This window comes from Mustela lutreola, chromosome 1 (genome assembly GCF_030435805.1).
Source record: "Mustela lutreola isolate mMusLut2 chromosome 1, mMusLut2.pri, whole genome shotgun sequence".
Classification (NCBI taxonomy): Eukaryota; Metazoa; Chordata; class Mammalia; order Carnivora; family Mustelidae; genus Mustela; species Mustela lutreola.
The window spans coordinates 276,117,256-276,261,434 of record NC_081290.1 but is presented as its reverse complement, the minus strand read 5'-3'; the positions used below and the strand labels follow the sequence as shown (position 1 = coordinate 276,261,434).

Here is a 144,179-nt window from a genome sequence, read left to right as displayed (position 1 = left end):
TGGTATAATATAAAATGTTACTCTAGAAAATAAAATGTATTCATAACAACATATATGCTTAGAAAGAGGATCCAAAGTCAACATGATAAACAAAACTGATAAAATCAGAGAAAAAAACTTCGCATTTCTTTTACTGTGTTCAGTTTGTGTTTTATTTAGTCAGTTTTTTAATTTTTAAAAATTAAAAAAATACAGCTTTATTGAGGTTACAGGTGATAAATAAAAATTGCAATAATTAAGGTGTACAACACTGATGATTTTGTATATGCATTTATTGTGAAACAGTCACCACAACCAGGCTAACTAACATTTTCATCACCTGACATAGTTATTTTTTTAAATTTGTGGCAAGAATGTTTAAGATCCACTCTATAAATAAACTATAATGCATTAAAAAAGGGAAAAATAAGCAAAATACATGGATTTGGGACAAGGAGGCCATGGTTCATATTTGATTTAATTCCCTACAGTTTTAACTTTGAATACTAAGTTAGACTGAAACAAACATTATTGGGGTAGTGTATATATTTTAAAAACCTAAAAAAATTAAACAACAAGGAGAATGCAAAGATGTAAGGAATCTGTTCATTTGCTAAGTGAGTGCACAATTTTAATGAAGTCTTGTATTAGCATTGTCCATACAAATTATCATCACTGTTTATACAGGCTGGTGAAAGAGACAAAATAGACACGAATGTTTCATTTATTTTTAATCTTTGCTATTACTGCTATAAATTTTTCAAAATGCTGATGTCATTAAGGTATATGACCAGATAACCACTTTATGGTGAGTTTGTTGATCCTAAATCCGCTTATCAGCAGGCTATCATAAATCAAAGATAGCTATCTTGTGTGAGGATCTGTCAAGGGGGACTCAGAATCAGCCAATATTTTTCTCATGCTCTTAATGAAAAAATCTTCCCAAAGGACCACTGTATCCTTGAGAGAAAATATAAACTCAATCCAGTTGAAAATTTCATTCTGAAGTGGTATACTTTATATTCCATTTAGCCTAGATTCTTGAAACAATTTGTTCATGTTGTGTTATAATCATATATTTACTTACTTTCTTGCCTCCTGTCTAGCCTACACATTCCTCATGATTCCATCTTACTTAGTGTTAATACAAAGTGACTGTTATAAAATATGCATTACTAATTTTCCAATTAATTTTCTTCTGTTTGACTAAGACTTCTTTTTTAACCTCTACAAGCATTACATTCAGTATGATTTGCCTCTAAGCTCCAATATCACCTTGGACATCATTTAGGACTTAAATTATCTGGCTACAATGTTTATTTATTCAACTGGAGTGAAGAATATAGGGAGATAGAAGAGGAAATGTTTTACGCAGAAAAAGAGGAAAACAATTGGGTAAAGCATTTCTATTTTTTGATGTTGCAATTGGACTGACAGAGTGTTAAACAAAGATTTTTGGACCCATCTTTGCAACTGCATAGTAAGACATTAAGTGGAGTTTTTGCATCCAATGGTTAAAGTTCTCTTCAGAGCATCTTTTACTTCTTTGTTCCTTAAGCTGTAGATCAATGGATTCAGCATAGGGATCACCAGGGTGTAAAACACAGAGGCCATTTTATCAATATCAAAAGTATGGCTAGATTTGGGTTGCAGGTAAATAAACAGTAACGTCCCATAGAACACAACCACCACTGTCAGATGGGAGCTACAGGTGGAGAAGACTTTGTATCTCCCCTCAGTTGAGTTCATCCTGAGAATGACCACAAGAATGAACAAGTAGGATATAAGAACAATCAGGAGGGAAGAGAGCAAATTACAGCCTGAAAAAATGAAAATGATCAATTCTAATTCACGTGTGTCAGAACAAAGCATGGATATGAGAGGAAGGCAGTCACAGTAAAAGTAATTGATAATGTTAGAGCCACAGAAGGACAATTTAAATAACTTAATTGTGAGAAAGAGTGACACAAATGTGCTGTAGAGATAAGGTGCAAGGACCAGCACCCAACGCACCTTCTCTGCCATGATGACAACATAGAGGAGAGGTTTACAGATGGCTACATAGCGATCATAGGCCATTGCTGAAAGAATAAACAGTTCAGTGATAATAAAAATCTCAAAGACTGCCAGCTGGGTGGCACACCAATTGTAGGAAATTGTATTTTGGGGCACCACAAAGGTTACCATCATCTTTGGGCCAATCACAGTGGAATAACCAAGATCAGTAATTGACAAATGTCTAAGAAAAAAGTACATGGGAGTATGTAGCTTGGAGTCCAAATGGGTCAAGATAACTATGCCCAGATTGCCCATCACCGTGACCAAGTATATGAGGAGGAAGATTCCAAAGAAAGGTGCTTGCAGCCCAGGGTTGTTGGTGATCCCCATAAGAATAAATTCAGTCACCTCACTCACTGCAGTATGATTCTGTTTCTCCATATGGTTCATCTTGGTAACCTGTGTAAGGTATAAAATAATTATGTATTACATTTGAGATGCTATCTTCTAAGAGAATTTAAAATATTATACATGAGATACAGATATCCTTTTTAAAAAGATTTAATTAATTTATTTATTTGAGAGAAAGACTGGGAGCAGGAAGAGAGAGAGAGAGGAAGGGAGAGAGAGAATCACAAGCAGACTCTGCACTGAGCATCTGATTCCCATGCGGGGCTGAATCCCAGGTCCCTGAGATCATGACCTGAGCCAAAATCCAGAGTCAGAAATTTAATCAACTGAGCCATCCAGGTACCCAGATGCAGATATACTTTATCGTAAAATATAAATGGAGACTCCTCTTACCATCAGACCCAAACTACAAACACCTTCACTCACAATGTAGTGTAGGTGCCTGACAATCAGTTTTTTTTTTATTGGAATGTAAATCCCTGAGACTAAGCTTTTCATTGCCAAGGTGTTAATTTCAAAAAAAAAAATATGTCTCAGATAAGCACATTGCCAGCTACACAACTAGGCAAAGAGCCGGCTCCCCACCCATGAAGTCTCCCTTTTAGAAAACCCTGGGTGACTTAGGCGGCCAACTAATTCCCTTTCCAGAATTTAATTCCTGCTCCTATGTTTTAAAGTAACCAATAAAGTGGAAACCTGTGAAACTCTAGACATTCCATCCTTGACCCTAGTAAAGGTAGAAGTCCAGGTCCTCCAAGCTTTCCAAGACCAAGATTAACATGGGTCCTGTGGCATCCCTAGCTGATGGCATTCCTGTGAGAGACCGTAGTCCACACAGAACACAGTGATGGAAATTTTGCTCAAGCATTCTTCAATGGGGCCAAATACTTTGAAGTGGTTGTTTTGAAACAATGGCCTGCTTTTCTGGACCCAAAGTTAAGTATGTCAAAAGACCTATTATATACATCAGCCTTTTAAAATTTTGAAAGAAAGAAAACAAATATCTATACCTAAACCATTAGCCTTTACCTTGTGGGCAATAATCATATCTCTTTAAAGTAGCAAGACATAAAACAAACAAACAAATAAAAACCTTTCTAAAAGGTTGGTGGACCAATGCATGAGGTGGTCTTCAGGAAACCTTTGACATTAAATACATATTTCAATATTCTCAATGCAATATGGCTCAGCTGATTTGCCCAATGCAAAATATAGTGTAATATGTTAATTTCAGAATTTTGTTACTGTCTTGTCCACATTTGCCACATCTGGTATTTCTGCTTATTGAATCGCTTTTTCTAATGATCTTCCAATAATACATTCCTCTTGTACAAAAAGGATTATTCATTATTTATGAATTTTTTATGGAGATTCATCTAAAGAGTCCCAGTGGGAAGAGGAATACAAATGGATATCAAGCACTGATAGAGAACTCATCATGTGCTGGACAGTTTTCTAAGCACTTTACATACATTAACTCATATAATGCACACAGTACCTCTAGGAAGTAGAGAATATCACCATATCCATTTGGAAGTCAAAAAAGACTTAACCAAGGTCACTCAGGTAAGTAGTGGAGTCAAAATTCAAAAAAGTTATTCTGTCTTCAGAATCTATTCTCATAAACACAATAACAGTCTTTCTCTTAAGGTCACCTTGAGTCAGTTGATAGGAAATGAAAAGTGGGACAGGAGGAACATCAGGTAAATAAGGATACACAAAGACTATTGTTAAAATAGATGACAGAAGCAGTGAATTATATGAAAACAAAGGTACTCTAAAAAGCACAGCTCTGAGTACCAGAGAGTATAGAACAAGTGTCTCCAACACATTAATCCTATTGATGACGAGAAAGTCTAGTGCAAAGGAAGAAACCGTTTTGTAGATCATAATGCCCTTCAAGACTTTGGTGATGATCCAGTTGAAGCTATATGTCCCAACATTTTCAAAAGCCAGTGTTCTCTACTCACCTTACCGAAGAATCTACTTTGACTGCTGTTTAATCCTCACTGGTTGTTGCTAAATGTATTTAAACATTTTCCTGCTCCCTTGAGACTCATTTTGTTAAAATTTTAATCTAACTCTAGGATTTAAAAAAAATTGCATGTAATTACTTGAGGGAGAGTACCATGGGTCTCGTTTATTCTTGTAATGTCTCATTGAGAAAAGTCAAAGGTATTTTGTGCCTGTATCTGACTGAATAAATAAATTACACAATATCACTAAATACTGGAAATCATAAGTATGCTTTTGTCAGCATCTCAGTTGTATATCATACATGTATTAGGTATATTACCCTCCCAAACACACACAATGCATGATCAAATGAAAGATTGACTTCCTAGAAAAATACTATGTAATATTTGATAATACAACATCCACTATCCAAAGATATTTTTACTGGATATATAATTATGGGTTGATATAAGACAATGCTTTATGGCTTGTATTGTTGCTGCCAGCATATCAATGGTACATCTTCTCTTCACCTGTTCATAAAGTATCTTTCATCTCTGTTTTTAAGGATTTCTCTTTATCATTGGTTTTTAGAAACTGGATTTTGATGTTGGTGTAATTTCCTTTCTATTTACCCTGCTTAGGATAATTTCAGCTTCTTATATCATATATCTATATGTAAACATGTACCCATATGTAAATGTATCATATAGTTGTTTTTTAATAAATTTGGAGAAAAAAAAAGTCTGGACATTTCTTCCAGTGGCTTTTCTGCTCTACATACTCTTTTTCCCCCTTGTTTAGTGTGGAGCTTGTTATTGTTCCACAGATCACTTTGTGTTTATCCAATTTTTGTATCCTCTCTGGCTTCATTGGGGTAGGCTCCATTGTGATATGTTTAAGTGTGTTGTCATTTATTTTTCAGCTGCTACTATTCTCATTCAACATATATATTTGTTTGCATCTACTATTGTCTTAATTTATAGAAATTCCACTTGGTCATTTTTAATTTTTATTTGTGTCCTAAAAATGTGAGTGTTTTTATTAAATCTTTCAGTATATTGGACATATTTATAATATCTTTTAAAATCGTTGCTTGATAATTCTATCATCACTATTTCAGGACCTATTTTAATAATCTCCTGGTGGGGTCACATGTTTCTGTTTTCACATATGCATAGTATTTGTGATTAGATGCTAAAAATTTTATATTAGGTACTATAATTTTGTGTCTTCCTAAGATAATATTAAGTCATAAACCATGTTAAACAATGTTAATAATGTTATAAACAAGGGTGACTTGGTTTTTGTTTTGTTTTGACTTGGTTTTTATTTTGCTTTGTAACTTGTTTCAAAACTATATGAACAGAAAAGAGTTTAAAATAGCTTTTACCTCTAAGATCTCTTTGGATGCGTAGGTGTTGAATATGGATGCTACACTCCAGCTTTCTGAAATTCTCATGTCTTCCTGCTCTGTGTGATCTCTGGAATTGTTCAACTTACATTTCCAAGCTCATTCTTTTAACCACCTTCTGAGCTCTTACTGTAGGCATGACCAGGTTGATGTTGGGCCATAAGCTCAAGCAGACGTTGTAACGTAATTATTTTAATGTAAAGAAATTAAATTCTCTGAAGGCAGGGATTGACAGAATGGATTAAAAAAAATCCTGATCCAATTATACATTATCTGCAGGAGACTCACTCTGTTTACACTTTGTTGTGGGTCCAGAAAATATAGTGAAAACAAGATTGAGACGATACCTACCACTTCCCACCAAAAAAGCCCTGACAGAAACAAACACACACTTGTTTTACGGATGCAGCATTTAATAAAGGTTTTCAGTGGGAAGCCTTGTGACCCCCATCAGAATGAACCCAGTCAGTGACGTTAGATTCTGTTGGTCCATTTAGTCCAGTTAGCTCTTCTAGGAAGAAACAGAGAGGTTGCCATCAGTTTCACATAGTATCATTTAAACATATTATAATGTTTGCAGACAGAATGTAGATAATGTGAGGTTCGCATTAAGAGAAACATTAAATCAAAAACAAGGAATATTTTGGGTGGGTGTATTTAATTAAGATCCAAAATATGAGCTAAATATATAAATATATTGGTTGAAAATAAGAGAAAGAATTTGCAAGTTATAATTAGTCTCTGTTCTGGAGCCAAAAAGAACATAATTTTATCTATTAGATTTTTAAGTGGCATTTGCCTTTCATAGTTTATTACAACAATATTCCTTATTGAATATTAGATACAAAGTTTGCATTGATTCTTAATGACCCTGTGGAAGGCATTCTTTATCTCTTTGTTCCTTAGGCTGTAGATCAAGGGGTTAAGCATAGGGATCACTAATGTGTAAAACGCAGAGGCCATTTTATCAGTATCAAAGGAATGGGCAGATTTGGGCTGCATGTACATAAATAACAGAGACCCGTAGAACACAACCACCACTGTCAGATGAGAGCCACATGTGGAGAAAGCTTTTTTCCTGCCCTCTGCAGAATGCTTTCGAAATATAGATATCAGAATTAGTATGTAGGACACTAGGACTGCCAGCAGGGAAGAGATCAAATTAAATGCTGAAAATACTATAATCAACAATTCTATTTCTTGTGCATTTGAGCAGAGCATAACTAACAAGGGAACATCATCACAATAGAAATGACTGATAACATTAGAACCACAGAAAGTCAATGTAAAAATCTTAATAGTGAACATTAGAGCCTGAAAGGTACTGTAGAGGTATGGAATGCCCACCAGCACATGGCAAAGTCTCTGGGACATAATAACATTGTAAAGCAGAGGGTTACAGATGGCCAAATAGCGGTCATAGGCCATAGCTGACAAGATGAAAAACTCACTGATGATGAACATAAGGAAGAAAGCCAACTGCGTGGCACATGCACAATAAGAAATGGTATTTTGATCCACAACAAAATTTACCAGCATCTTGGGACAAATGACAGTAGAATTACCAAGGTCAATAAAAGCCAGGTGTTTGATAAAAAAATACATAGGTGTGTGGAGGCGGGAGTCCAGCTGGATCAAGGTGATCAGTCCCAGGTTGCTCACTACTGTGATTGTGTAGATGATGAGGAAGACCCCAAACAGGGGAACCTGAAGCTCAGGCAGCCTTGTGACCCCCATCAGAATGAACCCAGTCAGTGACGTTAGATTCTGTTGGTCCATTTAGTCCAGTTAGCTCTTCTAGGAAGAAACAGAGAGGTTGCCATCAGTTTCACATAGTATCATTTAAACATATTATAATGTTTGCAGACAGAATGTAGATATTTTCTTTGTAATGGGATAGAAAAATAATTCTCCCATCTGATTTTGAAACTAGAAGAATTGATAGACCCTTCTACTTCTCAACAGGAGGGATCCACATCAAACACATGCACTGATATGACTGATTAAACTCTAAATAGATTCAACAATATTTGGAACATATCCACTGATTTTTAAAAAACCATATAAGTACTGATACAGATTTATTAGATTTTATTTCTTCTACACAATGATATCACAATTTTCCTTTAGTACACTTCTAGTTTCATATGAGAATTCCAGGGAATTTTGATATTCTTAAAGAAAGAAGCAGAAGTAATATGGAGCTAACAAAGTTAGAGATTTAAGTTCCCTCATAAGCATTTTCAAGGCCCTGGATGGGGACTTTGCAATGAACTAACAAAGTGATGTATCTTTGTAAAAGTTGAAAATGTAAACTATTTTAACCTTTTAGCCTTGATCAATTAAGTCCGCTTTCTCTCTCCAATCCCACTTCTGCTCCACCATTCTTCAGCTAATATCAAAACACATCGATATGTCTGCCGGCATTTGTGGGGTCCAGTAAAGGAGAGGTTGAGTAAATAAACCTTTATTTGATGGTTAGTGAGTATATCTATGCTTCAAAATCAATGATATTCATCACTGAATAGTGCTATCTATTTTGGTCTTAGAACAGCTTCTAAGAACACTCATATCACCCAATAGCCTGAGATGTATGTAAGATTTTATTCATAAAAACATGTTCATAGATTTTTATGATGATTTTGACTACAAGTGAACTTTTAAGATTACTTTTCCACTCTAAATACTCACATTTACACCTCAATTTACATACATAATTTAATTTCCTTTTTTTTTTCTTTTTTAAAGAAAACTCTTAAATGTGTATAAGCTTCAAAACGCACAAGATTTGGGTCTATTCTTGGGGTCCCTGGTGGCAAAGTTGGTTAAGTGTCTGAATCTTGACTTTGGTTCAGGTCGAGATCTCAGGGTCCTGAGATTTGACCTTGCCTCAGGCTTCGTGCTCCGCAGGGGTCTGCTTAAGACTCTCTCTCTCCCTCTTCCTCTGCCCATTCTTCACACCAAATAAATAAATTTTTAAAAAAAGATTTTATCTATTTATTTGAAAGAGATAAAGAAAGCATGAGCAATGGAGGGACAAAGGGAGGCAGAGAAGAACATTCCCCACTGAGCTGGGAGAGCAACACAGGATTCAATTTCAGGACCCTGGGATCATGACCTGAACTGAAGGCAGATGTTTAACTGACTGAGCTACTACCCAGGTGCCCTAATAAGTGAATCTTAAAAAAAAAAAATGAAAAAAAGGGGTGCCTGGGTGGCTCAATGGGTTAAAGCCTCTGCCTTGGGCTCAAGTCATGATCCCAGAGTCCTGGGATCACCCCCCCCTTTCTGCTCAGCAGGGAGCCTGCTTCCCCCTCCCCCTCTGCCTGCCTCTGCCTACTTGTGATCTCTGTCTGTCAAATAAATAAATAAAATCTTTAAAAAATGTGGAAAAAAGATATCCCTTTTTGTTAAAATATACAATTTATATCAATATTCAGGGATTTCAATATTGAATTTTATATGCTATATTTCCTTTAATGTAGTCACTTACATTCGTAAATTAATTCTTCCCCTGTGGATATGATAAGGTCTATAAAGCATTTAATATACTTATTTGAGCATTTATTACATCAACATATTTCTTTTCTTTTTTTTAATTTTTTTTTTAATTTATTTGACAGAGATCACAGGTAGGCAGAGAGGCAGGCAGAGAAGGGGGAAGCAGCGGAGAGCCTGATACGGGGCTTGATCCCAGGACCCTGGGATCATGACCTCAGCTGAAAGCTGAGGCTTTAACCCACTGAGCCACCCAGGCACCCCATATCAACTTATTTCTTGAACTGTGGACTGAGATATATATAGAGTATAACACTGACTTGCAAATATTTCAAGGATAAGTCTTTCCTTTTTCATTTCATAAAATTTACATGGAAAGTCAGTGAAGCAGAGTGATTAAAAACAATGAACCTGCTTTAGCTTAAACCAATTGGATTCCCTTCCTTTCACATACAGAACATGTGGAATTCTGTAAGCATGATTTTCAGCTAGAGGAGTAATTGGAGTTGAACATATCTAGTCAGATAAATGTAGATTAGAATTACTATACTGTAATAAGGTGTCTAGCATTAGCCTGCACAACTATCAGTCTGAATGGGTCAAGGTAGACCCTTCTACAGATCGGAGGGAACTCCTGGGACCCTGCCACAAGGTCAGCTGGAGTCTGAAGCCACTTGGTGGCTGTTGTCCAAGTTCTAAGAATTCAGCTGCTAATTTTTAGTGTTGATTTAGGCGGTTCAATCCCAGAAATGGGCATGGAGGAGCAAAGATATATGGGAGATTATTGAATTATGTCCTTCTCATTTTGTTAGATGATATTATCTGCTGTTCTTCCATTGAGTCTCACCCAGCTTTCAGGGTCCTTCCTCTTGCACAATAAATGTTAAGTGTTGCAGAATCTGCTATCGTGGGTTTTCTCACAGAATAGAAAATGCACTGGGCTAACCAAGTAATTCAGAATTCCAGTACCAATCCTATCACTTTGAACTCTTTAATGTGTAGCTAGCAATTATTCTAGCGAGTTTATTGAATTTATCTCCCTTTTTAGTGTCAGTTACTATCTCCCCAGGAGGTCGGCTAGATTCTGTTACCCTGACCATTCTTTTTTTCATATTAATTTTTATTTTATTGTGGTAATATACTTAACATGAGATCTACCTCACTAAAAGATGTTTAAATGTATAATACAGTATTGTTAATCATATGCACCTTGTTGTATAACACATCTCTAGGTTTATTCATCTTGCATTAACTGAAATGTTTTACCCGTTGGTTACCAATTCCCCATATGATCTAGGAACACTACTTTTTTTCTTCCATTTTATTTTATTTTATTTTATTTTATTTTATTTTATTTTATTTTATTTTTCAGTGTTCCAAAATTCATTGTTTATGTACCACACCCAGTGCTCCATGCAATACGTGTCCCCCATAATACCCACCACCAGGCTCACCCAACCCCCCTACCCTTTTCCCCTCCAAAACCCACAGTTTGTTTCTCAGAGTCCACAGTCTCTCATGGTTTGCCTCCCCCTCCGATTCCCCCCCAACTCACTTCTCTCCATCTCCCAATGTCCTCCATGTTATTCCTTATGCTCCACAAGTAGGTGAAACCATATGATACTTGACTCTTTCTTCTTGACTTATTTCACTCAAAATAATCTCCTCCAGTCCCAACCATGTTGATACAAAAGTTGGGTATTCATCCTTTCTGATGGAGGCATAATACTCCATTGTATATATGGACCATATCTTCTTTATCCTTTTGTCCATTGAAGGGCATCCTGGTTCTTTCCATAGAATGGCAACTATGGCCATTGCTGCTATGAACATTGAGGTACAGATGGCCCTTTTCACTACATCTGTATCTTTGGGGTAAATATCCAGTAGTGCAATTGCAGGGTCACAGGGAGGCTCTATTTTTAATTTTTTGAGAAATCTCCACACTGTTTTCCAAAGTGGCTGCACCAACTGGCATTCCCACCAACAGTGTAAGAGGGTTAGGAACCCTACTTCTGAGTATTTATCAAAAAGAATTGCTATCAAGATCTTAAAGAAATAATAATACTCTGTCCATTCTTCTTTTTTGAAAAGGATATCCGATCAATTTTGAATATCACCATGTAAACATTTAAAATACTTCTATTTAGGGCTAACAGAGTACACAGGATATAAAAAATATGCAAAGGGATGACTTTATTCTTTAGACATGGTAACACTAGTAAGGAGTTATTTGGGGTTCAGGACTTTGTTCATAACTCTTAGAAGCTATTCTACTCAGTTAGTTTGTAAAGCCCATTCTGAACAAATAAAACAAGTAGTAAGCAACCCAGTTGGGAAAACAAATGAATTAGTAAAATGTCTACATGCTCATACTTGTGAGTCCTCACATTACAACTATTTGTAGTTTATAAAATACAGTGTAGGAAACATATATCTTAAAATATTCTTTTTCAAATATTTCATTGGATATATTTATAAGACATATACTGAAATTATTTGTTATATGAAATTCATATGTATCTTGGCATTCTGTATTTTATCTAGAAATCTTAACTTTACATTTTCTAGTTAATGAGACCAGTGATGATTTTTTTCAGAGAGTTCTTTCTCTTCATTTATAATATCCAAATTCTACTATTGATTCTCACAAATCAAACAGATTGATGATGTCAGTCAATTCATAGGACTTAGTGTCCTAAAAAGACCATTCCTTTCCAGGAAACTACAGTTAACAAAAAATGTAATGAATTTTTGTGGTGGGTTAGAAAGAATCAGCTGTCAGTGACCATAAAAGTGTCTGTGGTCAGAAGTCAGCAGTCATGGGAAATTGCCAAAACCCAGATGATAATCAAAATTAACAAGTCCTAGCCACTCACCTTTAATGAACTGGGTTTTCTTCTTCTAAATTACTTTTACTTTTTCTTTGGGTAGGGGCAGTTTATGCTTTTCTTCTCCCTGTGATGCACCCTGGGGAAATAGCACATAATTCACCCAGATGATGATGCCGAAATCATCTGAGAGATTTTTTAAAAATTGTTGTGTTACCTACCAATTATCCAGGACACCCTACATATTCCCTAGTGAAAAATGTAAGAGACAACTCAAGGAAAGGAACAAACAACATAAATGATCTGGATAGTTCCATGGAGACTTACTTATGCATAAAAGTGCACTGATGCATGCAGAGCCAATGACTAAAGTAACAACGGAAAATACTTTGACATCAGCATTAGCCCAGTAAAACTGGAACAGTTCTAAAAACCATGGATAAATTTGAAAATAACCTCATAATCTGTCAGGATTTTTTCTTTGAATTTATTATTCAAATACAAATATATCAGTGGCCACTGGGTTAAAATATGTCATTTAACCTCAGTAAAATGGATGCTACTATTTCCATATTCAGAAGACCCCAAGCTCATGTAACTTGCCCAAAGTCACATGACTGACAAGTAGAAGTTTTGAAACAAAGTCTCATCTTTAAATGATTGATACATATGCCTTGTTCTTTCATATGGCAAACTTGTAATAATTACTGTAATGCAACGAGTTATTATAATGTTTAGTTAGTTTAGTTTTTAGTTTCAGAGGGTTCAGATAAAGAGAAAAGTTGCATGCTTTAATTTGCTTACAAATGATTGTTTTATCATGTTTCTGTAGGCCATAGAAATCTTACGTTTCCTTAATCAGGAAGAGTGAACATTAAGGAACCAGCAATGTTTTTCAAACAAGGATCACAAAACTATAATCATCTTTTCAGTTCATTTAGTACCATATTACTGATTCTTGTTCAGTCTGAATGCAACTTCTTAGTTTTGGAAGTTCTTACTCATTTCAGTTTTACGATTTTTAATATACTGAATACCTATATCTCTCCTAAAAGTCCTTTAGGTGAATCTGTTTGAAGATATAACTCACTTTACAAAAGAATTTGAATAATTTTTTAACTGACAGACTCAGAATAGACATGGTTAATGATCTGATAGGAGAGTTCACTATGATACGATTGACAAGAAAACTCAGTTATTCTGTGATACATAACACTTCAACAGCCAGAATGAGAACAATACATACCAAACAAGCAAGCCTTACTAGTCAACAAGACTTTGTTCATAATTTAAATCTTCGGGAAATTTGTTAAAACCTTAGAAACTTTTACAGCACATGCCTACATAACATTAGGGATGTTAAAGACCTGATAAACTCAAGACACAGAAACTGGTTTTTCTAAGCATATGGAGGGCAAACAACTATTTGCATTTTCTTATCAAAAAGAGACCAACAATTGAGAATACTTTGTCTTTTAGAACAGAGAGAAAATTAACTTTTTATACCAGTATCTTTTTAAAATTCATTTCAATCTTATTCCATCCTGACCACACCTAAAATTAATTTCCAAATATTTCCTGTCACAAACCTTCTACAACTTTCTTTTGCATTCAGGTTTTTGTCCCAAGTCATTTCTTTCCAAACGAACATCTCATTTAGGACAAAATTGCCTTCTTTTACCTTCAACAAAATGTATTCCCATTCCTTATCTTTCTTACATATCTCCTACTTTTCCACATACAGAATTGTTTCCCTTATTTCCATCAGTCTTAGTTATAGTTAGCAGAATTTTGTACTCTTTAGAAACCCTTAATCTCCAGTGAAGACTAAGGAGCAACCAATTGTGAACTGTTACACCAGAATTCTTAAATGGCAAATCTGGAAATCAGTTAAGCACAAAACATGTTTACCAGCAGATTTAAATATTCTTAGTTCTTTGCAGGAAATCAAAAGCACAAACTTATGTCCAGTAATCAATGCTTTAGCACTTTATCCCATTTGGAAAAGACCTAGATGTTAAAAGATGTTAGATGTACAACAAATTTAATTTCATTTGTCATCCAACCGAAAGTTTCAGGTTACCAAAGACTTTGAAAGCTACTTTAACAATCACCCATGAAAACTTTGATGAGACAATTACATTTTAGTCGTCTTTTACTAACAACCCAACAAGAGGTAATGCAAGGTTATTTGACCTTCAGTAAACCTTGATAGAATAAAAGTTTCACATTTACCACTGATAACTTAAAAGACACATCCGTCTTAACTAAACCAACAAAGTTAGTTTAAATGCTGAATTATGTTCCATCAGGATCTTCCCCATGGTCAATTTTCACCTGAAACATGTGGGGAAATCTGGAGTGGGTGATGATAGGTCCTGGGGAGCTCTTCTTGTTCCTTGACAGTAAAAGGAGGAGCCATGGTTCCTGATGCACTGAGAATAGTCTAGAAGCCAGTAATGCAGGCCACACCCAAGGTGGTGTGGAAACAGGAAAAGGGGGATGGGGAGGCAAAAGAGACAAAGTACTGCCAGAGGGCAGAGAAGGGGTTCCTGGTTCAGGAAATCATCAGCTCCAAAGGCGCAGACACCATGTTTTCCCACCCACAAGGGCGGGGGGTGGGGTGATGGATAGACAATCCATATTGAACCAGAGAAGATAGGGAATTTCTCAGAAACAAAGGAGTTTGGGTAGCTGCTTGGGAATATTCCTTAAAGTCCGCATCCTGAAGGATGCCTGGGATTGTGACCTGCTTGGAAGGCTAACACTTAACTAAATGAGCCACTCAGGTGCCTCCCCCACTTTCGCTTAAAGGTAAATAAGAACATTTTTTTCATGTGTCTGGTAGTCATTTGAATGTCTTCATTGGAGAAGTGTCTGTTCATATCTTCTGCCCATTTTTTTATATGATTGTTTGTTTTGTGTGTGTTGAGTTTGAGGAGTTCTTTATAGATACTGGATATCAACCTTTTGTCTGTAATGTCATTTGCAAATATATTCCCCATTCTGTGGGTTGCTTCTTTGTTTTGTTGACTGTTTCCTTTGCTGTGCAGAAGCTTTTGATCTTGATGAAGTCCCAAAAGTTCATCTTCGCTTTTGTTTCCTTTGCCTTTGGAAACATATCTTGAAAGAAGTTGCTGTGGCTGATATTGAAGAAGTTACTGCCTATTTTTTCCTCTAGGATTCTGATGGATTCCTGTCTCACATTGAGGTCTTTTATCCATTTTGAGTTTATCTTTGTGTACGGTGTAAGAGAATGGTCGAGTTTTATTCTTCTACATAGAACTGTCCAGTTTCCCAGCACCATTTATTGAAGAGACTGTCTTTTTTCCACTGTATATTTTTTCCTGTTTTGTCGAAGATTATTTGACCTAGAGCTGAGGGTCCATATCTGGGCTCTCTACTCTGTTCCACTGGTCTATGTGTCTGTTTTGATGCCCGTACCATGCTGTCTTGTTAATCACAGCTTTGTAGTAAAGCTTGAGATCAGGTAACATTATGCCCCCAGTTTTATTTTTGTTTTTCAACATTTCCTCAGCGATTCGGGGTCTCTTCTGATTCCATACAAATTTTAGGATTATTTGCTCCAGCTCTTTGAAAAATACCAGTGGTATTTTGATCGGAATGGCATTAAAAGTATAGATTGCTCTAGGCAGTATAGACATTTTAACAATGTTTATTCTTCTGATCCAAGAGCATGGGATGGTCTTCCATCTTTTTGTGTCTTCTTCAATTTCTTTCATGAGTGTTTCTTTAGTTCCTTAAGTACAGTTCCTTTACCTCTTTGATTAGGTTTATTCCCAGGTATCTTATGGTTCTTGGTGCTATAGTAAATAGAATCGATTCTCTAATTTCCCTTTCTGTATTTTTATTGTTAGTGTATAAGAAAGCCACTGATTTCTGTACATTGACTTTGCTTCAGTGAAGACATACAAATGGCTATCAGACACATGAAAAAATGTTCATCATAACTAGATATCAGGGAGATTCAAATTAAAACCACATTGAGATACCACCTTACACCAGTTAGAATGGCCAAAATTAGCAAGACAGGAAACAACATGTGTTGGAGAGGATGTGGAGAAAGGGGAACCCTCTTCCACTGTTGGTGGGAATGCAAGTTGGTGCAGCCACTTTGGAAAACAGTGTGGATATTCCTCAAGAAATTAAAAAAAGAGCTTCCATATGACCCTGCAATTGCACTGCTGGGTATTTACCCCAAAGATACAGATGTCATGAAAAGAAGGGCCAATGTTTTTAGCAGCAATGACCACGGTCGCCAAACTGTAGAAAGAACCAAGATGCCCTTCAATGGACTAATGGATAAGGAAGATGTGGTGCATATACACTATGGAGTATTATGCCTCCATCAGAAAGGATGAAAACCCAACATGTGTAGCAACATGGACGGGACTGGAAGAGATTACGCTGAGTGAAATAAGTCAAGCAGAGAGAGTTGATTATCATATGGTTTCACTTATTTGTGGAGCATAACAAATAGCATGGAGGACAAGGGGAGATGGAGAAGAGAAGGGAGTTGAGGGAAATTGGAAGGGGAGGTGAACCATGAGAGACTATGGACTCTGAAAAACAATCTGAGTGTTTTGAAGGGGCGGAGGGTGGGAGGTTGGGGGAATCAGGTGGTGGGTATTAGAGAGGGCATAGATTGCATGGAGCACTGGTTGTGGTGCAAAAACAATGAATACTGTTACACTGAAAAGAAATTAAAAAAATAAATAAATAAAAATTTAAAAAAAGAATAATAGAAAAAGAAAAGGTAAATATGAGAGCTCCTGTCATTTTACAACCTGTTTCTCTCTGGATCAAGTTTCCTGTGGCCTGTCAGAGATGCTAAATCAGGTATTTCCCCACACATGCCACTTACAAGAAGCAGGAGCATGGCTTTTCTGCAGCTTAGCTTTAGGCCTGGGTGAGAGGACTGTGGTCCCAACACTTCTGTTGGGTTCATCCTTGTACAGAACTCATTCGATTTGCTGCCCCTGATGCCCCTATGCAGGACATCCCTGATATGCTTTGCTTCCTTACAGCCTTTGGGTTCTTTTACTTGGGTTACAAATTTCCTACTTTGGTCCTTCCTATTAGCACAGAATTGGACCCATGGGGGCAGACTTTGGGTTGTCTGAAGCCAAGAATCAATATTGGGGTGTCTGGGAGTCTAGACCATAATTTTGTAAATGACCTGGACAGTGGGTAGGTCTTAGTGATGAGGGAGCATGATGATGGCTGAGGACAAAGCAAAAGCTGGCACCTTGCACCCCCTCTCCCCTCAGTAATGTATATGACATTCCTTAGTAACCCCTGACTGCCATAAGTGAAAAACAAATAGTTAACTTGCAGAGATCACAATCCTGCAAGACAGTCTCCCTTTGTTTACAAATGTCCTAGAGATCTACAAACAAAGAAGTTACCTTATCAATAGCATAATTTCCAGAGGCAAATAACTCAGTTCCTCAAGCTCTAAATAAAGTTAAATTTCTTCTAAACCCAAATCTCACTAACAAAGCAGACATGTGAATGGCTTGCCAAAAGACAACGTTGATCAAGCTGCAAGGCCTTGGGTATCTGGCACCTTGTAGGCTCTCTTTAGCATATGCTGTTGAAAACTCCCTTCCCCTCACCTTCCCCCAACAGCAAGGTACATAACCTGCCATCTCTCACAACCTGGGGCAGCAACTCTTCCTGCCCATGGGTTCTGTCCCCATTCTTTAATAAACCACCATTTTGCACCAAAGATGTCTCAAGAATTCTTTCTTGGTCATCGGCTCTGGACCTCAGCCCACTGAACCTCACCTAGGTTCTAGAACTTCATCATTAGGGTCCCTCAGCAGGCCAGTTGACCCCAAAGGTGGCCCATTCTAATTCACATAATGTGCCTAATTTTCCAGATGTTTTGATCCCATAGTCTCCTGAGAATCCCTTCTTAAAATTTTGAGCATACAGTCTAAGATGGTAGGTTTTGAGGAGCTTCCACCCATGATGAACAGGGGGGCTCTCTTGGCATAAAGACAAATGAAGGGTGGGTGTTCCTCTAAAGGAGAGACCGGTCAGATGCCCACCTGTCTGCCATCCCAGAGGACACCTGGGTGCCTCTTAGCCATAGCGAGTCCATATAAATCCTGGACTTCTGCCCTGAAGGGGCTTACCTTAGACCCTATGAGGTCACCACAGAAGCAGTTTAGGGCCACTTGGACTCCTTAGGCTTCTGGGTACCCTAAGGGTGCACAACTGTGGAGCCACAGAATCAGTCTGCCTGACAAGCCAGGTCAAACTAAGCATTCACACCTAAGTTATTACAATTCCTTCCCCCCCAGGGGGCCCTGACCTGTGGAATTCCTTTTGGAAATTCCTTCTTGTCCCCCCTTACAGGGGTGTTCCTGACCCAAAGGATCTCCCTGCCTGGGAGGCCCTACGTGTAAGACCTCTAAGAGGTCTCCGGGAGGTGATCAGTCTCCCCATTCACCCTCAGGGGTAGGCCTGACTGGGTTCTGGGGCCCCGGGCCTTACTGGAATCCAACATCAGGACCAGGTCCTGACCTACCAAGTCTCCTTTGAGTCCAGTGGGGACAGTGATGAGAGAGCAGGAGACTGGCTGAAGACAAAGCAAAAGCTGATACCTTGCACCCCCTCTCCACCTGCTCCCCTCGGTAATGTGTGTGACATTCCTCAGGCACCCCTGACCGCCGAAAGAAACAAATAGTTAACTTGCAGGGATCACAATCCTGCTAGACAGGAGTCTTCCTTGGCTTACAAATGTCCTAAATCTCACTAATAAATACTATTGATAGCAGGATTATGACATCCCACCAAAAAGTCTCCCAACTATCTTAATGTTAATGGCTGTCGTTAAAGACGACATTGATCAAGCTGCAAGGGCAAGGCCTCCGGTATCCTGGCACCTTGTAGGCCCTCTTTAGCATACGAAAACTCCATTGAAACCTCCCTTTCCCTCACCTTCCCCCAACCGCAGGGCACATAACCTACCATCTCTCACAACCCGGGGTGGCAGCTCTTCCTGCCCACGGGTCCTGTCCCCATGCTTTAATAAACCACCATTTTGCACCAAAGATGTCTCAAGAATTCTTTCTTGGTCATCGGCTCCGGACCTCAGCCAACCAAACCTCACCTAGGTTCTAGAACTTCAGCAGACAGTGGGGAACAGTGGGGTGGGTCAGCCTGAGGTGACTGGGTGGGAGACTGCCACGAATTAGGTAGGGCGTGCCTTCTCCTTTAGATCCCTCATTCCGCCACTGCCCCACCATTGCCCCAAACCGGTGGCAACAATGTGCTGGTGTGTTGGGTTTCCCAGTCAAGGAACCAAATGTTACGGAACCTGGATTGGATCCTGGTGGAAGAACCAAGCAGCACTCAGAGACTTGGAGGATCAGAGGTTTATTTAACACCAGTGGGCTCAGAGGAAGTTGTTCTCCAAAGGTCTGATCCCCAGCAGAAGCAGGCAAGGGTATTTATACCCTTCTACTCCCACACACTTGGTACTTTTGGCACAAAGGAAATGCGGTAGGAAAGAAGACCTTGGGAGGGCTTTAAGACAGGGACTGGAATTCCCTTGCTGGTTTGGTCAACCATCTTGGAGTACAGTTTTTCCCTATCAACTCTGCCTGTTTCAAGGACTTGTCAATGGGCTGTTAGAGGAAATTTAATAATTTTTCTCCTGCCTTTATTTCCTGTATCACATCTCATTATCCCCCATGATCATTATCCACTCTTTTTCAGATCAGATTTCTAAATATTCTGATATAAGTGTCTTTGGGAAGATACTTACTCTTCAATCTTTCTAAAAGTGAAGGTTCCATTATTTTTGATAACCTCTTATCTCTAGTGCACAGCATAATGCCTAGAGTATATCATCCATCAGTAAATATTAGCCTGATGAGTGTAAGTGATTTGGGAAGCAAAGGCAAAAGAAAAAAAAAAATTCCTAATTGCCTAAAGTTCATTGACAAGTGCTTGAAACAAATACTGAGTCACCTTCCTCTGGGACCTCAGCTGCAACAAATGTTAATACTTTGCTAAAGGCAAAAGGCATTCTTAGCTTAACATAACCTTCCTCTGGGAGCTCAGATGCCTCATTGTTAATACTTTGCTAAGAGCAAAAGGCAATTTTAGCTTAACATTATCCCAACACCCCAGGGTCCTCTAAATCTACTTTAACATATAAAAATTCCTTTTGAAACTTCCTTTATCTCTACCCCTCAAGATACATGTTCACAATCATTCTCCAAACAAATGACTCACTGATCTCCATTTGAAGGGTCTCATGACTGAGTTTTAACTAAACAGTAATAAATGACCTTTTCCTAACAATAGCTAGTCCCCTCAAGGTCCTAAAAACCTTGTTTCCAAAATACCTGGGATGCTTATGCTATCCTTAACCCAGTCAACTTGAAAGTAAATAATGAGCAGCTCCTCAAGACCCCAGTGCAGCTCTTTCTGCCTGTGGATCCTGTCCCCATGCTTTAATAAAACCACCTTTTTGCACCAAGGATGTCTCAAGAATTCTATCTTGGCTCTTGGCTCCAAACCCCAACATCTTCCCTACATCATAAACACTGACTCTGAACAGGATTTTTAGCAAAATTTCTGCCAACTCATTCTGCATGTTAAACTGAGAATAACGATATGTGTTCCAACTATCAGAATTTGCTTGTCTACTGTGGATGTATGTGTTGCTTTAAAGTCATAACATTTGGGGCACCTGGGTGGCTCAGTGGGTTAAGCCGCTGCCTTTGGCTCAGGTCATGATCTCAGAGTCCTGGGATCGAGCACCACATTGGGCTCTCTGCTCAGCAGGGAGCCTGCTTCCTCCTCTCTCTCTGCCTGCCTCTCTGCCTGCTTATGATCTCTGTCTATCAAATAGATAAATAAAATCTTTAAAAAAAATAAAGTCATAACATTTGTCAGTTTCCTTATCTTGAACATCTGCGTAAAGACAAAATTTGTAACAAACCTAGAAATATCTATTTATCATTCCAGTAATTTACTTTTCTATTGAACACCTTATCTTCATTATTGTTCTTATTATATTTTTGCTGAATTTCAGACATCTCCCCAAAAGATTAAAAAAAATTTTTGCTTGATACTTTCTTAAGTTCTTTGTAGCATGTGAGTTAATTATACCCATTAGGGCGATATATGAATCATGAGAAAATGTAAAGTCCTTTGAGTAATAGTGTTTCCTAAGCTTTCATTAGTTACCCTATAATGTGGGAGTGGTGCATGAGTTTCTCAGAGGCACTACTAAAGTGTATATATATAAACATATAGCTATCCCCTATCCAAATATATCCAAATTTGTCCTCTTAGAGGAAAAAATTGAATATGCTAAAACTGTATTTATTAGTTTGTTATTCTTCTTTTTGTGCATTAATAGATAAGATTTGCCTTCAATTATTGTTACCTGGGGTTATCTTCAGATATATACTATTAATATAATTACTCTGTATATTATATTATCATTAATTTAAATTGTTTTTGACTAAAGAGTGAAAAGCCAGAGAAAAAGATATGAAGTTTCTAAAGCTGAAAGTTTAAAGTAGTTTTTAGTAAGTTTAACTTCTTTCATAATTTTTTAATTTGGAATTTCCTCATAGGAAGTAGATCAGTTAGAAAATTTGTTTTAAATCTGTCAGAATCATAAGGGTGTTAAAATGTTAGAGGTCAGGACGCCTGGGTGGCTCAGTCAGTTAAACAACTGCCTTCAGCTCCAGTCATGATCCTGGAGTCCCAGGATCAAGTTCCACATCATGCTCTCTGCTCAGCAGGGAGTCTGCTTCTCCCTCTGACCCTCTCCCCTCTCTCAAATAAATAAATTAAAAAAAAAATGTTAGAGGTCATTTCATCTAACTCCTCATCCTATCATCCAATTCTATTTCAATATCACCTTAAATTTTGCAGAGGATGGACATCCCCCCCAAAATGATAGAATTGAATTTGTAAATTCCTTTCAGAAATGCCATTTTTTAAAATTAGGTTTACAATGAAAACTGTCAACAATAGATAATCTTACCTTCAGAAATGTGTTTCAATTGGTGTTCTGAAAAGGTGAGTCAGATAGTTACATGAGAACTCTAACCAATACGACTTTCTGCAGTGATGGAAATGTCTATGATTTGTGCTGTTCAGGATAATGGTTACTAGTCATATATGGGTATTGAGAACTTGAATGGGGACTAGTTCACAGAATTGAAATTTGATTCAGTTTCTATTTAAATATTTACATGACTGGCTACTGTACAGGATAGTTCAGATGTGATGGACAAATATTATATTTAGTTTTGAAAAGTCTGGGATTAACATTATTTGTTGAAAGTACTCATGCACTTTGATGAATGTTTTGGTATTTTCTAAGATGCATATAAGAAATTGTAAAAATTTATGAGTTAGTAATTTGTCAAAGAAAATATTAAACCATCCATATGCATTTACATTTAATAACCATTTTAAATAAAATGAATGAGATTTAAAATGGAGAAAGTTAAATTGGCTAATTAAAGTACTTTTTTCATGATTTATATTCATACATACCTTCCCCTAGAAAAAACTCACATAACAATTACCTATCAGTATATTGCTTATCTACCTACTTATGTATCTTCTACTACTTATCATCTATCTATCCATTATCTATCTCTCTATTATTTATCTATCTTACTATCTGATAGCTATAATTTGAGTTCTTACACACTCTAAACAACATTTAGAATTTTGCTTGCAATATCTCCTAATTTTTTCAATAATCATGTGCTGTAGGTGTAATTATATGCAGTCTGAGAGAAAATAAGTGAATTTGCCAAAGTCAGTAAGTCAGTAAGTGATAGCAACATACTTGAATTATTGAGTTAATGTTAATCATTTCTCTTTTGTGGCAACTAAAATATATTATTTAAAATAAGTCAATAGAATATAAATAAACCAATTAAAAAATTCTTTAAATTGACATATAATGTACTATTTGTTTCAGGGGTACAGGTCTGTGAATCATCAGTCTTACACAATTCACAGCACTCACCAAAGCATATACCCTCTCCAAGGTCCCCAAGTCCATTATCCAGCCATCCTATCCCTTTCACCCCTCTCCCTTCAGCAACCTTCAGTTTGTTTCATGAGATTAAGAACCTCTTATAGTTTGTCTCCCTTCCCTGTCTCATCTTGTTTCATTTTTTTCTGCTTCTCCCCACAACCCCCCACCCTGCCTCTCAAGTTCCTCATTTCAGAGAGATCATATGATAATTGTCTTTCTCTGATTGACTTATTTCACTTAGCATAACACCCTCTAGTTCCATCCAATAACGTCCATGTGTTGCAAATGGCAAGATTTCTTTTGATGGCTGCATAGTATCCCATTGTATATATATATACCACCTCTTCTTTATCCATTCATCTGTTGATGGACATCTAGGTTCTTTCCATAGTTTGGCTATTGTGGACATTTAAATAAACCAAACTTTATTATTGTTTTTATTTCATTTTTAAAAATGCACACTTAAATGTAAAATATGGGAGAAAGAGTTCTATTCTATCAATTCTTACAGAAATAGAATACAAGTTGAATAAAAAGTATAAGAAACCAAACTAATGAAAATTGAATTTAGAAAACCAAAAGGGCCATATATACTTATCATTATATAAAGAATATGAGAAAAGTATTCCAGTGCAATAGATGATTGTGGCTATGTACATTTTAAATTATATCTTTTCTATATATATATATATATTGTGTGTGAGAGCTTTTATATACATGGACTTATATTTATATATACATGTATATAGCAAATAATTATATTAAATAGCATATACATTATCTGTATAAACATTTATATAATGACAAGCTAATAGCAAACATACATATAAAATTTATTTATTCAGGGGTTTGGGTGACTTCTAGAATCTTCTAACTATTCCATTTAGGCGAGATAAAGTTTTCAGTGCTCTGGGTCTCAGAGAAGGTGATTCCACTGAGAGTGTCCTTCCATGCTGCTCATCTGGAGGTATCAGAAGAGGCCAGAGATCCATGTACTTTAAGAAGTATCATGACATCATCTTGAAGGACAAACCTGATGTATAATCTTTGCCAATTCTCTGGTTACATCATAGTGTTTTTGTGGATTAACTACATAGTTGACAGTACAGATGATTTTAGATCTTCTTGTAATTTACTTCTCTTATATTTAAAAACAAAGAGTTGAAAATAAGGCTTGAATTTAATTTTTTAATTTCCTTTCACCTACCATTAGTGTCCGTCGTGCTGGTATCACCTTCCTATAGAACTTTAGAGTCAGCCTGAAATATTTTAGAGCATAAATGCTTTTGTATGTATTTCCTTGTGGGATAGAATCATAAGCAACACTGAAAAAACATTAAGAATCTAATCAAGCTCCTACTTTATAAATGAGGAGACCTTTGGGTCCTGGGTGGCTCATTGGTGAAGCATCTGCCTTGAGCTCAGGTCATGATCTCAGGGTCCTGGGATCTTCTGGATTGGATTCCCTGCTCAGTGGAGGTCTGCTTCTTCCTCTCTCACCCACGGCCCTTCACCCTGTTCATGCTCTCTCTCTCTCACAAATAAATAAATAAAACGTTTAACAATAAATAAACAAATGAAGAGACAGATTCTGCAAAATAATAATTTATTCAAGGACACAACTCTACATATATTTCTATTTGTCTTTAAGAAATACCGGATTGTCCTGTCCCTTCTAATTCCCTTATTTTCATTCCAGAGTTCATCATAAGGAATTACCAAATGGCAGAAGAGAATTTCACAGCTGTTACTGAATTCATCCTTTTGGGACTGACAGACCGTGCTGACCTGAAAATTATATTTTTTGTGTTGTTCTTGGTGATTTATGTCATTACCTTGGTGGGGAATCTGGGCATGAGCTTCATAATCCAAATCACTCCCAAGCTCCACACACCCATGTACTTTTTCCTCAGCTGCCTCTCATTTGTAGATGCCTGCTATTCATCTGTTATCACACCAAAAATGCTGATCAGCTTCTGGGTTGTGAGGGAAACCATCTCATTCTCTGCCTGCATAGTGCAACATTTGTGTTTTGGGGTGTTTATCACCGCAGAAGGCTTCTTGTTGTCAGTGATGGCCTATGACCGTTATGTGGCCATTGTCAACCCTTTGCTTTACAGTGTAGTCATGTCTAAGAGGAAGTGTATAGGGCTGGTCATTGGGTCATTCATAGGTGGAATGATTAACTCATTGACACACACAATAAGCTTGGGCAGACTGTCTTTTTGTGGGTCCAATGTTGTCAGCCACTTCTTCTGTGACGTTCCCCCACTCCTAAAGCTGTCATGTTCTGATACTTCCATGAACGAATTGTTGCTCTTAACGTTCTCTGGAGTCATTGCCATGGCCACCTTCTTGATTGTGATCATTTCCTACATGTTCATTGTTTTTGCTATCCTGAAGATCCGGTCAGCATCAGGCAGACAGAAAGCTTTCTCCACCTGTGCCTCCCACCTGACTGCTGTGACCATATTCTATGGTACCTTAAGCTTTAGTTACATACAGCCAAGTTCCCAGTATGCCATAGAACAGGAGAAGGTGGTTTCTGTGTTCTATACACTAGTGATTCCCATATTAAACCTACTTATTTACAGTCTGAGAAACAAAGAGGTAAAGTGTGCCGTGGGAAGGGCCATAGAAATGAAACATTTCCCCTCTTAATTTCAAATCCCTGCTAACCTACAACAGTCTACCAGTCAGTTCTTACCTAAGTGAATTTCATGAATGTGAAAGTTTTTAAGGATTGGACAGAACTTTTTATCCTATACACTTACTTGTAATACAAGCAGACAAACAGAAAAGGCAAGCTATTTTATTTATATAGTGGCATCATAAAACAATAGTTTGTCATATAAGTCTTCTGATATTCTAGGGTGTGAATCTCTAAATCAATGCAAAATACTGTATTTCATATTTTGTGTGTGATTTAGAAAAAATAATTGTATAATAACATTTGCAAGTAAGGACATAAAAAGAGTATTTATTAAAAAATAATTTTTTCTCAAAAGCCCAAGACTGTAGATAAAATCATATAGCTGATATTTGCCTTCATTAACTTGTATTTTATTTTAAAGAGTGCTTGTGATATTGCAATTGGTAATAAGAAGTGTATATTTGGGGCACCTGGGTGGTTCAGGGGGTTAAAGCCTCTGCCTATGGCTCAGGTCATGATCTCAGGGTCCTGGGATCAAGCCCTGCATCCAGCTCTCTGCTCAGCAGGAAGCCTGCTCCCTCTTCTCTCTCTGCCTACTTGTGATTTCTGTCTGTCAAATAAATAAATTAAATCTTTGAAAAAAAAAAAAGAAAAGAAAAGAAATGTATATTTCTTTACCCAATCTCTAGCACAGAGCTCAAAAAACCCTTGGAATCTGGAAAGGGTAAGAGCAAAAAAGATGTCTTTTATTATGTTAATGAGGTAATTTGGAAAATACCAGGGAATGGGGGCTGTTGCTAGGGGAACGGAACATGAATAGGTGGGTGGAAGTTTCAGTTCTACACCCTGATTTCTGGGGATGAGAGGGGTTGGAGGTTAAATCAGTTATCAATGGCCAGTGATTTAATTAATCTTGCTGTGTAATAAAGCCTCCATAAATTCCCAGAAAGAACGGATTTAGAAAGCTTCCACGTTGGTGAACCAGAACACTTCCAAATGCCACTGTCCCAGGTCCCAAACTCCATGAGGACAGAAGCTCTGTTCTTTGGGACCTTCCTCTGTGTATCTCTTCATGTGGCTGTTGGTTTGTATCCTTTGGCATTCTTTGTAACACACCAGTAATCTAGTGACTAAACTGTTTATCTGAGTTCTGAGGGCTGCCTTAGCAAAGTATCAAGCCCATGAATGGGATTACTGGAAACTCTACTTTGGACTCAGTTGATCAGAAACACCAGTAATAACCTAGTCTTGGGTTGAATTGTACGACTTCTTGGTGGTGGGAATTTCTTGCCACTAACATCAGCAGAATTACGCTAACAAGGAAGGCTTCTCAAAGGCTGCAAAGAGCTGCCTGAGCAATGTCAGAAACTCTAAGTCTGACCACCAGTATGTAATGTTCTGGCTGAAAATTACATAAAAAATGTAATTTGTTCGGGCGCCTGGGTGGCTCAGTGGGTTAAAGCCTCTGCCTTCAGCTCAGGTCATGATCTTAGGGTCCTGGGATCGAGTCCCACATCGGGCTCTCTGCTTGGCAGGGAGCCTGCTTCCTCCTCTCTCTGTCTTCCTCTCTGCCTACTTCTGATCTGTCTCTGTCAAAGGAATAAATAAAATCTTTAAAAAAAATGTAATTTGTTATACATAAAAAATGTAATTTTTATGTGAAAAATGTGAAAAAAAGAGGTGGGAAAACCACGCACACACACACACACACACACACACACACTGAAATTTGGGTCAGAGTCATTCCATTTCAGCGTTTCAAAAAGCTTGTTATTTGTTCCATGTTTCTTGTTTTTCTAGGTTTACTTTCTGAAGAGAGAGGGTGGTTGTCCTCTCAGTACTTTCAAGATTGTTACAGGAGCCTAAAGATTTCCATTTCAGATGTTTCATTTCTAGTTCTGTGTGTAAGATCACTAAAAGAGCAACTTTCTAGTAAAATCCAAAACCCTCCCTCTTTTTAAGCATCCTCTTCCTCTTTATTCAAGATTTAAAAGCAAAAAATGATAAGAACACATGCTGAAAACTTATCATTTACAAAAATTCCATTGAATACACTAAAAAATCAGACTATGCAAGCTAACACGTACTTACTGGCTTAGTACGCAGTGATTTGATAGCTTTCCTTCATTTAATAATGTCAGCTTTTACTATTAACAAACAAAAATAATCTGAGGAAAATACATTTGCATGAAATTGAATGAAGTAAAATTTTTCTGTATTTTTGAATTCTAATACCGTTAAGGTCAGGGGTTGCCATCTGCGTTCCTCGAAGCCCATGAATCAGTTGAAGAAATATTCAGGTGATATTTTTTGTTAGTTTGTAAATGATAGGCCAGCCATATTAGACTGCTTAACAAAAATCTCTATAAACAGGAAAAAAATTGACACTTGGGGGCTCAGTCAGTCAGGATTCTGCATTCTGTTCAGGTCATGATCCTGGGATCAAGCCAGCAGGGAGTCTCCTTCTCCTCCGCCTTCCTGCTCAGGCTTTCTCTCACTATCTCAGTCTCTCTCAAATAAATAAATAAAATACTAAAAAAATAATAAATAGGAAAAAACAGTTTCATATCTTCCTGTAATAAAATTGTACAAATTTACAATCGTAAAATGATTGTATTTACAGATAGACTTTGGAGTGTATATGATATGGATATGAATTGTTTTAAAATATTTATAACAATTAATCAGGAGAAATAAGAAGCTACTGCCATAAAATTATTTCCAACAATGTAACAGTTGTCATAATTCTATTATTAACAATGCATATTGTCAGTATATATACAGAAGATATGCATAACTCATTTTACTGTATTTCACTTGATTGGACTTCACAGATTCTGCTTTTTTTTTTTTTTTACAAATCAAAGGTTTGTGGCAATCCTGCATCAAGCAAGTGTATTGGCACCATTTTTTTCCATTATTATTATATTTGAACTACTGCAATCTCATAATAAAACTTGAGTGGATGTGAAGCAGATAGAACAGGGAAATGCTGGGGAACTAGAGGAGGAGGAAGGGCTGAGAACAAGGTGTCAGGTCAGCATTTCCCTGTTCTACCTACTTCATTCTAGAAAGTCAGGATTTCCCTGCTCTACCAGCCTCATTCTAGAACTCCCCCAGTCTCCAGTATCAGATGGAGTTGTCTCCTCTAGATGAACAGAGAAAGTGGTTCTCTTGAGATGGACACTTCTCTTGGTAAAGATGCTGTGAAGATTGTTGAAAAGACAACAATGGATTTAAAATAGTATGTAAACGAAGTTGATAAAGCAGTGCAGGGTTTGAGAGGACTGATGCAAATTTTAAAGTAGTTCTAAATGGGAAAAATGCTATCAAAAAGAATTTCATGCTGCAGAGAAATTCGTTTGTGAAAGCAAGAGTCCATCAATGCAAACAATTTCATTGTCTTATTTTAAGAGATTCTCTCAGCCCCCCCAACCTTGAGAAACCACTGCCCCATCTGTCAGCAGCCAACGACATGGAGGTGCTACCGTCCACCAGCAAAAGGATTATGACTTTTGGAAGCTCAGAGCTCTATCAGATGATGGTTAGCATTTTTATCAATAAAGAATTTTTTATTTTTATTTATTTTTTAAAGATTTTATTTATTTTTTTGACAGAGATAGAGAGTGAGAGTGTATAAGCAGAGGGAACACGAGATGGAGAGGGAGAAACAGGCTCTCTCCTGAGCAGGGAGTCCAATGTGGGGCTCCATCCCAGGACTCTGGTATCATGACCGGAGCTGAAGATAGTCGCTTATCTGACTGAGCCACCCAAGTGCCCCAATAACGTACCTTTTACAATTAAGTTATGTACATGGTTTTTTAGACATAATGTTTCATCACAAACTTAACAGAGTACGGTATAGTGTGAACACAACCTTTATAGGCACTGGGAAATTCCTGAATTCATTTCAAGCACTTTAGTGTGATACTGGCTTTATTGTGGTAATGGAACTTAATCTGCAATATTTCCAAGGTATGCCTGTTGAGTATATTGAGTATTGTCCTGATTCATGTAACTATCCTAAAGCTGCCGACCACAATGATTAGGCAAATAAAAGGAACAAGGTACAACTCAGAAATGTCTACCAACCCCATAAAAAGAAACTTCATGAAGCAACTTTATATAGATTGTCATTGAAAGAGCTGCTGGAAACCAGAGGTGTCAACAGAAACCAAGTGGGGAATATGGACATATATTTTCATCTGGCAGCCATAAGACAGTTCCCTCCTTCCCCTGCTAGAGCATTGTCAGAGAAAGTCAATTAAACAGGAATTATAATAAAAAAATCCAGTGTCTTATGTAAAAATGCTCAAGTTTCAGATGTTAGAGACACCAGACACAAAGGTACAAATATTGTATAAGGACACTTATATGACATGCCTGGATGGGTGAAGTCATAGGGGCAAGAAAGAAATTGTTGTTCTTGAGGCTGGGGTTTGGAAGTATTGACAGGAAGTGAAGGCTAATCACTAATAAGCACAAGTCCTCTTTCTGGGATAATGAAATGTCAAACTGATCGTGCCGTTGGTTGTATAACTCTGTGAATACACCATAATCACTGAATTATTTAATAGGTACTAAATTCCTTTTTTTTCTTTTAAGATTTTATTTAGTTTCTTGAGAGAGAGAGAGAGAACACATGAGCCTGGGTTTGGGGAAGCAGAGGGAGAAGCAGACTCCCTGAAGAGTAGGAGCCCAATGTGGGACTCAATCCCAGGACACTGGGATCATGACCTGAGCCAAAGGCAGCTGCTTAATCAACTGAGCCACCCAGGAGCCCCAATAGGTATTAAATTCTTTATGGCTGGGGCGCCTGGGTGGCTCAGTGGGTGAAACCTCTGCCTTCGGCTTAGGTCATGATCTCAGGGTCCTGGGATCGAGTCCTGCATTGGGCTCTCTGTTCAGCAGGGAGCCTGCTTCCCCCTCCCCTCTCTCTGCCTACATCTCTGCCTACTTGTGATCTCTGTCTGTCAAATAAATAAAAAAATATCTTAAAAAAAATTATGGCTAGACAAAACATGTCAAATTTTCTGACTTTGTAAAAAATAAAACCTTGAAAGATATCTTTTTATTGTTCTATTTCTAAATCACTTTTTAAAAAATAAGTCTAAAAAATGTGGTAGAATGAAAAAAATAAAATAAAAATAAGTCTAATTTTTATGGAATCAATGTGCACTGTCATGGCTGAGGAAGAATTTTAGGAAGGGGTAGATTTTTAAAATGCCAACATTTTCTATGTAAGGATAAAAACTGTATTTTTCCTTTGCCTACTCTATGGTTGATTGAATTCTATTATTCTGAGTTATAAACCAGTATATTGAGCTATGAATTATATTAATTAGATTTCTCTGACCATATATTTTGCTATTGTTTCATGCATCCCATCATGTAAGTTTGTTGGAGTTTAAAGAATATCATGCAAAATACTTTAATCCTTATGATCAAGGAGATAATAAAGGTAAGATTGACTGTAAATAAAATAAGAACTTCTGTTCAGATATGACACAGGAAAGAATGGGAAGGCATGCCCACACTGTTCTAGATGTGTCACTCACACATACTACTAATTTGAATAGAGTTTCTCCTGTAACATGACTTCTGAGGCTTCTCTACCTCCCTGCATCCTATCCAGCTCTCTAGTGGTTCCTCTTTCTCCAGGGAATTCTGAGATAAACATGGTGCTCGTTGTCATTTCCTAGATCCTTCTTCTTTCCCAATGGTGCGTTTCTCCAATTAATAAATCATGTGCAGATGTAGTTAAACACTTGGGAGTATTATGATTATTGTGGCTCATCAATTATTTAATGAATCACATATCATTCCTTATTCTAAATAAAATAACATTTAACTTTCATACTCAAGCTTCTCAACTAGTAATCTCTCTCTCATATTTTCAGGAGCTCTTTCATTGACAACCTGTATAGGCTGATTAATAAAGTTTTTTTTTTTTTTCATTAGAGTGATAGAACTATAGCTTATTCTTTGTATCTGTATAATCACTGTGGTAGGCAGGCTTTGAAAGCTTACATGAATCAGGGCAATCGTCAATATATTGTACTTCTTTGGGGAGGTGTTTTTCACATCTTAGTCTATATGAAGAGTATGCTCTAAAATACATATTGGCCAACCTTCCCAACTGCATGTGATGGTCTGCCTGTCTCCACTGTATCATTTAGGAATGTTTTCCCTATACATGTAATGGACCACTCCACAAATACTGGCTGAATATAGAGAGTTTCATTTAAAAGTAAGTGATGGGGGGCGCCTGGGTGACTCAGTTGTTAACTATCTGCCTTCAGCTTCTTCAGTCCTGGGATCAAGCCCTGCATTGGACTCCTTGCTCTGTGGGAGGCCTGCTTCTCCTTCTCCCACTCCCCCCTCTTGTGTTTCCTCTCTCACTGTGTCTCTCTCTGTCAAATGAATAAATAAAATCTTTAAAAAAATAAAAATAAGTGACAGACTGTTGAGATTCATGGCTTTCACTAGCTCCATAGCACAACAGTATCAGAGCCAATATATTCTTTTGTCCTAAGTTGATTTCCCAAAGGACTGAAGCTCAGATAAAATTTCTGCAAAGCCTAAGGAGCAGAAGATTGTAGAGAACAAATATTTCCCTACAGGCTTCTCTTTCATTTGGGAAGGAATATCTGTCTCTCATACTGTCCCTAGTAGAATTCCCATGACAAATCGTCAATGGTAGACTTTTGGCGTTTTTTGGAATTCTACTTCTCCTCCTTCTTACCCTTCATTTTTCAAAGGCAGCCAAATGTCTTAGAACAGAAGTCATTTCCTAAAATAAAAACCTTGTTTATTTCTTTTCAGGATGTTTCTGAAAACTTAATTCTTGTCCTTCTGATTTATTACAGATTTACTCAGGCCTGCATTCACTTTACTATGGCTATTTGAGCAAAATTGCTCATATAAAATGCCTGATTAGTTAATTACTGAGTTAATTTATTTATTTTTCACTAACTAATTTTATGTTTTTTTGAATTCTTTTTTTTTTCTTAAAGATCTTACATATTTATTTGACAGAGAGAGTGAAAGAGCACAGAAGTGGGGAAGGCAGAGGGGGAAGGAGACTCCTCGCTGAGCAGGGAGCCCAACATGGACCTTGGTCCCAGGACCCAGGGATCATGACCTGAGTCAAAGGCAGAGCCTTTACTGACTGACCCAACCAGGCACTCCTTGAATTCTTTTTCTATGCAGATATGGCTTTCACTATTTTATTAATATCTCTGCTGTTCCTCCTCTCCTAATCTGACATCTGGCAAAGTGACAGGTTACTCTCTGTCATCTTTGGGATGACATCAGTGAAGCATAAAAATAACAATTCTTAAAGGCATGAAGTATCCAGTATGAACTAGACCCCCTCGCCTTGAACCTAACACCTCATGCATTGATGTGTACTCTGACAATTAACTTCTCTGAAGTAATATTTCATAATATAAAAAATAAAAATTTTAATATACTCTATCTCAGACATCTGCTTTGAGGAGAATTAATCCACACTTGAAGGATGCCTGTTTTATAGTACCCCAAAATGGGATATTATTACCCAGTAGTTTTTATGACAATCACACAGATTCTTTAAAGTAGATCAACAGTTTGCTAGTATTTATCATCCCATGACACTGTTCATGAAATATTTTTTTCTGTTTTGAGATTATTTTTTACAGAAGTTCTAGCTTCATTGCAAACTTAAGAAGAAGAACAGAGATTTCCCATATACCCAACAAATGCCTAGTCTCCCATCCCATTACCCACATCCCCCACTAGAGTGGTACATTTATTACAATTGATGAACCTACATTTTTACATCGTTTTCACTGGAACTCCATCATTTACATCAGGGTTTCCTTTGGTGTTTCACTTTTTCTTTTTCTTTTGTAATTTATTTTATTTTTTCAGTGTTCCAAGATTCATTGTTTATGCACCATACCCACTGCTCCATGCAAGGAGTTTGGCTTTTCTATTGCTTTGAACAAATATATAATGACTGGTCCCTACCATTATCGTTTCATACAAAGTATTTCTGCTGCCCTAAAACTTTTATTTGCTCCTCTATTCATCCCTTCCTCTGCTCTAACTCCTATCAGTCATTGATCTTTGTACTCTCTCCATAGTTTCGCCTTTTTTCAGAGTGTTGTATAGTTGGAAGTTGGAATCATACATCTGTTCACTTAAGGTTGCACCATATCTTTTCATGGCTTGGTAGTTCCTTTTTACTGCTGAATACTATTCCATTGTCTGCATGTGTCCTAGTTGGCTTACCCATGCACCTACTGAAGGGCATCTGGGTTGCTTTGCATCAGCCCTTTCAAAATTTTATTTCAATGAATTTTTTTTATTAAATGGCCATTGGTTAAACAGATAATCTTATTGCATAATGGTGAACAAACCAAATATGACAAACAAATAACTTCAGTAAAATCCCAGAACTATTAAGAAGAATAAAGAAATGAGTGAATGGGAAATCAAAAATGAAAATAAGTGCATGGGAAAATGTGGAGTGATGTGGAGCAACTATGCACAAAAGGCAAGATCAGTATATCTTAGCCATCTCTCAGTCCTCATTCACCTTAGATATGTGGCATGGTGGGAGGATGGGGTGGCTGGAGGATGGGCAATGGGGAAGGTGTGTGCTCTGGTGAGTGCTGGGAATTGTGTAAGACCGATGAGTCACAGACCTGTACCCCTGAAACAAAGAATACATTATATGTTAATTAAAAAATAAAAATTTTTAAAAAAGAAAGAGATGTGACATAGTGCAAAGGAAAGAATTATTTCCCTCAGATTCTCCCAAGTAGGACAATCAATAAATGTAGTAAGATGATGACAACCAATTAAAATATAGTATGCAATCAATATTGATAAATATTGGGAAAGATCAATCTAAGGAAAGAGAGGCAATACAATTAATGCACTGTAGAATAGCCCTCTTCCTCAAGGATACAAAAACAAGAGAGGCATGCCTTTTAAGTATGGATAATTACTCTTTTTTAAAAAGATAAGGAAATGTTACAATATTCTAAACCAAACAACCAGTTATTAAGAAAGAACAGGAGCTCCTTGGTTAAGTGTTGGACACTTGGTTTTGGCTCAGGTCATGATCTTATGGGTTATGAAATAGAGCCCCACATCTGGGTCCACACTCAGCTTGCAATCTGATTGAAGATTCTCTCTTTCTGTGCCTCCCCCACCAAATAAATAAACAAATCTGAAAGATAAAGAAAGAAAGAGAAAGAAGAATGAAAGAAAGAAAGAAAGAAAGAAAGAAAGAAAGAAAGAAAGAAAGAAAAGAAAGGAAAAAGAGAAAGAAAGATGGATCACTGAGGAAAAGTGCAAACTCAAAATATTACCTTAATTTGAATATCCTCTAATATCACCAACAGGGACTTTTTGAGACAAACCAAGTGCCAATCAGACTGCTGGATTACAAAGTATGTTCAGCTAGTAGACTCATACACTGATGAGGAAAGAATGGGATCCCAATGCTTGTAATAAAGATGTTTGAATAAACTAATACGAGTACTTCAAATCATTAGGTATCACAGAAACAACCAGTATTGACTGTAATTCTAAAACATACCTGGGAAGAGTATGAAAGCTAAAATAGAAGGAAAGGGCTTACACATGCAAACAGACACATACACACACGCGCACATGCATACACACATACATAGGGACTTCAATTTTATTCTAATAGATGAAAAAAACAGAATCCTTGACAACTTTGTGTGTGTGTGTGTGTGTATACATCATCTACCATATTCTACAGTACTATAGTATCTATTTGATTTTTTAAAAATTAATTTATTTATTTTCAGAAAAACAGTATTCATTATTTTTGCACCACACCCAGTGCTCCATGCAATCTGTGCCCTCTATAATACCCACCACCTGGTACCCCAACCTCCCACCCTCCCACCACTTCAAACCCCTCAGATTGTTTTTCAGAGTCCACAGTCTCTCATGGTTCACCTCCCCTTCCAATTTACCCCAACTCCCTTCTATTTGATTAATGTATATACTTCACCTTTCTCTCTGAAGGAAGGCAATATTTTTTTAGGAAGGCAAATTTTTTACTGTTTTGTTCAAAAATTAATTTACAGCAGTTTGAAGTTTCTAGCGTATGTAAAACAAGAAATAATGACTATAAATAGATAATATATGTTGAACTCATTTGTATTTATTTTCTTTGGAGGCACATAGAACAAAATTTTAAGTCTATAACCTAGTTTATAGGAATCATATTAGACAGTGAATTTTAGGAAAAAATACTAGTTATTTTTTTCCACATCCTTTGTCTTGCATATTTCACATCCTTGTTCCTCAGGCTATAGATCAAGGGATTCAGCATGGGGATAACAAGGGTATAAAATACAGATGCCACTTTATCAGTGTCAGAGGAATGACTGGACTCGGGTTGCACATACATAAATATCAAAGTCCCATAGAACACTGTGGCCACTGTCAGGTGGGACCCACAGGTGGAAAATGCCTTGTGCCTACCCTCAGCTGAGTTCATCCTGATGATGGCTACCAGGATCAGCAGGTAAGACACAAGCACTATCAGAAGGGATGAAATCAAATCAAAACCAGCTAAGACCAGAATAATTATTTCAGTGTCCTGTGTATTTGAGCAAAGCAAAGATAACAAGGGGACACAATCACAGTAAAAATGACTGATGATATTGTAACCACAAAAGGATAAACTAAAAATATTTATGGTGACTATGAGAGATACAAATGTGCTGTAGAGGTAGGGGACGGCCACCAGCACATAACACACCCTTTGGGACATGATGACAGGGTAGAGCAGAGGGTTACAGATGGCCACATAGCGGTCATAGGACATTGCTGTTAGAATAAATAGTTCACTAACAATGAACACAAGAAAGAAAGCTAGCTGTACAGCACAAAAATAATAGGAAATTGTATTTTGATCCACAACAAAATTTACTAACATTTTGGGTCCCACGGTTGTGGAATAGCCAAGATCAGTGAAAGCCAGGTGTCTGAGGAAGAAGTACATGGGTGTTTGGAGCCTGGAGTCCACCTTGGTGAGGATGATCATGCCCAGGTTGCCCACCACTGAGACCAAATAGATGATGAGGAACAGCCCAAATAATGGAGCCTGCAGCTCGGGTTTGTCTGTGATCCCCATGAGAATGAACTCATTGAGCACCGTAAGATTTTGAGTTTCCATGCAGGCTTATCAGGAAACCTATTCTGGATAGAGACATCAGCATGGTCAATAGATTTCATGCATTATCACTTGAGTGATTTTTAGCATGCAAAACTAGTAAAAATAAAATGCATTCAAACTTTCCAAATTCAGATATTTGAAAATAAACCCTTCTTGGAAGAACACTAATATACATAAACACAGATAGTGGTTGCCAACTGAAATGATTTTCCTAACCAGATAACATTTTATCAGAAGACATTTAAGTTGTCACAACCAGAAGGTGGGGTTCTACTGACTAATGACAGTTAAAGGTCAGTTATATTTCTGTTACATAATAAAATATAATGTATTACACTATACTTCTAAACATCCTACAAGACCCAATATCCTGCCCAAAATATGAATAGTGGCAAGTTTGAGAAACCAAGATGGTATTGATAGATAGATAATAGAGAGGGAGAAAGAGAAGGAGAAAAAGATACATAAGTAGATACAGACACATATAGATATATAAATATAGACACAGATATAGACATATGTACATATGAAACATTTAAAAAATCAAAACTATGTTAAAAATTTGAGTGTAACATATAAACTATACTGTGCTATATTTTAAAGTTTTCTATTAAAAAATAAAGTTTTCTATTAGTTATTGATATAATTGTAATTATACATTGGTGTTTATAAGTGCACTTAATAATATGACTTAATACATGTTAATATATAATAAATTATATTATACAGTTATAATTTATTATATATTGACATGTGTATTATGTATTCAAAAAATTGTACAGGACCACTACTTCAACACATACTCCCTTAAAATCCTTTACACTCACAGGTGATACAGGCTGACACGTGAAAACAGTTGACAGCTTTGACGGATATTGGACAAGAGAATAAATAAAACTATAACAGATTGTAGTTGAGAATTGTCTTTTTTGCATAAATATAAGATATATTTATATTGATATAGTCTGTGTTATACCTCTATTTATGGCATATATGAGGTTCACTTTGGGCCAATAATTTAACTTGTTTAAACCTCTTTATTCTCCTATACAAAACAATACTTCCTACGTAGGGCTATTGAGAGGGAGGAGTGAAAATCAAATGAACCAGTGTGCCTTCGTAGTAGTTTTTTGTTTTTGTTTTTTAAATGGTGACCATAACTTAGCTCAAAGCAGATTTCTTTACGTGCATGTTTATAAGTTCTTCTGCACTGTGAAGTATCTTCTTTGCGCTATGATGTTGAACAGGAAATACGTCAAGTAATACGGAATGCGACATAATGCAGGCACTGCCCTGACCCTTTCTCTGTAACTAAATTCAACTATCAAGTTGTTATTCTTTTAATTTTTATCTTTTAATTTTCTTAACTACTTTAACAAAATACTAATATTTTATTTTGATATAACATTTCTTTTTTTTTTTTTAAGATTTTATTTATTTATTTGAGAAAGAGAAAGTGAGAAGAAACCATGAGAGAGGAGAGGGTCAGAGGGAGAAGCAGATCCCCTCCTAAACATGAGGCCTGAGGGGAGACTCAATCCTGAGACTCCAGGATCATGACCTGAGCTGAAGACAGTCACCTAACCAACTGAGCCACCCAGGCACCCTTGATATAATATTTCTTAATACACTAATCTTCCTCTAGGAGTATTTTCATTATAATTGTCATGTACTAACTTGCATGTGACAAATCAAATACATTTCATCATGCAAGAACCTAGGAGAAAATGAGGAAACCTGGGAAAATTGGGAGAATGAGGAGCACCTAGATGGCTCAGTGGGTTACGTGTCTGCCTTGGGCTCAGGCCATGATCTCAGGGTTCTGGGATTGAGCCCCCACTTCCTTACTCTTAGCCTCCTTCCTGGTTCTTCATTCCCTCTCCCTTCATTCCCTCCCCCCCTCTGCTCCTGCTAGCTCTCTCAATCTCTCTCTAAAAGAAATAAATAAAATATTCTTTTTAAAAAAAAGGATGAATGAGCAGTCACTGGCATTGTTTTCATATGATAAAAATTCATTTAAAAACTCCCTTGGGATAAAGAGATACTAGACTTAAAAACTGAATAAAGTCACATTATACAATACCATAGAAGTGAAATAAAATAGACTAAAGATGAGATCTGCATGGATTTTCTTGATATTACATTAAATTCCTCTATACTTTAGGACCGCAAGAATTTTCATAGCACATATATACATAATGATTACATAAAAATGTGTTTGATTATTCCTAATGATAAACAGATTAAGAATATACCAGTAATAACTGGGTGGCAGATTAAGGTAAGAGAATTATTAAGTTTAAAATATTGTAAGCAGGATCCTTTCTTAAGAAAAAAGAAATAGGGGCGCCTGGGTGGTTCAGTGGGTTAAGCCGCTGCCTTTGGCTCAGGTCATGATCTCAGGGTCCTGGGATCCAGTCCCGCATAGGCTCTCTGCTCGGCAGGGAGCCTGCCTCCTTCTCTCTCTCTTTCCGCCTGCCTCTCCGTGTACTTGTGATCTCTCTCTGTCAAATATATAAATAAAATCTTTAAAAAAAAAAAAAAAGAAAGAAAAAAGAAATAGAGGGGCACCTGAGTGGCTCAGTCAGTTAAAACATATGACTCTTGGTTTTGGCTGACGTCATGAACTCAGGGTTCTGGGATCAAGCCCAGAGTCAGGCTCCCTGCTCAGCATGGAGTCTGCCTGTCCCTCTTTCCCTGCTCCTCCCCCACTCATGTTCTTTCCCTCAAAACTAACTAACTAAATAAATAAATAATAAATGCAATCTTGCAGAAATAGAAATGGTACTGGTTATAATGATGAAAACTTACATTATGAAATAATGGGGCATTATAATGTAGTTGATTTATATAACCACAGCAGTCTCTGTCCTATAAGAAAATAGAAGTATATTATCTTATGACATTAACTGTACAATGATTTCATAAAATCTGCATTTAATTTGCTTAAAATATTGCTTCTAATGTTGTGACCTCCTGTCACCTACCCTACCTTGATGCATGTGACTTTCTTACATCAGAAAGATGGAAACATGTATTAGTTGGTAGTAATTTTAGAAAACTATTTTCAGCAAATGTGATAAGAAGTGGTATAAACCTTGTTTTTTGTCTGTTTTGTTTTGCAAGTATGAAAGGTTGAGAAAAATCATACTAGGTAAGTTCTAATTGTCCTGTAAGCTAAGGAAAGATAAACATGTATTTTTACTTTCCTCTAAGCTTGAGAGTTCTAAGAACCAAATTGCTATTTCATATTTTAACACCTTTGTTGAAGACCGATGATAATTTTTTTTAAAGCTACATTCTTTGAGATAATTGTATCTGCTTCTTGTCAGATCCTACTTAAAACTGAAGAATGTGCTGAACATTGTACCATCACCATAAACTGGGTCCTTAAAAGTCTGCTAATATCCAAATAATGCTTTTCACAGCTCAGTGTGAGGTGGAAATCCCCTTTTGTCTCATTAAGGAATCTGGAAAGAATCATACTTATATTTTTATTTAAATAATCATCAAATCTTAAATTATATTGAGAGGGTCACAAAAAAGAACCTGGGGCAACTAAATAACTAAGAATTTGGAAAGACATTAAACTGTAAGGCTGAATACAGGCAGCTTCATAATTTTGCCAATTTTTAAAAATGGATATCTCTTTAGTTCTGCTTCATTTGCTCTCAATTTTGGCCTGTGTTGGAGATAAAATTATTTATATAAAAAATAGTTTGCAAGCAATAGCATGACTTTGCTTCAAAGATGTTTCTGAATATTTAGTCTGTGGATCCAGGTGAAAATACTCAGAAAAATAATGTGAGTAGAGAAGGATAGGTCTCCAATTTCTGCTCAGGCATTATGGAGTAGTAGAAAGCAAAGCAAAGCAAAGCAAAACAAAAACCCAAAAATGAAATTATAAATGCCAACTTTTTGCTGGAGCTTTGCTATTGAATTAAAGCATAACTTTGCTTATATCACTTGATCATTGTTGATGTTGGTAACATAAGATAGCCCATGAAATATTCTGTCATTTTACCTGCAGTGAAGCCTCTGTCTTGACTCCCTCATGTGTTTCTTACACAGCGGAGTGAGAACAATTTATGGATTTTTTTTAACCTTTTGAGACTCTCCCTGAGGAGATTTCAAGCAATTTGTTGACTATCCCTAATGTATTTCAGAGCATAACAAAATGTCTGGAGATTGTCTTTTTAATTATTAGATAAAATTTGTACTTACTGTCTTTTTTTATTTTTTCCATGTCATTCTTTCTGATTTCCTTCCTGAATTCCTTCCTAACTTCCTCCCTTTACTCTGCCCCCCTCTCCCTACCTTCTTTGTTTCCTATTCTTTACTCTTGGTTAACTTTCCTTCTGTACCACAGAGGACTCTTGATGAAAATATCCTATCTGTGGGACATACCATCAAGAATCTGCATTTCCATGGTGGTCTCCTCGAATGAATGGCACAGGGTAGAAGAGTTTAAATACTGTCCTATCACATGATTTTAAAATTTTTAGGGAAGTAAAATAATACACTATGAAAATATGAGGTGGGTGCTACTTCCTTGATTTGTTGCTCAAGTTGTTTCCACTTTTCTTCAGGGACAGAAAGTAGTTACTGTTACTTCTCATTTCCATCTGAGTTTCCATCTGTCTATTCACCACTTCTCCTTTATTTATTTTTTTCCTTTTACTGTATATTGCACCATTTCAGTGATTGCATTCTGTGCACCTTCCCCCCCGCTCCAAAACGGATCTATTTTCTTGCCAGAGAATCCTATCCCGCTGTACCCTTATAGCGACGCCCACTGACTCCCCCTCTGCCACTGTTCCTAACTCCTGGTAAGCACCAATCTTGCTTCCATCACTATATTTTTGTCATTTAAAGAGTGTTTTATAAATAATATACCATTTGTAATCTTTTGAAATTAGATTTCTTTTTCATTCAACAGAATCCTCTTGAGATTCCCTTGTGTTCTGTGTAAATAAATCATTTGTTCCTTCATTGTTGCTGAGTAGTATTCCATGATATTAATGACAGAATTTCTATAACCATTTACTCACAGAAAGGCATTTGGGTTCTTTCTAGTTTTCAACTATGATGAGTAAAACATCTATAAAGATTCACTTAAAGATGATCATATGAATATAATTTTTCATTCCTTTAGGATAAATATCCAGGAGTGTGATTGGTAGGTTGTTTTAATTTGGATCAAGTCCAGTTTATCAGTATTTACTTTCATAGATTATGCTTTTCATGTCATGTCTCCTTCACTCTTTTATTTTTTTCCAACATTTTATTCATTTATTTGACAGAGAGAGAGAAAAAAAGAGAACACAAGTAGGGTAAGAGGTAGAAGCAGGATCCCCCTCAACACCAAGCAGAGAGCCAAATGTGAGGCTGGATCCAGAACCCAGGATGGTGAACTGAGCTGAAGGCAGACGTTTAACCTCCTGAGCCACTCAGGAGCTCCTTGTGTCATGTCTCTAAACTCTTCAGTGACCCAAGGTGTTGAATATAAGCTTTCCCTTATATTTTAAACTGAGTTTATTATAGTTTGCTAATTTACACATAAATTGTTATTCAATCTTCATATGAGGTTTAAGCTAGCAGTATTTGTATATTTTTACTTCTGTACTTCTAATTACAATATCACTATTTTTTTTAGAAGACTTTCTTTCTTTCTTTCTTTAAGAGTGCAAGTAGGGGGAGGAGCTGAGGGAGAGAGAGAAAATCACAAGCAGATTCCACGCAGAGCATGGAGAACATCAGGGGGCTTGATCTCAGGATCCTTAGATCATGACCAGAGCTGAAATCAAGAACTGGTTGCTCAAAATACAGACACCCAGGCACCACAACACCATTTTTTTACACTTGATCTTAGCCCAAAGGCCAAGAAACGATAACACCATTTTTTCAAAAGTTATTTTCCTTTTTTTAAATTATCTTTCCAATTTTTAAAAAAAATAATCGAACTATTTCCAAAGGTCTATTTGACATTGATTCATGTGTTTGTATCTCCACCAATGTCATGTAGTCTCCATTATATGTCTACATAGTAAATCTCAGCCTGGAGTGGATGATTTTCTTCCTCTTTATGCTACATGTTAAATGTGTTTAATCTCTGCTAGTTTCTTGAACTTGCACACAAATTTCAGTGTAAAGTTGCCTTTACAAAAGTCCTGCTGGGTTTGCATTTAATCTATAGATTGGTTTATAAAGAATTTATTTTTTCGTGTATTGCATTTTAATCTGTAAAGTTAGTATGTCTACTAATTTGTTCAGATCTTTTTTTATTTCTTTAATCGCTATTTTGTACTTTTCTGTATACAGATCCTGTACATGATTTGCTTGTTTCTACTTGCATAGTTCAGTGTATGTGGGGGACTGTGAATGTTTTCTTTTTTTAAATTTTATTTCTATATGTATACGTGGAATGATTATCTGTTCATTATTCATGCATCATGGATCCTTGGTGGACTCATAGTTTTGTTTTAGACTTTTGTTTTATAAATTTGTGGAAATTTTCTACTAGATAACATATCATTTGCCTAATTGGGTTGGTTTCACTTTTTTCGTTCCAAGTTGTATATATTTTATGTCCTTTTCTTGCACTTTCTGGGAATTCCTATTTGATCTGTTTTGTATAAATATAGATGATTGCAAATTTGTAGGTTTCTTTTATTGTCATTATAACTTATGTAGTCTTTTTGTTTTGGCATCCTTTATTCAGTAGAATTAGTTTGAGATTATCCTCATTTTTGGATGTGCCAAGCCTTCATTACCTTTCATTTCAAGAGGCATTCCCTTGCTTGGATAGCCTACAGTCCATTCGCAAATAGATGAACATTTGGTTTGTTTCTGGTTTGGAGCCATCACAAATAAAACGTCACTAAAACTGTAGGGGGAAGAAAACGAAAACCCTCCTTTATCACCTTAACGTTTCCTCTTAGCCCTGAGTTTTAAACCGATGCAAGAGATTAATAAGACCAATGCATACAGATTTTATTTAGTAATTTTTTACTTGTATGAGGGAGTTGTCGCAAGAAGAAAGAAGACCCAAGAACTGGCTCAGCCTAAGTGCTTATATACGAGGTTGAATAAAGACCTGCAATTATAGAAAAGTAACTTACATTTTGGGGAGACTGAAGGCAGATAAGAGTTATCTTTCCTTAAGATTTTATGTATTTATGTGACGGTGAGAAAGAGCAGGAGAGAATGCATGAGCAGGGGGAGCAGGAGAGGGAGAAACAGGTTCCCCACTGAGCAGGGAGCTCAATGTGGGGCTGGAAGCATCCCAGAGCCCCAGCATCGTGACCTGAGCCGAAGACAGATGCTTAACCACTGAGCCACTGGGGCACCCTGAGAGTTATTTTTAACAAACTCTGTTTGTATAGGTTTCTCTTGGCTTCTGGGTTTCTGTCTCTAGTGATGAGAATTATTATTTTTTTTCCTTCTAGATTAAGGAGGGCATCTTTAAGATGGTAATTTCATTTCCTGCTTTCAGAGAGAAAAGGAGAATTCAGAGTGCCTTTTTTGCACTTCCAGTGTTTTCAGTGTCTTTGGCTCAAAGTAATCTATATACCAAAGCAGCAAATTTGGGAGTGATACAATCTGAATTCTTTCAGTTGCTGTGGACATTTGGATACAAATCTCATGAAAGTTCCTGTTCTTCCATACACTCATCAACATCTAGGTGTTCTAATATATTTATCATGTTATCTCATTGAGGTTTTAAATTGAATTTCATTAAATTGAAGTTTCATTAAATTTCATTAAAATGGAGTTCATTAAATTGAATTTCATTGAGAACAATACCGAACAACCTTTTATGTGCATATTTGCCATCTTTATGCGTTGTTTGGTGAAGTTCTTTCCAAATGTTTTGCCCTTTCTAGAGGTCTATCATCGAGTTTTGAGACTCTGTGTATATTGTAGAACTAGCTCTTTACGAAATACATTATTTGAAACTGTTGGCTCCCAGAGCATAACCTTATTTTACACCTTCTTAAGAGTGTCTTTTGAAGAGTAAAATATATCCTTTTGATTTCATACAATGTATTAAAATTTTGTCTTACTGGTTTTATTTTGGGAATTGTATTAAAGAAATCTTCACAGAACACGAGATCATGAATATTTTCTACTATGCTTTCTCCTGAAATTTTTAGATTTTTAGGTATTACATTTACATCTATGACCCATTGTTGGTAAATCTTTATATGAGTTACAGTTTGACATTCAATATTTTATATACATGCATCTAATTAGTCCATCATCATTTGCTGAAAGGTCTAGTCCTTTTCAACAAATGACCTTTTTTTTTTGCCTTGTAGAAAATGTATTATTCATACATCTGTGGGTACATTTCTGGTCTACCAATTTTGTTTCCTTGATCTGTTTCTCGATTTTCATACCAGTGCTACACCCTTTTAACACTGGAGCTTTAGAGTAGAGCTTGAGACCTCTTAGTATTTTCCAGTGTTTTTATTCCAACTGCATTTCTCTTTGCAAGTTAATTGAGCTCGTCTAGGTCTTTGCATTTCTCTCTATATTTTAGTTTCAGCTTCCCAATTCCTACCAAAGAATAATGCCTGCTTGGATTTTGTTTGAGTTGCATTGAATCTATAGGTATATCTGAGGATGTTTGATATTTTAACAATATTGAATCTTCCAGAAAACAAACATGGTATATTTCTCACTTACTTACATCTTCCTTAGCATCTTAAAACAATATTTCTTAATGTTCTGTACCTGCATTTTTCATATTTAAGTATTTTACAGTTTTGATACATTTGTAGAAGATATTTTAAAATTCTATTTCTAGGGGTATTGGGTGGTTTGGTTGGTTAAACATGTGACTTCTGATTTTGGCTCAGGTTATGATCTCAGCATTGTGATAGTGAGCTTTGTGCTGGGCTCCAGAATCAGTGTCGGATCTGCTTAAGATTCTCTCTCTCTGCCCCTCCCCTACACTCTGTCTGTCTTTCAAATAAATAAATAAATAAATAAATAAATATATTCCATTTCTAATTTTTCCTTGGTAGTTCATAGAGTTAAACATTATTTTGTGTACTGATCCTCTTTTTGAAATGACACTAAATTTACTTTTCAATTCAGTAGCTGTTTTCTGTAGATTCCAATAGATTTCTGCCTTCACCATCTTGTAAGTCTATCAATAAACAGTTTTATTATCTCCTTTTCAACATGGACATGTTCTATAATTTATTTTCCTTGCCATATTGTGTTGAATACTAACTTCAGCACAATGTGGAATGGCATCAGAAAGAAGAGTTCTCCTTGCCTTGTTCCTGATCTGATGGCAATGCATTTCACTTTTTAAATATGGTATATGATATCCACTGTAGGTTTTCATCAATGCTCTTTTTCAGTTTTAAGAAGTCCCATTTAATACCAGCATGGCCAAAGCTTTTGCTTCATTTCTTTTTTTAGGTGTTCAAATATTTTCTTTTTTTAAAAAAATTATATTTTAAGTAAAGTTTTTGTTTTTAATAAATATTGATTTCATTTAATGTTAGTATGGTCAAAGATTTACTTTTAATGGATTTTGAAACGTTAAAATGTTTTGAAAAATTTTTTCAAATTTCTTAAATTTTTTTAATGAAAAATTATTTTCCCTGTTTCTTTTTTTAAAAGATTTTATTTATTTTTTTGAGAGAGAGAGAGAGTAGGAACATGAAAAGGGGGAGGGGCAGAGGGAAAAGGAGAAGATGAGTGGAGAGCCTGACAGGGTTCTTGATTCCAGGACCCTGAGATCATAACCTGAACAGAAGGCAGATGCTTAACTGACTGAGCCACCTAGTGCCCCTCCCCCCACTTAAAAAAAATCTTTTTAGTTTTTAATATGGTGATTTTATTTTTAAATGTTAAATCATCTGTACATTTCTGGAATAAACCCAAGATGGTGCATTATTATCTTTATATACTGCTACATTCCATTTGCTAAAATTATTATAATTGTTGCATAAGTAATCATGACTGACACCCTCTGTTCTTTTCTTGTCTTATGATGTTTTTGCTTTTGATATCAGAGGAAAGTGCTCCTCAAAGAAAATTGAGCTTCATTTCAATTTTCTAGAAGAAAATACATAATTGGTTATTTCATTTTCCCTAAGCACTTGGAGTTCCCCAGTTAAGACTCCTAGGCATGATTTTAGATTAGTGAGAGTTATTTTTCATATGTTTTTCTATATTGAGATCCATTATCTTGGATTTTTTTATACAGTATTTCTTAGTGTCCATGTAAATAAAAATTTTTAATGTACCCTTCTTGGCTTCCTAACTGGAAGCATAGATTGTTTTTAAAGATTTTATTTATTTATTTGACAGAGAGCCAGACAGCAAGAGAGGGAACACAAGCAGGAGCAGTGGGAGAGGAAGTAGGCTTCCCGCTGGGCAGAGATCCTGACATGGGGCTAGATCCCAGGACCCTGAGATCATGACCTGAGCCAAAGGCAGACACTAAATTACTGAACCACCCAGGAGCTGCAAAACATGGACTTTTTTTTATAGATACCCTTAGTATCTTCAAATTTTTTGTACTTTTGGTATTTTAAATTTTGTTAATCTTTCTGAATTATCATGGCATAATATATAAAATTCTAATATTCTTTATAATTTCACACAGAAATATCAGTTATATACCAATTCTTTATTTTTTGAATTTTTCCATTTTATGGAAAAATATTAAACTTTCTGAAATAACTTAATATTGAAATAGACACTAACTTTTAAAATAAAATCTATTATCAAAATTTGTAAATCTCAATATCTTTTGTTCTCTTTCTGGTTTATCATTTGAGGGATGATGAAAGGTACAACAAGATTTTTTTTTAAATTTTTTTATTAATTTTTTATTTTTTATAAACATATATTTTTATCCCCAGGGGTACAGGTCTGTGAATCACCAGGTTTACACACTTCACAGCACTCACCAAAGCACATACCCTCCCCAATGTCCATAGATCTCACAAAACAAACTGAGGGTTGCTGGGGGGAGGGGGTTTGGGAGAAGGGGGTGGGATTATGGACATTGGGGAGGGTACAACAAGATTTATTTTAGAAGTGGGATAGTGGGTTATGTTGAGTTATTTTATATTTTCAAATTCAGATATTGGAGCCTTTTATTTTCTTCTATTACAAAAGTCATAGTTATTTACTGAAGATAATTTGGGGAAATATATAACCAAAATATTAGTTTAGACCTTTTCAAATATCTTAGCAGCCACCAAAAACTTGTTTTTGCTCCTAGAAAGCAAAATATTTTCTTACATTTATACTTGCAAAGTTCATACTTAGTATATATTTCTCTCAATAATGAAAAAAATTATATAAATTCATTAGTAAGTTATTTTCACATAAAAATACACATATAGTAGGTATTCATTTCAATGAATAATTTTTATTCAAATTTTACAGATTACACAGAAAATTTTATTCCATGATGGAGGATAGATGAAATAGCCCAATATCTCTGTGATGTGAATGATAAAAAAATGTGCTAAAAATAAACAATAAAGTAAAAATTTAGAAGGGTTAGGAGGAAGTTTTCCAGAAGTTATAATAATTACTAATGGAAATTGTTTCATATCTTATAAAACTTTCACTAGAAGTATAATATAGATCAAATTATGGGATTATCTCCTTTTTCTTCCTAATAAGGGATTATCAAATCAATGAAGTGAAAAAATGGACCTTAACAAAAATATTTATATGAACCAATATTGAGGAAAATTATCCCATGAAAAAAGCAACAAACCTAATTCAACACAGAGTAGACCTCTTATGAAAACTAATTTTAAATAAATATTTTTATTTTTCAGAGAGAAGAAAGTGTAACAATCCCATTAGACAAAGCAATTAGAAATCAAGATTCCAAAACAACATAAAATCAAACATTAAAAATTGGAAACTTCTTAGGGAGACCGCAAGAAATTTATCTTTTTTTCTCCAGCTTTGAGGTATAAATGACATTACAAGTAAAAAGTGTATGATGTGTTGATTTGATACACTTATGTACTACAATATGATTACAATTTAGCATTAGATAGTGTCTCCATCATGTTACATAAGTACCATCTTTTTTTGTGGTGAGGGCATTTAAGATTTACTATCCTAGGAACTTTAAAGTATATAATGAAGTACTGTGAACTATAATCAAGAAAATTTATCTTAATTTTTATATCAACTGGTATAAAGAAATGGGCAGATTAAGACAAATGTTGCTCTGATTTTGTGAGTTACTGAATTGCTAATTATTGAGTTGATAGATTTTCTAGGGCTCCTAAGCAAATGCACTGATGAGGAGAGCAGGACCTTGAGATCCCCCACATGGTACTGGAGCTTTTGAGCAAGTTCACGTGACTGAGGACTTCCAATCATCGTGCTACACTGAATCTCCTTGAAACCACAATAAGTGTGATTTCAACACATGCCATAAAAAGAGTATAAAGAGAGGTGGCTGGGTGGCTCAGCCATTAAGTGTCTGCCTTCAGCTCAGGTCATGATCCCATGGTTCTGGGATCAAGTCCCCCATGGGTCTCCCTGCTCAGCAGGGAGTCTGCTTCCTCTTCTCCCTCTCCCTTACTCCCCTCCCCATTCGTGAGCACATTCCCTCTATCTCTCTCTCTCAAATAAATGAATAAATACATACATATGTTTTTTTAAAAAGACAAGTGTAAAGGCTAAAAGAGAATGAACTTAAACAAACACACATGCATGTGCACAGTCACTCAAACAGACACTGGGAGGTTTACTCTATTAATTGAGAATAACACCAGAATCATCTGATCTCCCTTTTACTGCCTTCCATTCTTCCTCATCCCCCATGGCATGCCCACTCTCTTATCTGCTCTTATGGTCTATGATGTCTTGACCAATTCAACTGTACTATAAATTGTACCTAATTATTATAGTTATAATTTATCTCTTCCCCTCAAGGAAAGCAAGTATTTTTTCTGTTGTGTTTACTAGTATATTTGTAGTACATAGAATTATGACTGGAACTTAGAACAAAACCTCTACATGTTTGTTGAACTCACTTGTATTTATTATTACTTATAGAAACCTACAGAACAAATTTTGAAGCCCATAAACTAATTTAAGGAGACTGTATTGTATATAAACTTTAAGAAAAAAGATTGCAGAGTTTTTTCCACATTGTTTGTCTTGCATATTTTACATCCTTGTTCCTCAAGCTATAGATCAAGGGATTTAACATGGGGATAATGAGAGTGTAAAATATTGATGTCACTTTATCAGTGTCAGAAGAATGAATGGACTCAGGTTGCACATACATAAATATCAAAGTCCCATAGAACACTGTGGCCACTGTCAGGTGGGACCCACAGGTGGAAAATGCCTTGTGCCTACCCTCAGCTGAGTTCATCCTGATGATGGCTACCAGGATCAGCAGGTAAGACACAAGAACTATCAGAAGGGATGAAATCAAATCAAAACCAGCAAAGACCTGAATTATCATTTCAGTGTTCTGTGTATTTGAACAGAGCAAAGATAACAAGGGGACACAATCACAGTAAAAATGACTGATGACATTGTAGCCACAGAAGGGTAAACTAAAAATATTTATGGTGACTAGGAGAGAAACAAATGTGTTGTAGAGGTAGGGGACGGCCACCAGCACATAACACAACCTTTGAGACATGATGACAGGGTAGAGCAGAGGGTTACAGATGGCGACATAGCGGTCATAGGACATTGCTGTTAGAATAAAAAGCTCACTACCAATGAACACAAGAAAGAAAGCTAGCTGTACAGCACAAAAATAATAGGAAATTGTATTTTGATCCACAACAAAATTTACTAACATTTTGGGACCCACAGTTGTTGAATAACCAAGATCAGTGAAAGCCAGGTGTCTGAGGAAGAAGTACATGGGTGTTTGGAGCCTGGAGTCCACCTTGGTGAGGATGATCATGCCCAGGTTGCCCACCACTGAGACCAAATAGATGATGAGGAACAGCCCAAATAATGGAGCCTGCAGCTCGGGTTTGTCTGTGATCCCCATGAGAATGAACTCATTGAGCACCGTAAGATTTTGAGTTTCCATGCAGGCTTATCAGGAAACCTATTCTGGATAGAGACATCAGCATGGTCAATAGATTTCATGCATTATCACCTGAGTGATTTTTAGCATGCAAAACTAGTACAAATAAAATGCATTCAAACTTTTCAATTTCAGATATTTGAAAATAAACCCTTCTTGGAAGAACACTAATATACATAAACACAGATAGTGATTGCCAACTGAAATGATTTTACTAACCAGATAATATTTTATCAGAAGACATTTAAGTTGTCACAATCGGAAGGTGGGTTCTACTCGCTAATGACAGTTAAGGGTCAATTATATTTGTTATATAATAAAATATAATGTATTATAGTATATTTCTAAACATCCTACAAGATCCAATATCCTGCCCAAAATATGAGCAGTAGCAAGTTTGAGAAACCAAGATGGTATTGATAGATAGATAATAGAGAGGGAGAAAGAGAAGGAGAAAAAGATACATAAGTAGATATAGACACATATAGATATATAAATATAGACACAGATATAGACATATGTACATATGAAACATTTTAAAAAATCAAAATTTTGTTAAAAATTTGGGTGTAACATGAATTATATTCTGCTATAAAGTTTTCTATTAAAAATAAAGTTTTCTATTAGTCATTTATTTAATTGCAACTGCACATTGATGTTTATAAATTGCATTTAATAGTATGACTTAATACATATGTCAGTATATAATAAATTATATTATACAATTATATAATGATTTCAAACAATAATTTAAAATTCAAAAAAATGTACAGAACCCACTACTTCACCACATAGTCCTATAAAATCCTTTACACCCACAGGTGATACAGGCTGATAGATGAAACTATTGATACTTTTGACAGATATCAGACAAATGAATAAATAAGAAAACTGTAACAGATTGTAGTTGAGAATTGTCTTTATTGCATAAGTATAAGATATATTTATATTGGAATAGTCTGTGTTACACCTTTGTTCATGTCTTATTTGAGGGTCACTTTGGGCCAATAATTTAACATATTTAAAACTCTTTATTCTCCTATAAAAAATAAAAACTTCCTTCATAGGGCTATTGACAAGGATGAATGAAGATCAAATGAACCAGTGTGCTTACATAGTGTTTTTTTGCTTTTGTTTTTTTTTTTTTTTTTTTTTTTTTTTTTTTAATTTTTTATTTTTTATAAACTGGTGACCATATCTTAGCTCAAAGCAGATTTCTTTATGTGTATGTATGTAAATTCTTCTGCACTGTGAAATATCTTCTTTGTCTGTGCTATGATGATGAACAGGAAATACGTCAAGTAAGATGAAATGTGACATAATTCAGGCACTTCCCTGACCACTTCTGTAACAAAATTGAACCATTAAGGTGCTCTTCTTTTAATTATTTATCTTCAAATTATCTTAACTATTTTAACAAAATGCTAATATAAGTTTATTTTGATATAACATTGTATGTGACTTTTATGTGACAAATCAAATACATTTCATCATGCAAGAACCTAGGAGAAAATGAGGAAACCTGGGAAAATTAGGAGAATGAGGGACACCTGGGTGGGTACATGTCTGCCTTGGGCTCAGGCCATGATCTCAGGGTTCTGGGATTGAGCCCCCACTTCCTTACTCTTGGCCCCCTTCCTGGCTCCTCATCCCCCTCCCTCTGCCCTCCTGTAACTCCTGCTCACTCTTTCAATCTTATTCTCAAATAAATAAATAAAATTTAAAAAAAAATGTCTGAACGAGCAGTCACTGACATTTTTTTCTTTTTCTTTTCTTCTTCTTCTTCTTCTTCTTCTTTTTTTTTTTTAGATCTTATTTATTTATTTGGTGGACAGATATCACAAGTAGGCAGAGAGGGAGAAGGAAGCAGGCTCCCCGTGGAGCAGAGAGCCTGATGTAGGGCTCGATCCCAGGACCCTGGGATCATGACCTGAGCAGAAGGCAAAGGCTTTAACCCACTGAGCCACCCTGGCATTGTTTTCATATGATAAAAATTTATTTAAAAACTCCCTTTGGATAAAGAGATACTGTACTTTAAAAACTGAATAAAGTTATAATGTTGTATGATACCATAGAGGTGAAATAAAATAGACTAAAGATGAGATCTGCACGGATTTTTGATATTACTTTAAGTTCCTCTATACCTTAGAACCACAAGAACTTCTCCAAACTATAATACATAGCACAGATATACATTATAATTATATTAAAAATATGGCTGACTATTCCTAATGATATACAGATTAGGAAATACCAGTAATAACTGGATAGCAGATTAAGATAATTGTTAAGTTTATAATATTGCAAGCAGGTTCCTTTCTTAAGAAAAAAGAAATAGAGGGGCACCTGGGTGGCTCAGTCAGTTAAAGCATGACTCTTGGTTTTGGCTGAGGTCATGAACTCAGGGTTCTGGGATCAAGCCCAGAGTTAGGCTCCCTGCTCAGCATGGAGTCTGCCTGTCTCTCTTTCCCTGCTCCTCCCCCACCCATGTGGTTTCCCTCAAAAATAAATAAATAAATAATAAGCAAACAAACAAATAGATAAATAAATTGAATTTTAAAAAGAAGAAATAGAAATGGTAGTGGGTTATAATGATGAAAACCTACATTATGAAATAACAGGGCATTATAATATAGTTGCTTTACATAATCACAGCAATCTCTGCTCTACAAGAAAATAGAAACATATAATTTTATAACATTAAGTGTAACAATGATTCCATAAAATTTGCATTTACTTTACTTAAAATATTGCTTCTAATGTTGTGACCTCCTGATTACCTACGCTGCCTTAATGCATGTGCCCTTCTTACATCAGAAAGATGAAAACATGTATTAGTTGTTAGTAATTTTAGAAAACAGTTTTCAGCAAATGTAGTAAGAAGTGGTATAAACCCTGTTTTTTGTCTGTTTTGTTTTGCAAATATGAAAGGCTGAGATAAATCATACTAAGTAAGTTCTAATTGTCCTGTAAGCTAAGGAAAGATAGACATGAATTCCTTTAACTTTAGAGTTCTAGGGAAAGAACCAAGTTGCTGTTTCATATTTTAACAACTTTGTTGAAGACCAATGGTAATTTTTGAAAATCTACATTCTTTGAGATAATTGTATCTGCTTCTTGTCAGATCCTACTTAAAACTGAAGAATGTGCTGAACATTGTACCATCACCATAAACTGGGTCCTTAAAAGTCTGCTAATATCCAAATAATGCTTTTCACAGCTCAGTGTGAGGTGGAAATCCCCTTTTGTCTCATTAAGGAATCTGGAAAGAATCATACTTATATTTTTATTTAAATAATCATCAAATCTTAAATTATATTGAGAGGGTCACAAAAAAGACCCTGGGGCAACTAAATAACTAAGAATTTGGAAAGATATCAAACTGCAAGACTGAATACAGTCAGCTTCTTAATTTTGCTGATTTTAAAAAATGGATATCTCTTTAGTTCTGCTTCATTTGCTCTCAATTTTGGCCTGCGTTGGAGATAAAATTATTTATATAAAAAATAGTTTGCAAGCAATAGCATGACTTTGCTTCAAAGATGTTTCTGAATATTTAGACTGCGGATACACCTGAAAATACTCAGAAAAATAATGTGAATAGAAAAGGACAGGTCTCCGATTCCTGCTCAGCATTAGGGAGTAGTAGAAAGCAAAGCAAAGTAAAGCAAAACAAAGCAAAACAAAAACCCAAAAATGAAATTATAAATGCCAACTTTTTGCTGGAGCTTTGCTATTGAATTAAAGCATAACTTTGCTTATATCACATGATCATTGTTGATGTTGGTAACATAAGATAGCCTATGAAATATCCTGTCATTTTACCTGCAGTGAAGCCTCTGTCTTGACTCCCTCATGTGTTTCTTACACAGCAGAGTGAGAACAATTTATGGATTTTTTTTAACCTTTTGAGACTCTCCCTGAGGAGATTTCAAGCAATTTGTTGACTATCCCTAATGTATTTCAAAGGATAAGGAAATGTTTGAATGTTGCCCTTTTAATTATGAGAGAAAGTTTGTACTTACTAGTCTTTTTTTTTTTCCTCCAGATCTTGCTTTTTGCTTTCCTTCCTGACTTCCTCCCTTTACTCTCTCCCTGTATTACCCCCTCTCCCTACCTTCTTTGTTTCCAATTCTTTACTCTTGGTTAACTTTCCTTTTATACCACAGTGAACTCGATCAAAATATCCTATCTGTAGGACATGCCATCAAGAATCTGCATTTTCATGGTGGTCCTTGAATGGCACAGGGTAGAAGAGTTTAAATACTGTCCTGTCACATTATCTTAAAGTTTTTAGGGAGGTAAAATAATACACTGTGAAAATATGAGTTGCTACTATCTGAATTTGTTGCTCGAGTTGTTTCCACTTTTCTTTCAGGGACAGAAAGTAGTTACTGTTACTTCTCATTTCCATCTGAGTTTCCATCTCTCTGTTCACCACTTCTCTTTTATTTTATTTTATTTTTTCTTTTACTGCATATTGCACCATTTCAGTGATTCCATTCTGTGCACCCTTCCCCCCTCCAAAACGGATCTATTCCTTGCCAGAAAGTCTATCCTGCTGCCCCTTTTTAGCAACGCCCACTGCTTCTGCCTCTGCCACTGTTCCTAACTCCTGGTGATTACTAATCTTGTTTCCATCACGTATTTTTGTCATTTAAAGAGTGTTTTATAAATAATAAACCATTTATAATCTTTTGAGATTGGACTTTTTTTTTTCATTCAATAGAATCCTCTTGAAATTCCCTTGTGTTTTGTGTAAATAAATCATTTGTTCCTTCATTGTTGCTGAGTAGTATTCCATGATATTGATGACAGAATTTCTATAACCATTTACTCACTGAAAGGCATTTGGGTTCTTTCTAGTTTTCAACTATGATGAGTAAAATATCTATAAACATTCACTTAAAGATGATCACATGAATATAATTTTTCATTCCTTTAGGATAAATAACCAGGAGTGTGATTGGTAGGTTGTTTTAATTTGGATCAAGTCCAGTTTATCAGTATTTACTTTCATAGATTATGCTTTTTATGTCATGTCTCTTTCACTTTTTTTTCACATTTTATTCATTTATTTGACAGACAGAGAGAGAGAGAGAGAACACAAGCAGGGTAAGAGGGAGAAGCAGGATCTACCCCCCCCCCCCCCGCACTGAGAGGAGAGCCAGACGTGGGGCTGGATCCCAGAACCCAGGATGGTGACCTGAGCTGAAGGCAGACGTTTAACCTACTAAGCCACTCAGGCACCCCTTATATCATGTCACTAAACTCTTCACTAACCCAAGGTGTTGAATATAGGCTTTCCCCTATATTTTAATCTGAGTTTATTATAGTTTGCCAATTTACACTTAAGTTGTTATTCAATCTTTGTATAAAAGTTAAGCTAACATTATTTGTTTGTATATTTTTACTTCTGTACTCCCAATTACAATACCACTATTATTTTTAGAAGATTTTGTTTGCTTGTTTATTTATTTATTTAGAAAGTGCAAGTAGGGGGAGGAGCTGAGGGAGAGAGAGAAAATCAGAAGCAGATTCCATGCAGAGCACGGAGAACATCAGGGGGCTTGATCTTAGGATCCTTAGATCATGACCTGAGCTGAAATCAAGAATTGGTTGCTCACAAGACAGATACCCAGGCACCACAACATCATTTTTTTACGCTTGATCTTAGCCAGAAGGCTGAGAAGTGATAACACCATTTATTTTAAAGGTTATTCTCCTTTTCTTGAATTATCTTTCCATTTTTTGGAAAAATTAGTTGAACTAATTCGAAAGGTCTATTTCTGTCTACTTGATGTTGATTCATGTGTTTGTATCTCCACCAATGCCATGTAGTCTCCATTATATGTCTACATGGTAAATCTCAACATGGAGTGGATAGTTTTCTTCCTCCTTATGCTACACGTTAAAATGTGTTTAATCTCTGCTAGTTTCTTGAACTTGCACACAAATTTCAGTGTAAAGTTGCCTTTAGCAAAGTCTTACTGGGTTTGCATTTAACCTACAGATCAGTTTATAAAGAATTAATATTTTAATGTATTGTCTTTAAATCCATAATCTTAATATGTCTACTGATTTGTTCAGATCTTTTTTGATTTCTTGAATCACTATTTTGTACTTTTCTGTAGACAGTTCCTGTACATGATTTGCTTGTTTCTACTTGCATAGTTCATTGCATGTGGGGGGCTGTGAATGTTTTATTTTTTATTTCATTTCTATATGTATATATAGAATGATATTTATTCATTATTCATGTATCATGGATCCTTGGTGGACTCATAGTTTTCTTTTAGACTTTCATTTTTCAGATTTGTGGAAATTTTCTATTAGATAACATGTCATTGGCCTAATTGGGTTGGTATCATTTTTTTCTTTCCACATTGTATATACTTTATGTTCTTTTCTTGCACTTTCTGAGAATTCCTATTTGATCTGTGTTGTATAAATATAGATGATTGCAAATTTGTAGGTTATTTTTATTATAATGTCATCATAAATTATGTAGTCTTTTTGTTTTGGCATCCTTTGTTGGGCAGAATTAGTTTGAGATTATCCCCCTTTTTGGATGTGCCAATCTAATCCTTCATTACTTTTTATTTCGAGAGGCATTCCCTTGCTTGGATAGCCTACAGTCCATTCGCAAATAGATGAACATTTGGTTTGTTTCTGGTTTGGAGCCATCACAAATAAAACGTCACTAAAACTGTAGGGGGAAGAAAAAGAAAATCCTCCTTTATCACCTTAACGTTTCCTCCTAGCCCTGAGTTTTAAACTGATGCAAGAGATTAATAGGATCAATGCATACAGATTTTATTTAGTAATTTTTTACTTGAATGTGGGAGTCATCACAAGAAGAAAGAAGATCCAAGAACTGGCTCAGCCTAAGTGCTTATATATGAGGTTGAACAAAGACCTGCAATTATAGAAAAGTAACTTACATTTTGGGGAGACTGGAGGCAGATAAGAGTAATCTTTCCTTAAGATTTTATTTATTTATTTGAAGTGAGAAAGAGCAGGAGAGAGTGCAGGAGCAGGGGGAGCAGGAGAGGGAGAAACAGGCTCCCCACTGAGCAGGGAGCTCAATGTGGGGCTGGAAGCATCCCAGAGCCCCTGTATCATGACCTGAGCTGAAGTTGGATGCTTAACCACTGAGCCACCCGGGCACCCCGAGAGTTATTTTAACAAACTCTGTTTGTATAGGTTTCTCTTGGCCTCTGGGTTTCTGTCTCTGGTGATGAGAATTATTATTTTTTTTTTCCTTCTAGATTAAGGAGGGCATCTTTAAGATGGTAATTTCATTTCCTGCTTTCAGAGAGAAAAGGAGAATTCAGAGTGCCTTTTTTGCACTTCCAGTGTTTTCAGTGTCTTTGGCTCAAAGTAATCTATATACCAAAGCAGCAAATTTGGGAGTGATACAATCCGAATTCTTTCAGTTGCTGTGGACATTTGGATACAAATCTCATGAAAGTTCCTGTTCTTCCATACTCTTACCAACGTCTAGGTGTTCTAATAGATTTATTGAATTTCATTAAATTGAAGTTTCATTGACAAGGATACTGAGCAACTTTTTATGTGCGTATTTGCCATCTTTATGCGTTGTTTGGTGAAGTACTTTCCAAATGCTTTGCCCATTCTAGAGATCTGTCATTATTACAGAGTTTTGAGACTCTGTGTATATTGTGGAATTAGCCCTTTATGAAATACATTATTTGAAACTGTTGTCTTCCAGAGCATAAATTGGTTTTAAACCTTCTTAAGAGTATTTTTGAAGATATGTATACATATATTTTTATATATATATCAAATATAAAAATATAAATATATATTTATACAAAAGATAAATACATCTTTTGAAGATATATATCTTTTGAAGGTATCTTTTGAGATATATCATTTTGGTGTTGTGCAATGTATAAAAATTTTGTCTTATTGGTTTTATTCTGGGTATTGTATTAAATAAATCTTTGCAGAACCCGAGATCATGAATATTTTCTACTATGCTTTCTCCTGAAATGTTTAGATTTTTAGGTATTACATTTACATCTATGATCCATTGTTGGTGAATCTTTATATGAGTTACAGTTTGACATTCAATATTTTATATATATGCATCAAATTAGCCCATCATCATTTGTTGAAAGGTCTAGCCTTTTTCAACAAATGGCCTTTTTCTTTTGCCTTGTAGAAAATGTATTATTCATACATCTGTGGGTTACTTTCTGATCTACCAATTTTGTTTCATTGATCTGTTTCTTGATTTTTATACCAGTGCCACACCCTTTTAACGCTGTAGCTTTGGAGTAGAGCTTGAGATCCATTAGTATTTTCCAGTGTTTTTATTCCAACTGCATTTCTCTTTGCAAGTTAATTCAGCTATTCTAGGTATTTGCATTTCTCTCTGTATTTTAGTTTCAGCTTCCCAATTCCTACCAAAAAATAATGCCTGTTTGGATTTCTATTCGAGTTGCGTTGAATCTATAGGTACATTTGAGGATGTTTGATATTTTAACAATATTGAATCTTTCAGAAATAAATATGGTATATTTCTCACTTATTTACATCTTTCTTAGTGTCTTATAGCAAAATTTCTTTTTTTTTTTAAGATTTTATTTATTTGTCAGAGACAGAGAGAGAGCGAGCGAGCACACAGGCAGAGTGGAAGAGGGAGAAGCAGGCTTCCTGCTAAAGATTCCAATGGATTTCTGCCTTCACCATCTTGTCAGTCTATCAGTAAACACAGTTTTATTATCTCCTTTTCAATCTGGACATTTTCTATTTTCTATTATTTTTTTTCCTTGCCATATTGCATTGAATACTAACTTCAGCACAATGTGGAATAGAATCAGAAAGAATTGTCCTCCTTGCCTTGTTCCTGAACTGATGGTAATGCATTTCATTTTTTAAATATGGTATATGATATCCACTGTAGGTTTTCATCAATGCTCTTTTTCAGTTTTAGGAAATCCCATTTAATACTAGCATGGCCAAAGTTTTTGCGCTTTTTTTTTTTTAAGGTGTTCAAATATATTCTTTTTTTTTAAAAAATTTACATTTTAAATAAAGTTTTTGTTTTTAATATATATTGACATTTCATTTAATGCTAGTATGGTCAAAGTTTTTACTTTTACTGGATTTTGAAACTATTAAATGTTTTGAATTTTTTTTTCAAAGTTCATTGCATTTTTTAATGAAAAAATTTTTTTTCTGTTTCTTTTCTTTCTTTTTTTTTTTTTAAGATTTTATTTGTTTATTTGAGAGAGAGAGCGCATAGGAACATGAAAGTGGGGAGGGGCAGAGGGAAAGGGAAAAGCTGAGTGGGGAGTCTGACAGGGTTCTTGATTCCGGGACCCTGATATCATAACCTGAACAGAAGGCAGATGCTTAAATGACTGAGCCACCCAGGTCCCCCCTCCCCTTATTTTTTAATCTTTCTAATTTTTTAATATGGTGATTTTATTTTTAAATGTTAAATCATCTGTACATTTCTGGAATTAGCCTAATATGGTGCCTTACTGTCTTGACATACTGCTAGATTCCTTTTGCTAAAGCTCTTATTACAATTATTGCATAAGTGATCCTGACTGACACCCTCTGTTCTTTTCTTGTCTTAGGATGCTTTTGCTTTTGATATCAGGGGAAAGTGCTCCTTAAAGAAAATTGAGCTTCATTTCAATTTTCTAGAAGAAAATATATAATTGGTTACTTCATTTTCCCTAAGCACTTAGAATTCCCCAATTAAGACTCTCAGGCATGATTTTAGATTAGTGAGAGTTATTTTTCATATGTATTTCCATATTGAGATTCATTTCATCTTGGATTTTTTTCATACAGTGTTTCTTAGTGTCCATATACATAAAAATGTACTATGTACCCTTCTTAGTTTCCTAAACTAAAACATAGATTTTTTTTTAAGATTTTATTTATTTATTTGACAGAGAGCCAGATAGCAAGAGAGGGAGCACAAGAAGGGGCAGTGGGAGAGGAAGACGTAGGCTTCCCATTGAGCAGGGAGTCTGACATGGGACTAGATCCCAGGACCCTGAGGTCATGACCTGAGCCAAAGGCAGACACTTAATTACTGAACCACCCAGGAATGCAAAACATGGACTTTTTTTTATAGACACCCTTAATGTATTTAAATTTTTTGTACTTTTTGTATTTTAAATTTTGTTAATCTTTCTGAATTATCATGGCATAATATATAAAATTATAATATTCTTCATAATTTCACACAAAAATTTCAGTTATGTGCCAATTCTTTATTTTTTGAATTTTTCCATTTTATGGAAAAATATTAAACTTTCTGAAATAACTTAATATTGAAATAGAGACTAACTTTTAAAATAAAATCTATTATCAAAATTTGTAAATCTCAATATCTTCTGTTCCCTTTCTGGTTTATCATTTGAGGGATGATGAAAGGTACAACAAGATTTATTTTAGAAGTGGGCTAGTGGATTTTATTGAGTTATTTTATGTTTTCAAATCCAGATATTTGAGCCTTTTATTTTCTTTTATTACAAAAGTCATAGTTATATAAAATATTAGTTTAGACCTTTTCAAATATCTTAGCAGCCACCAAAAACTTGTTTTTGCTCCTAGACAGCAAAATATTTTCTTACATTGATACTCGCAAAGTTCATACTCAGTATATATTTCTCTCAATAATGAAAAAATTATATAAATGAGTTAGTAAGAGTTTTCTTCACATAAAAATATACATATAGTGTGTTTTCATTCTAATGAATAAGTTTTATTCAAATTTTACTGATTGCACAGAAAATTGTATTCCATAATGGAGGACAGATGAAACCCTAGTATCTCTGAGATGTAAAAGATGACAAAATGTGCTAAAAATAAGCAATAAAGTAAAAATTTAGAAGGGTTAGGAGGACGTTTTCCAGAAGATATAACATATACTAATGGAAATTGTTTCATATCTTACTAAATTTTCACTAGAAGTATAGTATAGATCGAATTATTGGATTATCTCCTTTTGTTTCCTAATGAGGAATTATCAAATCAATGTAGTAAAACAATGGACCCTAATAAAAATATTTTACATATTTATATGAACCAATTTTGAGGAAAATCATTCCCTGAAAAAAGCAACAAAACTTAATTTAACAGAGAGTAGACCTCTTATGAAAGCTAATTTTAAGTACGTATTCTTATTTTTCGCAGAGAAGAACGTGTAACAATCCCATTAGACAAAAATAAATAGAAATCAAGATCCCAATACAACGTAAAATCAAACATCGAAAATTGGAAGCTTCTATGGGATACCTCAAGAAATTTATCTTTTTTTTCTCCAACTTTATTGAGGTATAAATGACATATAGCAATTGTAAGATATATGATGTGTTGATTTGATACACTTATGTGCTACAATATGATTACAATTTAGCATTAACTAATGTCTCCATCATGTTACATAAATGGCATCTTTTTTTTTTTTTTTGTGGTGAGGACATTTAAGATTTACTGTCTTTACTTTAAAGTATGTAATGGAGTACTGCTAACTCTAATCACGAAAATTTAGGTTTTCAAAGATTTTATTTATTTATTTGACAGAGAGATCACAAACAGACAGAGAGGCAGGCCAAGACAGAGAGGGGGGAAGCAGGGTTCTCGCTGAGCAGAGAGCCCCATGCGAGGCTCGATCCCAGGACCCTGAGATCATGACCTGAGCCAAAGGCAGAGGCTTTCACCCTCTGAGCCACCCAGGTGCCCTAAGAAAATTTATCTTAATTTGTATATCCACTGGTATAAAGAAATGGGCTGATTAAGACAAATGACATGTCACACTGATACTGTGAGTAACTGAGTTGCTAATTATGTTGAGTTAATAGATTTTCTAGGGCTCCTAAGCAAATGCACTGATGAGGAGAGCAGGACCCTGAGATCCCCTACATGGTACTGGAGCTTTTGAGCAAGTTCACGTGACTGAGGACTTCCAATCATCGTGCTACACTGAATCTCCTTGAAACCACAATAAGTGTGATTTCAACACATACCATAAAAAGAGTATAAAGACAGGTGGCTGGGTGGCTCAGCCATTAAGTGTCTGCCTTCAGCTCAGGTCATGATCCCATGGTCTGGGGATCAAGTCCCCCATGGGTCTCCCTGCTTAGCAGGGAGTCTGCTTCCTCTTCTCCCTCTCCCTTACTCCCCTCCCCATTCGTGAGCACATTCCCTCTATCTCTCTCTCACAAATAAATGAATAAATACATACATATGTTTTTTTTTAAAAAGACAAGTGTAAAGGCTAAAAGAGAATGAACTTACACAAACACACATGCCTATGCACAGTCACTCACACAGACACTGGGAGATTTAGTCTATTAATTGAGAATAACACCAGAATCATCTGATCTCCCTTTTACTGCCTTCCATTCTTCCTCATCCCCCATGGCATGTCCACTCTCTTACCTGCTCTTATGGTCTATGATGTCTTGACCAATTCAACTGTACTATAAATTGTGCCTAATTATTATAGTTATAATTTATCTCTTCCCCTCAAGAAAAGCAAGTTTTTCTGTTCTGTTTACTAATATATTTGTAGCACATAGAATTGTGACTGGCACTTAGAACCTCTTCATGTTTGTTGAACTCATTTGTATTTATTATTACTGACAGAGACATACAGAACAAATTTTGAAGCCCATAAACTAATTTAAGGAGACTGTATCATATATAAACTTTAAGAAAAAAAATTGCAGAGTTTTTTCCACATTGCTTGTCTTGCATATTTTACATCCTTGTTCCTCAAGCTATAGATCAAAGGATTCAGCATGGGGATAATGAGAGTGTAAAATATTGATGCCACTTTATCAGTGTCAAAGGAATGACTAGACTCAGGTTGCACATACATAAATATCAAAGTCCCATAGAACACTGTGGCCACTGTCAGGTGGGACCCACAGGTGGAAAATGCCTTGTGCCTACCCTCAGCTGAGTTCATCCTGATGATGGCTACCAGGATCAGCAGGTAAGACACAAGAACTATCAGAAGGGAGAAAATCAAATTAAAGCCTGCTAAGATCAGAATAATCAATTCAATTTCATGTGTATTTGAGCAGAGCAAAGATAACAAAGGGAGACTGTCACAGTAGAAATGACTGATGACATTGTAGCCACAGAAGAATGAACTAAAAATCTTGATGGTGACTAGAAGAGACACAAATGTGCTGTAGAGGTAGGGGACTGCCACCAGTATGTAACATACCCTTTGGGACATGATGACAGGGTAGAGCAGAGGGTTACAGATGGCCACATAGCGGTCATAGGACATTGCAGAGAGAATGAACAGCTCACTAATGATGAATACAAGAAAGAAAGCTAGTTGTACAGCACAAAAACAGTAAGAGATTGTATTGTGATCCACAACAAAATTTACTAACATTTTGGGACCCACAGCTGTTGAATAACCAAGATCAGTAAAAGCCAGGTGTTTGAGGAAGAAGTACATGGGTGTTTGGAGCCTGGAATCCACCTTGGTGAGGATGATCATGCCCAGGTTGCCCATCACTGAGATCAAATAGATGATGAGGAACAGCCCAAATAATGGAAACTGCAAGTCAGGATGGTGTGTGATTCCCATGAGAATAAATTCATTCAGCACTGTCCAATTGTGTTTTTCCATCCAGGTTTATTTGAACATCTATTCTGGAAAAAGACATTATCATAGTCAATAGATTTCATGCATTAACTCCTGGGGGATGTTTTAGTATGGCAAATTAGAATAAATAATATACATCCAAACTTTCCAATTTAGGATATTGGAAAACAAACCCATCCCCCACAAAGACTACTGTCTTATGTGGAGAAAGAAAGAGAAATGGAAATAGTTCTCAACTGGACCCATTTTACTCCATAAAGAATATTTTCCAATGTCTAGAGATGTTTTGGTTGTCACAGCTGAGAGCTGGAATGCTCCTGACTTCTAATGGTTAAACACCTGTTAAGCCGCTATATATCTTATTATATCCAATATTTAGGCCATAACAATATCCAGCCAGGAATAACAACAGTAAGAGAGTTAAGACACTCTGATGATATAGTTAGATAATTGATAGAGAGATGATACATGATAGTTAAATAGATAGTTGATAGATTGATCAATATGGATATTAAAGCAAATATAATAAAGTTAAAACTTTAGGGATTAGAAACATTGGTGATCATTTTTCTATTCTTTAAATATTCTATCATTTATATGGCACAATTGCAAAATGGCATTTATAAAATACATCATTCATATGACCTTATACATATGTCAATTATGTAATAAAAATTTAAAGCCACAAACTACCCAGATGCATAAAACTCACTTCTCAAAACATAGTCTTAGGAAAGATATGCCAACTGGTGAAACTGGCTAGAAAGTTGGCATACTTGACAGGTATCTGACAGGTGTATGAATAAGAAAAGCATAACAGATTACAGTGGGAATTATTTTTATGGTGAAGCATACCAAGAGATACAGTCTCTGCTGTATTTAATTTATAATATATACAAAAGGTTAACTTGAGCAAAATGTGTAGGTTATGTGAAAGTCTTTATTCTCATATATAAAACTGACATTTCCTTCAAGAGTTTTTGGGTAGGATAAATGAAGTTTTAATAATTCAATGTATTGATGTTACCTGGGAATAGTTCCCCAAAACTAAGCACCTTGTGGGATTTTGTTTGTTTGCTTGCTTGTTTGATTTTTAATCGTGACAGTAACTTACTAGAAATGCTTCTGCTCTCTTGACTTACATACCTGTACTTCCTCTGGGCTGTGATGACTTAAGTTCTTTGTCAGGGCTCTAGTGTGAGTAAGTGAGGAACTGTTTAAGCAAGATGTAACATAAACAGCTCGTCCCAGTCCCTACCTCACTCCATATCACATGACTAAATTTGAACAATCATGCTGTTATTCTTTGGAGTACTTATCGTCCACATTTTAAACCTATTTTAATAATGTTTTAATGTAAGTTATTTTGATATAAATTTGTTTAAAATATTATACTTTCTCTTGTGGTATTTTCATTAAAATAGAGATATACTCACTTGTACGTAACAGTTCAGATGCACGTTATTGAGCAAGAAACTAAGGGAACATGGTGGTATTGGGAGGGAAAAAAAGGCTACCGGCAGAGGTTTCACATAATGAAGGTTCATCAAAATTCCCTTTGAATTAAAAGATATAATACTTTAAAGAAAGAAAAAGTTGAAAGTCACTGTGATACACAATATGATAGGAACAAAATAAAATACACTGAAGATGAGGTATGTGTGGACCCCTGGATGTGACTGAAATCTTCTGTACATCAAGTCTGTAGGAACCCCTTCAAGCTATGAAATAGCACATAACGGAGATAAACAAGCATATAATCATATTGAATGTATCTAAATATACTAAAAATCCACAGAGAAGAAATTATGCCAGAGTGGGAGGTGGATGGCATGTTAAGGTAAGAGAATTATTTTTTGTTTAAAAAATTGTGAGGGTGGGGTCACCTGGTGGGCTCAGTCAGTTAAGCATCTGGTTTTTGGCTCAGGTCATGATCTCAGGGTCCTGGGCTGGAGCTCCACACAGTGCTCCCTACCCAGCAGGGAGGGAGTCTGCCTCTCCTTCGCCCTCCTCCTCCCCCTCTCCTCTGGCTTGTGCTCTCTCTCTCGCTCACTCTCTTTCTCAAATAAATAAATAAATATATAAAATATTTAAAGAAAGAATATCTCAGAGATAGTTAAAAGATAAGTTAAAAAATTGTGGGCATCAATTTTTTTTTTTTTTTAACAAAAAAGGAGATGGTACTGCCTGCAATTAAAATTCCAACCAGAAGTCTCTGAGTGAGATATATATAAGCAGACAGAAGCATACAATTCCACAACATTAAATGTGAAGCTAAGTACATGTAATTTCCACTTAAACTCAGTTGTAAACTTGCTTATTAAGTTTGTGACCCCTTGATATTCTATACTGCTCTGATGCACACACCCTCCTTACATTAGAATATAATAATGTGTGCCAGTACATAATAACATTGGAGAAATATTTAGTAAATGCTATCAAAAAGCAATATAAATATTGGGTTTTGCTTGTTTTTTTTTTTTTTTTTTTCTGCTTTGTTTTGTTTTCCTTTGCAATCATGGAAGACCAAAAAAAAAAAAGTTTTAAAATAAGGATTGCTAGTAATCCTTTTATCTTTAAAATTAAATTTTTAACTTTTTAAATGCTTCTTTTTAGGGCAAGAGAAAGAGAGTGCAAGTGGGGGAGGGTCAGAGAGAGAGGAAGAGAGATACTTTGTAAACTGAGTGGAGCCCCATGTGAGGATTGATCTCACAACCCTAAAATAATGACCTGAGCTAAAATCAGAGTCAGAGTCTTAGACTGAGCCACGCTGTGCCACTAAATAGTATTTTTAAGTACCAATTTTTCCAAGAGGTGAAGATAAAAGCATTTCCTCTTACCAGCTTTGGAGTACTATGAAAAGAATCACATTGCTTTTCCGTAGTTTACTATTGCTGTTCAATATTTGATATTTATTTTTCTAAATATATATTCTCTGAGATAATTATGCCTGCTTTCTCTTAGATCCCACTGGAAAATAAGGAAAATTGTGAATATTTTTCCATTACCACAGAATTTGATACTTAAGTGCCTTCTAATATTCAAATAATGCTTTGCATACCTCAGCATGAGTCAGAAACCCCTTTTGTCCTTATCAAGATATCAGATGGTAATTATATATATACATTTACTTAAATAGTCATCAAATATGAAATTACTTTGAGAGAATCACAAAAAGTGTCTGGAGATACTAAATAAGTATTTGGAATGACATAAAAATGAGAGAAAATACCTGTCATTTTTAAATTTTGACAATTTAAAAAAAATTCACTTTCTTCAGCTGTGCAAACTTTGGTCTCAGTTTTGGCTTCCATTTGAGATAAAATTATTCATATTAAACATAATTCTTTTATAACAGTATAAAAATGGAGTTTCAGAGATGCACAGAAGTATTTAGCCTCTCATCCCATGTGAAAACATTCAAAAAATTAAATGAAGGAAAAAGGAAGTAGGTTTGACACCCTCTTAGGCAATATGGCTACTGGAAAGGAAAGCCAACTAAATCAGAAATGGTCACATTTTGCTAGAGCTTTGCCATGGAGTACAAGTGGAACTTTATCAGCATCACTGAAACATTGTGGTACTTGGTAACATCAGGTGCCACTCAAATAGTCTGTCGTTTTTACCTGCAATGAAGCCGCTGTCCTGACTCCCATATGTGTTTCTTAACATGGCATACAGAGATCAATTTATGGATTTTCTTCACTTTTAAAGACTCTCCCTCAGGAGATGAGAGCAATTTGTTTATTATTGTTAAAGCATATGAGAGCATTAAAAAAAAATTGCCTGGAGGTTGTCCATTCCTAAGCAGGGGCAATTTGTACTCACCAGTGCATAAATTATCTATCAATCTACTTACCTGTCATCTATCACCCATTTATCTATCCATCTATCAACTGTTTAAGTATTTATTTATTATTTATTTCTCTCCTATTTCTCACTGTAACTTAACTTTTCCTTTGCACCTCACAGGACTCTGAATTCAAACATCCTATATTTAGACCAGGCTCACCGCGAGTCCCCATTTCCACACTGGTCTCCTCAAATGGGTGACACAGTGAAGAAATGATAAATTCTGTTCCATATCATTATTTTAAAATTGTAAATGGAACAAAAATTATACATTATGCAAATATGATGTGCTGTTTCCTCGATTTTCATTTTTGTTTGCAATGTTCTTCCCCCTCTCCAAACGGAAACTAGCTAAGCATCCTTCTCACTGCAGAGTGAGTTGTCATCACTGACTTGTTACTACTGCTGCTTTGATTTTACCTTTTCTCCTTAATTTCACATTGCAGCGATGTGAAATTTATTTCCTTCTGTCCAACCCCACTCCAGTTTTTCTTTTCCGTCATGAAACATGCTCTGTGGTACTTGGTATATGCCTAGATTATCAATTTGTCTATCCAAAAAGTATAATATGTTCTCTATATGTGTAACCATGTGCATGTGTTATTTTTCTATAAATTTCATTGCTACATTTAAGTCACTTTTATTACTTGCTGTGTATAGATGAGAAGATACTTTTTGCTTCTTTATGTATTATAATCCATGATATGTATCTAACGAATTTCACTTAACTTTTTATCCATAGTTTATCTCCAAATCTCACCTATCACCAGCTTTACAGTGTACTGCCTCAATGAACACCCTTGAGTTTGTTCCCTTAAAATTTTTATGTAAAAATAAATAAGTAAATAAAAATTGTATATATGCATTCTTAATAAGAGAGAGGAAGATATATTCATAATTTTCCAAAATATTTCAGATGTATTATCCCAATACCATCTTGTATTAATAAGTTCAAGAGGTGTGTCTGGGTAGTTTAGTCAGTTAAGCGTCCAACTTTGGATCTCAGCACAGGACTTGATCTCAGGGTCGTGAGTTCAAGTCCTGTGTTGGTTTTCATGCTGGGCATGGAGTTAAATAAATAAACAAACAAATAAATAAACAAAAACAAGACTTATCGTGAATCTTCCCCTTCAAGTTGGGTGCATAAATTACACCCTTCTTGTTAGTTGTGCATTTATAATGTTATAAGTATCTTTCATACAATTTATTATACTGATTCCCTTTTCTTTCCAAGTTACCTAACAGACATCTTATTTAAGTCTTACTGGTCTGTTTTTATTGTCACTTTTCCTTTGCTTTTAGATATTGAGATATATATGGCACAAAAATGTGATTTAAAAAAATTTTTAAAGATTTTTATTTATTTATTTGACAGAGGGATCACAAGTAGGCAGAGAGGCAGGCAGAGAGAGGGGGTAAGGGGGAAGCAGGCTCCCTGCTGCACAGAGAGCCTGATATGGGGCTTGATCCCAGGACCCTGAAATCATGACTTGAGCCAAAGGCAGAGGCTTAACCTACTGAGCCACCCAGGCACCCCAGATGTGATGTTTTGACATATGTGTATACCTGTGCAACTGTAAAAGATTTCAAGATAGCAAACATATCCATCACTCCAAAAGTTTCTTAGTGTTCATATATGTTAACTTCATTCTACCTTTCCTGCCTCTTACCTGACCAAGACAACTTGAATCTGTCCTTTCTAAAATATTTTTATATTCAAATAATTATAAAGTAATAGACTCAATAAAAACAGTATAAAGTAATCTTACCCAATTATAACATCTTGTGCCACTTGGAGTATGAGTACGAGTACACAACCAGGAAACTGACAATGCTATAACACAAATACTTTGTTCAGATTTCACCAGTTTCACCAGTTTGGGGTTATTCTTTCATGTATTTGTGTACATTCTCTGCTCTGCACTTTATCACAGGTTTACATTGTAACAACCACTGTAGTCAAATTGCAGAGCTATTCCATATCTACAAAGGTCCCTTTTGTTATCCCTTTAAAGCCACACCATCTCCCTACCTCTTGGGCAACTGTTCCCAACCATTGGCAGTTGCTCAAAGTTTGTCACTTGAGCAATGTTTTATGACTAATACACAAGTTGTAATCTTTTGGGCTAGTCTTTTTTAAATTAACTTCATTCTTTTGAGGTCCATCCCTGTTTTTTGTGTGTATATATCATTTTCTCTTTAAGGTTGATAAATAGTATTCAGTGGTATGGAAGGTACTGATGAAGTTCTAGAACCTAGGTGAGGTTTGGTGGGCTGAGGTCCGGAGCCGATGACCAAGAAAGAATTCTTGAGACATCTTTGGTGCAAAATGGTGGTTTATTAAAGCACGGGACAGGACCCATGGGCAGGAAGAGCTGCTGCCCCGGGTTGTGAGGGATGGCAGGTTATGTACCCTGCTGTTGGGGGAAGGTGAGGGGAAGGGAGGTTTCAGTGGAGTTTTCATATGCTAAAGAGGGTCTACAAGGTGCCAGGATGTTCCAGGCCTGCCGGAGGCCTTGCCCTTGCTGCTGGATCAATGTTGTCTTTAGACCAGCCATTAACATTAAGATCTTTGGGAGACTTTTTGGTGGGGTCTCACAATCCTGCTATCAATCGTCTTTGTTAGTGAGATTTAGAACATTTGTAAGCCAAGGGAGACTCCTGTCTAGCAGGATTGTGAGCTCTGCAAGTTAACCATTTGCTTATTGTTCATGGCAGTCAGGGCTGCCTGAGGGATGCTACACTTATGGAGGGGAAAGGGTGAAGAGGGGGTGCAAGGCGCCAGCTTTTGCTTTGTCCTCAGCCAGCCTCCTGCTCCCTCATCAGTACTATGTGTTAAACCATTTAGTCATTGAAAGACATTTGTGTTCCTTTCAGTTTTCAACTATTATGAAAAAGGATTTTATAAACATACTCTCAAGATGATTGTGTGAACATACATTTTGATTCCTTAGGAATCATTTCCAAGAATGATTGTTTTAATTTTGATGAAGTATAATTTATCATATGTAATTGTGTACATTGTGCTTTTGATGTGTTGTCTACAAACTCAGCCAGTCCCCAGGTCCTTTAGAGATTTATCCCTGTACTTTTGTCTAAGCAGTTCATAGTTTTGCTTTAAAGTTATTACCTGTTTTGGAGTATGTTTTGTATAAGATTTAGGTCAACACTACTTGTTTTTGTCTGAGGACATGCAAAGATTCCAGAATGATTTTTTAAAAAGTTATTATTTCTTCTACTGAATTAGCTTTGTACCTTCATGAAAAATTAGTTGTACTTTGTGTAAAAATCTATCTCTGGGTTCTCTATTCTGTTCTTTTGCTTTATATGTCCTTCTTTCCACCAGTGCCACACAGTTTTGATGATTACTGCTACATGGCAAGTCTTAGCATGGGATAGAGCATTTCCCTCCATGATACTCTACATTTTTACATGTATTTTAGCTATGCTAAGTCCCTGGTCTTTTATAACCGTTTTAGTATAAAGTCATCTATAGCTATAAAATATCTTGCTGGGATTTTGTTTCAGTTTATATTATATATAAATCAGTTTGGGAAGAATTGGTATCTTTAGTACATTGAACTTCTAGTTTATGAGCTCAGTATGTCCTGCAATTTATTCAGATCTTTGATTTATTTAATCAGCATACTTTTCAGCATACAGAACCTGCACATGTTTTCTGAGTTCTAAGTATTTCATTATATTGGGGTAATTATAAGTGGTTTTGTTAAATTTTGGTTTCTACAAAATATTTGTGCATTGCTCTTGTATCCCATCATCTTGCTGAACTCACATTTATAGGGGGATTCCTGGAGGCTCTGTATTAGACAACATGTCATTTGCTCTAGGGATGGTCTTAATTCTTTCTTTACTAGGTGTGTGCCTTTTAGGCCATTTACTTGCACTCTCTGGGACTTCTCTTTTGATCAGTTCCATATAACTACAGATGGGTTTGGATTTTTTATTTTTTCTGTTTTTCTTTTTGTAAATTAATGCAAGATTCTTTACTCTTGTAAGTCCGGTGTCCTTTACTCTGCATAATAATTTTGAGAGTCATCCATATTTTTGTGCATATGAATAATTTATTACTTTTTATAGCAGAGTGGTATTCATTTGTTTGGATATTCCATAATGTATTTATTCAATTTCAAGTGGAGGAACATTTGAATCATTTTCAGTGTCTGACTATTACAGATAAGGCTTCTGTGGACATTCATATACACATACCTACAATGCAATGTGCTGTCTTTTCTCTTGGGTAAATACATGACAGTGGGATGCTTAAATATTTAGATGGTTGTTTAATTTTTAAGACGGTGAACCTTAAACCGGGTGGTTTTTAAATCTTTATACCATTTTAAGTTTCCACCAACAATATATGAAAGTTTTAGTTCCTCCACTTACTCACCAACAACTAGATATTATACTTGGTATATAGTGTTATCTCACTATAAATTGAAATTCATTAACGATGATAATGTTTAACAACTTTTTATGTTAGTAGCAGCTCCTTATTTCAAATTATTATGTTCTATGAAAAATATAATACTTTTTGATATGAACTATGTACTTACTTAATAATGAAATAGACCAATTTTAACTGAATGAAATAAATTATCAAAATTTGTAAATCTTAATACTTTTTTTCTCTTTTTTGGCTTACAAGGGCTGATCAAAGATACTTCAATATATATTTTAAGAGTGGGATATTGTGATCCTTTTATTCATGGTTTGTTTTTTCAAATCTATGTATTATTAATATTTCTCTGTAACTCTGTCCAACATATATGATCTAAGCAATGCATATTTTCTTATATCTATATATGGTATCTCATACTTAGGTATATAATTCTTCTTAATAATTAAAAAATAAACCACAAAAATATTCTTAATATTTATCCTTATATCCACATGTCCTCTGTGTGTATATATATATATTCTTATGAATTATTTTTATTTGAATTTTGTTGACTTCACAGATAATTTTATCCCATGACGGTGGACTCAGAAAACAGTCCAGTCTCTCCATGATGTAAATATGTCTATTGAATGTTTAAAATGTAATAACAATAAACAAAATATAAGGATATTTGGGGAGGATTATGTAGGAAGTATGTCCAAAATCCACACTAAGTATATAAATTTCTATGTATCATATCATATGTTCACTGTCCAAATTATAGCCTCCTCTCCTTCTGTTTTTTTCAGGTGGGATCATCAAATCAATGTGGTCAAACAATACAACCTAATAAAAATATAGCACACACTCATTTGAACCAAAATGTAGAAAGTTGACCATTTCAAAGAGGCAACACCCTTATTTATGATAAAGTAGACCTTGTATGTAAGCATACAAAAACAAGTAGAATATTACTTTTTTAAAAAGCTATTTATTTATTTATTTATTTAAGAGAGCGCATGCAGGGCAGGGGAACAGGGGAGCTGCTGAGGGAGAGGGAGCAGAGTGGGAGCCTCAGATTCTCTACTGAGCAGGGAGCCAGACAGGCGGAGATCCTTGCACGGTGGGCTCATGATCATGACCTGAGCCAAAGCCAAAAACTTAACCAACTGAGCCACCCAGGCACCCCTAGAACATGACTTTTACAGAAAAGTTATCCTTGTTTTTCATAGAGAAAAGAAAGAGTAATTCCGTTGGACCAAGTAAGTGTTGAAGAATCAAGATCAAGCTGCTAGGAAAATAGAAATCTTGGAATTATCTATGGCAGATTGCATGAAACTTAATTCAATTGCTGTATCAAAATGGACATATTTAGACAAAATTAGATGCTGTGCTGATCTTTTAGATTGTTGAAGTGCCAAGTGTGTATAGTTGAGAGGCTCTCTAGGGCTCCTATGTGAAAATAATGGCACTCATGAGGAAAGACCAGGGCACAAAGACTCCCTGGGGAACGGAGATACAGGAGTAAATTCAGATGACTGATGACTTCAAGTGAGTGTAATACACTGAACATCCTTAAAATAATAGTCAAGTGTGTTTTAGACACCCTACAGAAGTCTACACAGGCTAAAAACAAAGAAAGTACTTACAGGAAAATCACTACATACATATCATACATAGACACTGGAAAGTTTATTTGATAGTTGTTGACATGAGTCATTTTAACTCTTTTTCTGTACTAAGTATCCTCTTTACTCCCACAGAGCATACCCACATTCCTTGCTTGGTGTTATAGTCTATAGACTCCTTACCCATCCTACTTTCCCATCCCTGAGGAAGGAAAAATATATATTTATATTTTTTTTTCAAAATGTGAATAAAATGTTAGAGTACATGGAAGTCAATCTTTAGATATATTTTGAACTCATTTATCCTTACATTTCCCTCTGAAGGAACATATAGAAATGCTTAATGCGGATAGTCTATTTCATACGAACCATATGGTGTACAATAAACTTAAGAAAAGGTATTGCATGACTTCTTCCATATCCTATGTAAAGCACACTTTACATCTTTGTTCCTCAAGCTATAGATCAAAGGATTCAGCATGGGGATAATGAGGGTATAAAATACGGAAGCCACTTTATCAGTGTCAAAGGAATGACTGGACTCGGGTTGCACATACATAAATAAAAAAGTCCCATAGAACACTGTGGCCACTGTCAGGTGGGACCCACAGGTGGAAAACGCTTTGTGCCTACCCTCAGCTGAGTTCATCCTGATGATGGCTACCAGGATCAGCAGGTAAGACACAAGAACTATCGAAAGAGATGAAATCAAATCCAAAACTGAGAAAATCAAAATCATCAATTCAATTTCATGTGTATTTGAGCAAAGCAAAGTTAACAAGGGGAGACTGTCACAGTAGAAATGATTGACAATATTATAACCACAGAATAATGAACTAAAAATCTTGCCAGTAATTAGAAGAGACACAAATGTGCTGTAAAGGTAGGGGACGGCCACCAGCACATAACACACCCTTTGGGACATGATGACAGGGTAGAGCAGAGGGTTACAGATGGCCACATAGCGGTCATAGGACATTGCCGACAGAATGAACAGTTCACTAATGATGAATATAATGTAGAAAGCTCCTTGAATGGCACACAAATAATAAGAAATTGTGTTTTCTTCCACAATAAAACTTACTAACATTTTAGGGCCCACAGTTGTTGAATAACCAAGATCAGTAAAAGCCAGGTGCTTGAGGAAGAAGTACATGGGTGTTTGGAGCCTGGAGTCCACCTTGGTGAGGATGATCATGCCCAGGTTGCCCACCACTGAGACCAAATAGATGATGAGGAACAGCCCAAATAATGGAGCCTGCAGGTCATGACGGTGTGTGATTCCCATGAGAATAAATTCATTCAGCACTGTCCAATTGTGTTTTTCCATCTAGGTTTATTGGAAAACCTATTCTGAATAGATAATCAGCATAGTAAATAGCTTTCATGTTATATCATCTGGGAGTGGTTTTGTTGTTTTTCTTTGTTTTTGGTTTTGTTTTGATTTGCTTTGTTTTTATCTGGTAGGGTTTTATCCTGAATACAAGTAAAATAGCAGTGTCAGAAGTCTATGAGTGAGCTGTAAGAAAGCAACAGAAAAATACAGCCTCGTGTAACATTAAATTATAAACACGTTTCTGGAAAATCCACATTTACCTCACATAAAACATTACTGATAAGATTGTGAGATTCTGAAAAGCTATCCTATAATCCAGTGCACATGCTCTTTTGTCAGAAATTCTGAACTACTGTTAAGAAAAACTGTTTTAAATGAACAGAAAAACTAATGATGTAAATGTTGAGGTGCAATGATGACAGGGGAAAGAAAAAAGTAACACTGTTGGTGAAAGAAAAAAAGTAACATTGTTAGTGCTGATTTTGTGTGAGATGAGGAAAGAGAAAAGGACTTTCTCTCATTAGTTTGAGACAACTAGGGAAAATGGCAAATTGCTTTTTTGATAGTTTATTTTCTATTTTGATGATCAGATCATTGTGGTTTATTTATTTATTTTTTTGTTACACTCTTTAAGAAAATTATCTATGTTTTCTATCAGATTCCACTGGAAATTGAATACCCGGTACCTCATGTCATCACCATAAAACGGCACTTAAAAGTCTCCTGACCTTCAAATATTGCTTTCATATCTCAGTACGAGGCAGAATTTCTCTTTTTTACTTATTATGAATTACTTAAAAAATCACCTTTATAAATAAGTTGATTTAAATAACTCACAATATTTTTGAGAATAAGCTTTTTTTTAGAAAAAGAAGAATATAGTCACTAAATGATGATTTAGGTATCAAACAAACACCTGAATAGTTACAGTTTCATAATTTTGCCACAGTTTTTCTTTTTCTTTCTTTTTTCTTAATTGCTAATTCTTTAGTTAGGTTTTATGGTCACTCGGTTTGACCTGTATTACTTATATGATCTAGTATTTATAGGACACATATATTTACATAAGCAATATGTCCCTGACACATCAAAAATGGCTATTAGCACTTGTGAAAATACTTGAACAAGTGAGGTGAAGAGATAGGAATGCACTCTTGATACTGTCAAGCAGTATCAATAGTAGGAGATGCAGAAGTGAATCAGAAATCCTATGCTTTGACATGGATTAAAAGTGTTACCTTGCAAAGTTCACCGAAACTATTTGGATATTGGTATAACACAGCATCACCTGAAATACTGTGTTTACCTGTGATGAAACCTCTGTCTTGGCTTCCCCATGTGCTTCGTGATATGGTGATGTGAGATCAATTTATGGATTCTTTGTTGCCCTCTGAGACTCTCCCTGAAGACATGCCAAGCAATTTCTTGATATCCCTAAAGCAGTTGAAAGCTTAACAGCATTCAAGGAGGGTGTTTGTTAATTGTCTAAAACAATTTGTATTCACCACTGAATTAGAATTTTTTTTAATTTTTATTTATTTATTTGACAGAGATCACAAGTAGGCAGAGAGGCAGGCAGAGAGAGAGGAGGAAGCAGGCTTTCTGCTTGAGCAGAGAGCCCATGTGGGGCTCTATCCCAGGACCCTGAGATCATGACTTGAGCTGAAGGCAGAGGCTTTAACCCACTGAGCCACGCAGGCGCCCCTAGATTTTTTTTGTTAGTTTGTGTACTACATTCATACATCTTATTTTTAACTCTTTCTCCCCCCACCCCCCGTTTTGATGGATAATTTTATGTGTGCACTTGGCTAGGCTAGGGTGGTCAGTTGTTTAGTTAAAAAAATTATCCAGATGTTGTTATAAAGATATTTTTCACACATGATTAAAATTCAAATTAATAGACTTTGAGTATAGCCTTGTACCGTCTGAAATGTAGGTGGACCACATCCAATCAGTTGAAAATCTTACAGAGCAAAAGTTGGGGTCCTCCAAAGACAAAGAAATTATGCTCCTGACTGAAATATAGAAAATCTACCTTAGTTTTCCCTCTTTGTACTCAAGACTGCAGTGCCAACTCTTGCAATGCTAGGCTTAATCCACAGATTTTTGCCTTGCCATTCTCAACAAGCATATGTGTTAATTACTCAAAATCTCTCCCCCTTTCTCTCTCAAACCTATATTACCATATATTTTATATAATTATATATGTATTAACACATTATGTAAAACATTTTACATATATAAAATATCATATATAATATATATGATATCTGATAGGATATATGATATATACATATAATATATATGATATATTTTCTCCTCCCTTTGGTTTTATTACTCTGAAGTATTTTTACCAAAACAAACAACAAACATATAGGGAAATGCATTAAACTGTGTTATTCATACACCAAGCTTGCCAGTACTCCTTCAGTTCTACAATGGTCTCCTTAGAGGGATGACACGATGGACTCCTCAGATAACACAGGGAGTCATTTTTAAACACTATCTTACTGCATTGTTCAAATGATTAAATGAGGGGTACCTGGTGGTTCAGTCAGTTAAGCATCCGACTCATGGTCTTGGATCAGATCATGATCTCAGGGTCTTGAGATTGAGTCCTCCATGGCCTGGTGCCCAGTGCATGTTCTGCTTGTCCCTCTCCCTCTGCTCCTCCCATCCACCACCCTCTTAAATAAATAAATGAAATCTTTAAAAAGTAAAGAATTAAATGAACTGAAAGTAATAAGATACTATGTATATAAGTAATAAGATATTGTGCTGTGTCCTTCACTTTTGTCTGTCTGTCTTTCTCTCTCTCTCTCTTTCTTGGACTAAAGAGAGTGAAATTAGTTACTCTTTCTTCTTTTTTCACAGTAAATTCTACTCATCTGTTTAGGTCTTGTCTTTCATTTTATTTGTCTATATTAGAGTTCAGTATTTCTTGTTTTTCCTTCATGCCTAATATCCATTCCAATTATTTTTCTCTCCCTTGTCACCTCCTCTACTGTACTTAATATATATCTTATAAGATCAATGTATTCTGGAAAAATATAATGTTTTATACACATATGTTTTACTATGTCATTTTGCTATCAATTGTGTTGTTGCACTTTAAGCCACATTACCTATTTGTGATGTTTTCATGTTGTGATTCTTTTTACTTCTTTCTTCATTACAGTCGATAATATATTACAAATTTTATGGATCTACTCTTCGTATTTGCTTGTCTCCAACCTCAGTTCTCAGCAATACTGTTCCAACACAGAGTTCCGTGAAAAACCTTGACTTGCCATGTTAATGTGTTCCAGACAAAATCATCCGTGGTATACATTTCACATATCTGTCTCTGGCTGTGTGTGTATGTGTGTGTGCGTGTGTTGATATTCATGTAGATCCACCTACATGTATGCATATGACCGCACATAAATACCCTCAACACAGGAAGATCTCTTGGGAAGAGAAAACGATTCATTTAATTTTGTTAACTATTCCAGATTGGTAGTACCGGTTCTGATATCCTCTTGTACCTGCATAGAGATGAGGTTCTTGGGTGTTCGCATCTATGACAGGTGCCTGAATTATGTTCTCTCCTGTTAATGGGACAATATTTTATTAAAATTATTTAATCAATCAATTAATTAATTTAGGGGGAATGAGGGAACAGGGGAGGGGGCAGAGGAGAGGAAGAGAGAGTCTCAATCAGATGCCATGCTTAGTGTAGAGCCTGACACAGGGATTGATCCCATGGCCCTGAGACCATGATCTCAGCCAAAATCAAGAGCTGGTCCCTTAACCAAGAGTCAGCCCAGCACTCTCTTAACTGTATAATAGTTAAAATATGTTTCTTTTACTGACTTTTCCCTTGGTTTTTGTTTGATCTCTTGGCATGGTTAGAAATGAAGTAAAACACCTTACATAGGTATCATTGAAAATAGGAAACTGCACATATATGAGGTATAAAATTTTGATAAGTTTTGACATATGTATGGATATATGTATCTCTCTATGTAATATTTCCATTCCATCTCATCTACCCTGTAATGTCTCAGACAGGCTTGGGTTTAATTTAGCTTTCTACTATTTTGAAATACTTATAGAATTATGTGGTGCCAAGGAGCCCAGAGTTCCTGCACCTCACTTAGTTTCTACTAGGAGTAACAACTTGCATCATTATTGTACAATTCAGATTCTACCACAGGAATTATGAAATTAATGTTGGCACAATACTCTGCCTATTTGGGTCACCATCTCATTTTTGTGTTTGCAAAGAATTATATATACATATATGTATATATATGTATACATATATATGTATATGTATATATGTATATGTATGTATACATATATATGCCACAGAAAGAGCAAGCTCCAGCTGGATCAACACTGTTGGTAGGTCATGGGTGGGGCTCACAGTGACCTCGCTGCTGACTCTTGATAGAGTCCCAATCAGTGCTGTGGACTGGAGTGAGAGCCGCCCCCTCGTTCCTGGAGGGCACCCACCAAGGGACAGAGGACAGGAAGCCCAGGTTGGGAAGTGCAACTCGGGGTGAAGGCCAGGGAGAAGCAGGTGCTCTGCAGTGGCCAGGAAAGGTCCAGACGCAGTGGCGGACTTGCGTCCTGTTACGTGCGGGCTTTTGTGTTTGCAAAGAATTATATATACATATATGCAATTTTTTTTAAAGATTTTATTTATTTATTTGACAGAGAGAAATTACAAGTACACTGAGAGGCAGGCAGAGAGAGAGAGAAGGAAGCAGGCTCCCTGCTGAGCAGAGAGCCCGATGCGGGACTTGATCCCAGGACCCTGAGATCATGACCTGAGCGGAAGGCAGCGGCTTAACCCACTGAGCCACCCAGGCGCCCCATATACATATATACAATTTTAATCATATGTAGAGGGATATAAACAGCAAAACCATTAACAGGCTTATTCCATCACTATACGGGTCACCTATGGTTCCTTCATACCTAACTGCTCTTCCCTTCCCTCATTCCCTTGTCCTTAGCCCCTGTCAACCACTAATCCGGTTTTCATCACTACGCTTTTCTGGGTGCAAGATTCTCAGCTGACAATTATTTGTTTTGATACTTTAATGATGTTGCTCCACTGTCTTCTCACCTGCAGTGCTTCTGACGATAAATCTGTTATTCTTTGTTCCTCTTTCTATAAAGTGTCCAGTGTCTTTGCTTTTTGATGGCTTAATGTTTTATTTATCGTTGGCTTTGAGATATTTAATGATGAGTTGCCTTCAGGTCTGTATGTTCCTTTTATCTGGGGTTTGTTAATCTTCTTGAATCTGAGGTCTTTTAACTTTCATCATGTGTGATTACTTTTCACCTGTGTTTTCTTCAAATAATTCTAATGACATTCTTCTTTGGGAAACCTATCATATGCATACTTGGTTAGTTGAAACTGTCTCACAGATTATTATTATTCTTTTTATGTTTTTGATTCTTTTCGCTCCCTTTGTCTCATTTTGATACTTTATTGCTGTATCTATAGACTGACTAACCTTTGCTTCTGTAATGTCCAATCTACTCTACCTAAAATCCCTTTTATCTTTTACCTTGAACATGGTATTTTTTTCTCTCTAATATTTGAAATCCTTTTTTAAAATATCTTCCATGTCTTTAGTTATCTTTTTGAAAATATGATATACAATTATAATAACCATTTTTGTCCTTGTTTGATATTTCAAACAAGTGCAAATTCTTGAACAGTTTCCATTGATTGGTTATTCTATTCATTATAGATCATGTCTTCCTGCTTCCTTATATGCCTGATAATTATAGAATATATTTCACACATTGTGAATTTTTCTTGATGGATACTGGATACATTTGTATTTTAGCAATAATCCCTCAGTTTTCTTCTAGGATATAGTTATTTTGAGATAGTTTAATCCTTTTGGATATTGCTTTTATAATTTCTTAGGTGGGACCAGAGCAGTGTAGAAGTAGGGCTAATTATTCCTCTTCCTGAAGGAAGACCTTCTTGAGTACTTTACCTCAGGCCCCACAAACTATGAGGTTTTCTACTCCTTGTACAATACATTCTCACAATTTCTACCTCTGTTTGAGTTTCAGATACTGTTGCCTTTCATCATCTTAGATGGTTATTTCTTTCACCTGGATGGTTTCCTCTTGCATGTCCTGATCACTAATCTGTCCAATAATCCAGGAGGATTCTATGCAGAGATCCAGTGTTCTTTCTCTGCACAGCTTTTCTAGTGCTGGTACTCTATCTTACAAAATTCAACTACCATAGACTTCTGGACTCTCAACTTTATTCCTTCAGCTCATCAGGAAAGTGGCACAATCATGGGATTCACCTGATTTGTTCCTTATCTGTCAGGGAAACTGGCATTTGTTGCTTGATGTCAATGTTGTGACCACTTGTTTCATATTTCTTGTCTCTATTTTTGTTTGGTTTGGTGCTTTTATTTTTCTTATCTTAGTGGGAAGTTAAGGCCATCTTAATTGAAAGCAGAAAACAGTATTCAACAGATCTTAAGATGAGTCTTGGAACTAGTCTTTCCATTCTTTTCAAATAATTAATTTCCCTTTTTATGCTTCTTATACCCCACATAAATGTGAAGAAATATTGATATTTCCTTAAAGATATGTTAAGAATGTAATCACTTCTATCCTCGGGCTCTACTTGTCCCGGATTAAACCTTTATTCTCTCTCAAATGTAACATGATCAACTCCCTCAGTGTCTTCAATTTCCCATCTCAGAGTTTTCCATCCATTATTTGCACAGCAGTGATAGCTGTCCCCTTATCAAAGATAGATCAAACCACTCCTGAGCTCAAAATCCTCCAAAGGCCTTTTTTATCATTTGGAATAAAAGGCAAGTTTTACAATGGCCTATATAAGTCCTACAAGATCACATTCTATATTATAAGTTCATCATATCTCTTTTATTTCTTAGTCACATTTATGTTCCCACCACCTTTGACTGTGGTGTTCCTCAGCACATTAGTCATTGGAACTGCTGCAATATTTGGTCCCCATGGAACAAGCTTCCGATAGGTAGCCAGAGTCTATCCACTTAGCTCCTCAAGTGTTTGTTTCAATGCTATCTTTGCAGAACGCTCCCTGATAACCTTAATTAAAGGGTGACCACCATCCTGACTACTGGCTCTATCCCATTTTCATATAGCTCAATCCAATCCATCCCACTGTATAGACCAGTTCTCATGCTGCCTATTTTCTGTAAGCCCAATAAAGAGAGGGATTTTTGTTATTAAACTTCACAGTATATGTTTATTTCCTTGATTAATTAATTTATATAGTATCTATCAGGTATCTTCTTTGTGTGTGACTTTTACTATACTAGACTGTTATAGATAAGGTTGTAAAAAGAATATATGGAGTCTCTGGTTTTATAAAAATAAATGTTTAGTAGAAGAGACAGACAAATAGGGTAGTGCCAGAACTTGTAGGAATAGTACTTGACCTGGAACTGAAACTAAATTAGGTTAGTATCTGAAGGATGAGAATGAAGACACAATCTGTTGGTGATTATCCTCATTTGAATTTTGAAAATAATGTATATTTTTCTTTATTTCTATGCTTATCACACATTGATTCTTGCTCACCTCCCCCCCCGGAAACAACAGAACAAGACTACAGCAAGATTAACTACAGTATACATTGACTAATACATAATTTAGTGTTAGTGTGCCCTACAGTGAATTTTAAGTAAAACATTTGCAAACATTCTGAAGGTCCTATATAGGGCATTTTTCACCTCTTTGTTCCTCACGCTATAGATCATGGGATTCAGCATGGGTATAACCAAAGAATAAAACAAGGAGGCTATTTTATCAGTATCAAATGAATGACTGGGTTTGGGCTGCACATACATAAAAAACAGAGTACCATAAAATATGACTATCACTGTCAGATGGGATCCACAGGTGGAGAAAGCCTTGTGCCTGCCCTCTGCAGAGTTCATCCTGAGCTCGGCAACAAGGATCAGCATGTAGGACACAAGGACTATCAGAAGAGAGGACACCAAATTAAAAGCTGAAAAGATCAAAATTATCAGTCTAATTTCATGTGTGTCTGAGCGGAGCAAATCTATCAATGGTAGACTGTCACAGTAGAAATGCCTGATGACATTATAGCCACCAAATGATGAAAGGAAAATTTTTATAATGGTCAGCAAAGACAGAAGGATGCTGTATAGATAGGGGATTGCCACCAGCAACTGACATAATCTATGTGACATGATGACTGTGTAGAGCAGAGGGTTACAGATGGCCACATAAAGGTCATAGGCCATTGCTGACAAAATGAAAATTTCACTAGTAATAAATATACTAAAGAAGGTGAGTTGGGTAGCACACCAGGTATAAGAGATGGTAGGCTGATCTACAGCAAAGTTTGCTAGCATTTTGGGTCCCACAGCTGTTGAATAACCCAGATCAGTGAGAGCCAGGTGTCGGAGGAGGAAGTACATGGGTGTTTGTAACCTGGAGGCTATCTTGGTGAGCATGATCAAGCTCAGGTTACCCACCACTGAGAAGAAGTAAAATGTGAGGGAGAGTCCAAGCAGTGGAGCCTGCAGCTCAGGGGGTCCTATGATTCCCATTAGAATGAATTCTTTCCATGTCGTTAGATTGTGCATCTCTGTACAGGCCATTTGGGAAACCTGTATTGGGAAGAAATGTACAAATAATCACTAACTTTCAGGACATATGACTGAGATGACCATTGTAGTAAGTGATTAAAGGCTGAGATCTTGCATTTATGGTCTGTTGATTTATTTGGCTGTCTAACACCTGGCAGCTCAAGTCTCTCTTTACCAACTCAGCTAAGCTCTTTATAGCTTTCTTAGACACCAAAAGCACAAACAGTTCAAGTAAAAATAGATAAATGGATATAATCAAATTTTTTTTAAAAAAAAACAGACTTTTGTGCATCAGAGAACACTATAAAAGATGAAAAGATGACCCACACAGTGGAGGAGGTTGCAAGTCATTTATCTGGTAGAGCTCTGTTATATAGAATATGTAAAGATTCTCCAATTCAACAGAAAAAACAAACAAACAAACAAACAAACAGTGCAAATTAGAAAATAGGCTAAAGACTTGAACAGACATTTCTCACAGAAGATAAACAAATGGTCAATAAACTCATGAAGAAAGGTTCAACACCCTTAGTCATTAGAAAAATGTAATTCAAAACCACAATGAGACAGCACCATACACCCCATAGGATTCTTTTTTTTTTTTAAGGATTTTATTTATTTATTTATTTGAGTGAGAGAGTGAACAAGAGAGAGAGAACACTACCCCAGGGGGAAAGCCAGAGGGAGAAGCAGACTCCTCGATGAGCAGAAAGCCTGATGCTGGACTCCACCCCAGGACCCTTGTATTATGACCTGAGCTGAAGGCAGATGCTTAACCAACCAAGCCACCACGTACCCTTAGGATGGATATTAAAAAAATAAATAAATAAAAAGGAAAATTATAAATGCTGACAAAGGTGTAGAGAGATTAGAACCTCTATGTATTCTTGTTGGTAATGTGAAATGGTACAACCACTATAAAGACGATTTGATGGTGACTCTAAGTTAACCATAGAATTGCCATTATAACCTGGAAAATCCACTTTTAGATCTGAAGAGTACAAACTGTTGCCTCACAGTAAATGTCTAGGTTTCACCAAAATTTATAATAAAGATGTTTACAACCTTGTATTCACCCAGAAACTTCAGTTACCAAAGCAGATTTTCGAAGAGATTGCTGAAACACTGAGGGGGTATCAGACACTAACGAGGTCCTGGAGAGAGGTCCTGGAGAGTCGCTGGTCTGAGTTACTTACAGAGACAAGTGCATTGCACTCACCTCTGAGGAGGAATCTGTTTTCCCCTGTATTCCTAACAGAACCTCGTGAGAAGGATTTATGTGTATCTTTCCTCTTTTGAGGCTCTCCCTGAGGAGAAAGAATACAAGTTAATTAAGCTTGGAGGTTAATGAAGCTGTGATGTACCTGCTAATTGTATAGGACATCTTTATATCCCCCTACTAATGAAGTTCTCTTAGATACCATTCTGCACAGTGTCTCCTGGTTAACTCTTTCTACTCTAATGGAGAGATCTGGAATCCAAACATTGTATCTATAGGAAAGATATTTTCATTTTTCTCCCAACCTGTAATTTTCTCTTGTTAATACAATGGCTTTTTAGGATTACATGGATGTGAACATAATGGAGGAATGTTTGAATCACGCTTATTGCATCCTTTTAAAAATTCACAAGGTAAAATAATATATGTATGTGTAGCCATTTTTCCCTTATTGGTGGTGTTTTAAACTTATTATTGAGTATATTTGCATATTGATAAATGTATTTATCATAAATAAATTTTACAAAGGTAGCACTTTGTGTAATTAGAATCCAAATTATACAGTAATGACAATAACAAAAATAGAATAAAACATTATCAGGACCTCAGAAGACCCTTCATTCTCCTTTCTACAATCAACTGTCCCCCTTATACACACACACACACACACACACACACACACACACACAACCATTATTCTGTTTTTTAACAACATAAATTACTTTCACTTATTTTTGTTACTTCATATAAAAGAAATCTTACACATACTATTTTTTGTGACTGTTTTTTTTTTCAGTTAATATGCTGTTATAGTCATTGCAGAATGCTCATTTTTATGTCTGTATACAACTCTTTTTTATGAATATATCACAAATCAGTTGTCCATTATTTTATTGTTCAATATTAGAACTGCTTTCAACTTTTAGGCTTTACAACTAATGATATTATAAACATTCTACTTCACCTGATGTTTTGATGAACATAAAACTTTCTTTTTTCACATCTTGGATCTTTATGAAATAACAAAAAGTGGATTTTATCATGTATTTAGAGAATGGTTAGAGAATAATTTATAGATTATAAAAAATATCCCGATAAACATAAAAGCTTCTTAACAATGGTAATTAAAAATGGCTACTCCCACACCCTTTGTGTCTACAGCAACACTGACTTAATCTTGAATATAATTCTATTTCTGTGTATCTCTTATCCTAAAAACCTGAGCCATAGGCTATGCATTTTTAACATTAGTAAGTACTACCAAATGAGTTTCCAGAGTAGTTATAACAGTATGCATTCTTAGTAGCTGTGCAAATTATTATAATTATTTAATATTCTCATTAAGATTTGGTATGTTCCATCATTTTCTTTCTAGCATTATAGATGATGTGAATGGGTAACTATGTGATTTAATTTGCATTATCCTTGTACTGAATGAAATAAAAAGTCTTTCATTTGTTTCAGAAGTATTTATATATTTACTTTGAAAAGTACTTGTTCATGTCTTTTGTCATCATTGTACTGTATATCATGTCAACTATTCATTGATTTGTAAGAGTTATTTTTCAATAAGTGCTTTTAGATAATTTGTATGTTTATTTGAGAAAAAGTGAATCTGGACACCTACCCAGATCTTACTAGAATCATTTCTATTTGATTTAAAGATCTAAATGTGAAATGCAAATAAACAGTTTAGGCAAAAACATAATGGGACATTTTTGTGGTAGTAGAATATTTTAACAAAACACATAAAACAATATTTGTATAAAATTAAAATGATTCAATGAACTATTTTAAGAATTCTGTTCATCAAAATTAATAATGTGAGAGGGAAACTTTCATAGTAGGAGGGAATACTTTACCAGTCCTATATAATCAGATATACATGAATGAAAAAGGACTCATGAAAAATATAAAAGTAACTCTTCCTCCAGAACAGGAGGGGGGTGGCAAAGAAGATGAATGAATTTAATATTCAGTGAAAGACAAATAACAATGAAACTAAGCTGAGTTACTATGGGCACTTACATAAGTTACACATTTTGTTTCAAAACGTATAATAACATTAAGGTGTCCTGCTTGTAAGCAAGAATGCTGGGCTGATTTCAAGGGAAAACCTCCTAGTCTTGGGGACAATTTCAGAGGTAAAGTTTCAAATATTTCAGTAGACATTAAAAGTTTTATGTAGATTTTTAAGTGTAATAATATGTGTCCATCATTATAGTATCATACAGAATATTGTCACTGCCCTAAAAACTTTTGTCCTCAACTTATTTGTCCTTTTCCTGCCCCAGTATACAGGTTTTTTATAGATATCATTTATAATATTGTTTTCTTTTATTCTGGTCACTGAGGTAGTTTATTGGAAATAGGTGTTGAATGTTATCATAAATCTATTTAAGGTTTTCTTTTAACTAGTAATAATGTTAATTTATGTTAATTTATTTTCTGTTGGCATTTGCATGTCTCTTCTTCTAGTTCTCCTCCTCTTCTTTCTAGCTCTTCTTCTTGCTCTGCTGTGTAGATTATATTTTTTGAAGATGTCATCACGTATTCACCCATTCCACCCTTGATAAGCACTTAACACCTATGATGACTACATCTGCCACAAACATTCTATTACTTATTCTCCAGTGGACATAATTGCACAGGAAGGGAATTGCTGCATCATAGAGTATACACACACCAAATTTAGTAATTATTCTCTTATTTTTCTAAAGTATTTATGGTAACGTACTCTCCCTGAAACAGTTACAAGAATTAGAGTTTCCCACACCCTTATCGACACTTTGAATTATTATCCAAATTTTGAATTTTAGCTACCCTGCTGAATGTGTAATGGTATCACAGTATATAATCTTCACTTACATTTAATGAATAATTTTTTTGAACACATTTATGCATTTTTGGCAGATTTGATACCCTTCTGCCCTTCCCCCCAACTTATTCATTCCCTAACAATAGGTTGACGGTGTTGATCATCTTCATTCTAGAAGTTAGAACAATTTGTTGTTTTATTTTGTTTTGTTTTACAGATTACTTTGAAGGGTGTGTGTACTTCACATGTGGTCCCTCTGGACTTTTTCGCTTTCTTACAATATTTTTTTATTAATAGAAATTTTCATTGTAGAGGGTACTATTTCTTTATTAGCATTATTATTTCTTGTACCCTAAGGAATCTTTGTTGATCCCAAGTCATGAAAATGTTATTTTACTTTGCTTTACCAAAATTTTGGTTTCAGCTTTCACATTTCCATTCATAGCACATCTCAATTACGGTTTGCATGTAGTGGATAAAAGACCAAGATTCATGTTCTACATAGGAACCTAATTGAATACAGTCAGTTTATTGAGAAGCCTGATTTTCCCCTCTACATTGTGGTAGGGCTATTATTTTAAAACTCGTGGAATTACATACGTGATTCTATTTTGGACTTTATTATTATACTCTTGATCTCTCTGTAAATATGTGCACTGATGACATATTTTTAAAAATAATCTCACTTCATTAAAGGAATTGTTTCTGTTATTGGAAGTCCTCTGAAGTCTTTCTTCTTCTGAGATATTGCCCTGGATATCTAGATCCTTTGCATTTCCACATAACTTTTGATATCAGCTTAACACTAAAAAATGCTATTGAAATTTTGATTGTTACTGCATTAAATCTACAGGAAAATTTATGGAGAACTGGCCTCATCATAATATTTATATCTTCTAACCAATGACATGGTATATATATAAACGTTTATCTCTCCTCCAGTAACTCAGTAATGTTTGTTACAGTGTCTAGCAATGAAATCATGCAAATCGTTCCTTAGACTGTTCCCTAAGTATTCTATAGATTTTATCTAGCATAATTGATAGTTTAAAATTTCAACTTTACCTATTTTTGCTGGTGGATAGCAAAATAATTCGTCTTTAATATGTTGATATTATATCCACTAATCTTGCAAAATCTACTTACTATTTCTAATGTTTCAGTGTGAAGTTTTTTGAACTTTTAATGTACATATTTATGACACATGAAAATAATCAAACTTTATTCTGCTTTCCCATGTTTACACATGTTCATATATCATGATGTAACAAATCTGAAATGCCACCTATCAAAGGGGATATAGTTAAAGTGTCAACAGGGATACAGCTAAGGACAGACAGTGTTGACTACACATTGATGTATATATGCCCAGCACACACACACAGAAAAAAAAAAACAATAAATGCCATCTTATGTCAGTATGCCAGTGTGGTGGGCACTGGTCTTAAAGTGGTGTTTAGTCCACAAAATATATTTTAAAAAAGACACCAGAAAGGCTTAAAAAACTATTTAATGGGGGTGCCTGGGTGGCTCAGTGGGTTAAAGCCTCTGCCTTCAGCACAGCTCATGATCCCAGGGTCCTGGGATCGAGCCCCACATTGGGCTCTCTGCTCAACAGGGAACCTGCTTCCCTTCCTCTCTCTCTGTGTAACTTTCTGCCTACTTGTGATCTCTGTCAAATAAATAAATAAAATTAATAAAAAAGTTATTTAATGGCAGATGTATTGACTTCCCTTAAACCCTTAAATTGTAACATAAGTATTGGCAATTTGAGAATAGAAGTCTGCACTCCAGTTGCTCATGGTAATACTTAAGGACAAGTAAAAATTGATACCAGAAGGATGATCACTACTGGAATAACTATAAGTTGAAAAATGAAAAACATTCTAGTTTCCGTTACTTTTATACATTACACTTTTTAAAGGCCTATGTCATATAATAAACAGCAGTCTGTAACATGATTTATTATATACAGAGTCTATACTGAGTCCTACATAGGCAGTCTGTGCAGACTTTTCCAGATTCTATGCAGGGAACCTTTTACCTCTTTGTTCCTCAGGCTGTAGATCATGGGATTCAGCATAGGTATAATCAAAGTGTAGAATGCAGAAGCAATTTTATCAGTATCGAAGGAATGACTTGATTTGGGTTGCACGTACATGAAGAAAAGTGTTGCGTATAATACAACAACCACTGTCAGATGGGATCCACAGGTAGAGAAGGCCTTGTGCCTTCCCTCTGCAGAGTTCATCCTAAGGATGGCCATAAGGATTAGGATGTAAGACACTAGCACTATCAGAAGGGATGAAACCAAATTGAATGCTGAAAAGATCAGTATTATCAACTCAATATCACGTGAGCTTGAGCAAAGCAAAGTTAACAAGGGAAGACTATCACAGTAAAAATGTCTAATGACATTATGTCCACAGAAAGAAGACATAAATATTTTTATGGTGGTTGTCAGAGAGAGAAAGGCACTGTAGAGATAGGGGATGGCTACCAGCACCCAGCACACCCTTTGTGACATAACAACTGTGTAGAGCAGAGGCTTACAGATGGCCACATAGCGGTCATAGGCCATTGCTGACAGAATGAAAAGCTCACTGATGATGAACAAGATGAAGAAAGACAGCTGTGTGGCACACCAGTTGTAGGGGATTGTATTTTGGTTAGTTACAAAATTTACCAGCATTTTGGGTCCCACAGCAGTTGAATAACCAAGATCAATGAAAGCCAAGTGTCTGAGAAAGAAGTACATGGGTGTTTGGAGCCTGGAATCCATGTTGGTGAGGATGATCATGCCCAGGTTGCCCACCACTGAGACCGTGTAGATGACGAGGAAGAGCCCAAAGAAGGGAGCCTGCAGCTCTGGACGGTCCGTGATTCCCATTAGGATGAATTCTGTTAGCACTGTTAGGTTTTGTTTGTTCATCCAGGCTGTTAAGGAAAATTGCTGTGGGAACAACCATCACAAGGGTCATTGGGTTTCAGGAGACAATGTCTGTTGAGATTTTAGGATGCAAAGCCATTGTGGGTAAGATAAACCTAATTTTTTAGACGGGTTAATTTAAAATAAGACTCACCTCCATCACTGAACCTGGAACTAAATTTAGAAAGTGTTAAAACCTAAGAAATAGGGCAATCTTTGTTTGTTTGCTTGTTTATTTGTTTTTCTTTGATGCCACATGCTAGCTGGAATTCTTGATTTTTAAAAAACATTTTGCATTTAAAATGCCTGTAATTGGCTAAATATACAATACTTTAGAAGGAATTATAATAAAAGTAACAACACTCTGCCTCTTGCCCTAGCAAACTTTAGTTCCAACCTCCATGTAAACCATGATTAACCCAGTTTCCTATCTGTGATATGTTGCACACCAAGTAAAGCCTGCATCTACAAGTTATTCAATATAAAAAGGAAGAATTTGGTACATTCTTACATTTGCTTTGACCTTAGAACTGATTCTCTGAAATGATGTGTTTAATGATATAGTTGTACTTTCTACCACATTCAAAGACAAGTAAAGGTTAGACTGTATTTTTTAATTTATTACTTAAAATCATCCAATATACTGCTATAAGTGCAACAGACAGAAATATCACTCTAAAGTAGGGGATACTATCTCAAATATCTTAGAGGTTGGCAAATAATGTTGCACGAGGTACATGAATGAAAGATTAATTTGAATACTGTTCTTACACCTTTATTTCATCTTTCATCATATGTACATGAAATGTTTTCTGCTAACACATTTTATTTAAAGATTGCACTTTATCAGGGTGCCTGGGTAGCTCAGTTGTTAAGTGTCTTCCTTCGGCTCAGGTCATGACCTGAGGGTCCTAGGATTGAGCCCTGAATCTGGCTCCTTGCTCAGTGAGAAGCCTGCTTCTCCTTCTCCTACTCCCCACTGCTTGTGGTCCCTTTCTCCCTGTCTTCCTCTCTTTGTCAAATAAAAAGTGAATAAAATAAAAAAAGATTGCCCTTTATTGATTTTACTTTTCTAACTCCTTTCTCCTTCAGATTGTTTTTAAAGACAGGTGTCCCAAAATTTCATGAAAAAAGAGATTATCCATATTTTTTACTAACTATTCCAGAGTGAAAAAGTGAGAACCCCACTATAATTCATTCTGGGAGACAAAATCATGATTTAAAAAAGAAAGATATGATAATAAAAGAATCCTACAATATATTCAGTATATGTGCATCCCACAAACTCACATATATTCATGATATACACACACACACACACACACACACACACATACATACACATAACTATATCTACTCTAAACAATATGTCACTTATATCAGTTTTTAAAAATGTGTAACAATTATAGGACATCCAAGCTGCATTCATCCCACATTTGTCTGGATGATTGAATTTTGGAAATTCTATAATTAGAATTCATCACATTATCCAACTGAATTAGAAAGAAAATGAAGCATTTTAATGGATGAAGAGTTAATGCCATTTAGAATGGACAAAAGCTATAAAAATTAAAAATAAAAGAGAAATACCATAATGATAGAATATCTAATATAAACTGCCAGGTACCTACTTTTAATGTCTTAAGACATTTTGGGGAAAAAAATACAGAAACCTAAACAAATTAGAAAAATATGTTCCTGTATTATACAAGTTAGTGTTATAAAAGTTTCAGTTGTGCTCAACTAGAACCTCTGGATGCCCTTAAATAAGCAGAAATTTCCAAAAGAATAGAATAAAAATTCAATATTAATTTGACAGATAAATTACTTCATAAAATTTTCTCTATCCAAAAATCTATTCAAAATATTTATGGTAAAGCAATAACAAACATTCATTAGCAACAATCCAACAAGTGACAAAGCCTGATGTCTTAAGCTGTAAATATACCCAAAGAAAGGACTATCCCACAGCAGTTTTCACAGTTTGGCAAACCTCTTCATCTCAACATTCATTTTATTGTGATACTACAAAACTCTGTGGAGTTCTTCTAAAACTCAACTGAGTGAATATTTGCGTGGCCTCCTCTCACCAGTTCTACACAAGCACTGCCTGGAAAGAAACAAGGAAACTGAGCATCAAACCTGACTCTTAGCAGGTTTGGAAGCAGAAACTCCAGAGCCGTACCCGGACCTGGGGGATGGGCATGGAGGCCAAGGATGTCCTCTTATGCAAATGAGAACACTCAACCTCAACTCAATATTCTATAACATTTTGTAAATAGCCTCACCTGAGTGGTCATACTGGGTTGGTCATACTGAGAACACTGCACATTTACTAAAAGTTGGGAGGGAAAGAGGTCAGAAGAGGATTGTAAGTAGAGCTTACGAAAATACTAACTCCCCCTTCACAATTTTTTATTGTCTGCAATCTCAATATCAATGTAGAAATAATAACAAATAGAAATGAGGTCCCTTACCACCTTCAAAGAACACACTCATTATGGTAAACATACATCATTACTCCAGAAAACCTAGTTATGAAGAGAGATGATTTACATGCATGATGTACTGTACTGAGTCTGGCTTTGGTGACTATACTCATATCGGTCATTTCAGTGGAAGACAGGGATCCAAAATCATATTGCATCTAATCTAGCAATCAGTATAATCAATGCCATCTATTCACCTTAAGTGAAGACTGTCTTCTTGTTCCTTTGTGTGATTACTAGACCTGAATGCTGTCAGAAGAATTTATGAACATCTTCTCCCTTTGAGACACTCCCCTGAGAGCGTGAATGCAATTCTTGGTTATTCCCAAAGCATCTGAGAGCAAGAAATGATGCCACTGGTCTTTTCTAATTACTCAGAGTAACTTTGATTTCCCTATTGAGGAGTTTTAAAAAATATTTTATTTATTTGAGAGAGACAAAGAGAGAGAAGTAGGTGTAGGGCAGAGGAAGAGGGAGAAGCAGACTTCCCACTAAGAAGGGAGTCCCGTGTAGGTTCCATCTCAGGACCCTGAGATTATGACCTGTGAGTTGAAGGCAGATAGCCAACTGGCCCCCAAGCACCCTGTTTTTATATATACAATTCACTTGCTTTCCTTACATATCATTTTTATTGTATTCACTTAAATGTCTGGATGTAAGTAGAATATTTCTCAGATACTTTCATCATCTATCAATTACATAAACTTTTAGTATTTTCCACAATGGATTCTTCCATGTTTTATATCTGAGGATAAAAACAAAACTATTTACACATGACCTATAGTGTGTTAAAAGCTCAGAAGGAATAAAAAATTAGGAATATGTATGTAAGTAATTTATAGGGCACCTGGGTGGCTCAGTGGGTAAAGCCTCTGCCTTCAGCCCAGGTCATGATCCCAGGGTCCTGGGAATGAGCCCCGCATGGGGCTCTCTGCTCAGTGGGGGACCTATTTCCCTCTCTCTCTCTGCCTGCCTCTCTGCCTACTTGTGATCTCTGTCTATCAAATAAATAAGTAAAATCTTAAAAAGGGGGGGCACCTAAGTGGCTCAGTTGGTTAAGCTTCTGCCTTCAGCTCAGGTCATGATCTCAGGGTCCTGGGATGGAGCCCTGCATTGGGTTCTCTGCCCAGTGGGGGGCCTGCTTCCCCTTCTCTCTCTGCCTGCCTCTCTGCCTACTTGTTATCTCTCTCTCTCTCTGTCAAATAAATAAATAAATAATCTTTTAAAAAAATAAAGTAATTTATATTCAGTTTTTTAACCTAAGGAATTGAGTTAATGATACATAATTCCACAACCTGTGTTCATCCTCATCCTAATTCCCACTCCTACATCAGTTTCCTTTCCCTACACAAGTATCTCCTCCACAAAAGTTGATATATGTTCTTAATAAGAAATTCAGCTTTATGGGGTGCCTGTGTAGCTCAGTCAATTAAGTGTCTGACTCTTAGTTTCAGTTCAGGTCATGATCACAGGGTGGAGAGATTGAGCCCTGCACTGGACTCCACACTCAGTGGGGAGTCTGCTTGAGATTTTCTCCCTCTTCCTCTGCCCCTCCCCCCACTCATACTCTCCCTCTTAAACTCTAAATTAAATAAATAAATATTTTTTCAAAAGAAACACAGCTTTATAAAGTGAATATAACTCATGCTTTGAAGTGCGCACATAAGTTGTTACATGACTTATTTCGATTCATCAAGGTTCTCAATCAACTATATGTTTTTGAATTTTATTCATTTTCTATATACACAATATTTTGATGGCTTCTGTTTAATAAAATTGCTATAATCTGTCTCTACCCCCATTTACTATAGGTTTGCTGCCATAGTAAGAGGCATTTAGTTAGTTCCCAACTTGTGACTCTACATGCATCCCCACAATTAACTTTGTGTGTGTGGTCCCCACTGACCCACGAATGAACATGTCTGTGATGTATCTCTTGAGGCCCTGTTTTTGGATAAATAGAGCACATTTAATTTATTTACATAAGGATGGATCTATTCCAAGATTTCTTTAAACTGCATACATCCCACCATCAGTACACATCATTTCATATTGTGGACGTCCAACTCATGAATACGTAGCGCTTGAACAAATGGTAAAGGCTGCAGCAAATAATTAAATCAGATAAACTTTATAGAGCTAATATAGTTTTCCTTGGTTTAATACTTTATTTTTTAAAAGAATCCAAATACTTGTCAAGATTTGAAAAAAAGAAAAAGTGTGCTATGATCCATGTAAACAAAGAAGTTCAGACATTATAACGGAGACTGATGCACATTAATTCTAGTATAATGTTACTATTTGGATGTCTATAACATGATAATGCTGATGAAGTGGTTGTTGGTTGAAAAAACACTGACACACACCTCATAGCAAATGGGTGGAGGTGACCTCCAAATCCTACTTTTCCTCACACCTGGCTAGCTGACTTCTCCTCATGGCAACTGTGAAGAAGTAGCTGAGCTGTAGCCTGACTCCTCTTGGAAGCACAGCCCCTCCCTGTGGGCAGCCAATCTCCGTCCCTACTGTGTGAAAGTCCTGAGTGCCTCCCATAGTGCTTTCTGTTTCAGAGCTTGTAGTTCTTTTCTTCAATGGTTTCCTTGAAAGCATTTTTTTTTTCATTTACATTGAGATGGCTTTTGAAAATAGCCATTTGGAAAGCAGAGGTGATAGATGAAACCCATGGCACGTAGACATCTGGTGAAGACTTATGGACTTGCAAGGAGACGGCATTAGCTCAATCTAAACTTACCTAGACCTTAAGGGATAAGAAAATCTGTATCAGAGCACTTACAATTACTCAGTTTAACTTTTTAAAAGAACTTATTTATTTATTTATCTGGGAGAAAGAGACTTCATGGGTGAACGAGGGGAGGAACAGCAGGAGAGGGGGAGAATCTCAGGCAGACTCCGTGCTCAGTGCTTCATCTGATGCAGGTTTGAACACATTACCCTGAGATCATGATCTGAGCTGAAATCAAGATTCTGATGCATAACCCACTGAGTAACCAAGATAGTCTCTTAATTTAACGTTTAATTAAAAAAAAAAAGAATCATACCAATTCTGTTATCTTTAAGATTATCAATATGGTAGGAAACAATACCAGACATATTTCCTGGAATGTAAATAAAATATTAGGATATATGATCATGGTGCTTCAGAACAAAATGAACTGCTATGAAAATAATCCTTCAGTAAGTTTTGGAATTTAAATTCATGAAATGGCATTTACTATGCTGAATTTGGGGAAGCTTGGTGGTTTTTCTTATTTTCACAGTCTTGAAAGGATTCAGTGTCTGTCACACAAGATTTACGCACTTGTCATGCTTTCTGCCTAGAGTATCCCTATATATGGAATCAGGTCAAAGCTACTGCTTCTGTGGCAGCTGCAGAAAGAGGGGTCCTGTGGCTGTTTGAAGTGTGTCCTAGCGTTCAGGTGTTGTCAGACTTTGCCTTATGGCTGTGTCTTGCATCTTCTCTTGCCCCTCACCACTAGAGGGATTTTGTTGTCACTGGACACAAATGTCATGGAACCTTAATAGCAGTTAGTTAGGGATAAGCTGGAAGTACAGGTGACTTTTCATAGGGCGTGAGCTTTGATCAGTTGGAGATTAAAGCTGTCATATAAATTATTTTCCATACCTTACTTCATGGGGAAACTGGTACTGGGCTGATACACTTTCCTGACTGGTTGATAGTTTTTTTGATAAATGTGTGCAAGTGATATGTGAGTACATGTGTATGTGTGCATACACTTAGGAACCTTTGAACTAAATACTTTCTGCTTATCCTTCATTAGAAGAGGGCTTTGTGTATATTTTACTTAGGACAAACTTTGTAGCTAAGGAATTTAGAGGGGCAATTAGTGAAAGGTTTTGAGACCATCCCATTGAGTATTAGTGAATGAGACATGCAAAATTTTAGATTGCCTGGTTTCACGAAGCACACCATATATATATATATTTGAGGCAGAAATATGTCTCCCACCCTGTCAAAGATGCCCAGAACTGTGAACATGGTGCCTTCCATACAAAGAGATCTGCTGATGTGATTAAGTTAAGGACCTCCAGTTGGGAAGTCTAGTCTGGACTCTCTGGGTGGGACCAACGTAATCCCAAGAAAGAGAGGGAGGTAAGAGAGTCTTAGTCAGAAGGAGATGTGGCAGTGCAAGTAGAGGTCAGAGTTATAGGGTCACTGTTTGGAAGGGTGTGTCAAGCAAGGGAAGAAGGTTGTCTCTAGAAGCTGGAAGAGGAAAAGAAACAGACTCCTCTGGAGGAAGGAGCAAAATCTGCTGATATCTTGGTTGTAGCCCAGTGAGACTCATTTTGAAATGTTGACCTTCAGAACTGTGGGATAATAAGTTTCTGTTGTTTCAAACCACTGAATCAGTGGTGATTTGTTGTAGTATCAGTAGGAAACTAATACAAGTGACAACATAATTATGTTTAGAACACACATATGTAAACAAAGTTAAAAAGTGGAAAGCACTACAGTTTTCATTCTTGACTTTAATTCATTGAATAAAATACATAGGTTTGGTAGACATGCAAGGGTGAGTTTAGACATGTTGCTCCAATTCCATTCACAACTAGACTCAAAGACAATGGTTTTGTGCTGAGGAATATACTTCCCCAATTGTACAGGTATAGGTTGGTACAGCCAAATACAGCAATGGGTAAACCAGACTAACAGAAAATAAATTATCTATACTATATACTTTAATATATTTATAAAAAAGAAAACTTAAAAAATATTTTTGTAAAGATTTTATTTCCTTATTTGACACAGAGAGAGAGATCACAAGTAGGCAGAGAGGCAGGCAGAGAGAGAGGGGGGAAGCAGGCTCCCCACTGAGCAGAGCCCCAATGTGGGACTTGATCCCAGGACCCCGGGACCATGACCTGAGCCGAAGGCAGAGGCTTTAATGCACTGGGCCACCCAGGTGCCCCGAAAACTTAAAAATTTTTAAGGGTAATGCTATCAAGTTATTGCTACTTCTGCCTGTGGTGAAGAGTAATGTCTGTGACACACTGTGACTTTTCTGTTTTCTGCTAAATATTTTGCTTCTTTAAAACGAAAATTAAGAGTTAGCTTACGAAACTAAGTGTCACATTTCATCTGTTTGGCTTGTTTCTGACTCCCTGAGAATGTCAGAATCTACTTTATTTCCAGGTATTGCCTTACCTCTCATGCCATGCCCTGTCTCCCTCATTACATTGTATGTTAGTAGCATTTTGCATGCACAGATAGAAAGAGATAGAATAAAAATGAATATTTATTTATTTATTGGAGGTGGTGCCCTTGAGAATTGGTGTCACCTTAATGGCAATGACTTTTTTTTTTTTTTCCCCCCTTTGGTCTACTAACCCTTGACTGCAAAACACTAAACAAAAATGCTAAAAGAAGTAGTGTTTGATTTATATTTTTATACCACAGATGATTAGCTCTACATAATGTTAGGGAGAAAAAGAGGATTGGAGAAAACTAATTTTATATCATATCAGGATAAATATCAGCATTTTGTTTTATGTATATGTACCACACAAGAGGAATGAAAAAGTGGACTCTCCCTTCATGCATTGTCTTCTGTTTTTCTACATGGCCTATTCCCATGAATATCTAAGCATTTTTTTGTTCAGTTTTTATTTTATCCTAAAGGTTTCTTTTTCTGTGATATAAATTTATGTGAAGTACAAGATAAAAATGGATTATAAAAGGTAAACAAATTGTAAGATAAAATAAACAAAAAGTGAAAATAAAACCTTTTGTAGTTGAACAAAACTGATCTATGGCAAGAAAGATGACCTGACGCTTGACCAACATCCAAGGACTGGTTTTCACATAATTTCCCCAATTTCATATTTCCTGTTCCTTGATTAGAAATTATAAAAGCCCAGTAGCAAGTTGTGTTTCATTGTGAAATATGCTTATTCTGGAATTATTGTTTACTACTTATATAAGTATACTTTCTTTGGTCAACTAACACATCTTTGTATTAGCAAAATTTGGGTATTTGAGGTTGGAAAATAAAGGGTTAAAATTTTCCCATTGAAATCCATGGAATTTTTAACTATTTATTACCTCTGCATTTAATAGAGATTAGCTTTTTAGAAGCAAATGAAAACACTTTCATGAAGACAATTGAAGCTTTAAATTTACATTAATTTGAAAGACTGACAAGGGTTATTTAGGAATCGCTTGAATGCATCTTTCACATCTTTGTTCCTTAGGCTATATATAAGGGGATTCAGCATTGGTATCACCAAGGTGTAGAAGACAGAGGCCATTTTGTCAGTATCTAAGGAGTGGTTGGTCCTTGGTTGCAAATACATGAAAAGAATTGTCCCATAGAACACAGTGACAGCCATCATGTGAGAGGCACAGGTGGAAAAGGCTTTTCGTCGGCCCTCTGAAGAACGGATCCTCAAAATGGCAAGGACAATGTTGAAGTACGATGTTAGAACAATAATCATAGAGAATATCAAATTGGTCCCTGCAGAGATAAATATTGCTGTTTCTGGGATGTAGGTATCAGAACAGGACAACGCCAACAAGGGAACAGTATCACAGTAAAAATGGTTGATTACATTGGAAGAGCAGTATGACACAGAGAACACACAGGAGGAGACAGTCAGTGCTGTGGTCAGACTGTAGAGGTAAGTGAGGGACACCAGCAGTATGCACATCTGTGGAGAGACCACCACCATGTAGAGCAGAGGGTTGCAAATAGCCACGTAACGATCATATGCCATTGCAGCTAGCATGAAAATCTCACCAACAATGAACACCAGGAACCCACCCAACTGGGCTGCACATCCATAGTAGGATATGGTTTTCTTTGTAACCAAGAAGTTTACCAGCATTTTGGGGGCAATGACAGTAGAATCGCCAAGATTAATGATAGCCAAGTGCCTGAGGAAGAAGTACATGGGCGTTTGGAGCTGAGAGTCAACACTGGTGAGGGTGATGATGCCCAGGTTCCCTGCCATGGTCAGTCCATAGATCAGCAGGAAAACAAAGAAGAGTGGAATCTGGAGGTCTGGGCGATCTGAGACTCCCATGAGAATGAACTCAGTCACCTGGGTGAGATTTTCTGAGGCCATTTATTTTGTTGTTCTCATCTTTTAATGGGGAAAATGGAAGGAAATTAATAGATGGTCAAATTGATTTTTCTGGTAGATGCTAGGTTGTAGACTGTCTCATATAAATTGGATAATAATTTCTGGTCACAGGTAAAAGTGTCAAATTTTAATTGTATTTCTCATAATCTTAAAAAATTCAGAAATACACACTTTCTAGAGACTAATTTCCTGTTAAAAGTGTTGTACAAAGCCGTTTTCAATTGTGTTAGATATAATTTATATTAGTTGAGTGTACAAAATCTATTATATGTATTGCTATATATTTGTGTATTTTAATATACTATTGCATGAATATGTATTTACATATACACATGTATCTGTGTATGCTTTCAGTGATAAAAGATAGCTCTGTATAAGAAGTTGATGAGCCAGGGTGACCTCCAATGACTTTCAGTTATTTTCTCCTTAGCTGTCACTGGCTTTCTCTTTCGTCCATACCTTGTCATCATCCTTGGGAATTCTATATTCCTGTCAAAAATGCTTTGACTCTGCTAGTTTTTTTTTTTTTTTCTTTCTTTCCTTATCAGTTTCTACCATACCACACTGATTCAGCTGTTCACTGATGGACTACCTCAGTAGTCCTCCTTCTTAGTGTTATTCAGAAGCTGATTTTTTAAAGTAACCACATTTCTTTGGCCAAATAAACTAGTCTTTTTGATCGCTCTGATCTTTACCTGTTCAGAAACATCTCTATTATTATGTTCTGGCAGCCATTTCTTTTTTTTTTTTCCATCAAAAGCTTCTTTCCTTAAAATTGTTTAATGCCTGTTTGGATGTTTAAAAGAAATATTACTTGTAATTTTGATTTGCTCAAATTTGATTACTTTGTTTTTCTTTTATAGAGAAATGATTGGAGACAAGTGCTAATTTATTCATTATTTACTATACTTTAGACCCAGAACAATGTTAGCCATTTCAAAATAATGATCTCATTATTCTGCAGGAATGTCCAAGAGGACATGGAATTATTTCTATGTCTGATAAGACAGTTGTGGCTCAATGATTGTCATGCAAAGCATCTGCAGAATATTGATTGTTGCTGTAGTTTTATGGTTTTGCTTTATGTGTTTTGTTTGCTTGTTTGTTTGGTCACTTGGTTGGCTGGAAGTTAGGCCACCAGTTACTAGCTGTGGGATTTTTATCAAGTATTTATAATCTTGTGTGAATATAATGAGATACTACACAAACATGGGTTAGTACAGAGCCTGATAACAGTGAGAAATTTGGTGCCAGCAGTTCTTGTTATTAGCACATTTTGAACAATTTTTCTAATGTGGTGTCCTATTTGTATCCCACTAACTCATTCTACCTCACTGAAGAGTTTCATAGTTAAAATGGAAATAACAGGTGAACTAAAATTTTGTATATCCAAGCAACTGGGACACATGATATCTAGGTATATATTTAACAAAAGAATCAGGCAGGGGGCTTTCTTAAATCTGTGGTGTTTGTTGAATCAATGATACTTTATTCCATACATCAAATATATGTCTGATGAGGTTATATGACTGTGTGGCACTAGATATTTCATATCTCTTTTCTCCTGCCACCATATCTATAAGAAGTACACAGATGAGTTTAAGGTGGAAAATACAGAGGTGACACTCACTTTAAATAAAACATTTCCTGTTTGCTTCTAAAAGAGTTCAGTGCATGGTTCATCCTGAGATATAATTCGCTCAATAATTGTATCTTTAATTTATCAAAGCAAAAAAAAAAAAAATACCACAAAATGTCATTGTAGATGTGTACTATGAATTTCTGCAATTAGCTTTTAGATAGAAATATTTGCATAGATCATTATCACTTATTAATTCCTTTTTTTAAATAAAATATTACTAATGACAATATTAGGATTGTGTTTTATTTTGGTAAGCATATATCACTGAAATGAAGTATTTTTCTCCTATTTCTTTTGAAAGGTTTCTGATTTAATTATTTTTGGCAAAGCTATGTTAGTTTTTGACACAACTTATTTTAAGCTTGTTGCTGAAAAGAAATATTTTATAAGTCTGCCCAAATACTAGCATGTCAGGAAAAGAACTTTAAAAATGTACCTAATGTTAATCATTTATATTACAACTAGGTGGAGAAATCATACTGCAATTTGTAAAAATAGCTACTGAAATGATTTCAAGAAATCTTCTATTGGTCCCTTACTGTACAATTTGTCTTAAACTTATTTAAACCTGAGCTGTTTTGGGGACAAACTACACCTTGACAGGAGCTGTCAGTGTCCACCAGCATCTCAAAGCCTGCCAGCTGACATCAGGGAACCTTTCTCTCCATCATAGAGTTTGTCACTCTGTGCAATGTGAACATCCAGAAGGGGAGAAACTTATTTTTCTTGATGTTTAACAATTTAGTAGGTCCATCTTGGAGAAGAAATCAGATATTTCAAATTACTTAAGAAGCTTCCTGTCTGGTGTAGAGGGCCTTCTAAAACATCAGTCTGCTAGCTCTAGGGCAGAAAAATTCCTCTTTATCCTAAGGTGAGATAGAATCCTCTTAAGGACTCTTCATTTCTCTGTAGAAATGCTCACACTGCTTAATTTAACAGGGGTGCTGGGGACCATGCTTTGAGTCATTTCTCTGTCCCTTCCACTGAGGCTTCAGAGAATAGGGAGTTAAGTCCCCAGTCAGTCCTGAGTCTGATTTGAATCCATAAAGTTCCCAAGATACATGGTCTTCACATCCAGGATGAGTACTAAGTAAATGGTTGGAGTGAACCTACCTGTCCAGAGATCTGCTGAGACCCACTGTGAAGGTTCTGCAGGAGGCATGCTGAAGAAATTTACCTGTGTCTGATGTCCCTGAAGACCTGCACACGGGAATAAGCTTGTTTATGGATCCAGGCCCCACGCATGAAAACAGGAATTCCCAGATAAAGTTCTGGTTCCTCAGGGAGAGAAAGACCAATTATGCAAGTTTCTACACAGGAATTGCACCCAGAGAGTGAAAATGTAGGGCCAGCCTAGGCATTTGCTTAGATGATCCTATTGAGTAACAATCTCACGCAATGATTCCACCCTTTGGGTGTTTGTTTCTTTTGAATTGTCCCCTGTGGTGGTTGGGAAGTGTGGCTGCTGGCCCTGAGGTGGAGAAAATTCAACAATTAGAAGCCCAGGATTCTGGCTCCAGTGTTCCATTTTACTGTGAATGTTGGGAGTAGAACTGAAGGCAAAGCCTTCATTCTAGTCAAGAACAAGCCCTGGTGTATCTGTCATAATATTCAGATGACATAGAGCATAAATTCAAAATGGGCATGGTTGCAAGAATACTAAACATCAGTCATGTTAGAGGCTTTCAGAAGGTACCCATCAGGGGCGCCTGGGTGGCTCAGTGGGTTAAAGCCTCTGCCTTTGGCTCAGGTCATGGCCCCAGGGTCCCGGGATCAAGCCCTGCATTGGGCTCTCTGCTCAGTGGGGAGCCTGCTTTCTCCTCTCTCTCTGCCTGCCTCTCTGCCTACTTGTAATCTCTCTCTGTCAAATAAATAAATAAATTCTTAGGAAAAAAAAAAAAAGGCACCCATCATATGCCTGATCTTGTTGCTGGTTTTTTTTTAATTAAAATTATTTAATAGAGAATACATTCTTCATATAATCTTGTGATCTTTCCTCAAGCATGTATAAATATGATTTAATATTCACAATATTTTTATATTACTCTTGTGCAAGATTTTCTAGTCTGTAAGTTTTATAAGTAAAAAGGGCATGTCTAAATAGTTTGTATTAATGCCTTCTAAAAAAATACCCAGGAAAGAGTAGGTGCTCAAAAGATATTTTCTGATTTACTGACTGATGCAATGAATGATGAATAAGTGAATGAGTGAATATAATATCCATCTTAAAATTCTGAGATAAAGTATGAGGTTTTATTTTCAGTTCTGCCATCTATCATTAATGTGATTTTAACTTTGATACAGAAGCAATGATAGGGGCGCCTGTGTGGTTCAGTGGGTTAAAGCCTCTGCCTTTGGCTCAAGTCATGATCCCAAGGACCTGAAATCGAGCCCCAAATAGGGCTCTCTGCTCAGCAGGGAGCTTGCTTCCCCCTCTCTATCTGCTTGCCTTTCTGCCTTCTTGTGATCTGTCTGTCAAATAAAGAAATAATCTTAAAAAAATAAAAATAAAAACCCTGACAACTTGAGTATCATTCTGTAGAATATTCACTGCTTTAGGGCAGGACACACTGTTCCTTCTTCATCTTAGTGTTCCTAATATCTAACATAGGTGTAGCACATTCTAGGCTCTACCATTTTTGAAGTAACAGTCAAATTGTGGACCAGAAAGAGGAAATAACAAATATATTGACACATCTTAAGTTACTCATGAGAATGAATTGAAATTCTTGAGGTCCTTTCTGAAGTCCAAGTATCCACAGAAAGGTTGTGTTGTTGCCTCCTCTGAAATGTCATTTGTAGGTTGTCTGTCATGTTACTGAAGTTAGTCTGTACCCTGGTTACTCAAAAGGAGTTCAACCCCTCATCAGCTCTTCTAACTTCTCTATTTAGTGTTCCCACAATGTCATATAAATTTTTTTTAAAAATATTACCTTTACACTTTCCATTATTATTGATGATTTATATTATAATTTGGTCTCTCATTTGAAACTTATTTATTGTACAGGATATATTTTTCCTTCCTAAGTTCTGAGTATGCTATATAATAAACTTACTTTGGTTAAGCAGATAAATTTGAAGAAAAGATATGACCATCCTGGATCAAAAATCATTTGATTTTTCAAAGCATTTGTAAGAAACACATACATGTCTACATACATATATATACACACATGTATAAATGTGTAGAAAATGATATTACAGGCATCATATTTCCATCCCCACCTATGAATACTTTTGTTACATAACATTCATTATTTTAAGGTAATATATTTATTACATATAAATCGAATATGTACTAATTCTTTTTCCCCATTCCCGTTTCCTCCACCCTGTCTAGAGGCATTAACTGCAAATTATATACAAACTTTTTCCGGTTTTCCATATCTTTTCATTTATTTTTTTATTTTGTAAAGAAAAAATAATGTGATCTACACTTTGAACAATATTTGACCAATATTAAGGCATAAAATACAGTAATAGTGATTATAAGCACAATGTTTTATTAAAAAATATCGCTATAACTCAAACATCTTGCATAACTAAAACTTTATATCTACTGCTTATCGACTATTTCCCTTTTCCCCTAGCCTCTAACAACCGCCATTCTATTCTTGGATTCTATGTGTTTATTTTTTATATCTCATACAGATGGCATTATGCTGTATTTGTTTCTTTGTGACTAGCTTATTTCATTTAGTATAATGTCAAGTTCATCCATACTGTCTTCTTTTTTTTTTCCCCTAAGATTTTGTTTATCTATTTGACAGAGAGAGAGAGAGCATGAACAGGAGGGATGAGCAGAGGGAGAAGCAGGCGTCCAGTTAAACAAGGAGCCTGAAGTGGGGCTTATTCCCAGGACCCTGGAATCATGACCTGAGACAAAGGCAGATGCTTAACCAACTGAGCTACCCAGGCATCCCTATATGGTCTTCTTTAAAAAATTAAATGCATTTACTGTTATATTTTGGATACATAAATTATACATATTGTTATGAGTTATGTGGATTTAAAGTTTTTATGAGGATTCATGTTATCTTATTTCGTAATTATAAATAAAAATTTGTAAATATAGGTGTAATTTTATTTATATGTATTCATGATTACAAATTTTGTCTACTATATGTAATAATTGTCTTTTAATTTTGCTTTGACATAATTTATTTTATAATGTTTTATATTTGGTGTACTCACATTAGTTTGTATTTGCAAACAACCAAACTTTAAAAAAATTAATCAATGATGAGAATTCTTCTCATTTTAAATGTTCTGAAAACATTAATGATGTAACTATGTGTTTTCCTAAGTTAAAACATATTTGTTTTTCATAATAAATATTACATAGGAATACAATTGACTTTACATAGTCACATTAGCCAGATTTTGATTTGTTTTTACCATAAAAATGCTTTTATTTTTTAATAAAGTTAAACCTCTTTTTACACTCTTTCATCTTTCTATTAATCCTGGCCCTGAACCTAACTTCTAGAGATAGATGAGTCTTTCAGTGGTATCCAACTGAGGAAGTTTTGTTTTCCAAAGAACATTTGGCATTGTTTTAGGTATTTTGATTGTTATAACTTGAAGAAGTGTGCTACTGGCATATCATGGTTAGAGTCCAGTGATCCTATTAATTATCCTAATGCTTTAGGTCTGCTTTCCACCCAACAAAGAATTGTCTACCCCAAAATATTAATAGGGCCAAAGATGAAAACTAGGTAGGTGATAGATAGATGATAGATAGTGAGATACCTGAGCTAGTAGATAGATACATAGTTATGTGGATACATAGAGAAGAAAAAATTTAAAAAAATGATAAAAACTTTAGATTGAAAGGTAATTAAGACTTTTTTCTTTGTTGTTATATACTGACAATTACATAATTATATTTACCAAATTTAAATCACATAATATAATATGTTAATTATGTCCAAAAAATTTAAAAACTGGAATGCCAATAATCAATGGAAACATCTATTTATTTATTCCTTTATTTATTTAAGAGTTTATTTATTTATTTATTTATTTATCAGAGAGTGAGAGAGAGAGAGAGAGGGCACAAATGGGTAGAACAGCAGGCAGAGGGAGAGGGAGAATCAGGCTTCCCCTGAGCAGGGAGCCCAATGTGGGACTGGGTCCCAGGATCCTGGAATCATGACCAGAGCTGAAGGCAGATACCTAACAGACTGAGCCACCCTGGCGTCCCTATGAAAACACTGAAAATGACTATGGTAAAGCATGGTCCTGTGAGACCCCTTATGTCCTTATGTGGTAGGATGAAACAGTTAACACATTTGACTGATACACAATAGAGGCATGTAGGTAGGAAACTTTAACAGACTATAGTAGAGATTATTTGTCTTTGTATAGAGAACTCTCCCAGGAAATATACAGAGGTAGATAGAGCCACTGCTATGCTGACAGTGGTGGTATATACAAAGGAATACTTTGAGCAAATGATGTAAATTATCTTATTCTCTTTTCCCATAGGAGCAAAATCAATTTTTTTTTTTTCCAGCATTGCTGGGAAAGACAAATGAGAATTAAGTGCTTCAGTGTGTTTATGATACCTGGACATAGTTCTCAAATACAATGCATAGTAGTGTTTTCTTGTGGGTGTTTGTTTTTGTTTTTTAAGTGGTGAAAGTATGTTGTCTGAAACAAATTATCTTCACACATGTACACACGTAAATTCTTTTTGTTCAATTTAACTTCTTTTCAGGGTTCTGATGATAAAAATAGATCAAGTAGTGAGTTACCCAGGTAATTGTCCCCAATCCCTTCACTCCGCCATGTTCCAACTCCATGACTAAAATTGGGCCATCCATGTGTTGTTCTTTTGGAGAACTTACTTCTATCTTCCTTAAAATATTTAATAAAAATTTACCTAAAACCAAACTATTTCTTCCTCCCCAGGTGCATTTTCTTTAGAACCGACATACACCAAGTTGCTTGTAACACATCTGGTATATATTGTACGACTGGAATCTCGGATAATACAAGGAAACTGGAAGAATCTGAGGTCATTGGAATTGGTTTTATGACAAAACTTCATAAAAATTCCCTTTGGATAAAGAGATCCTCTACTTTATAGAAAAATAATGTGTTTTAAAGTTGCTATATTATGTAACAGATTACTGGCAAAGTGAAACACACAGATAATTTTAAGAGATAGACATATACATATAGGTTTATAGATCCTGGGGTGTTATAACTCGTTCTGCACACTATGGCCACAAGGATCTCCTATATACTATGAGAATAACCTATAATATGCACAAACATAAATATAGTGAAATAAAAAATATATAAATATCCCTAATAAACTATCACTTAAAAATATCAGAATAGAATGAGGATGACAGGCTAAAGTAAAAGAATTAATGGATCAAAAAAGTTTATCAGTGCTTCTCTAGAAGGAGAAGGAAGGTAGGAAAGAAATAGAAAGGGAAGGAGAGAGGGAGAAAAACATTATGTTGAGATTATATTGAAACTACAGATCAATCCAAAGGTATTTGACATTGTCACAATTTCTATTCCATGGACATATTTGGTTTCAATTTTCATTGATTTGTTTCTTTGAAATGCCTTTTTAAATTATATATATCTTACTGAAGACTTAGATATTTTTGTTAGATTTATTCATAAAGTAGGGTTTTTTATTGGTTTTATAGATGTAACCCTCCTTTCTTATTATTTTTAATAAATTATTAGTAGATGTTTCCTATGTAGTTAATCATAAAATTTACTTAAAAGTTTTTTTAATGGCAGTATGTGTTTCTTATTTTTATACTTTGTATTCTTATTTTTATTTACACTTTTTATTTTTATTTTTATACTTCTTATTCTCTATCATGTCAAACCAGCTACAATGTCTAATACACACTGAATATAACTGGTGAGACTGGGTCTCCTAGTCCTGGCCAATTTCAGAAGGAAAGTGTTCAGTGTTTTAGTTTTACATCACACGTTATCTATAGGTTCTTAAATGTAATAATATGTATTCCTTATTATAAAACCATAGAAGTATTTTCACTGCCTTAAATATCTCTGTATCCATTTTTTTTTTTTTTATTGTCCCTCTCTGAAGAATTTTTATAGATATTGTTTACAAACCCTAGTTTCTTCTGTTCTGCTCGGCTGGGCAGTTTATTACAAATAGGTGTTGAATTTTATCATAAACGTATTTGCTTTCTTTTTTTTTTCATATTTGCTTTCTTTTAACCTATAAGGAAGTCACTTTCTGTGATTTAGGTAATGGGTTTTCAAATGGGAACTCAGCCTTGCATTCTTGCCTTTGAACAACACTCCTCTACTGTATCACAAATTCTAAACAAAATGGGTAACTTATATGAAATACCGAATGAGCACAGCTCAACCTCATATACTGGTGTTGATGAAGTTCTAGACTATAAGTGAGGTTCAGTTGGGTGAGGTCCAGAGCCGATGACCAAGAAAGAATTCTTGAGACATCTTTGGTGCAAAATGGTGTTTAATTAAGGCACGGGGGACAGGACCCGTGGGCAGGAAGAGCTCTGCTCTGGGGTTACCAGGGGTTATGTAGGATAGGGTTGGGGGAAGTAAGGAAAAGGGAGGTGACAACAGACTTTCATTTGCTAAAGGGGACCTACAAGCTACTGGATACCAGAGTCCTTGCCATTGCCAAGGTCGTTTTGCCATCTAGCAAGGTATTAACATTTAAGATGGGGGAGAGATTCCTAAAGAATGTCATATTTCCCACCCAGGAGTGGGGCTGGGGGAGGGTTGGAGGGTGTCACCTTTTGCTTTGTCCTCAGCCAGCCTTCTGTTCCCTCATCAGTGTGATGTCAGGAAAGCCTGGGCCCTTTCCCTTAAGATATGCATTCATTCCCCCACTTCCTTGGCCTTCTTTGCTTATTCCAAGTCCTGGACGTATTTTACTTTTTTTCAAGAAACTTTGTGGGTTTTAGCTCACATTTATATTCACAATACATCTCAATTAATGTTTGCATATGATGCAAACAGGGTTTATGTTTTACTTAATTCAACAAGGTCAGTTTGCTGAGAAGCTCTCCTTTCCCCATGACACTACAGCAGGACTTTTGTTTTAAGTCAGCTTGATGGGGTTTTGGAATATAAGGTCCAGCGCCGAGGATCAAGAAATAATTCTGGAGGAACCTTTGGTCCAAAATGATGGCTGATTAAAGCACAGGGACAGAACTGTTGGGCAGAAGGAGCTGCTGCCCGGAGTTGTGAGGAGTGACCAGTTGTGGCCAATTATGTACTACCAGGATGGGGGAGGTATGGAAAAAGGGAGGTCTCAAAAGAACTTTCGTGTTAAAGAAGAAAGTCCTTGCCATTGCCAAGTTAAGCAGGGTTGTTTATCCTTCTAGTAAGATATTAACATTAAGGTAGTTGGGAACTTCTTGGAGGAAAATTACACTCTGCCCCCTTCAAGTATCTGTCAAGGTTATAAGAGCATTTAGTTGTATCCCTTTCCTTTTGGAAGCTTCTTTATTGATAAAAATGCTTTGTTCTTGTAGATTGCTAAAATATTTATAAACCGAGGGAGACTCAGGTCTTGCAGAATTGTAATATCTAGGTTAACGATTTGTTTTTCCTTTAGGGCAGCCAGGAGTGGTTGAGGAATGTCACATGTATTCTATGGGAAAAGGGTTGTGGGGTGTCAGCTTCCCCTTCTCCTCAGTTCAGTTTGCCTTGTGTTCCCTCACCAAAGTGAAGTTACACATGTGAGTCTATTCGGGGGCTTTGTTTTTATATGCTTTATTGGCATCTCTATCCCTATGTGCACGAATGCTATGTTTAAAAAGAAAACCTAGCTTTATGAAAGGAATTTATGCCCATTATTAAATTCTTATAGGATATTGCCCTGGCCAATTTAGATCTTTTGCATTTCCATATAAATTCAGATATTAACTTAAATATTTAAAAATACTATTGGGATTGATTATTACTGTGTTCAGTCTATAGGATAATTCAGAGAGAACTGACCTCACCACAGCATTTATTTCTTCCAGCCAATGGACATGATGTAATGCTACATCTATGTTTTCTTTAATAACTCAGTAATATATTTGTGGTTTCTAGCAATAAATTCATGCAAATTATTTGTTAAAATTTCCCTGAATTTCCTCCCAGCTATAATATGGATTTTTTCTGGTGTTATTCATGTTTAAAATTTTATTTTTACCCATGTTTTGCTAGTATATGGCAAAATAATTGATCTTTTATATGGAAATCCCATTTGTACTAAGCTTAGAAACTTCATTATTTTTAATATTTCAGCCTTAAGATTCTTTTGAATTTTTAAGGTACCCAATTATGCCATTTAAAATTATACTTTTATTTATGCTTTCCTAAGCATGCACATATTCACATATGATAATTTCACAGAATACTGCCCATCCCATGCAAGCAACAGTACAAGGCTAAAACAGTGTTAGTATGCTTTGCATAATACATCATTTATTGAATTTCATTTATTTTTTTAAAGCTTTTTATTTATTCATTTGGGAAAGAGAGCAAGAGCAAGTAAGAGCAGGAGGGAGGGTCACAGGAAGAAGAAGTGGACTCCCTGCTGAGCAGGGTGCTGGGGGCATGGGGCTCCACCCCAGAACTCCAGGCTAGATCCCAGGACCTTTGGATCATGCCAGAGCCAAAGGCAAATACTTAAGCAACTCAGCCACCCAGGTGCCCCTATATTTGTAAACAGTCTCCACTACCTATGAATGGTGTTTCTCACCTCTTTGTTCCTCAAGCTATCGATAAAGAGATTCAGCATGGGTATGACTAAAATGCAAAATAAGAAGACTATTTTACCAGTATTAAAGGAATCACTAGATTTGGGCTGCACATGCATAAAGAATAGAGTGCCTTACAATATGGCTATCACCGTCAGGTGACATTGACAGGTGGAAAAAGGCTTGTGTCTGTCCTCTGCAGAGTTCATTTTGAGGAAGGCAACAGGGATCTGCATGTAAGACACAAGGACTATCAGAAGAAATGACACCAAGTTTAAAGCTAAAAAGATCAGAATTGTCAATTGAATTTCATGTGTGCCTAGTAGAGCAAAATGATCAATGGTAGACCATCACAGCTGAAAATGCCCTAATGATATTTTGGCTCCCAAATAATGAAAGTAAATTTTTATGATGGACAGCAAAGCTCTGCCTCCCTCTTGCTACCTCCCTTTTTACACTGAATTAAATGACAATGAGTATATTCTGCAATGAAAAATCAATAAAATACACATTTAAATACATGTACTTAAATATCTGTGTAATTTTCAAGGAGGAATAAAGAGAGTTTCAAAAAAAGCTGTTAAAGAAGTGGAAAAGACACCTTAATTTTAGGCAAAATACATGTTACTGTATACATGTATATATGTATACTGTATACATGTTTATAATTTTGCAAGAATTCTTCTTTGACTAAGTTTGTATTTGTACATCTTTTAAGCTTAGTTCCAATCTCCATTAGATGTGCATTTAGTCATTCAAGGGACAATATGATGGCATTCCAGAAACTTCCAAGTCTTGTAGGTAAGGAAGCAGGGCAGTCCTCTTATTAATCAGGCTTTAGGGTGTGATGGAGACATTAGGTAGTGATACCAATGTTGTAATCGTTTGTTTCCGCATCACCTCCAACTAAAGTGGTGATTTGCAAAGGACATTGATGCATTTGGGAAACACAAGGCATATTTGAAACAGAGAAATTGTGTTGTACCTGAGTTTTCACATCCAAGAGATCAGCAAGGAGCCAACAGCGATGCAATCACATGAGGGTTCATTTAACAAGCTTAAGCTTGGGCCCAAGTATACCCGACACAGTGGAGTAGGGACTTGGACCCCAAACCAGATTACAGTCAGAGTTTTTAAAGGCAGAGTAGGGGTGGACTCAGAGGTAGGTGAGGACAAAGGGGATTAGGAATGATGTAAATCTCTAAGGAATTTTGGAAGCAAGGTCTCCAGGACCTTGAGGGGCTAGCTATTGTTGGGAGAAAGGTTATTTATTACCACTAATAAAAATCTTCTCATGAGGCCCTTTAGATGTATATCAATGGGTCATATGCTTGGGAATGGTTGCTGACACCATCTTGGAGGTTTAGAGATAAAGTTTCCTAAAGGAATTATTACAGTAGACTTACAGGATCCTGGTTGGACCTGTTGGAGTAGGGGGTCGGTCAGGCTAGAATTGTCCTTAGCAAAACCTCAAGGTGAGAGCAGTTAAGTCCCCAGGGGAGATCCATTCTGTCTGTTTCAAGGGCTTGTCAGTAGGTAAAGAATTTTAATGATTTTCTCCTGCCTCTGTTTCCCACATCATTCCTCCCTTAACAATTTTGATCCTTAAATCTTTAAGACTGTTGAAGGTAGAAGGTCTCATCTTCTGTAACTTCTTCCTGCTAAACAGGGGCATAGAGTTGCCCCTACCTACTCGGGTCAACACTGGTCAGTTGGAGAATGTATAAGAGAGTTATGAAAGACAGAGGCAGCTGAGTCCAGGGGAGACTGCTCAGGTGAACTTCCCAAGTGGAAAGGATCATCTGTGGAAGTTATGACAGCAAAGGAGTTGAAGTTGGGTGAGGAGACATGGGAGAAAATAGCAAAAGATGATTAGTGTGACAAAAAGAAAATGAAGCTCAAATAAGGTTTTTTTGCTATGAGACAAAAAGACCTTTTCCAGTCCAAGGGTTTAAATCAATCATTAAAGGAGAGAGGGACTTTTTAAAGTGCTAACCTGAGTAGGTCAGAACCCAAGAAATATTTTGTGATAATCTGGAACATCAAGATGGCTGCACTTTATGTCAGGGCTAGACTCAAGGTGGGTACAGCCTTGTTTTTCTTGGCCTCCACATATAAACATCCTGAGATGATCCTTTTACTTGAGAAGTAGTTAGAAAACATTATGGAAATCTATTGTTCTTGAGGTTAAAAATTCAGAAAAACATCCAATTAAATATATATATAATATATATATATATAAATATAATATTTGACATTCTGTAAGGTCTAAATGACCTTAATTAAGGTCATCCAATTAAATATATACATGTATGTATATATATACATATATATATGTATATATATAATATTTGACATTCTGTAAGGTCTAGATGAAAGAAAATAATCAGAAACACTTAATGTCATGGGTGAGAATTTTCTTAACAAAACTCCCTTGTCAGGGATTGCCTTATTATTATTATTATTATTATTATTCAGAGTATAAGCTTGCTGCATCATAGTAAATAAATTTTAATAAAGATCTTTACAACCTATATTCACCCAGAAACTTGGTATCAAAACAGATAATTAAATAGATGGCTAAATCACCACGGGGGTATCAGATGCTATCTCTGGAGAGTCAGTGGTCTGAGTGAGGCACAGAGACAGATGCAGTCCTCTCCCTGCTGAGGGGTATCTCCCATGTGTTCCCATGCATTCCTGACACAAACCAGTGAAAAGGATTTACTGACATCTTTCTTCCTTTTTGAGGTTCTCTCTGAAGAAAAAGAATACAAGTTAATTAAGCCTAAAGTTTTCAAATGATGCTGTGGTATATCTGGTAATTATACAAGACATCATTATATTCCCCTAAAAATAAAGTTCCGTTAGATATATTTCCACACAGTGTCTCCTGCTCAAGTCTTTCTACTCAGAGATCTGGAATAAAAAAACAGTGTAACTATAGGAAAGGCATTTTCATTATTCTCATAATGCTTGATTATCTCCTTTTATTACAGTGGCTTTTTAGGACTTTATGTCTGGGGACATAATGGTGTTTAAATGATGCATCATGGAAAATACAAAACTAATAATAATATATATATGCAGCTGTTTCTCCCCATTTGTGGAGTTTTAAACTTATTATTAAAGCATAATACACATATTAAAAATGCATACATCATACATTTTTAAACCTCGAACACAACTATGTAATTAGAATACAGATTAAACAGCTATGACAATAACAAAAATAAAACATTATCAGGACACCAGAAGAATCCTTCATGCTTCTATCTCACACACACACACACACACACACACACACACACACACACAAACACACACACAGATATGCATGTACATGGATAACTCCTACACTGCTTTCTAACAGCATAAATTGTTTTCACCTATTTTTTGTTACTTCATATAAAGAAATACTGTAGATGTTATTTTTTGTCTGGCTTCTTTCAGTTATTATGTTGTTATAGGTAACTCTAGAATTCTCATTCTTATGTCTGTGTACAATGTCATTTTGTGAATATACCACTAATTAGTTATTCATTGTGTTAACATCAAATGTTAGAATTGATTTGAATTTGTAGGTTTTGTGATTGGTGGTATTATAAACATTCCATTCCATCTGACATTTGGACGAACATATACCTTTTACATTTTGGGGTTTTTAAAAAATAATAAAACTTGGATTTTTGTCATGTATTTATGAAAGAGAATCATTTATAATTTATTTTTAAATGTCCTAATATATATAAACATTTCCTGAAAACGGTAATTAAAGACAGATCATTCCATATCCTTCACAACCACAGGAATATTTAATCTAGATTGGCTTAATCTTGAATGTATTTCTGTTGGGTATATTCATTGTTGAATGAAATAAAGAACATTTTTGTGTGTTTAATGGCCATTTAGGTATTTTTTTTGAAACATGATTGTTAGCATCTTTTGTCATCTTTGCATTGTATTTCATGTCAACTATTAATAGATTTTCAAGAGTTACCTTTATATTTTGCACATGAATCCCTTTCAGCTCTCTGTCTGATTCTGTAGGTCTGATAAAGGCATCCTCTCCCAATATGAAAGTTTCCTTTCCACAGTATTAATTTTGATAAGCAGAATTTCCATATAAAACTCAATCATTTTAAATCTTAGACACCTGTTGTTTTGTGTGTTCTGTTTAAAATGTTGTACATATTTCTATATCACAAAGATGTCCCACTATGATCTCCTTTCAAATGTTTGTTGTTTTTCACTTATAGATTGTTAATCCAAGTAGAATTGATTTTGTATAGGTCCTGGGTATGTGTCCAGATTCTTCTTCTTTTTTTTTTCCTCAAAATAGTATATTAATTACCTAATAGCATTTATTGTAAAGATCATTCTTTCTTTTTTCAGGAAATATTGATGACAATATATATGTGGATCTCTTTCTGAAGTCACCATTCTATTCCATTGATCAATTAGTCTGATTTCTGGAAAATGGTTTCCTTTTTTTTTTATTGGAGTGCAGTTGACACACAATGTTACATTAGTTTCAGATGCACAACATAATGAATCAACATATTTATAGTTTATGTTATGCTCAATGCAAGTGTAGCTGCCACCTGCCACCATTCAATGCTATTAAAATACAATCAGCTATATTTCCTACTCTGTGGCTTTTGTTCCTTTAACTCACTCGTTCCAAAACTGGAAGTCTGTATCTTCCACTCCTCCTCACCCATTTTTTCTCATTTCTGTACTCCCCTCCCCTCTGGCAACCATTAGTTTGTTCTCAGTATTCATGGGTTCATTTCTGCTTTTTGTTTAATTGTTTCATTTTCTATATTCCATATATAAGTGAATTCATGTAGTATTTGTATTTCTTTGTTTCACTTTCCATAATACGATCTATGTCATCCATATTGTCACAAATGGCAAGAACTCATTCTTTTATATAGTTGAATAATACTTCACACATATATATGTAGATATATATATTCTACATTTTTAAAAATATTTTTATTTATTTGACAGAGAGAGAGAGAGAGACCACAAGTAGGCAGAGAGGCAGACAGAGAGACAGTAGGAAGAAGGCTCCCTGCTGAACAGAGAGCCTGATGTGGGGTTTGATCCCAGGACCTTGAGATCATGACCTGACCCAAAGGCAGAGGCTTAACCCACAGAATCACCCAGGCGCCCCTATATTCCGCATTTTTATCCATTCTTCTATCAGTGGCTACTTAGGCTGCTTCTCTATCTAGGCTACTGTAAATAATCTTTCAAGGAACATAAAGGTGCATATATCTTTTTGAATTCATATTTTCATGTTCTGTGGGAAAATACCCAGTAGTGAAATTACTGGATCATATCTTTAATTTTTAAAGGAAACTCCATACTGTTTCAACAGTGGTTATGCCACTTGCAGCAATGTTTTCTTAAGTACTATAGCTTTGTAATAGGTCATGAAATCTGGTGGTGTAACTTTTGCAAATTTATACTTTCTCCAAGACTGTTTTTAACTTTTTGGGATTTCGCCTTTCCTACTAGATTTTACAATCAACTTCCATCATCCTGAAAGACAGAAAAACAAAGAAGGAATGAAGAAAGGAAGAATTATTTACAAAAAAAAATTAAGACAATTAAAAAAATAATTTTAAAAACAATCTAGGTTTATTAAAGGATTGCTATCTGTTTTAGAATATGTCTGTGTTCTTTCTTCTAAGATATTCTGGATCCTTTTGTATGGTATATGCCACAGTATGTCTTCCTTTAAATCAGCAATGTTTTGATAGTTTCTAAGACGAAAATCATGCAAATCCTTCATTACAATTTTCCCTAAGTATTATACAGTTTTTATTTCCAGTATAATAGATAGCTTAATATTAAATTTTTGCCTGGCTTTTGCTAGCATATAGGAAAAACAAACAAACAAACAAACAACACTGATCTTTCATATGCTGAACTTACCTACACCAATCTTAAAAAAGCCACTTACTCTTTCTAATGGTTCAGCATGAAGAGTTGTTTTGAATTTTTAATGTACACAATTAGGCCTTCTGAAAATCACCACACTTCTATTTCTGCCTTCCCAAGTATATACAGGTATACAAATTATCACTTACAAGAATCTGAGCTGCCAATCCACAAGTAGATAAAATTAAAGTATTATTAAGGCAGAAATTCTTGATTAATCATTGATGTGTATATTCCCTCCATAAAAATGCAGTAAGCACCATCTTCCCTATGCCATATGTCAGTGGGATGGGTATATTTATTTAATATTAAATACAAAATGTCTTTTAAAAAATATTATCTAAGCAGAGATGTATTTTAAACAAAATAAAACTTGTCTTTGATTGTCACCCAAGTACTTGGCAATGTGAGAGTTAGTCTCTTACTGAAGCATTTACTCTTACTCTTTCCTTTTACTCTTTACCTCTTACTGAAACCAAAGTTGATAGCAGAAGGATGATCACTGCTGAAACACCTATAAGTTGAAAACAGGAAAAAATATTCCTAGTTTTCTATGACTCTTACACATTACTGCTTCCTAAGCCCTGTGACATAGAGACAGTAGTCTATAACTTAATTTATTATTTACATAGACTTTAGTGAATTCTATATAAGTAGTTTGTGCCACTTTTTCCATATCCTATGCAGGGCACATTTTACCTCTTTGTTCCTCAAGCTGTAGATCATGGGATTCAGCATAGGTATAATCAAAGTGTAAAATACAGAGGCAATTTTATCTGTATCAAAGGAATGATTGGATTGGGGCTGCAGATACATGAAGAATAGAGTGGTGTATAATACAAGAACCACTGTCAGGTGAGATCCACAGGTGGAGAAGGTCTTGTGCCTGCCCTCTGCAGAGTTCATCCTAACAATGGCCATTAGGATGAGGATGTAGGACACAAGAACTATCAGAAGAGATGAAGCCAAATTAAACGCTGAAAAGATCAGTATTATCAACTCAATATCATGTGAGCTTGAGCAAAGCAAAGTTAACAAGGGAAGACTATCACAGTAAAAATGTCTAATAACATTATGGCCACAGAAGGATGATGTGAAAATCTTTTCGGTGACTATCACAGAAAGAAAAGCACTGTAGACATAAGGGATGATTACCAGCACCCAGCACACCCTTTGTGACATAGCAATTGTGTAGAGCAGAGGATTACAGATGGCCACATAGCGGTCATAGGCCATTGCGGACAGAATGAAAAGCTCACTGATGATGAACAAGATGAAGAAAGACAGCTGTATAGCACACCAATTGTAGGGGATTGTATTTTGGTTAGTTACAAAATTTACCAGCATTTTGGGTCCCACAGCTGTTGAATAACCAAGATCAATGAAAGCCAGGTGTCTGAGGAAGAAGTACATGGGTGTTTGGAGTCTGGAATCCATGTTGGTAAGGATGATCATGCCCAGGTTGCCCACCACGGAGACTGTGTAAATGATGAGGAAGAGCCCAAAGAAGGGAGCCTGCAACTCCGGATGGTCTGTGATTCCCATTAGGATGAATTCTGTTAGTGCTGTTAGATTTTGTTTGTTCATCCAGGCTGTTAAGGAAAATTGCTGTGGGAAAAACGATCACAAGAGTCATTGGGTTTCAGGAGACAACGTCTGTTGACATTTTAGGAGCCAAAGCCATTGTGGTTAAGATAAATACAATTTTTTAGATGGGTTAATTTAAAATAAGACTCACCTCCATCACTGAACATGGAACTAATAGTATTCCCATTCCACTACCCATGTTTAATGCATGCTTGTTCCACTATGCTTTTATGAGTTTAAATATTATTTAATGATTTTTTATGATGATACACAATTTAGCTACTATGCAGACATTTCCAACATGCCCACTCTAATGTACATAAACAAATGTTATTTTTTCTATGAGAATGTATCTGAGTATTTAGCACTTTGTTATGGAATTTTTCAGTTTTTGATCTGTGATATGTTGTACACCAGTAAGGCCTGCATCGACAAGTTATTCAATATGGAAAAGAAGAATTATCTAACATTCCTACCTTTGCTTTGACCTTAGCACTAATATCTCTGAAATGAAAGGTTTAATTGTGTGTTTGTATTTTCTAGCACATCTTAAGACAAGTGAAAATTATTAGAATGTATTTACTCATATACCACCTAAAATCATCCAGTAAACTCTATAAATACACTTAAGCAAGAAAGAGAACTATCACTCTAAATTAGGGGATCCTATTTCAAATGTTTTAGGTGCTGGCAAATAATACTGCATGAAGTACATGAATGAAAGAGTAATAGGGAGTGAAGAGAAGGAGATATGGCGTGATTCATTGTAAGTACTTAATTTTATTCATTTAAATGACATGGAGCAAGGCAAATGATTATGTGGTCTAAATAAAGCCCACTGGATACAGCACAGAGACAAATGGAGTACATTTACTATATTTTACTTTTATTATTATTCTTTTTTTTTAAGATTTTTATTTATTTATTTATTTTTTTTATTTACTTGAGAGAGAGAGAGTGAGAAGGTGAGAGAGGAGAAGGTCAGAGAGAGAAGCAGACTCCCCATGGAGCTGGGAGTCCGATGTGGCACTCCATCCCGGGACTCCAGGATCATGACCTGAGCCGAAGGCAATCGTCCAACCAACTGAGCCACCCAGGCGTCCCAACTTTTATTATTATTCTTAACACTTTGTGTCATCTTCAATCAAGTCTACATAAATGTTCTGTGTCAATACATTTTATTTCAGGTTTGCACCTTATAGATCTCTACTTTTCTAACTCCTTTCTCCTTCAGATTGTTTTTAAACACAGGTGCTTCCAAACTTTCATAGAAAATAAAAATCAGGTATGCCTGTGGCTCCGTTGGTTAAACAGCTGCTGTTACTCAGGTCATGATCCTAGGGTCCTGGGATCAAGTCCCACATCAGGCTCCTTGCTCAGCAGGAAGCTTGCTTCTCCCTCTGCCTGCTGCTTCCCTTGCTTGTGCTCTCTCTCTGACAAATAAATAAATAAAATCTTTAAAAAAAGCACCCATATTATTTTACTAACTACTCCAGATTGAAAAAATGTGAACCCCACTGCAACTCATCCTTAGAAGATAAAAATCATGACTTAAAATAGAAAGATACAATAATAAAAGAGACACAGAACATATTCAGGCTTATAAGTTTATTATATATAGATATAGATATAGATCTGCTTTTTCTCATATATATACCATAAACAATATTAATATGTCATTGATATTAAATTTAATAGAATATAAGAACTACAGGACAGTTGTTTAAGCTGTGTTGATCACTTATTTGTCTGGGTGGTTTAATTTTGGAAAATTATAATTAGAATTCATATTACCACAATGAGTTAGAAACACAGTTGAGCATTTGAATAGATGAAGAATTAATACTAATTAGAATGGACAAAAGCAATAAAAATTAAGACTAAAAGGGAAATGCCATAGTGATAGAATATCTAATAAAAACTACACTGTACCTACTCTTAAAAAGTAAAAGTTAACAATTTTGAGGGAAATATTATAGAAATCCTAAACAAACTGGCAGAAATACTATGTTCCCAAATACTACATTTAGTGTTATAAAAATGTCAATTTGCTAAAATTAGTCATATTTGTACAATGATTTTATGATCAAAATCTCACTAAGAGAATGTGTAGAAGGTGACAGTGATTAAAAATGTATCTTAAAAAAATGAAAATTATAGGGTGCCTGTGCAGCGTTCTTCTGACACTCTGGAGTTCTTCTGAAACTCAATGGAGTAAATATTTATGTGGCCCTCTTCACACCAGTCCTGCCCAAGCACTGCCTGGAAAGAAACGAGGAAAGTGAGCATCAAACCTGACTCCTATCAGATGGAAGCAGAAACTCCAGAGCTGTACTAGGACCTGGGGGATAGGCATGGAGGCCAAGGATGTCCTCTTATGCAAATGAGAACACTCAACCTCAACTCAATATTCTATAACATTTTGTAAATAGCCTCACCTGAGATAAACAGGTTGGTCATATTGAGAATGTTGTACACGTATTAAAAGGAGGGAGAAAGACAGAGAAGGAAGGAAGAGGAGGATTCTAAGTTGAGCTTGCAAAAATGCTTACTCCCACTTCACGATGTTTATTGTCTAAAATCTCAACGTAAATGTAGAAATAATAACAAATAGAAACGAGGTCCCTTACCACCTTCAAAGAATATACTCATAGTGGTAAACAAATATCATTACTCCAGAAAACCTAGTTATGAAGAGAGATGATTTTACATGCATGATGTACTGTACTGAGTCTGGCTTTGCTGACCATACTCATATGGATCACTTAAATGGAAGACAGGGATCCAAAATCATCATTGCAGCTGATGTAGTAATCAATATAATCAATGCCATCTATTCACCTTAAGTGAAGACGGTCTTCTTGTTCCTCTGTGTGATTATTAGACCTGAATGCTGTCAGAGAATTTATGAACATCTTCTCCCTTTGAGACACTCCCCTGAGAGCGTGAATGCAATTCTTGGTTATTCTCAAGCATCCGAGAGCAAGAAATGATACCACTGGTCTTTGTTAATTATTCAGAGTAACTGATTTCCCAATTTGGAAATACACACACACACACACACACACACACACACATATATAATACTATGTATCAGAGAAATGATCCTCTTATATCCAGATATTTGGGTGAATACAATGAAAATAACTTTAAAAAAAGTTGAAAAAATATATATTGAATGTATATGTACACATGTATATATATACATATACACATATGTATATATGTGTATATAATTTTTTAAGTTATTTTAAGTAAATTATTAAGTTATTTTAAGTTATATATGTACATATATATATTCAACTTTTTTTAAGTTATTTTCATTGTATTCACTCAAATATTTGGATCTAAGTAGATCATTTCTCTGATACATAGTATAATCATCTGTGAATTACATAAAATTTCAGTGTTTTCCACAATGACCTCTTCCATATTTTAAATCTAAGAATAAAGACAAAAAACCTATTACACATGACCTACAGTGTGTTAAAAATTCAGGAATATTTTCACTAACTGTCATAAAATATCCTCAAGAAACCAATTATTTTCAAATACATATTTTCATTAACTGCAAAAAAAAGTTAAGAAGGAATAAAAATTATGGATATGTGTATATTGTTAGTTTGCTTTCTTTTCTTTTACTTAAGGGAGTAAACTGAGTACATGAACCCTAACACAACATCCCATGTGCCTGCTCATCATAATTCCACACATGTAGCTCCTCCACAAAAGTTGATAAAAGTTCTTAAAAAGAATTACAGCTTTATAAAGTGAGCATAATGTATGCTTTGAAGTGCACACACAGGGTGTTATATAACTAATTCTACTCCAAGATTCTCCCTCAACTACATGTTTTTGAATTTTATTTTTTACTTATACATCAATGTTTTGCTGGTCTCTGTTTAATAAAATTGCCATAATCTGTCTCTGACCCCATGTACTATAGGTTTGCTGCCATAGTAACAGGCATTTAATTAGTTCCCAGCTTGTGACTTCTACATGCATCACTACAGTTAATGACTTGTGCATGCGGTCCCCACTGACCCATGTATGAATACGTCATAATATCTCCTGGGGCCCTGCTTTGGGATAAAATGAGCACATTCTTTTATTTACACAAGGTTGGATCTATTCCAAGATCTCTTTTATCCACATACATTCCACCATTAGTACATACCATTTAATACTCTGGACATCACACTTATGAATATATATTGCTTGAAGGAATGGTAAAATTTGCAGCAAATAAATAGATATACTTTATAGAGCTAATATTGTTTTCTTTGATTTAATACACTATTTTTTTTAAAGGAACCCAAATATTCATCTCAATTTGAAATGGAAAAATGCACTACGTATAACCCAAGTCAACAAAGAAGTTCAGAAATAATAATAGGGATAGATACACATTAGTTTTTTTTTTTAAAGATTTTATTTATTTATTTGATAGACAGAGATCACAAAGAAGCAGGCAGAGAGAGAGGAGGAAGCAGGCTCCCCGCTGAGCAGAGATCCCAATGTGGGGCTTGATCCCAGGACCCTGGAATCATGACCTGAGCCAAAGGCAGAGGCTTTAACCCACTGAGCCACCCAGGCTCCCCAGATACACACTAATTTTAACATAACATGACTATTTGAATGTCTGTGGCGGTGATAATGCAGATGAAGTAGTTGTTGGAGTGACCAAACATTGACACACACCTGGACATATACCTTCTAGCAGAGTGGGTGGGAGGAGACTTCCAGATTCTGTTTTTCCTCCTGGACATGTGCTTAGCTAATTTCTCATCCTCCTGGTGGGTGTGGAGAAGTTGCTGAGCTGTAGCCTCCTGGAGGGACAGCCCCTCCTTGTGGGCAGCCAATCTCCAGCCCTAGTTGTGTGCTAGTCCTGAGTGTCTCCCACAGTGCCTTTCTCTTTCAAAGTTTGTAATTCCATATGGTTTGATGAAATTCAGATAGAGTCAATTATCATATGGTTTCACTTATTTGTGGAGCATAACAAAAAGCATGGAGGACATGGGGAGTTAGTGAGGAGAAGTGGGTTGGGGTAAATTGGAAGGGAAGGTGAATCATGAGAGACTATGGACTCTGAAAAACAATCTGAGGGGTTTGAAGGGGCGGGGGGGGTGGGAGGTTGGGGTACCAGGTTGTGGGTATTACAGAGGGCACAGATTGCATGGAGCACTGGGTGTGGTGCAAAAATAATGAATACTGTTTTTCTGAAAATAAATTAATTAATTAAAAAAAATTCTGAAAAATTGTGAGAGAAGAAGCAAACAAAAAGAAAAGCGATTACAGTATAAAGGAAGATGTCATAGATCATAGAAGATGTTAGCTTGCACCCTATTGACTATCCATTGGTCTGAAGGCAATATTTTGAGTAAACATACCTTAATATGGAAGTTTTTTACTTAAGTATTTAATAAGGGTTTTAAATTTATATATAATCTGAGTACATGTCTTAAATTAATCACTTTGTGATTGGGTAAACATTAATTTCTATCATTCAATAATCTATTAGTTCTTTGAAATATGAATTTGAGTGTTTGTTTTTTTTTTTAAATCATTCCCTTTTCTGACACCTATAGCTCAAATTATGTTTGTGACTTGGCGTTAAGAAGTAGATATTTTGATATTTACATTTTAGTTAACCCAAGTCATGTACATTTTGTGAGGTGAGGTAAGAGTTTGTATCAAAGATTGATGACAAATTTTTGGTAACAAAATTTTTCCAACCTAGTTGACAGTTGTTGTTTGTACAAGTACTTTTATGTACTGAAAGAGTCAAAACCAATTCTGGACAGGTGTGTAGAACAGGGAGTGACAACTGGTGGCATTATTTATTGCATGGTCTTAGGCTTTATAAGTAATAGTTCTGTTTAATAAAAGGAAAACATTTCTGTAGCTTTTAACTGAGACAGAAAAGTAAGGAGGGACAGAGAGAATGAGTAAGAGAAATGCACCAGTATTAGGTTAAGATCCAATATATATGAGGGATAAAAGAAGTACAGTGGAGAATTATTTTGTGGTAGAGCAGTTAGTTTCTCTAAGCAGAAGGAGACCTGACCTAGCATAGAAACCTCTATTTTGTCTCCTGCCACCTGTATCTGCAATGATTTTTACTTCTTTTTCGAATGGTTTCTTTGAAAAATTTTTTTTTTCCTTTCCATGGAGGTAGCTTGTAGAAATAGCCATTTGGAAAGCAGAGATGATAGATGTGCCATATGGCATGTAGACATCTGATGAAGTCTTACGGACTTGCAGGGAGATGGTATTTGCAACTGAAACCATACTTAGGTAGACTTTAAGGCGCGGGGCATGGGAAGCAATCCCTACACCAATGGATGAAAGATTACTCCAGACTTTGCTGTGAAAGTGAGGAAAAAGCAAGGGGCTTAACGTTCAGAGATGAAGACCCTTTGCTCTTCTTTGCTGTCACCTTTATTTGTGCTTTGGGATATTCGGAAGTTTTTATTACTCTCTTGAGCAAAGTGATGTGTGACAAGAAGTGTTAAAGAAAATAGAAGAGTTTGATTACTGGAAAGTTACAATGTGCTGATCAGCATGTTCTGGGACTTCTGCAAAACATAACTTTAGGGGACAATGCACACATCTCTTAGTCCACAGGACAGCTGTTTGCGCTAATAAAGCTTTGGGGAAGCTTTCACCTGGCAAAGTGGTCTCCCAGGCCTCAGCATTCCAAAGGCCAATGCCATTCTCTGGAACCTTCCATTGCCCCCAGTAGCCTCCTTGTTACATTTTAGCAAGCCAGTTATTATGGATGATTTCATGCTCTACATTAATCCCAACATTAAGGGATAAGAAAATCTCCATTGGAAGCCTAAGTGTGTATAAGTGATATGTGAGCCCATATATATTGTATGCATATCATTTGGAAACTTTAATCAAATACTTTCTACTTATCCTTCAAAAGGACTATGTGTATAGATTGTTTAGGACAAATCTTGTAGCTAATGTAGAGAGAGTAACTAGTGTATGCTTTTGTGACACTACTCCACTGAGTACTAGTCAATGAGACATGAAAACTTTGGATTGCCCAGTTTCATAAAATATGCCAATATGGATATAGATATTTGAGGCAGAAATGGGTTCTCTACCCTAGCAAAGATTCTCAGAACTGTAAACATGGTGCCTTCCACATGAAGAGATTTGCTGGTTAAGGACCTCCAGATGGGAGGCTATCCTGTACTCTTCTGGGTGGGACCAATATAATCCCAAGAAGGAGAGAGAGGCAACCGAGACCAAGTCAGAAGGACATGTGAAAATGCAAACAGAGGTCAGAGTAGCAGGGTCACTGCTTAGAAGGGATTGCCAAGCAAAGGATGAGAGTTGCCCCTAGAAGCTGGAAAGAGGAAAAGAAACGGATTCTTCCATGGCAGTCCAGAAAAGAACATAGTGGGCTGACATCTTGATTGTAGCCCAGTGAGACTCATTTTGAGCTTCACAACTCCAGAACTATGGGATAAGTTCTGTTATATCAAGCCACTGAGTCATTGGTGATTTGTTACAGTGGCCCTGGGAAACTAAAACACGTGACAACATCATTATTTGTAGAAAATACTTATATGTATTTGTGCCAATACCATACTGTCTTGATGATCACAGTAATATAGCCTGAAGTCAGGCATTGTGATGCCCCCAGCTTTGGTTTTCTTTTTCAGCATTCCCTTGGCGATTCGGGGTCTTTTCTGGTTCCATACAAATTTTAGGATTGTTTGTTCCAGCTCTGTGAACAATGTTGAAAGTGTTTTGATAAGGATTCATTTGAAAGTGTAGCTTGCTCTGGCAGCATTGACATTTTCACAGTATTCTAATCCATGAGCATGGAATGTTTTTCCATCTCTTTGTGTCTTCCTCAATTTCTTTCATAAGTGTTCTGTAGTTTTTAGAGTACAGATCCTTTACCTTTTTGGTTATGTTTATTCCTAGGTATCTTATGGTTTTTGGTGCTATTGTAAATGGAATTGATTCCTTAATTTTGCTTTTTCAGTTACATTGTTAGGGCATAAAAATGCAACTGATTTCACCATGTTACTGAATTGCTGTAGGAGTTCTAATAATTTTGGGGTGGAGTCTTTTGGGTTTTCCATATAAAGTATCATGTAATCGTGAAGAGAGAGTTTGACTGAGTTGCATGGGTGCTTGAAAGAGCTGGGAAAACTGCACAGAGAAATCAGAGTGTCTTTTGACAATAAAACCACTAATACGTGTTTTTGTTAAGATTGTACATAAAACAGATCAAAGCACATTATGTTATTTTCAACTTTTCAAGATTCGTTGCATTTTTCCAAGTAGTGTTGAGTTCATTTTGAATATTTTTATGAATCTAATTGTTGTAAATTTATGTTATATAAATGATGGTGATAGACTTATTGATATTTGTATATGCTTATTTTTGCTTATCATTTAAAAAAATTAAGCTTTTGTGCTTAAAACAAATAAAAAAAGTTTCATGGGGTTTATTTTATGGTATGAGGTCTTTTATTTATTTAAATTTCTTTTCAGCATAACAGAATTCATTGTTTTTGCACCACACCCAGTGCTCCATGAAGTACTTGCCCTCCTTAATAACCACCACCTGTATGAGTTCTTTTAAATAAAATCCTAGGATGTGAAAAAAAAAAGAAAAAGAAACTACTTATATGTAAATCAAGTTAAAAGGTAGAAAACACTAAAGTTTTCATTCTTGACTTGAATTCATTGAATAAAATACATAAGATTGGTAGACATGCAAGTGTGACTTTAGCCCTGTTTCTCCAATTATGTTTGTGGAGCTAGACTCAAAGACAATGCCTATCTGCTGGAGAATATAATTCCCCAGCTGTATGTATGTAGGCTGGTACCGCCAAATACAGCCATAGTCAGGTAAACCAAACAAACAGAAATTAAATTATCTAAACTATATACTTTTATATATTTATAAAATAATAAAATTTTAAAAATCCTAAAGGCTAATGCTATTAAGTTATTGCAATTTTGTCTGTGGAGACAAGAAATGTCCACCATACAGTGCGACTCTTCTGTTTTTGGCTAGCTATTCTGCTCATTAAAACTAAAGTTAAGAATTAGCTTATGAAACTGAGTGTCACAATTCCTGGGTTTGACTTATTTCTGAGTTCCCTGAAAATGTCATAAATCTGCATTATTTCCAGGCATCGCCTAACCTATCATGGCATTCCCCATCTCTCTCATGACATTGTAGTTCACAGCATTTTGCATATACAGACAGAAATAAGGCACAGAATGACAAGTAACATTTATGTATATATCATATTTATTTATTTATTGGCTATACTGCCTTTGAGACTTGGTGTCACTTTGAGGGCAATGAATTTTTTTCTTTCATTTTCTAATATTTTCCTCCAAAACACTACACAAAAATTCTAAAAGAAGTATTATTTGCTGTTATGTTTTTATACCACAGATGATTACCTCTACACAATGTTAAGGAGGAAAAGAAGATTGGAGAATATCAATTTTATATCATATTGAGATAAATATCAACAGTGGAGTCCCCTTTCATACATTTTCTTCTGTTTTGTCACATGGCCTATTTCCATATAAATCTAAGCATTTCTGTTTAGTCTTCATTTTCTCCTGAACAGAAATGATATAAATATGATAAAAATGATATAAATATGTCACGTACAAGATAAAAATGGATTCTAAAAGGTTAAGAAATTGAAAGATAAAATAAATGAAAGTAAAATAAAACTTCTATCAGTTGAACAAAACAGATTTGTGGCAAGTAAGATGACCTGACTCAACTACACTGTAAGAAATGTTTCTCTGATACCTTCTTCAGCTCTCGGACTTCCTCTTTCATGGCTAGAAATTATAAAAACCCAGTAGTGAGTTGTGTTGCACCTTAAAATGTATTTATTTTGGAATTATTGCTTACTACTTAAATAAATATACTTTCTTTGGTCAACTAATACATCTTTCTATTAGCAAAAATTATTTGAGGTTGCAAAAGAAAGCATTAAGATTTTCTTATTGAAATCCATGGAATTTTTAGCTATTTATTACCTCTGCATTTAATAGAGATGAGCTTTTCAGGAGTAAATACAAACCCTTAAATGAAGACTCTTGTAGTTTTAAATTTACATCAATTTGGAAGCCTGCCACGGGTTATTTAGCAATCTCTTCAAAGCATCCTTTACATCTTTATTCCTTAGGCTGTAGATGAGGGGATTCAGCATTGGTATCACCAGGGTATAGAAGACAGAGGTCATTTTATCAGTACGTAAGGAGAGGTTGGACCTTGGCTGCAAATACATGAAGAAAAGGGTCCCATAGAACACAGTGACAGCCATCATGTGAGAGGCACAGGTGGAAAAGGCTTTTCGTCGGCCCTCTGAAGAACGGATCCTCAAAATGGCAAGGACAATGTTGAAGTACGATGTTAGAACAATACTTATAGAGAAAAATAAGTTGGTCCCTGCAGAGGTAAACACTATTGTTTCTGGGATGTAGGTATCAGAACAGGACAATGCCAACAAAGGAACAGTATCACAATAAAAATGGTTGATGACATTGGAAGAACAGTATGACATGGAGAATACACTGGAGGAGACAGTCAGTGCTGTGGTCAGACTGTAGAGGTAAGTGAGGGACACCAGCAGTAAGCATATCTGTGGAGAGACCACCACCATGTAGAGCAGGGGCTTGCAAATAGCCACATAGCGGTCATAAGCCATTGTAGCCAGCATGAAAGTCTCACCAATAATGAAAACTAAGAACCCACCCAGCTGGGCTGCACATCCATAGTAGGATATGGTTTTCTTTGTAACCAAGAAGTTTACCAGCATTTTGGGGGCAATGACAGTAGAATCACCAAGATTGATGATAGCCAAGTGCCTGAGGAAGAAGTACATGGGCGTTTGGAGCTGAGAGTCAACACTGGTGAGGGTGATGATGCCCAGGTTTCCTGCCATGGTCAGCCCATAGATCAGCAGGAAAACAAAGAAGAGTGGAATCTGGAGGTCTGGGCGATCTGTGACTCCTATGAGAATGAACTCAGTCACCTGAGTGAGATTTTCGGAGGCCATTTATTTTGTTGTTCTCATCCTCTATGGGAAAATGAAAGTGAAGTAATAGATGGTAGGTAAATTTTTCTGGAAGATGCAAGATTGTAAACCATTTTATTTAAGTGGGATTATTTCTGTTCATAATTAAGGGTATCAGTTTTATTTGTATTTCTCCCATTCCTTTAAAAATATTCAGAAATATAAACTTTGTAGATACCCATTTCATGTTGTTAGAACTGCTGTACCAAGCTATTAATTTTTCACTTCTGTGTTGGATATAATTCATATTCATTGAATATATATTAATATACTTTAGTGTATGTATTAATATTTATATGTATATTTTAAACATAGTAATTACAATATTGCATGAATATATATTTACGTATATGCAAACATGCTTCCGTATATGTATTCAATGACAAAAGATAGCTATGGAGAAGTTGTTGAGCCAGAGTGACTTCCAGTGACTTTCAGTTATTTTTTTCCTTAGACGCCACCAGCTTTCTCTTTGGCCTATAACCTGTCATCAACCTTGGAAATTTTATATTTCTGTCCAAAATACTTTGTGTATGCTAGGTTTTCCTTCACTCTTTCTACTATCACTTTCTATCTAATGATCAGTGCTGCTTCAGCTGTCCACCAACCGACTACACCTCAGTAGTCTTGTTTCTTAGTGTCAATAAGAAACTGATTTTTTTTTTTTTTAACTTACTCACATTTCCTTTTTTCTGCCAAATGAACTCTCCTTTCTACCACTCCAACCTCTACTTGCTCAGATGCTGCTTTATCCTGGCTTTCTGGCAGCTCGCTCTTTTTTTTCTTCTTTCGCTCTCTCTCTTTCTTTCTCCCTCCCTTCTTTTCTTTTCCTACCTTCCTTCCCTCCTTTCTTTTTTCCTTTCTTTTCTTTTTCTTCTTACTCTCTCTTTTTTCCCAGTTTGTACTTATTTCTTTTAAAATGTTTAAAACCTATTTTCACGTTTCACAAAATATTACTTGTAGGTTTGATTTCCTCACGTTTGATCACGTTGTGTTCTTTGTGCAGAGAACTCTAAGGTGAAGAGTGTAGTGTACTCTGGGCCCAGGACTATGCTAGCCATTTCAGAATAATTATCTCATTATTCAGCAAAAGTGTCCTAGAAGGTGGATGTAGTTATCTTTATGTCTGATTGAACAGTTGAGGCTCAATGAGTCTAAGTCATGTGAAGAATCTATCTAGGATATTGGTGAATGGTATGGCTTTATGGTTTTGCTTTAATTTATGTGTTTTGTTTGCTTGTTTGTTTGGCCACTTGGTTGGTTGGGTGTTAGGCCACCAGTTACTAGCTGTGTGATTTTTATTAAGTATATCCTTGTGTTGTATGAATGTATTGAGATACTAGGCAAGCAAGTATTATTAGTACAGAGTTTGTTAACAATGAATGCAGAATAATTGGCACTATCTGTTCTTGTTATTAGCATGTTTTAAATGATTTTTCTAGTGTTTCCTGTTTGTGTCCCAGTGACCCATTCCTCATTCTACCCCATTGGGGAGCTTCATAGTTGAAATGGGAATAGTAAGTGAATCCTAATTTTTTGTATCTAGGCAACTGGGACATGTGATTTCTAGCTACATATGTAACAAATAAATCGGGCTGTGTTCCCCTGCAAACTAATTCTTTCTTAAATCTGTGGTGTTTGTTTAATCAAAGATATTTTAGTACCTACATTAGGTATGTCTAGTCAGGTTATACAACTGTGTTGCAGTAGATATCTCATATCTCTTTTCACTTACCACCACATCTGAAAAGAAATGCATAGGTAAACTTCTGGTGGAAAACACAGTGGCAACACTCACTTTAAACAAAACATTTCCTTTTAAACAAAACATTTTAATTTGACTGAAACTGAAACAGTGAGTGTTTCAGTTCATTTCACTGAACATGAAAGCAGAACTGCTTTCATGTTCACTGTTTTACTCTGAGATATAATACACTCAGTAACTTTATCCTTAAATTAGCAAAGTAAAAACAAAACAAGACAGAACAAAACAACAATAGCCAAAATCTTAGATTGTGGATGTGAATTCATGCAGTTAGCTTCAAAGAGATATATTTGTATATATAATTACCTGTTATTAATTGCTTCTTCTAAATAAATAGTACTAATGGCAAAGCTAGGATTGCTTTTTTGTCTTTTGAAAGTCTTTTGAATTAAAGTATTTTTCTCTTGTTTCTTCAGAAAGTTTTCGGATTTGTTTCTGATGAAGTTATGTCAGATTTTTACATATATTTTTTCAAGTTTGTTTTTGAAAAGAAATATAAGTCTACCAAAATGCTAACATGTCAAGAAAAGAACTTTAAAAAAAATGTACCTAATATTCATCATTTATATTACTATTTGGCCAAGAAACCATACTGAAAATGTTTTAAATAGCTACTGAAATGATTTCAAGAAATATTCTATTGGTCTCTAACTATACAATTTGTCTTAAACTTATTTACACCTGAGTTGTGTAAATGTGACCAGCTGTACCTCGACAGAAGCTGTCAGTGTCCACCAGCATCTGAAAGCCTGCCAGCTGGCATCAGGGAACCTTTCCATCGTAGGGTTTGTCACCCTGGACAATGTGAACATCAGGGAGGGGAGAAACTTCTTTTTCTTGATGTTAAACAATTTAAAGGGTCTGTCTTGGAGAAGAAATCAGATATTTCAAATCACTTAAGATTCCCATTCAGTAGAGAGTGCTTTCAAAAACATCAGTATGCTAGCTGTAAAGCAGAAACATTCCTCTTTATCCTAAAGTAAAATAGAATCTTCGTTGTTCTGTGGAAATGCTCACACTGTCTAATTTATCAGCAGGGATGCTGGGGACCACGCTTTGAGTCATTTCTCTGTCCCTTTCACTTAGCATTCAGAGAACAGAGATTTAAGTCTTCAGAAGAGAACGGAAAAGATATTTCAGTCCTGAGTCTGATTTGAATCCATAAAGCTCCCAAGATACATGGTCTTCACATCCAAGATGAGTACTAAGTAAATGGTTGGGGTGAACTTACCTGTCCAGAGATCTGCTGAGACCCACTGTGAAAGTTCTGCAGGAGGCACGCTGAAGAAATTTACCTGTGACTGAAGTTTCTGAGGAGCAGCACACTAAAATAAGCTCACTCATAGGTTCAGTCCCTACACATGAAAACAGGAATTCCCAGATAAAGTTCTGGTTCCTCAGGGAAAGAAAGACCAATTATGCAAGTCTCCACACAGGAATTGCACCCAGAGAGTGAAAATGTGGGACCAGCTTAGGCATTTGTTTAGATGATCCTATTGAGTAACAATCTCGTGCAATGATTCCACCCTTTGGGTGTTTGTTTCTTTTGAATTGTCCCCTGTGGTGGTTGGGAAGTGTGGCTGTTGGCCCTGGGGTGGAGAAAATCCAACAGTTGAAAAGCCCAGGATTGTGGCTCCAGTGTTCCATTTTACTGTGCATGTTGGGAATAGAGCTGAAGGCAAAGGCTCCATTCTAGTCAAGAACAAGACCTGGTGTAGTTGCCATAATAGTCATTCAAAATGTTTATGGTAATAAGAAAACTAAATTTCAGTCATTCTGGAGACTTTTAGAAGGTATCCATCAAATGCCTGGTCCTAATTCTGGTTTTTAATTAAAATTATTTGATGGAAAATGCATTTTTTGTATAATCTGTGATATTTCCCCACACATGAATAAGTATTGTAATTAAATATTGATAACATTTTACTTTATTTCTTGTGTGGGATTTTCTAGTCTGTTATCTTTTTAAGTGAAAAAGGTATGTCTAAATAGTTTGTCTTTGTATTAATAACTTCCAAATTACTACCCAAGAAAGAGTAGGTGTTAAAAGATATTTGCTGACTTACTGACTGATGGAATGAATGATGAGTAAGTGAATGACTGAATATAATATCCACCTTAAAATTCTGAAATAAAATATTGATTTCAGCTCTAGCATCTATCTTTAATATAATATTAACTCATAAAGAAACAGTGATAACCTGCATAATGTTCTGTAGAATATTCACTACTTTAGGGCAGGACACTTCATCTCAGTGTTTCTAATATCTAGCACAGGTATAGCCCATTCTAGATTCTACCTTTTTTTTTTTTTTTTTAGATTTTATTTATTTATTTATTTGACATAGAGAGAGGATCACACACAGGCGGAGAGGCAGGCAAAGAGAGAGGGAGAAGCAGGCTCCTGGCTGAGCATAGACCCTCATGTGGGGCTCAATCCCAGTACCCGAGATCATGACCAGAACTGAAGGCAGACATTTAACCCACTGAGCGACCCAGGGACCCCTAGGTTCTACCATTTTTGAAGTAACAGTCAAATTGTGGGCCATTGGGAGGAAATAACAAAGATATTGAAACATCTTAAGTTACTATGAGGATGAATTGAAATCCTTGAAGTCCTTTCCAAAGTCCAAGTATCCACAGGAAGGTTCTGTTGTTGCCTCCTCTGAAATGTCATTTGTAGATTATCTGTCATGTTACCAAAGTTAGTCTGTACCCTGGTCAGTCAATAGGACTTTATTCCCTCATCAGCTCTGCCACCTTCCCTGTGTATTTAGCGTTTTTTAGGAAACAAGTATTGCCTTTACACTTTCCATTTTTATTGATGCTTTATATTACAATTTGTTCTCTCATTTGAACTTTATTATTTATTGCACAAGAAGTATTGTCCACTTTTTAAATTGTGAATATGATATCAAATAAACTTAAAGCTTAATTTGATTAAACATAAAATTCTAAGATAAGACAGGATCATCATGCATCACAGAATTTTACCTTTCAAACTACTTGTAAGAGACACACATATGTCTACATACCTATATATACACACACATATATATGCGCAGGTAATGACATTACAGGTTTTTTATTTTTATACCTCACATGGATGGCATCGTGTAGTATTTGTCCCTCTGTGACTAGCTTATTTCATTTAGTATAAGGTCTTCAAGGTTCATCCATACTGTCTTTTTTAAAAAATAAAATGTATTTACTGTTATATTTTTGGATACATATATTATATATACTAACACTAGTTATGTGGTTTTAAAATTGTGCATGTATATGTAATTTAATTTATATATATTCTCGATAATTTTTTTCTATTATATGCAATAAAATAATTGCCTTTTCAATTTTCTTATGACATCCTTCCAGGAATGGCCAGCATCCCTGTACCGATGGATGAAAGATTACTCCAGACTTTGCTGTGAAAGAGAGGAGAAGGCAAGGAGGTCAATGCTCAGAGACAAAGACCCTTTGCTCTTCTTTGCTCCCACCTTTACTAGTGCTTCAGGATCATCATAAGTCTTTATTACTCTGTTTTTCAACCTAGCGATGTGTGACAGGGGTCTTTCTGGAACTAGGAGGGCCTGATTATGGGAAATATACAATATGCTAATCAGTGTGTTCTAGGAGTTCTGCTTAACATAGCCTAGGATACTGTGCATACATCTTTTAGATCACAGGACAGTTGTTTGGGTTAAGAAAGCATTAGGAAATGTAACTCCCTGTGCCATTCCTACATGAGTTGTCATGCAGGATTCAACATTCCAAAAGCTTGTGCCCTCCTCCAAAACTTTCCATTACCCCCAGTGGTCCCCATGTAACATTTTATTTTTAAATTTTTTTTAAATGTTTTATTTCTTTTCAGCATAACAGTATTCATTGTTTTTGCACCACACCCAGTTCTCCATGCAATCCATGCCCTCTCTAATACCCACCACCTGGTTCCCCCAACGTCCCACCCCTCACCCCTTCAAAACCCTCAGATTGTTTTTCAGAGTTCATAGTCTCTCATGGTTCACCTCTCCTTCCAATTTCTCCCAACTCCCTTCTCCTCTCTATCTCGCCATGTCCTCCATGTTATTTGTTATGCTCCACAAATAAGTGAAACCATATGATAATTGACTCTCTCTGCTTGACTGATTTCACTCAGCATAATCTCTTCCAGTCCTATCCATGCTGATACACAAGTTGGGTATTCGTCCTTTCTGATGGAGACATCATACTCCATAGTGTATGTATATGGACCACATCTTCCTTATCCATTCGTCCGTTGAAGGGCATCTTGGTTCTTTCCACAGTTAGGCAACTGTGGCCATTGCTGCTATAAACATTGGGGTACAGATGGCCCTTCTTTTCATGACATCTGTATCTTTGGGGTAAATACCCAGTAGTGCAATTTCAGGGTCATAGGGAAGCTCTATGTTTAATTTCTTGAGGAATCTCCACACCGTTTTCCAAAGTGGCTGCACCAACTTGCATTCCCACCAACAGTGGAAGAGGGTTCCCCTTTCTCCACATCCCCTCCAACACATGTTGTTTCCTGTCTTGCTAATTTTGGCCATTCTAACTGGTTGTAAGGTGGTATCTCAATGTGGTTTTAATTTGAATCTCCCTGATGGCTAGTGATGATGAACATTTTTTCATGTGTCTGAAAGCCATTTGTATGTCTTCATTGGAGAAGTGTCTGTTCATATCTTCTGCCCATTTTTTTATATGATTTTCTGTTTTGTGTGTGTTGAGTTTGAGGAGTTCCTCATGTAACATTTTAGCTAGCCAGATATTATGGATGATTTCATGCTCTACATTAACTCCAACAACATCCTTTATGAAGTTTCAAATTTGATATACTCACATTATTAGTTTGTATTTATTTGTAAATTACCTAACTTTAAAAAAAAATTTAACTGAAGGATTCTTCTAATTTTAAATGCTCTGAAAATAATAGCAATGTAATCATTTGTTTTTCATAATAAATATTACTTCAGAATAAAATTGACTTTACATAGTCACAATAGCCCGTTTTTGATTTTTTGCTATAAACTGCCTTTTCTTATAAAATTGGATCTCCTTTTATATCCTTTCATCTTTCTACTCCTGGCCTGATTCTTTCTCATTACCTGTTTTGTCACATGTAAATCTTCTCTACACCATGTTATTCAGATGCAAGTTATTATTGTTTTATTATATACGACTGTACCTCTTAAAATGCTATAATTTTGCAGGTAATTAAATTAATGTATATTATAACCCAAATGTCTCTTTCTGCAAGTTCATTTAGAAATATGACTGGTACATAGAAATCCATCTCTAAATATATGTTGACCTCTATTATCTTCACTTTCCCCTCCCAAGGAATATAACAAAGCTTAATGTTGATAACTGAATTCATAGAAACCACATAGTATAGTCAATTGAGAAGACATTGCATACTTTTTCCCACTCTGTATCCTGCATATTTTACCTCTTTGTTCCTCCAGCTATAGATCAAGGGATTCAACAGGGACATAGCAATGGTGCAAAGTATGGATGTCACTTTATAAGTGTCAAAGTAATGACTGGGCTCAGGTTGCATATACATAAATATCAAAGTCCCACAGAACACTGTGACTACTGTCAGGTGGGACCAACAGGTGGAAAAAGCCTGTGCTGTATTATTCATTAATACATGAATGATAATAAATTAATTAACTTATTATTACTTAAGTAATAAGTGATTATAATGAATAATTTTTATATGTAACGTATATTTAGAGATTGACTTCTATGTACCCATCCCATTTCTAAGTGAACTTGCAGAAAGAAACATTTGGGTTATAATATACATTAATTTAATTACCTGCAAAAATTAAAACACTTTGTTAAGCAGTACACTCATATATAGTTAACCAGTAACAACTTGTGCATGAATGACACAATATAGATAAAAAGCTGAGTTCACCCTGATGATGGCTACCAGGATTACCAGGTAAGATGCAAGAACTATTAGAAACAGTAAAATTAAATTTAAAACAAAATCATAATTGTCAATTCAATTTTATGTGTATTTGAGTAGAACGAAGATAACAAGGGAAGATTGTCACAGTAGAAATGACTGACAATATTGGAGCCACAGAAGGATAAATTAAAAATTTTATGGTGACTAGAAGAGAAACAAATGTGCCAGAGAGATCGTGGATTGACACAGCACCTGACACATCCTTTGCGCCATGATGTCAGGGTAGAGTGGAGGGTTACAGATGTCCATAGCAGGGATCATAGGACAGCTGATAGAATGAACAGCTCAAAACAATGAACATAAATAGTGTGGAAAGCTCCCATGTGGTGCAGGAATAGGAGACTGTATTTGTTTCCTCAATAGCACTTACTAAACATTTTGGGTGCCATGGTTGTTGAATAACTCAGGTATGAGTGAAAAGCCAGGAATCTGAGGAAGAAGTACATGGGTGTTTGTAGCACAGAGTCCATCTTGGTGCGAATGATCAAGCTCAGGATACCCACCACTGAGATCAGGCAAACAGTGAGATCGGGTCCAACCAATGGAACCTGCAGCTTAGGGAGTCCTGTGATTCCCATTAGAATGAATTTTTTCCACAGTGTTAGACTGTGTTTGTCTATGCAGGCCATTTGGGAAACCTACACTGGGAGTAAATTAAAAAATAATCATTAACTTTCATGACATATGACTGACATTGTTATAAATGATTAAAGGCTGACATCTTGCATTTATGGTCTGAGTTTTGTATTGTTTTGTTTTGTTTTTTAATCAACCTTGGTTATACATTTTCTGTATAATGTATAGATGGTTATACAAATTCTGGAATTTTCTGGAGAATTTAAAGATTTTATTTATTTATTTATTTGAAAGACAGAGATCACAAGTAGGCAGAGAGGCAGGCAGAGAAATAGGGGGAACCAGGCTCCCCGCTGAGCAGAGATCCCGATCCCAGGACACTGAGCCGAAGGCAGAGACTTAACCCACTGAGCCACCCAGGTGCTCCTGGGTGGTCTGAGCTTTAATTGCCTGTTCAAACACCTGGAAGTTCAATTCTCTCTCTCCCAGCTCAGCTAAACTCTTTATAACTTTCTTGAGTATGACACCAAAAGCACAAAAAACAAAAGTAAAAACTCCTAAATTGGACTTTATCAAAATGTAAAAAAAGATGAGTTTTATGCATCAAAGGAATTTATTAAAGAATGAAAAGATGATCCATATAATGGGAAAAAATTGCAGGCCTTATATCTGTTAAGGGCCTAGTATATAAAATATCCAATGGACTCTAACAGCTCAACATCTCAAAGAAAAATTACCCAGATTAAATTTAGGCAAAAGACTTGAGCAGACATTTCTCACTGAAAATATACAAATGCCGATATGCACATGAAAAGTTTTCAATGTCTTCAGTTATTAGAAAAAATGCAAAACAAAACCACAATAAAATACCACTTCATTTGTTTTAGAGTGATTTACAAAGAAAAGACAAGAAAAATTGCAAAGACTGGCAAAGATGTAGAGATTAGAACCTTTGCGTATTGTTGGGAAAGTAATATGGCACAGCCACTAGGGAAGCACATAGATGGTTACTCAATAAGTTGGCATACAATTATTATTATGATCCAGTAATTCCATTCTTTGATAGGTACCCAAAGGTATTGGCAACTCCAAGTGTTCAAGAAAATCTAACCTAAGTATAGAGGTGAGAGAATTAAACCACTTCCCTGTCCTGCCCCTCCCACTGCCAAATACAGCTTTCTACACTGAATTAAGTGACAATGAGTATATTCTCCAATTAAAGATCTATAAAATATGTATTTAAATGCATATACTTAAACATCAAAGTAATTTTCAAGGGGGAATAAAGGGAGTTTTAGAAAAATCTTTTTTTTTTTTTTTTTTTTTTAAGATTTTACTTATTTGAGTGAGAGAGCACCAGTGGAGGGAGGAAGGGACACGGGGAGAGAGTCAAGCATACTCCCCATGAACTAGGAGCCTGATATTGGCTCAATCCCAGGACACTGAGATTATGACCTGAGTTGAAGTCAGATGCTTAACTGATTGAGCCACACAGCTACCCCTAGAAAAAGCTACTAAATAAAGAAGTTGAAACGAATCCTCAATTTTAGGCAAAATAAATATTACTGATTCATAATTTTATAAGAGTTCTTTTTATTTAAATTTGTATTTGTACATTTTTTAATCTTAGTTCTGATCTCCATTAGATGTGCATTGAGTCATTCAAGGGACAATCTCATGGCATTTCAGAAACTCTTTCAAGGCTTGTGGGTAAGGAAGCAGTGCAGTCCTCTTACTAATCAGACTTTGTGGTGTGATGGAGACATAGCAAGGCTATAATCATTTGTTTTTGCCTCACTTCCAACTAAAAGTGATTTATAAAGTTCATTGGTACATCTGGGAAACACATGGCATACTGGAAACAAAAATTGCAAGTATTTATTTTTTAAGATTTTATTTATTTTTTTGACAGACAGAGATCACAAGTAGGCAGAGAAGCAGGCAGAGAGAGAGGAGGAAGCAGGATCCCTGCTGAGCAGAGAGCTGAGGCTAGATCCCAGGACACTGGGATCATGACCTGAGTCGAAGACAGAAGCTTTAACCCACTGACACAATCAGGCACCCCAGAAATTGCAAGGATTATAAACATACTGAGATAATCCTTTTACTTGAGAAGTATCTGGAAATCACAATGGAAATGTGTTATTTGACCTTAAGAATTCTGAGAAACATCCAAATAACTATATATAACGATATCATCTTTGACATTTTCTTAAGTATCCAAATGAAAGAAAATAATAATGACAATCTTCAGGTCTTTGTTTTGAATTTTCTTAACAAAGCTACTTTTTCAGAGACTTTTTTTTTTTAACTCTTCAGAGAGTACAAACTTCCTGCCTCATAACAAATGTCTAGCTTTCACCAAAAATTACAAGAAAGGTGTGTACACTCTACTGTTTACCCAGAAACTTTGATTATCAAAGCAAATAATTAAAGAGGTAGCTGGATCACTGAGGGAGGTGGGGTATAAGTCACTAATGAGGTCCTGAAGGGTCCCTGGTCTGAGTTAGTCACAGAGACACGTGTAGTCCACTCCCCTCTGAAGGGGACCGTCTGTGCTCGCATCTACTCCTAACACAACCGGTGAAGAAGGTGGTATGGGTGTCTTTCTTAAATTGACGTTGTCCCTGAGGAGAAAACATGCAAGTTCATTGTGCCTAAAGCATTCAAAAGCATCAAAGGAAGTCGTGATATCTTGGCTAATTAACAGGGCACCCATATATTCCACTACAGATAAAATTCTGTTAGGTACCCTTCCACACACTATCTCCTGGTTAGTCTTTCTACTGCAACCCAGAGATCTGGAATCAAAACATTGTGTGTGTAGGGAAGGTATTTTCATTTTTTCTCCCAACCCTTAATTGACTCCTATTAATAAAGTGGCTTATTATGTCCAGGGACATAATAAAGATGTTTGAATGATGTTTTCTGAATCATTAAAAAAAAATTACATGTGATAACAATACATAGGTGCAGCTGTAGTCCCCTTTTTGTAGTGTTTTAAACTTTTTATTGAAGTCTAATATACATATTAAGAGGCATACATCAGACATTTTTACAAATCCAGAACAAATACATAATCAGAAACCAGATTAAACTGCTATGATAATAACAAAAATAAGACATAAAGAGGTCCCCCAAAGAATCCTTCATTTTCCTCTTACACACACGCACGCACACACGCACACACACACACACATGCACGGATAACCATTATTTTGCCTTCTAACAGCATAAATTATTTTCATGTATTTTTATTTTTATTTCATGTATTTTTATTAACATATAAATAATATCTGTGTATTTTTTGTGTCTGACTTCTTTCATGCAGTATGCTATCATAGGTAGTTCTAGATTGCTGATTCTCATGTCTATGGATAGTGCCATTTTATGACTATACCACAAATTATTTATTCATTGTCTATCATCAAATGTTAGAATTAGTTTGAATTTTCAGGCTTATGACTAGTTATATAAACCTTCAAAATGGTAATTAAAGGCGGCTCATTCCACACCCTTCGCAACCACAGAAATATTTAATCTAGATTGGCTTAATCTTGAATCCATTTTTATTGGGTATATCCTTCACACTGAAATTATTGAGTTGTGGATACACCTATTCGGCATTAGTAAATAGTGCCTAATGAGTTTACAGAGTGGTTGTATTAACGTGCAATCCTACTACAGTGCGAATAGTTATGAGTATTCAATATCCTTGTCAAGATTTATTATTTTCCATCATTTTCTTTCTCACCTTTCTAGATAATGTGTATGAGGATCATTATAGTTTTAGTTTGTGTTATTCTAATGCTGAATGAAATTGAGAACCGTTTCATGTGTTTAATGGTCATTTATATATTTTCTTTTGAAACATGGTTTTGTCATCTTTGCATTGTATTTCATGTGAACTATTTATTGTTTTGCAAAAGTTACTTTTATATTTTGCCCATGAGTCCCTTTCAGCTCTCTGTCTGATTCTGTAGGTGTGATAAAGGTATCCTCTCCCATTATGAGAGTCTCCTTTCACATTATGAATTTTGATGAACAGAATTTCCATATAAAATTCAATTAATCATTTTAAATCTTAGATAGCTATTGTTTTGTGTGTTCTGTTTAAAATGTTGTACATATTTCTATATTGCAAAGATGTGCCACTATGATCTCTTTTCAAATGTTGTTGCCTTTCACATTTAAATCTCTAATCCAAGTAGAATTGGTCCTGTATAGGTCCTGAGTATGTGTTGATTATTTTTTCCCTCAAAATAGTATATTAATTACCTAATAGCATTTATTGAAAAGATCATTATTTCTCTTTAGGAAAATAGTGATGTATCTGTCACATGCTAGGTGACAACATATACGTGGATCTATTTCTGAAGTCACCATTTAATTCCATTGATCAATTCGTCTGATTTCTGGAAAATGTTACCTTTTTTATTTTTATTGAAGTGCAGTTGACACATAATGTTACATTAGTTTCAGACACACAACATAGTGAATTAACATGTTTATACATTACGTTATGTTCACAAGTGTAACTGCCATCTGTCTCCACACAATGCTACTAAAATACAATCGACCATATTTCCTATGCTGTAACTTTTATCCTGTAACTCACTCGTTCCATAACTGGAAGTCTGTATCTTCCACTCCTCCTCACCCATTCATCCCTTCCCT

At 35.7% G+C, this 144,179-nt stretch overlaps 12 protein-coding genes across 12 annotated transcripts; 1 reads left to right on the top strand and 11 right to left on the bottom strand.

The window, feature by feature from the left end:
* Positions 1-1,467: 1,467 nt before the first annotated feature.
* Positions 1,468-2,427, bottom strand: LOC131822640 (olfactory receptor 8K1). The gene has a single exon (XM_059158928.1). The coding sequence runs from the start codon at positions 2,425-2,427 to the stop codon at positions 1,468-1,470; it is 960 nt and encodes a 319-aa protein (XP_059014911.1).
* A 4,168-nt stretch (positions 2,428-6,595) lies between these two features.
* LOC131822639 (olfactory receptor 8K5) lies at positions 6,596-7,540 on the bottom strand. The gene has a single exon (XM_059158927.1). It carries the CDS (start codon positions 7,535-7,537, stop codon positions 6,596-6,598), a length of 942 nt encoding a protein of 313 aa, XP_059014910.1. The 5' UTR covers positions 7,538-7,540.
* A 17,316-nt stretch (positions 7,541-24,856) lies between these two features.
* Positions 24,857-25,807, top strand: LOC131810594 (olfactory receptor 1052). The gene has a single exon (XM_059138600.1). The coding sequence runs from the start codon at positions 24,869-24,871 to the stop codon at positions 25,805-25,807; it is 939 nt and encodes a 312-aa protein (XP_058994583.1). The 5' UTR covers positions 24,857-24,868.
* A 10,265-nt stretch (positions 25,808-36,072) lies between these two features.
* Positions 36,073-37,014, bottom strand: LOC131822638 (olfactory receptor 8K3-like). Its single transcript, XM_059158926.1, has one exon. It carries the CDS (start codon positions 37,012-37,014, stop codon positions 36,073-36,075), a length of 942 nt encoding a protein of 313 aa, XP_059014909.1.
* Positions 37,015-50,146: 13,132 nt separating this feature from the next.
* LOC131822637 (olfactory receptor 8K3-like) lies at positions 50,147-51,088 on the bottom strand. The gene has a single exon (XM_059158924.1). The coding sequence runs from the start codon at positions 51,086-51,088 to the stop codon at positions 50,147-50,149; it is 942 nt and encodes a 313-aa protein (XP_059014907.1).
* A 12,706-nt stretch (positions 51,089-63,794) lies between these two features.
* LOC131822636 (olfactory receptor 8K3-like) lies at positions 63,795-64,736 on the bottom strand. Its single transcript, XM_059158923.1, has one exon. It carries the CDS (start codon positions 64,734-64,736, stop codon positions 63,795-63,797), a length of 942 nt encoding a protein of 313 aa, XP_059014906.1.
* A 10,243-nt stretch (positions 64,737-74,979) lies between these two features.
* Positions 74,980-75,921, bottom strand: LOC131822635 (olfactory receptor 8K3-like). The gene has a single exon (XM_059158922.1). It carries the CDS (start codon positions 75,919-75,921, stop codon positions 74,980-74,982), a length of 942 nt encoding a protein of 313 aa, XP_059014905.1.
* A 7,688-nt stretch (positions 75,922-83,609) lies between these two features.
* Positions 83,610-84,581, bottom strand: LOC131810514 (olfactory receptor 8K3-like). Its single transcript, XM_059138535.1, has one exon. The coding sequence runs from the start codon at positions 84,579-84,581 to the stop codon at positions 83,610-83,612; it is 972 nt and encodes a 323-aa protein (XP_058994518.1).
* Positions 84,582-90,596: 6,015 nt separating this feature from the next.
* Positions 90,597-91,538, bottom strand: LOC131822634 (olfactory receptor 8K3-like). Its single transcript, XM_059158921.1, has one exon. It carries the CDS (start codon positions 91,536-91,538, stop codon positions 90,597-90,599), a length of 942 nt encoding a protein of 313 aa, XP_059014904.1.
* An 8,642-nt stretch (positions 91,539-100,180) lies between these two features.
* LOC131822633 (olfactory receptor 8J2) lies at positions 100,181-101,128 on the bottom strand. Its single transcript, XM_059158920.1, has one exon. The coding sequence runs from the start codon at positions 101,126-101,128 to the stop codon at positions 100,181-100,183; it is 948 nt and encodes a 315-aa protein (XP_059014903.1).
* Positions 101,129-119,128: 18,000 nt separating this feature from the next.
* LOC131822632 (olfactory receptor 8K3-like) lies at positions 119,129-120,070 on the bottom strand. The gene has a single exon (XM_059158919.1). The coding sequence runs from the start codon at positions 120,068-120,070 to the stop codon at positions 119,129-119,131; it is 942 nt and encodes a 313-aa protein (XP_059014902.1).
* A 10,124-nt stretch (positions 120,071-130,194) lies between these two features.
* LOC131822631 (olfactory receptor 8J2-like) lies at positions 130,195-131,142 on the bottom strand. Its single transcript, XM_059158917.1, has one exon. The coding sequence runs from the start codon at positions 131,140-131,142 to the stop codon at positions 130,195-130,197; it is 948 nt and encodes a 315-aa protein (XP_059014900.1).
* Positions 131,143-144,179: the final 13,037 nt, after the last annotated feature.

What these genes read in the sequence shown, in the direction of transcription:
- LOC131822632 (XM_059158919.1), bottom strand. Translation starts at nt 120,070, where the DNA reads ATGAACAAACAAAATCTAACAGCACTAACAGAATTCATCCTAATGGGA.
- LOC131822637 (XM_059158924.1), bottom strand. Translation starts at nt 51,088, where the DNA reads ATGGAAACTCAAAATCTTACGGTGCTCAATGAGTTCATTCTCATGGGG.
- LOC131822640 (XM_059158928.1), bottom strand. Translation starts at nt 2,427, where the DNA reads ATGAACCATATGGAGAAACAGAATCATACTGCAGTGAGTGAGGTGACT.
- LOC131810514 (XM_059138535.1), bottom strand. Translation starts at nt 84,581, where the DNA reads ATGGCCTGTACAGAGATGCACAATCTAACGACATGGAAAGAATTCATT.
- LOC131822634 (XM_059158921.1), bottom strand. Translation starts at nt 91,538, where the DNA reads ATGAACAAACAAAACCTAACAGTGCTAACAGAATTCATCCTAATGGGA.
- LOC131822636 (XM_059158923.1), bottom strand. Translation starts at nt 64,736, where the DNA reads ATGGAAAAACACAATTGGACAGTGCTGAATGAATTTATTCTCATGGGA.
- LOC131822639 (XM_059158927.1), bottom strand. Translation starts at nt 7,537, where the DNA reads ATGGACCAACAGAATCTAACGTCACTGACTGGGTTCATTCTGATGGGG.
- LOC131822635 (XM_059158922.1), bottom strand. Translation starts at nt 75,921, where the DNA reads ATGGAAAAACACAATTGGACAGTGCTGAATGAATTTATTCTCATGGGA.
- LOC131822633 (XM_059158920.1), bottom strand. Translation starts at nt 101,128, where the DNA reads ATGGCCTCAGAAAATCTCACCCAGGTGACTGAGTTCATTCTCATGGGA.
- LOC131822631 (XM_059158917.1), bottom strand. Translation starts at nt 131,142, where the DNA reads ATGGCCTCCGAAAATCTCACTCAGGTGACTGAGTTCATTCTCATAGGA.
- LOC131822638 (XM_059158926.1), bottom strand. Translation starts at nt 37,014, where the DNA reads ATGGAAACTCAAAATCTTACGGTGCTCAATGAGTTCATTCTCATGGGG.
- LOC131810594 (XM_059138600.1), top strand. Translation starts at nt 24,869, where the DNA reads ATGGCAGAAGAGAATTTCACAGCTGTTACTGAATTCATCCTTTTGGGA.